General features: G+C 45.1%; 1 protein-coding gene across 4 annotated transcripts; it reads left to right on the top strand.

The window, feature by feature from the left end:
- The first annotated feature begins 51,645 nt into the window (after positions 1-51,645).
- MIB2 (MIB E3 ubiquitin protein ligase 2) lies at positions 51,646-142,619 on the top strand. 4 transcript variants are annotated; one of them, XM_073656828.1, is made up of 19 exons: positions 51,646-51,792; positions 96,618-96,970; positions 106,069-106,240; positions 115,664-115,770; positions 118,474-118,668; positions 118,763-118,905; positions 119,272-119,379; positions 120,998-121,102; positions 123,731-123,893; positions 124,480-124,613; positions 125,085-125,233; positions 125,621-125,777; positions 126,772-126,926; positions 132,077-132,203; positions 132,434-132,652; positions 133,794-133,972; positions 134,416-134,597; positions 134,904-134,969; positions 141,542-142,619. In XM_073656828.1, the coding sequence occupies exons 2-19, from the start codon at positions 96,724-96,726 to the stop codon at positions 141,781-141,783; spliced, it is 2,850 nt and encodes a 949-aa protein (XP_073512929.1). In that variant the 5' UTR covers positions 51,646-51,792; positions 96,618-96,723; the 3' UTR covers positions 141,784-142,619. The 4 variants fall into 4 exon arrangements, with proteins under 4 accessions (XP_073512929.1, XP_073512933.1, XP_073512930.1 ...); XM_073656829.1 differs by having other exon boundaries at positions 51,701-51,849; XM_073656830.1 differs by lacking the exon at positions 51,646-51,792 and adding an exon at positions 75,822-76,257.
- Positions 142,620-144,179: the final 1,560 nt, after the last annotated feature.

Raw genomic sequence — 144,179 nt, 5'->3', positions numbered from 1 at the left:
TCACTTATACCACATGAGGAATGGTGTAAAAAAATAAACTCTAGGGTTATGGTTGTGCTAGGGTTAGGGTTGGGCTAGGGTTAGGGTTGGGGTTGTATTAGGGTTGGGGCTAGGGTTGGGTTTTTTTCAAAAGTAAAGAAAAAAAAATGATGACAATATGGCGACCAGTGTTGAGCGCAAGTGCTCGCTACTTGAGTTTGCATCGGGTACTCGGGTATGCACTGAGTATCGCGGGTGCTCGAGTGACATGCTCGAGTCTCTGCCCCATATGCTTTGCTGGGGCAGGGATCGCCTGCCATGCACGAGCGATCCCCGCATGTTTTTTTTTGGGTGTCTAACAACCGTGAAACATGCGGGGCGGGGACTAGAGCATGTCATTCGAGCACCCGCGATACTTGGTGCATACCCGAGTACCCGATGCAAACTCAAGTAGCGAGCACTTGCGCTCAAGACTAATGACAACTTATTCAATATGATGACCTAATGTTATCAAATTCTGTCATACCTTTGGGTTCAAAATGTACACTATACCCCTTGATAAAATTCTTGAGGGGGTCTAGTTTCCAAAATGGGGTCATTTGTGGGGGGTTTCCACTATTTCGGCACATCAGGGGCTCCCGAAATGCGACATGGCGTCCGCTCTTGATTCCAGGCAATTTTGCGTTCAAAAAGTCACACAGTGCTCCTTCCCTTCTGAACCCTGACGTGCACCCAAACAGTGTATTTTCCCCACATATGGGGTAATGGCGTACTCAGGAGAAATTGCACAACAGTTTTTAGGTTCCATTTTCTCCTCTAAGGCTATGTGCCCACGATGCAGAAATGCTCAGGATTTTTTTTGAGCGTTTCTGCATCTCCCTGGCAGAATAAAACGCATGCAGATTGTACATGCGGATTGTACATGCATTTTCCTGCCAGGGACATGCGGAAATGGAGCGTTCATTCACTGACATTTCCGCATGTGGATTGACAAGCGCTTTCCAAGCGATTAGCATCACTTGGAAAGTGCTTGTGACAACTAGGTCACACTATATAAATCCATGCAAACAGCATGGATTTATATAGTGTGACCAGAGAGAGTGGTAAAAATAAAAAAATAAATATATACTTAACCTCAGATGGCCCGCGCTGGCTTGTTTCGCTCCGTCCCGGCTGCGGGCAGCAATGAATTGAAAGACCTGCCGACGTCAGCGTCGCGTGACCCGTCACATGACTCTGACATCAGCGCAGGTCCTTCAATTGACTGCAAAGTGCCGGGAAGCAAGTAGGAGCACAGCGGGGCCGACAGAAGGTAAGTATACATTTATTTTTTATTTTATTCTTTTTTTACAGATTTTTTAATGGTACCTGGGTGTGGATGAGACTCTCCTCTCATCTACACCCGGGTACCATCCGCACATTAGAACGCTTGGATTACGCATCTACATATACAGCGATGCGTAATCCATGCGGTCTAATGCAAGTCAATGGCGGCGAAGACGCAGCACTTCCGCAAAATAATTGGTAGTGCTGCGTTTTTTTCGGTAATGATAATCCGCAGCGGAAGTTTCCGCAGCATGTGCACAGCACATGCGGATTATCATTGGGGAACATTGCTGCCCTTCTACCATGCGTTTTTAATGCGTTTCCGCAGATGCAAAAACGCTGCGGAAACGCATTAAAAACGCATCGCGGGCACACAGCCTAACCCTTGTGAAACTAAAAAAAATGGGGCAAAAAGATCATTTTTGTGGATAAAGTTAGATTTTTTTATTTTCACGGCTTCATGTTCTAAACTTCTGTGAAGCACCTGGGGGTTAAGGGTGCTCACCACACATCTAGATAAGTTCCCTAAGGGGTCTACACTGTGTGCAGAATTATTAGGCAAGTTGTATTTTAGAGGATTATTTTTATTATTGATCAACAACTATGTTCTCAATCAACCCAAAAGACTCATAAATATCCAAGCTTAATATTTTTGGAAGTTGGAGTGGGCTTTTTTTCGATTTGGCTATCTTAGGAGGATATCTGTTTGTGCAGGTAACTATTACTGTGCAGAATTATTAGGCAACTTAATAAAAACCAAATATAATCCCATCTCACGTGTTTATTTTCACCAGGTAAACCAATATCAGTGCACAAAATTTAGATATAAACATTTCTGACATGCAAAAACAAAAATAAAAAACATTAGTGATGAATATAGCCACCTTTCTTTATGATGACACTCAACAGCCTTCCATCCATAGATTCTGTCAGTTGCTTGATCTGTTTTCAATCAACATTGCGTGCAGCAGCCACCACAGCCTCCCAGACACTGTTCCAAGAGGTGTACTGTTTTCCCTCTCTGTAGATCTCACATTTTATGATGGACCACAGGTTCTCTATGGGGTTCAGATCAGGTGAACAAGGGGGCCATGTCATTATTTTTTCTTCTTTTAGACCTTTACTGGCCAGCCACGCTGTGGAGTAGTTGGATGCATGTGGTGGAGCATTGTCCTGCATGAAAATCATGTTTTTCTTGAATGATACCGACTTCTTCCTGTACCACTGCTTGAAGAAGTTGTCTTCCAGAAATTGGCAGTAGGTCTGGGAGTTGAGCTTCACTCCATCCTCAACCCGAAAAGGTCCCACAAGTTCATCTTTGATGATACCAGCCCATACCAGTACCCCACCTCCACCTTGCTGGCGTCTGAGTCGGAGTGGAGCTCTCTGCCCTTTACTGATACATCCTCTGGCCCATCCATCTGGCCCATCAAGAGTCACTCTCATTTCATCAGTCCATAAAACCTTTGAAAAATCAGTCTTAAGATATTTCTTGTCCCATTCTTGACGTTTTATCTTATGTTTCTTATTCAAAGGTGGTCGTTTTTCAGCCTTCCTTACCTTGGCCATGTCCCTGAGTATCGCACACCTTGTGCTTTTTGATACTCCAGTAATGTTGCAGCTCTGAAATATGGCAAAACTGGTGGCGAATGGCATCTTGGCAGCTTCACGCTTGATTTTCCTCAATTCATGGGCAGTTATTTTGCGCCTTTTTTGGCCAACACGCTTCTTGCGACCCTGTTGTCTATTTGCCATGAAACGCTTGAATGTTCGGTGATCACGCTTCAAAAGTTTGGAAATTTCAAGACTGCTGCATCCCTCTGCAAGACATCTCACAATTTTGGACTTTTCAGAGCCCGTCAAATCTCTCTTCTGACCCATTTTTCCAAAGGAAAGGAAGTTGCCTAATAATTAAGCACACCTTATATAGGGTGTTGATGTCATTAGTCAACACCCCTCCTCATTACAGAGATGCACATCACCAGATTTACTTAATTGGTAGATGGTTGGAGTAGGACAGCATGTAAAAAAAATATCATGTGATCAAAATACTCATTTGCCTAATAATTCTGCACACGGTGTAGTTTCCAAAATGGTGTCACTTGTGGGGGGTTTCCACTGTTTAGGCACATCATGGGCACATCCGCTAATTATTCAAGCAAATTTTATATTCAAAAAGTCAAATGGCACTCCTTCCCTTCCGAACCCTGCCGTGCGCCCAAACAGTGGTTTTCCCCCACATATGGGGTATCAGCTTACTCAGGAGAGATTGCACAAGAAGTTGCATGGTGCAATTTCTCCTGTTACCCTTATGAAAATGCAAAACTGGGGGCTGAAAAACATTTTTGTGGGAAAAATGTGAAAATTTTATTTTCACGGCTCCATGTTATAAACTTCTGTGAAGCACCTGGGGGTTCAAGATGCTCACCACACACCTAGATAAGTTCCCTGAGGGGTCTATTTTCCAAAATGGTGTCACTTGTGGGGGGTTTCCACTGTTTAGGCACATCAGGGGCTCTCCAAACGCAACATGGCGTCCGCTAATTATTCAAGCAAATTTTACATTCAAAAAGTTAAATGGCGCTCCTTCCCTTCCGAACCCTGCCGTGCACCCAAACAGTGGTTTTCCCCCACATATGGGGTATCGGCATACTCAGGAGAAATTGCACAACAGTTTTTAGGTTCCATTTTCTCCTCTAACCCTTGTGAAACTACAAAAATTGGGGCAAAAAGATCATTTTTGTGGAAAAAGTTAGATTTTTTTATTTTCACGGCTTCATGTTCTAAACTTCTGTGAAGCACCTGGGGTTAAGGGTGCTCACCACACATCTAGATAAGTTCCCTCAGCGGTCTAGTTTCCAAAATGGTGTCACTTGAGGGGGGTTTCCACTATTTAGGCACATCAGGGGCTCTCCAAACGCAACATGGCGTCCGCTAATTATTCAAGCAAATTTTACATTCAAAAAGCTAAATGACGCTCCTTCCCTTCCAAACCCTGCCGTGCGCCCAAACAGTGGTTTTCCCCCACATATGGGGTATCAGCTTACTCAGGAGAGATTGCACAACAAGTTGCATGGTGCAATTTCTCCTGTTACCCTTATGAAAATGCAAAACTCAGGGGAAATTGCACAACAAATTTTGGGGTCTATTTTTTCCTGTTACCCCTGCAAAAATAAAAAAAATTGGGGTCTAAAGTAACATTTTTGTGAAAAAAGTTAAATGTTCATTTTTTTCTCCCCCATTCCAAAAATTCCTGTGAAGCACGTGAAGGGTTAATAAACTTCTTGAATGTGGTTTTGAGTACCTTGAGGGGTGCAGTTTTTAGAATGGTGTCATTTTTGGGTATTTTCTGTCATAAAGGCCCCTCAAAATCACTTCAAATGTGACGTGGTCCCTAAAAAAATGGTTTTGTAAATTTTGTTGGAAAAATGAGAAATCGCTGATCAATTTTTAACCCTTATAGCGCACTAATAAAAAAAAATTTGGGTTCCAAAATTGTGCTGATGTAAAGTAGACATGTGGGAAATGTTATTTATTAACTTATTTTGTGTAACATATCTCTCTAATGTAACGGAATAAAAATTCAAATTTTGAAAATTGTGAAATTTTCAAAATTTTCGCCAAATTTCCAATTTTTTCACAAATAAACGCAAGTGATATCGAAGAAATTTTACCACTATCATGAAGTACAGTATGTCACGAAAAAACAGTCTCAGAATCAGCGGGATCCGTTGAAGCGTTTCAGAGTAATTACCTCATAAAGTGACAGTGGTCAGAATTGTAAAAATTGGCCTGGTCATTAACGTGCAAACCACCCTGGGGCGTAAAGGGGTTAAAAGAGTTTGGTTTCGGCCAGATAACTAGAACTGTGGTTTTGCAGTTCCACGGTTACAAATCTCTGTATTATCCACTTTTTTGCCTTTTTTCCATAAAAAAAAACAGTTTGAGTGTCTCGCTGACTGTTCAGACACAAATATATCTGTTTAAAAGATTCTGGTGTAGGCCAGAGAACTAGAACTGTGGTTTTCCTCTTCCACGGTTCTAATCTCCTTTTTATTACCCTTTTGCCATTGATAGTGCGAGTGTAAGCTATTTTACTTCATTTACAATGGGCAAGGCGCGTGGCAAGGGACATGGAACTGAACGTTCTGGTGATGGTACGTGTTGAGGACGGGGCCGTGGCCAAGGTGCAAATGTGCCACTACCAACAGCCACATCTTCTCGCTCCCAGTTCTTGACCGAATTACTAGGGAAGCACACAACACCACTATTTCGAACTGATCAGTGTGAACAGGTTATTAATTTGATAGCAGATAATACTTCCAGTCACCTGGGCACCACCACCTCCGGTCTGTCTTCCACACGGTCAAGTCTTAGTAGCCGTGAGTCTCGATCGCATGCTCCTCCTCACCCTGATGCTCCTTCCTCCCACCATGCCGAGTATCGTCAGACAGCAACTGATCCCACAGTTGGACACTCTGAAGAGCTGTTCACTGGTCAATTTCCATATTTGGGCCCCTCGCCTGCTCCGCTTGATGTAGTGGAAGAGGAGATCCCATGTAGCGATGGCCAAATATTTGAACAGCCACGACCACAGGAAGGTGACGCTGGCAATTTGTCACAAGAGGTGGACGATGACGAGACACAATTGCCACGAAGTGAGGAGGAGGACCGTGGTGCGGAAGAGGAGGAGGTGGTGGATGATCTAGTAACTGACCCAACGTGGCAGGAGGACACGCAGAGCGAGGCCAGCAGCACACAGGGGGAGGGAGGCAGAGTACCCCAACAGGCAGGAAGAAGCAGTGTGGTGGCCGCAGACAGAATGCGGGCAACCGTTCCCCGTAACACCAACACGAGGGACGTTGCCAGTACAACTGGTACATCTTCCAGAGTCTGGAATTTTTTTAAAGACTCTGCTGATAACCCCAAAAAGGCCATTTGTACCACCTGCCAGGCCAGCATCAGCAGGGGTGACAAAACTACAAGCCTGACCACCACCAGCATGATCAGGCTCATGTCAGCAAAGCACCTGACTTTGTAGGGCGAACCCCAGGGTCCACGACCATTGTCAGCGGGTGTCACCACTGCTTCTTCCGCTGTTGTGCGTGTAAGAGAACCCCCTGTTGTGCGTGCAAGGCAAACCCCTGTCCATACTGCATGCAAAGATGCCCCCTCCTCTCAGTCTTCACTTGTTATGGCAATTTCTCAAGAAACAGCATCAACGTCCACGTCCCACCGCAGCGTTCAATTGTCCATATCCCAGACCTTTGAACGAAAGCGCAAATTCGCAGCCAATGCCCCACAGGCCACAGTCCTAAATTCGCACATTTCACGACTGCTTGCGTTGGAATTGCTGCCTTTTAGGCTGGTGGAGACGGAATCCTTCCGCAACCTTATGGCGGTGGCCGTCCCTCGGTAGTCGATACCCAGCCGACACTATTTTGCCCGGTGTGCCATCCCCGCACTACACAAGCACGTGTCCCAAAACATCTGCTGTGCCCTCAACAACGCAGTTACTGGGAGAGTCCACCTGACAACGGACACGTGGACAAGTGCTTGTGGCCAGGGACGGTACATCTCCCTGACGGCACACTAGGTAAACATAGTGGAAGCCGGGACCCAGTTGGACCTTGGGACGGAACACATCCTCCCCACACCGAGGATTGCGGGCCCTATGTCAGTCAGAGTTGCCCCCACAGTGTACAGCTCCTGCGCATCATCCTCCTCCTCCTCCTCATGTTCAGCCTCCATCTCAGATATCACCACATCAGTTACAAGCTGGAAGCACTGCAGTACTGCCTCAGCCAAGCGGCAACAGGCTGTGCTGAAACTCATAAGCTTAGGTGATAAATCTCACACTGCTTGTGAGTTGTGGACAGCTGTGAAAGAGCAGGCAGATCTGTGGCTGATACCGCTGAACCTACATCCAGGCATGCTCGTGTGTGACAATGGCCGTAACCTGGTGGCGGCTCTGAGGCGAGGCGAGATCACACATGTACCATGCCTAGCTAATGTGCTTAACCTCGTTGTTCAGTGGTTTCTTAAATCGTACCCCGAGTTGCCAGATCTGCTCGTCAAAGTACGCCGCCTGTCACATCATTTTCGGAAGTTGGCTACAGATTCCGCCGCCCTTGCTGTGTTGCAGCAGCGTTTGCAGCTTCTGGCACACTGACTGGTGTGTGATGTCCCCACACGTTGGAACTCTACCCTCCACATGTTGCAAAGGATTTGTGAGCAGAAGAGAGCAGTTGTGGAGTACCAGCTGCAACAAGGCCGTCGATATTCAGGTCAGACTCCACACATAAGACTTCAGGAGTGGACCTGGATGTCTGACATATGTACCATCCTGACAAACTTTGAGGAGTCCACCAAGATGGTGAGTGGCGATGACGCCATCATTAGCGTCAGCATCTCACTTGTCTGTCTTTTGCAACGCTCTCTGCAGAGAATTAAAGAGGAGGCATTGCAGCCAGAGTATGATGAGATGGATCAAGAAGCCGGAGCGGGCGATTACACACAGCCCAGCCTCATCTCATCCCAATGTGCATTGGGGGACAATGAGGGAGAGGAGGAGGAGGAGGAGGAAGAACAGGAGCTGGTATCATGCGCTGTAGACGGTGTAGTGTCGGCGTCCCTGCCTCCTGCTAGGCAGGGACGCTGTTCCCCTCCCCTCTCCGCTCAGTGCCCGGCGTCCTCTTCCCGCTCTGCTGGCAGCGCGCGCTGCTTCCCGGCCATTGTGCTTAGGGCGCGCGCGCGTGCGCTCCCCCTCTCTTAAAGGGGCCGCGCGCGCCGTCCTAAGGAGTCCCCGGCCAATGGCCGGAGGACCTCACCATATATAAGGCACCTCCTCCAAAATGGAGGTGCCCGAGCAATGTTGTAGCATAGTTCATCACTCTGCTTCAGCCCTCAGGTCCCGTCTCCAGTTACCTGCCAGTTTCCTGTCTGATACCTGCCTGACTCGTGTCTATCTGCTGTTATTCCTGCGGTCCGACAGTCTGCCTACCAGCCCTGCCAGTCTGTCTATGGATCCGGCTGCCCGCTCACCTGGGAGCGCTCACCTGCTACCTGCCCGCTAGCCTACCTGGAGGCTCAGCCGTCACTTGCTGTGACCACCCGCTTGTCCAGAGACTCTCGCCCGCTCACCTGGGAGCGTCCACCCGCTACCTGCCTGCTTGCCTACCTGGAGGCTCAGCCGTCACTTGCTGTGACCACCCGTTTGTCCAGAGACTCTCGCCCGCTCACCTGGGAGCATCCACCCGCTACCTGCCTGCTTGCCTACCTGGAGGCTCAGCCGTCACTTGCTGTCACCACCCGCTTGTCCAGAGACTCTCACCCGCTCACCTGGGAGCGTCCACCCGCTACCTGCCTGCTAGCCTACCTGGAGGCTTAGCCATCACTTGCCGTGACCACCCGCCTGTCAAGAGACTGCCCCCGTCACTTGCCGTGACCTCCTGCCCTCTTACCCAGAGACTGTCCCCGTCACTTGCCGTGATCTCCTGCCCTCTTACCCAGAGACTGTCCCCGTCACTAGCCGTGACAGCCTGCCCGCCTTCCCTGGGTGTCACCCGCTTCCTTACAAGGACTGCCCCTTTGTATAGTTGCTCTGTGGTTCCACCTCCCAGACCCGTTACAGTTTGCTCGGGCCATGGAACCCGGTGGCACCCAAGCTCCCTCGCTCTCGGACCTATGTCATGAACTGTCCCGTCAGAGGTCCCAACAGGAGTCCATCCTGAGTCATCTGCGGAATGTCAACTCTCGCCTGGACACTCTGACTGCTCCACCAGCAACCACCGCTAGTGTCATGACTCGCAGCCCGGCAGCGCCGCTGCCCACCAATACCATGGCATCCTGCCCCGGACCCCGGCTTTCTGCACCTCCTCGCTTCGGAGGCGACCCCGCTCAAGCTCGGGGCTTCATAAACCAGTGCACCCTGCACTTTGAACTCCTGTCCCACCAGTTTATCTCCGACCGGGCCAAAGTAGCCTTCATCATGTCCCATCTCACGGGGGAGGCACTGGCTTGGCTAAATCCTCTATGGGAGAGAGGAGACCCCCTGGTGTCCAACCTGCCAGCCTTTCTCACGGCTTTCCGGAAAGTCTTCGACGAACCCTGGACGGAAGACCTCATCCGCATCATCTCTGCTACGCCTCCATCAAGGAAATCTCACCGTGGGCCAATATGCCATACGGTTCCGTACCCTTGCTTCGGAGCTGGCCTGGGATAACGACGCCCTGGTGTCTGTCTTTTGGGAGGGTCTGTCCGGCCGTATTAAAGATGAACTCGCCGGTCGGGACATACCTACCACTCTCGACGACTTAATAACTCTTGCCACCCGGATTGACATCCGGTTCCAGGAACGCGCCAAAGAGGTCACCCGTGAGAGGAGGTTTCCACGTCTAGTCCCTTCCTTTCAGAAACCTGTCACTTCTCCCACTACTCCCCAGGCGCACTCACCCGAGCCTATGCAGGTCGACCAGACCAAGATGGTCAAGACCCGTCAAGAGTTACGCCGAGACGAGGGGAGCTGCTTCTACTGTGGCAGTAAAAAGCACCGGATCCGTTCCTGCCCGGAGAGGTCGGGAAACGCCTGTGTCTAGGATCGCTCAGAGAGGTCGTCCTAGACAAGAGTAAACCCTCTCCATCTCTGTTGCTGTCGGTCTCTATCATCTGCGGGGAGAACCGTTATTTTGAACTAGCCCAACTTGACTCTGGAGCTGCCGGAAATCTCATTTCTCAGTCCCTGGTAGAGAAATACCGCATTCCCACCAAACCTCTAGCTGTACCCTTGTCTGTCGCTGCCGTAGATGGGGGCCTCTTACCACATCCCATCCAACTCATCACCGAATCCATAACCCTGCAGGTGGGAATGCTACACTCAGAGAGCATCTTCTTTCATGTTCTGCCTGGACTCTCTCACGCCCTCTTGCTAGGCCTACCTTGGCTTCAGAAACATGCACCCGTGCTTGATTGGCAGACCGGAGAAGTCCTTCGCTGGGGACAGGACTGCCATAAGACTTGTTTAGTTCCCGTCCATCCTGTCCGTCCTTCTCCTACCCCAGCCAATCTACCTGGTCTTCCGGTTCCCTATTGGTCTTATGCGGACGTCTTTAATAAAAAGGAGGCAGAGACATTACCCCCTCATAGACCATACGACTGCCCAATCGACCTGATGCCCGGCGCTACTCCTCCCCGTGGGCGTATTTACCCTTTGTCCGCTGCTGAGACCCGGTCCATGTCTGAATATATTGAGGAGAATCTGGCCCGGGGATTTATCCGGAAATCTACCTCCCCGGCGGGAGCAGGCTTCTTCTTCGTCAAAAAGAAGGACGGCTCACTCCGTCCCTGTATAGACTATAGAGGCCTTAACCAGATCACGGTGAAGAATAAATACCCCCTTCCGCTCATTCCGGAATTATTTGACCGTCTGAGGGGGGCTAGAATCTTCACCAAGCTGGACCTCGGTGGGGCGTATAACCTGGTCCGTATCCGTCAGGGGGATGAATGGAAGACGGCATTCAACATCCGGGACGGCCACTATGAATATCTGGTAATGCCCTTTGGTCTCTGTAACGCTCCCGCCGTCTTTCAAGAGTTGGTCAATGACATCTTCCGGGATCTTCTCTACTCCTGCATAGTGGTGTACCTGGACGACATCTTGGTCTTCTCTCCGGATCTTCTTACTCACCGGAGGGATGTTCGTCAGGTCCTGCTCAGGCTCAGGCAGAACCACCTCTACGCTAAATATGAGAAGTGCCTCTTTGAGCAGACCTCGCTTCCGTTCTTGGGCTACATAATCTCTCAGACCGGCCTACGAATGGATCCTGAGAAACTGTCTGCCATCCAGAAGTGGCCCCGACCAGAGGGGTTGAAGGCTATTCAGCGGTTCCTGGGCTTCGCCAACTACTACCGCCTCTTCATACCGCACTTCTCTTCCCGGACTGCCCCAATCTCTGCGCTCACCCGTAAGGGCACTAATCCCAGAGAATGGCCGCCCGAAGCAGAGGAAGCCTTTCTTTCCTTAAAACAGGCTTTCTCTTCCGCCCCGGTGCTGCATCGTCCGGACGGCAACAAACAATTCTTCCTGGAAGTGGACGCCTCCTCCTCTGGAGCCGGAGCGGTACTTACCCAAAAGTCGTCTTCCGGAAGAATGGTAACTTGCGGCTTCTTCTCCAAACTCTTCTCCCCTTCTGAGCGCAATTATTCTATAGGAGACCGAGAGTTATTGGCCATTAAGCTGGCACTGGAGGAGTGGCGTTACCTGCTCGAGGGGGCTCTTCACCCGGTAATTATTTACACGGACCACAAGAACTTGGCTTACCTCCAGAGCGCCCAGAGACTTAACCCGCGCCAAGCCCGGTGGTCCTTGTTTTTGGCCCGCTTTGATTTCGTTCTTCATTTTCGCCCGACAGACAAAAACATCAAAGCTGACGCCTTGTCCCGATCCTTCCTGGTGTCTGATCTAGAGGAGGAGCCTAAGCACATCATTGATCCCGCCAGAGTAATGCAGGTGGCCCCTGTGAATCTAAATCGTCTCTCTCCCGGTAAGACGTTCGTAACAGTACCTGATCGGAAGAAGATCCTACACTGGGGTCACTCGTCTAAGCTAGCTGGCCACGCCGGTCAGAAAAAGACCCTCCAGCTTATTACCCGGCATTACTGGTGGCCTACCCTGCACAAGGACGTAATAGACTTTGTTTCAGCCTGTGTGTCCTGCGCCCGCAACAAGGTTCCGAGACATCTGCCAGCCGGTCGCCTCCTTCCTCTTCCAGTACCTGCTGCCCCGTGGCAGCATATAGCTATGGACTTTATAACGGATCTCCCTGTCTCAGCCGGTTGTACGGTCATTTGGGTGGTCGCTGACCGCTTTTCCAAGATGGCTCACTTCATTCCCCTGCCGGGCCTCCCGTCTGCACCCGAGCTGGCTAAAGACTTTATCCGCCACATCTTCCGTCTCCATGACCTGCCCCTCCACATCGTGTCGGATCGTGGGGTTCAGTTCACCTCATGCTTCTGGAGAGCCACATGTAAACTGCTGGACGTCACCCTGGACTTCTCCTCCGCTTACCACCCACAGTCCAATGGTCAAGTGGAGCGGATCAATCAGATCCTGACCAGTTACCTCCGGCACTTCGTTAATGCCCACCATTCGGACTGGGTGGATCTCCTACCATGGGCCGAGTTCTCTTACAATAATCACGAGAGCGAATATTCCTCCAAATCCCCGTTTTTTGTAGTCTTCGGTCAGCATCCTCGGATCCAATTTCCCGTCTCCACCTCGGTGGACAATCCGGCTGCGGAATCTCTCGTTAGCGAATTCTCCTCCATTTGGGAGAGTACCCGATCCGCACTCCTTCAGTCGTCCGAGCGGATGAAATAACACGCTGACAAAAAACGCCTGGATCCTCCACAATTCCGTCCTGGAGATAAAGTCTGGCTCTCGTCCAAGTATGTCCGGCTCAAGATTCCTTCCTACAAGTTAGGGCCTCGGTTCATCGGCCCACTGGAAGTTATCAAACAAATCAACCCAGTGGCCTATAAATTGAAACTCCCGGCCAACTTGCGGATCCCTAACTCCTTCCATGTATCTCTCCTCAAACCCGTGGTACTTAACTCTTTTTCCAAGTCTACAGGTACGCCTCCTGCTCCAGTTTCCGCTGAAAACGAGTTTGAGGTAGAGAACATTCTGGCCACCAAAAGGGTAAGAGGAAAGACCTTTTTTCTAGTGGATTGGAAGGGGTTTGGTCCTGAGGAGAGAACTTGGGAGCCCCGGGAGAACATCCATGCCCCTCTCATCCTTGATAAATTTCTGTCTGACCTAAAAAAGGGGGGGCGTAAAGGGGGGGTACTGTAGCGTCGGCGTCCCTGCCTCCTGCTAGGCAGGGACGCTGTTCCCCTCACCTCTCCGCTCCGTGCCCGGCATCCTCCTCCCGCTCTGCTGGCAGCGCGCGCTGCTTCCCAGCCACTGTGCTTAGGGTGCGCGCGCGCGCGCTCCCCCTCTCTTAAAGGGGCCGCGCGCGCCATCCTAAGGAGTCCCCGGCCAATGGCCGGAGGACCTCACCATATATAAGGCACCTCCTCCAAAATGGAGGTGCCCGAGCAATGTTGTAGCATAGTTCATCACTCTGCTTCAGCCCTCAGGTCCCGTCTCCAGTTACCTGCCAGTTTCCTGTCTGATACCTGCCTGACTCGTGTCTATCTGCTGTTATTCCTGCGGTCCGACAGTCTGCCTACCAGCCCTGCCAGTCTGTCTATGGATCCGGCTGCCCGCTCACCTGGGAGCGCTCACCTGCTACCTGCCCGCTAGCCTACCTGTAGGCTCAGCCGTCACTTGCTGTGACCACCCGCTTGTCCAGAGACTCTCGCCCGCTCACCTGGGAGCATCCACCCGCTACCTGCCTGCTTGCCTACCTGGAGGCTCAGCCGTCACTTGCTGTGACCACCCGCTTGTCCAGAGACTCTCGCCCGCTCACCTGGGAGCGTCCACCCGCTACCTGCCTGCTAGCCTACCTGAAGGCTTAGCCATCACTTGCCGTGACCACCCGCCTGTCAAGAGACTGCCCCCGTCACTTGCCGTGACCTCCTGCCCTCTTACCCAGAGACTGTCCCCGTCACTTGCCGTGATCTCCTGCCCTCTTACCCAGAGACTGTCCCACCTTCCCTGGGTGTCACCCGCTTCCTTACAAGGACTGCCCCTTTGTATAGTTGCTCTGTGGTTCCACCTCCCAGACCCGTTACAGTCGGTAGTACCTGTACAACTGTCATACCGTCGGTTCAGCGTGGGTGGCCTGAGGACAGGGGGGAGGAGGAAGAGGAGGAGGAAGAGAGCATGGTCAGTCGTCATCTTGGTGAGGACACGGAAGTCTTGCCCGTTACCAGCCTGGCATGCATGGCTGACTTTATGTTACGCTGCCTTAACCATGACCCTCGCGTTGTCAAAATGTTGGGTGACAGTCATTACTGGTTGGTGACACTTTTAGACCCCTGCTACAAGGAGAACTTTCACTCTCTTATTCCTGAGGTGGAGAAGTCTACAAAAATGGGGCAGTACCAAAAGGCCCTTGCTGCAGAACTGTTAAAAAAATTCCCATCTGAACACGCTAGCGGCAGAGGTCACAGTTCGCTGCCCAACCAAGGCGTACAGGCGAGAGAGACGCAACTCCAATCCAGCAGAGGCAGGGGAACACTGTCAACGTTCTGGGACAGTTTTCTGAGACCCGCCCAGCTTACAGGCCCTGATGTGCGGGGTACTCTCACAAGGATTGGAAAGTTTCAAAAGATGGTGAGGGAGTACCTTGACGACCGTACCAGCGTCCTCCTTGATTCCTCTGTGCCTTTTAATTATTGGGTATTCAAGCTGGACAATTGGAATGAACTCGCTCTGTATGCCTTGGAGGTCTTGGCCTGCCCTGCCGCTAGCGTGCTATCGGAGCGTGTTTTTAATGCCGCTGGGGGAATTATAACTGATAAGCGCACTCGCCTGTCAACTGACAATGCTGACAAGCTGACCCTTATCAAAATGAACAAGGGCTGGATTGGGCCAGACTTCTCATCACCACCAAATGACAGCAGAGTAACATAAAGTCAAATCCACTGTGTTATTTCGGGAGGTGTATTCCCATGCACTGCTTCACACCCACACATGGGTATGCGCTTCCTCATTTCGGCTGTTTTTTGCTCTTCTCCTTATCCTCAGCCTCCACCACCACTATACTACCAGGGTGACCGTGGTCCGTGTTGCCAGCATTGCAAGTTCCTCCGTCCTAATTTTTGGCAGCTTTCGCTTGGAAGACATAGGCAAAGACTATGGGAGACCCACTCCCCAATAATGGGAATAATGATTTTAATATGCTGTACTGCATGGCTCTTGTAAGGGGCATTAAAATCGTCTTGTTAAGCTACTGTGACCTCCACGTCTCTTCCAAGGGTCATGGATATTGTCTTTTTATTCCACTGGGACCTCCACGTCTCTTCCAAGGGGCATTAAAACCGTCTTGTTAAGGTACTGTGACCGCCACGTCTCTTCCAAGGGTCATTGATATTGTCTTTTTATTCCACTGGGACCTCCACGTCTCTTCCAAGGGGCATTGATATTGTCTTTTTATTCCACTGTGACCTCCACGTCTCTTCCAAGGGGCATTAAAACCGTCTTGTTAAACCACTCTGAACTCCACGTCTCTTCCAAGGGGCATTAAAATCGTCTTGTTAAGCTACTCTGACCTCCACGTCTCTTCCAAGGGTCATTGATATTGTCTTTTTATTCCACTGGGACCTCCACCACTCTTCCAAGGGGCATTGATATTGTCATTTTATTCCACTGCGACCTCCACCACTCTTCCAAGGGGCATTGATATTGTCTTTTTATTCCACTGTAACCTCCACCACTCTTCCAAGGGGCATTGATATTGTCTTTTTATTCCACTGGGACCTCCACCACTCTTCCAAGGGGCATTGATATTGTCTTTTTATTCCACTGGGACCTCCACGTCTCTTCCAAGGGGCATTAAAACCGTCTTGCTAAACCACTCTGAACTCCACAGCTCTTCCGAGGGGCATTGAAATGTTGTTTTCAATTACCTCTAACCTCCACGACTCTTCCAACGGGCATTGCATTTCCTCCTAATTTTAGTCAGCTTTTGCTTTTCAATGCATAGGCGAACACTAAGGGAGACCCACTCCCCAATAATGGGTAGAAGGTTTTTAGTATGCTGTAATCCACATCTGTTTCAAGGGGCATTGCAGTTCCTCATAATTTTTGGAAAGCCTTCCATTCACTGCTTAGGCCAACAGTGTACAGGAGACTCAGTTGCTATAAATGGAAAAAACGGTTTAGGTAAGGCCCTCTGACCTCCATGTCACTTCCAAGGGGCATTGGAGTGCCTCGAAATTTTTGGTAGGCATTGCACTCACTGTATGCCCCTTAACTGTGTAGCCAAACCGCTCCTTTTGGTACAGAAACATATCCTACAAGACATGTGTGGTTGACTGGTCTGATATTGATGTGAATGGTCCCTGTTCCTCCTGCTCTTTCTCCTTTGCCACCACCTCATCCATCATTCATCACCTGAAGCTTTGTTTTAACGAGAGTCATAGAACTGGGATAGTAGCAGGAAAACATCCAGCAATCCTCGGAGGAGGTAAGATATGCGCCAAAACGCTGACCACCTCAGGCCTAGCCGCTACTACATACAAGGAACAGAAAGCTAAGGAGATGGATGGCCTCATGATCATGAATACTTTACTCGTTGTGTAGGAGGCCGACCACTGCTGCAGTCTACCTTCTGAACTTTGTGTTGAAGCCTGATTGACCCAGGACCCGCAATCCTCTATGTCTGGAGGACGTGTTGCATCCCAGTGTCCAACTGTGTCCCGGCTTCCACAATATTAACCCAGTGTGAAGGCGTCAGTGAGATGGACCATCCCTGGCCACATTCACTTGTCCACGTGTTTGTGGTTAGGCTGTCCTTCCCACTAAATGCACTGGGGAAGGCACAGGTAATGTTTTCGTATGCGCGCTTGTGTATAAGGCGCACCGGGACAAATAGGGGCGGCTGGGGACCATTTATGAACACCCGGACGCCCCCAGGCGGCTGGGGACCGTGTGTGGGCACCTGGCCGCGGGGCGGCTGGGGACCAAGTATGGACACCCGGCTGCCCCCTGGCGGCTGGGGACCAAGCGTGGACACCCGGCCGCCGGGCGGCTGGGTATTGAGTATGGATACCAGGCCGCCGACGCAGCCATGACGTGGTGGCCAGATTCCGCCTCCACATGCCTAAAAGGCCCAATTTCAAGTGCAAGCAAGCAAGCAGTATGGTATTGCAGCCTGGGGGTGGGTTGGTGGCAGGCTGCATACTTGCGCTTGCATTGCAAGGAATGGGGGAGCTACAATTGAACACTGCCCTGGGACAAGGACTTGAACGGGGATAGTTGCAAGTCTGCAATGACAGGTGCAGGGCGGGAGACATCTTCGCATGTGCCATGAACAGGGGGTTGGCGTGCACACACTACAGTGGAATAGGCTGTCCTTACCACTAAATGCACTGGGGAGGGCACAGGTAATGTTTTGGTATGCGCGCTTGTGTATAAGGCGCACGGGGACAAATAAGGGCGGCTGGGGACCAAGTATGGACACCCGGCCGCCCCCTGGCGGCTGAGGAACGAGTGTGGACACCCGGCCGCCGGGCGGCTGGGGACTGAGTATGGATACCAGGCTGCCAACGCAGCCATGACATGGTGGCCGGCGTCTGCCTCCACAAGCCTAAAAGGCCTCATTTCAAGTGCAAGCATGCTAGCAGTATGGTATTGCAGCCTGGGGGTGGGTGGGTGGCAGGCTGCACACTTACGCTTGCATTCCAAGAAAACAAAGCAGATGCTAACTTCTATCATCATCATCATGCTCCTCACCTTGGCACTCTCAACTCCTCTGATGGAGAAGCCAGGGCCCACCGGAGGAGTCTCTGGTTGTCTGGTGGGCTCGTCCAATGCTGCCCTAAAGCAGGCCAGGCTAAGAAAAGTGTGGGGAAGGTTCCCGGGACAAATAGTGGTGGCTGGGGACTGAGTATGGAGACCTCGCCGCCGACGCAGCCATGAGGTAGTGGCCAGCTTCAGCCTCCTCCAAACTAAAAGGCCCCATTTCAAGTGCAAGCTAGCAGTATGGTATTGCAGCCTGGGGGTGGGTGGGCGGCAGGCTGCACACTTATGCTTGCATTTCAAGAAAACAAAGCAGATGCTAACTTCTATCATCATCATCATGCTCCTAATCTTGGCACTCTCAACTCCCCTGATGGAGAAGCCAGGGCCCACAGGAGGAGTCTTGTTGTCTGGTGGGCTCGTCCAATCCTGCCCTAAAGCAGGCCAGGCTAAGAAAAATGTGGAGAAGGTTCCCGGGACAAATAGTGGCGGCTGGGGACTGAGTATGGAGACCTCGCTGCCGAAGCAGCCATGAGGTAGTGGCCAGCTTCGGCCTCCTCCAAACTAAAAGGCCCCATTTCAAGTGCAAGTTAGCAGTATGGTATTGAAGCCTGGGGGTGGGTGGGTGGCAGGCTGCACACTTACGCTTGCATTCCAAGAAAACAAAGCAGATGCTAACTTCTATCATCATCATCATGCTCCTCACCTTGGCACTCTCAACTCCCCTGATGGAGAAGCCAGGGCCCACCGGAGGAGTCTGGTTGTCTGGTGGGCTCATCCAATGCTGCCCTAAAGCAGGCCAGGCTAAGAAAAGAGTGGGGAAGGTTCCCGGGACAAATAGTGGCGGCTGGGGACTGAGTATGGAGACCTCGCCGCCGACGCAGCCATGAGGTAGTGGCCAGCTTCGTCCTACTCCAAACTAAAAGGCCCCATTTCAAGTGCAAGCTAGCAGTATTGTATTGCAGCCTGCGGGTGGGTGGGTGGTTGGCTGCATATTTGCGCTTGCATTGCAAGGAATGGGGGAGGTACAATTAAACACTGCCCTGGGACAAGGACTTGCATGGGAATAGTTGCAAGTCTGCATCTTCTGATGCGGCAAGGATCACTTCTGATGGGCACACTTTTAGGCAGTGACCTGTGGGTCAGAGATGCTTCCAGGGGTCTTCCCCATGCTGTTCCCATGTATTTTCAGCACTGTATGCATGTGCCACACAGCACATGGCCAGATAAGGTTGTAAAATGTTAAAATGACATTTCCTGGTGAATGCATTTGTCATGGTTGAAAGCAATACAAAAGTGCAAAAACGCATAAAAAATGCTACTTGTGAACATAGCCCAAGGTGTGGAGGAGTATTTTTGTTTTTGCTTATTTATTTTACCTTATACACAAATCTTTACCCTGGAAAGGATGTTCCTTAACATATTTCACAGGAAAACAGTTTCAGTTTCGTTTTTGAATGTTTTATTGTGAGCCCGTAAAAGTGGCTTAATACCTCTGACCACGTTGTTGACAGCAGTGACCTGGGGGTCAGAAATGCTTCCTGGGGCGATCACCATGCTGTCCCATGTCATTTGAGCACTGCCAGTATCGTTTTGGGCACTTTTTAGGCTTTCTACAGACTGCCGGGAGTTCCGCTGCAAAAATGGTTGGGTTTCCCATAGACTAACATTGGGCTCGTTGCTCGGGTCGAGCACCTGAGTATCACGGTGAGCTCAGCCCGAGCTTCGAGCACCCGAGCATTTTAGTGCTTGCTCAACACTACTCCTAAACATTAACTTTGTTATCCTTAAGCCACTTTGTTACCATTTTGTCAGTATACTTAGGGTCATTGTCCATTTTGAAGACCCATTTCATCCCAAGCTTTAACTTCCTGGCTGATGTCTTGAGATGTTGCTTCAGTATTGCCACATAATCTTTTTTTCTCATGATGCCATCTAATATGTGAAGTGCACCAGTCCCTCCTGCAGAAAAACAACCCCACAACTTGATGCTGACACCCCCGTGTTTCACAGTTTGGATGGTGTTTTTAGGTTTCCAAGCTTCTCCCTTTTGCCTTCAAACATAATGATGGTCATTATGCCCAAAAAGTTCAATTTTAGTTTCATCAGACCACAGGACATATCTCCAAAAATTAAGTTCTTCGTTCCTGTGTGCATTTGCAAGCATTAATCTGGCTTTTTTATGTTTCTTTTGGAATAATGGCTTATTTCTGGAAAAATTGCCTTTCAGCCCATGTTGATACAGTACTTGTTTCACTGTGGTTATTGACACAATCTTACCAGCTTAAGCCATCATCTTCACAAGGCCTTTTGCTTTTGTTCTTGAGTTGATATGCACATGTCGGACCAAAGCACATTCATCTCTGGGACACAGAACCGGTCTCCTTCCTGAGCGGTATGATGGCTGGACATTCCCATCTTGTTTGTACTTGCATATAATTGTTTGTACAGATGTATGAGGCACCTTCAGGTATCTTGAAATTGTACCCAAAGATGAGCCAGACTTGTGCAAGTCCACAATTCTCTTCCTGATATTTTGGCTGATTTCTTTAGACTTTCCCATGATGCTACACAAAGAAACAATGTGTTTCAGGTGTGCATTAAAATACATCCACAGGTGTGTCTGTAGTTAACTGAGATGTTCCCCAAAAACCGACTGGCCCACCGGGAGACCTGAGGATCCTCCGGTAGCCCCACGTGCTGGTGCTGTCAACAGACTACAGTTACATTCAGAGCGGTGATAAAATGCTGGCTGATCGGAACAGTGTTCCGTTCAGTAAACATGAGCTGCAGAGGAGAGAGATTCCCGAAATGGCAGCACCGTTCTCCCTGATTGTTCCAGGTGCAATTTCACAGTATTCAGGATCCAGCAGAATTGATCAGTGTTCTGGTCAGTATGAGAAGTGAGCCGCTGTCTGCAGCTGAAGAGATTCAGTGACCAGTGCAGTGACCCAGGATGTCTAATGCTGGGAGGAGCAGTCAGCAGTACTTAGTGGCACTAGCACATGACATACTCCAAGCACGGCAGCTCACACGTGTTAGTGCTACTGATTACTATTCACCGCTCCTCCCAGCATTAGACATCCCGGCAGTTATGATGTTCCTTGATTACTTTACGGCGTAGATCAGGTGGTACAAATAACTTTCCTGAAGGGCAGGAGGCAGGGGCGTCCCCCTGAGTCTCCAGCACTTCACCCTCCAGTTCAGGAAAAATAGCCAAAATAACTACCCCTTTCTGTAATATCGGGGGAGGGTTCTCATGGTCACCACCACCAGGGAAGCTCCGGGACAAAGCATCAGCCTTGACGTTTTTGACCCCTGGACGAAAAGTGACAACAAAATTGAATCTAGTAAAAAACAGGGACCATCTGGCTTGCCTAGGGTTGAAACGTTTAGCTGACTGGAGATATGACTGGTTATTATGGTCAGTAATAACAGTAATAGGATGGACAGCCCCCTCCAACCTGTGTCGCCATCATAGGCGGATTATAATGAGGTCAATCTGGGCTAGCGCCCGGGGCCCGGGCCTCCCAGGGGGCCCATGGCCAGATTGCCCTCATTATAATGTGTGACAGGAGGGCCGGGAGTCGGAAGATGGAATCTGCTCTGTAAAACTGGTGCATCCAGCGGCGCTGCAGAGGATGACTCACCAGCTGCTGACTGTGTAAGTGCAGGAGACGAGGCTCCACCCACTTGCTCTGGCCTCCAGCAGAGCACAAAGCCAGCTTACAGCATGGCCACTGCTCTCCCTACCCCCTCCCCTGCTCTGAATGTTACTGCTCCGCTCTCCCCCTCCGTGAGCTCCGCAGTCGGGCCCTAAGAGGAGGGGAGGCTGCCCCACAGAGAAGATGGAAGAACCTGCATCATGTACAGAAAGGGTAAGTCCATGTGCAATGTGTGGGTGTGTGTATATATATATATATATATATATATATATATATATGTGTGTGTGTATATAATATATATATATATATATATATTTATTATGTATCTATCTATGTATTTGTGGACCATCAGAGGGGCTCACTCGCTGTCGTGGCCCGGGCCGCTTCCCCGGCATCTGTGTAGGACTGCCAGCACTTCACCTGACATGGCCGTGAACTGTGTGTCTGGTATTAATGACACGGCAGGGGCGACACTGCGACTATAATGTGTATTGCCCCTGCCGCGTCATTACTACCAGACACAACCGCACAGCGCACGGCCATGTCAGGTGAAGTGCCGGCAATCAAGCAGCGCCAGAGGTCCTACACAGATGCCGTAGAAGCAGCCCAGGACCCAACGGCAAGTGGGCCCCTCTGATGGTCCAGGGCCATGTCTGTGAGAGCCGGCGGCCCTGCACTGAGACATGCCTGAGGAGCTGCTGGACAGGACAGTTTATGTGTTTATAAGATATGTACGTATGCCTGTATGCATGTGTCTGTGTGCATATCTGTGTGCCATATGCATGTGTGCGCATGTCTGCGTACCATGCTTGCGCGCATGTCTGCGTACCGTGCTTGTGCGCATGTCTGAGTACCATGCTTGCGCGCATGTCTGCGTACCGTGCTTGTGCGCATGTCTGCGTACCGTGCTTGCGCGCATGTCAACATACCGAGCTTGCGCGCGTGTGCTGGCCCGGCCGCGTCACAGCTAGAAGACACTGCCCTGTGCGCGGCAGTGTCTGCTAGCATGACGTCATGCAGTGGGCCCTGCACTGCTTCTGACCACCAGAGAGGAGCTGGACAACGGGAGCCGACCAAGGGGATGGTGAGTGGTGTTTGTGTGTGTGTGTCACAGTGCGTGTCAGTGTGTGCAGATATCATTGTGTGATGTCTGTTTATATGTATTTTTGTGTTTCAAATGTGTTTATGCGTGTATGTATTTGTCTTTGTATATGTCTGTATATGTTTGTGTGTGTGTGTGGCCTCCTGCTGTATCTGGGGGGGGCGCCGTGCGGCCTCCTGCTGTATCTGGGGGGGGCGCCGTGCGGCCTCTGGCTGTATCTGGGGGGGGTGGGCGCCGTACGGCCTCTGGCTGTATCTGGGGTGGGAAGGGGTGGCGCCGTGTGGCCTCTGGCTGTATCTGGGGGGGGCGCCGTGCGGCCTCCGGCTGTATCTGGGGGGGGCGCCGTGCGGCCTCCGGCTGCATCTGGGGGGAGCACCGTGTGGCCTCCGCCTGTATCTGAGGGGGGTAGGCGCCGTACGGCCTCCGGCTGTATCTGGGGTGGGAAGGGGGGGGCGCCATGCGGCCTCCGGCTCTATCTGGGGGGGGCGCCGTGCGGCCTCTGGCTGTATCTGGGGGGGGTGGGCGCCGTACGGCCTCTGGCTGTATCTGGGGTGGGAAGGGGGGGCGCCGTGTGGCCTCTGGCTGTATCTGGGGGGGGGGCGCCGTGCGGCCTCCGGCTGTATCTGGGGGGGCGCCGTGCGGCCTCCGGCTGCATCTGGGGGGGGCACCGTGTGGCCTCCGCCTGTATCTGAGGGGGGTGGGCGCCGTACGGCCTCCGGCTGTATCTGGGGTGGGAAGGAGGGGGGCGCCATGCGGCCTCCGGCTGTATCTGGGGGGGTCTGCCGTGCACCCTCCGCCTGTATCTGGGGGGGGGGGGCGCAGTGCGGCCTCCAGCTGTGTATAGGGGGACTATGTGGAAGCTCATATTATACAGTATGAGACCCTACATACATAGGGGGATGTCAGCATACTTAATTGTGCTCAATATTAAGTCATGCAATTAATTATAAAAAATAATTATTAATATATTAATATTGTGCAGAATTAATTTCACATGAACTATCATATGATCTATCAAAGGGGGATCATGTGACAAGTCACGTGATACTTCAGGGGGGTGTGTGTGTAGGGGGGGCCCACGCCTTCTAAACTGCCCGGGGCCCTTGCTACTCTTAATCCACCCCTGATCACCACCAATATACACTGCAAAAATCATCACTGCCTAAGTAGACGTATGAATAAATACTGCCAAGCAGTGCTGAAATAATACCAATAATGACCACAATACAGCTCCATACATCCAATAAAAGTGTTATACAATATAGTAATCTGAGTACCGGTATTTATGGTGCACACCGGTCTACATAAGCAGCAGCATCAAGGAAGTGTTAGCCGGAGCTGGCTAAAACCAGTGGAGATGTAGGACGGATAGAAGATAAGGCTTCACAATATGTTTGTTTGCTCTAGATAAGGATCTTTCTCTCTAGTTTCCAACAATACATGTTGTGTGTTTTTGGTAAAAACAGAATTTTCTCTGACTGTTGAGGGACACTGTTAATAAGTACACACCAATAGTGATAAGCTGAGCTTGTGTACCAAGAACACCACAAAGAAGCTTGGTTGTAGTAGACTCTTTATGATGTATACTAGTTAAAACCTGAATTATATATTTGTGTGGTAAATTTCAGCATGTAATGCAAAGCGAGGTCCTTCAGCAGTCCCTGCAAATGGAGCCAGACCAGTCCACACTTGGTGGTCAAGACTGGCCCAAGTTCCAATACGACCGTCCGAACCCGACCATAGACTGGAAGTTCTATCAGCAAAAGTCTTCCATCTAACCACATCCACCAACTGTAGAACCTGACATATTGGCCATGACATAGCACACGATCTATGCACAACAGCATGTGCTTAGACTTCCTGGGACATAGAGCGATATCTCCACCTCATGTCCTAAACTGCAAACTGCCCAGTAAATCACATCTGCAAACCAAGACAGGGTTTCAATTCATTATGTATAAGACAGATGAATAATCATGAAATACTCTAGACATGGGCCACACACATGTACGAGCCACTCACGCCCTGGATTTCATAATACACACGCCGAACACATGCGCCACTCCCATTCTATATGCCACATATGGGCTACTGACAAGCCAGATACATGCCACCCCCATCCCCTAGATCAGGGGTCTCAAACTCGGCTGGGTATATGGGCCGCACATGGAAAAAATTTGAATTTGGGGGGCCGCATTCTTTGTTCAATGTGACATTTTTAGTGATACCATTTTTTTTGTATACACCTTTTGAACATTTTTGCCGTGTTTATTTTTTTATAGCTTGGGTCGTTATGGATGTGGCGATAATAAACGTGCACTTTTTTGTGTTTACTTTAGTTTACATATAAAACAGCATTTTTAGTGCCCAATATTTTTTCATGCTTTATTTTATTTTTTATTTTTTTTACAATTTTATTTCCCCCAATTGGCCACATACAGTAATATTGTCTTACAATTAGCATCATATAGTAATAATGGAAAACATCTTGTAGTAATGTTCCCCATCCAAGTCCCCATCTTGTACTAATGTGCCCCATCCAGGTCCCCATCCTGTGGCTATGTGCCCCATCCAGGTCCCCATCCTGTGGCAACGTTCCCCATCCTGGCGCCCATCTTGTACTAATGTGCCTCATCCAGGTCCCCATCTTGGGGCTATGTGCCCCATCCAGGTCCCCATCCTGTGGCAATGTTCCCCATCCAGGTCCCCATCTTGTGGCTCTGGTCCCCATCTTGTGGCTCTGTGCCCCATCCAGGTCCCCATCTTGTGGCTCTGTGCCCCATCCAGGTCCCCATCTTGTGGCTATGTGCCCCATCCAGGTCCCCATCCTGTGGCAACGTTCCCCATCCTGGCGCCCCTCTTGTACTAATGTGCCTCATCCAGGTCCCCATCTTGGGGCTATGTGCCCCATCCAGGTCCCCATCCTGTGGCAATGTTCCCCATCCAGGTCCCCATCTTGTGGATATGTGCCCCATCCAGGTTCCCATCTTGAGGCTATGTGCCCCATCCAGGTCCCCATCTTGTGGCTATGTGCCCCATCCAGGTCCCCATGTTGTGGCTATGTGCCCCATCTTGTGGCTCTGTGCCCCATCCAGGTCCCCATCTTGTGGCTATGTGCCCCATCCAGGTCCACATCTTGAGGCTATGTGCCCCATCCAGGTCCACATCTTGAGGCTCTGTGCCCCATCCAGGTCCCCATCTTGTGGCTATGTGCCCCATCCAGGTCCCCATCCTGTGGCAACGTTCCCCATCCTGGCGCCCATCTTGTACTAATGTGCCTCATCCAGGTCCCCATCTTGGGGCTATGTGCCCCATCCAGGTCCCCATCCTGTGGCAATGTTCCCCATCCAGGTCCCCATCTTGTGGCTATGTGCCCCATCCAGGTCCCCATCTTGTGGCTATGTGCCCCATCCAGGTCCCCATCTTGTGGCTATGTGCCCCATCCAGGTCCCCATGTTGTGGCTCTGGTCCCCATCTTGTGGCTCTGTGCCCCATCCAGGTCCCCATCTTGTGGCTATGTGCCCCATCCAGGTCCACATCTTGAGGCTATGTGCCCCATCCAGGTCCACATCTTGAGGCTCTGTGCCCCATCCAGGTCCCCATCCTGTGGCTATGTGCCCCATCCAGGTCCCCTCTTGTGGCTATGTGCCCCATCCAGGTCCCCTCTTGTGGCTCTGTGCCCCATCCAGGTCCCCTCTTGTGGCTATGTGCCCCATCCCGGTCCCCATGTTGTGGCTCTGTGCCCCCTGTGCTGTTCTTCACACACATAAAATAGAAAAAAAAAAAGATGATTCTCACCTGTCCTCCGTTCCCTCGGCGTCCTTCCTGCAGATGTGGTCCACAGGCACCACAGAGTCCGACCCCTTGACGATCCCGACCTGGTCCAGGAGGAGCCGCCGACAGCAGCGCTGCATTGCCGCACAGAGACTGTCTCCCAGCACAGCATTTTCAATGTCAGCCGCCGGCCAATCAGAGGCCAGCAGCTGACATCTGCATATGGCAATGACGTCATACTCGCTGCGCCGACACGCAGATATCTGCTGCTGGCCTCTGATTGGCCAGCGGCTGGCATTGGAAATGCAGTGCTGGGAAACAGTCTCTGTGTGGCAATTCAGCGCTGCTGTCGGCGGCTCCTCCTGGACCAGGTCGGGATCGTCAAGGGGTCTGTGCCTGCGGGCCGCATAAAGCAGCCTCAGGGGCCGCATGCGGGCCGCGGGCCGCGTGTTTGAGACCCCTGCCCTAGATGATACGTGCTGCACACACATATCTATCAGCGCTTTCACTCTATGCATGAGTCTCCTACACTTTCCAAATTTCTTTCGCTCAGTCCTGACCCTTAGTAAAAAAAAAGTCATAAATGTCATAAAATGTCATATCCCCTCTTGTTGCTGTCGCAGTAACCACCCGTTATAATCTTTTTTTCTTTCTTTCTGTTCTTTCTCTCTCTCTTTGTTCTTTCTTTCTCTCTTTCTGTTCTTTCTTTCTTCCATTCTTTCTTTCTCTTTTCTGTTCATTCATTCCTTCCTCTCTCCCTGTTTTTTCTTTCTCTCCTCTCCCTATTCTTTCTTTACTTCTTTTCTCCTTTTTCTGTTTCTTTCGCTTTCTTTCTTTTCTCCATTTTTTCTCTTTCATTCCTTCCTTTATATCTCCTTCTTTCCTTCCTCTCTCCCTTTTTTCTCTTTCTTGCATTCCTCTTTCTCTTCCATTTTTCTTTCTTTCTTCCTTCTCTCCTTCCTCTCTCCTTCTTCCTCCTCCTTTCCTTCCCTCCTTTCTTCCTCTCCCTTTTTTTCTTTTTCTTCCTTCCTTCCTGCCTTCCTTCCGTACTTCCTTCCTTTCCTATTCATGCCACAGGTGGCTTGTATTTGACTAAATGTGTCGTGCTCATTGCCCAGATTGGATTAAAGCACTCCTCCCATCAAAATTTTTATCCTCTGAATATATTACAATCATCATATTATATAGCGCTGTGTACTTACAATTGATCATTTTGCCTTTCTACCTAGATAATTCTTCTCTTTTCCATTAGGTCTATGGCATCACATGATTAAAAACTGACTAGCTGAATCCTTCTAAGCTCTATGTAGAAAGTGGAGGTCAATTTTTTCTGCACAAATCATGAGTCACTGTAAAAGTATCTGGCAGGGGGAGGAGTGGAACAGCTGGGTCAGGAGGTGAAGAGGGGAATGATAAATGCAGGGACAAGAGACTTCCTGTTTCTACATAGAGCAGAGAAAAGAGAAGAATTAGCTGGGTAGAAAGGCAAAATGAGCAATTGTAAGTACACAGTGTTTGATATAGTGCCTGAACAGCTTATGGTAAAATGTCACATAGTAATGGATGGAATCTAATGACAAAATGGTCGTAGGTTCCCTAGGAATTTAGATCATAGTATAACATAATGTCAATTGGATCACTGATGGGAGTTTCCTTACCAGAGCCGGAAAATAAAGATCTGGTGTCGTTTTTCTCTGGGATTATTAGATAACACAATTACTTGTTATGGTTATAGATGCTACTTCTCCATATTCCATAAAAATCTGGGGCACAACCTGACTAGTCCCCGTCCTCTACACTCTTTATGCTCATCCTATAAGTCTACAGCAGGGGCTTAACTAGAGTCTTAGTGCCCCCCACACCCACAACCACCAAGTCATTGCTTTGATGTGTGGGCACCTGTCAGCCTGCTAACCTCTATAAAAATATGTGTCCCCTCCCTCTAAAAACAAGAAACAACAAAAAACACCCACAAATAGCAAATAATACCACTATAAAAGTAAACATACTACCACACTGTTACTTAACAAAACCTGCTATACTAACCCCAATACTACCAACAATACCATTATAGAAGAAACAGATAATACCGCCACACCATGACCACATATTACTACCACATAGCGACCAAATAATACTATCATACTGATCACTAACAAAAACCACAGTACTAAGACCAATATTACCACCATGCAGTGACTGTTAAAACCTTGCTCTTAGGTTTTTTCCTTTGCTGGTCACATGACCTTGTTGGCCTATTTAATCCTGCTCCGCCCTTCTGGCTTTGCTGGACTTCATTGTATAACTACTTTCTAGCTAGCCTGTGCTCTGTATCTACTCTGTTAGTTTGCTTGGTCTACGGACCTCTGTGTTCTTTATATTTTGTTTGTTCGTCTGTCTGCTACTATTTCTGTTAGGAGGTGTCCCATTTTCCTCCCAGTCCTTAGTACTTGTAGGGATTCCTTCCCCACATCTATAGGTCTCCGTACAGACTAGCTTAGGACTTTAGCAGGTCTGATCGCAGGATCAGGTTCCCTGTTACATCGTAGGGATTCAGCTGAGTTCTATCGTAGGGACGGATCTCCTCTCTTTCCTTAGCTCTGGTAGCAGAACATAACAGTAAGTCCAGCCTGCAAATTCTCTAAGGAAAGATTTTTCTGTTCCAACATGGTGTCGGTTCAGGATTTGGCTCATCGCCTGCAGGGACTCTCTCTGGAGGTGGCCGAGCTCCGTCAGCACGTGAGTAACTGTCCTGGAGCACATTTCTTGGAGCCTAAGGTATGTTTGCCGGATTTATTTTTTGGTGAACACCGAGAATTTTTTTCATTTAAAAATGCTTGCTTATTGTATTTTCGTTTGAGACCCAAGTCCTCTGGGGATGAATCCCAGCGCATAGGGTTCATAATGTCACTTTTGCGCAAAGAGCCTCAGGAGTGGGCCTTTTCTTTGCAACCTAGTGATACATGCTTCAGATCAGTGGATAGTTTTTTTTCTGCTTTGGGGCTATTATATGATGATCCTGACCGTGTCGCATCAGCTGAGACTGAGTTAAGACGTTTGAGACAGGGATCAGGTAATGTGGAAAAATATTGTACTCATTTCCGTCGTTGGTCTACTCAAACAGGGTGGAACGATTCTGCTCTGAAAAGTCTATTTCTTGCTGGGCTCAATGAAAGGGTTAAAGACCTGCTAATTGCTTATCCTACACCTGAAGATTTGCAACAGGCTATGCAATTAGCTATACGGGTGGATAGGAGACTGCGTGCAAGGGTTAATGAGAGCAAATCCTCTGCTATGTCAGTTTCTGGTTATGAGAATGTGTGTACTAACAGTGGTGAACCGATGGAGATTGGATCGGTGGCACCTCGCTCTCAAGAAAAAGACCGTAGATTTTCTGAAGGCTTGTGTTTCTATTGCGGAAAATCTGGTCATTTGATTAAAGGCTGTGAGCTTCGTATGAAGAAAGAAAAAAAAATGGTCAGTCATGCCCGTATTGCCTGTTTAAATTCCAAGGGTATATTTTTAGCTGCTTCCACGATTGCTCAGGAAAAATTAATGGAATTTCGGGTGTTTGTTGATTGTGGGTCTACTCTGAATGTAATTGATGGGGGATTCTTGGAAAGACTCAATTTAAAACCCGAACCTTTATCATCCCCCATTGCTGTGGTTTCTGTGGATGGTTCCCCTTTGAAGAATATTACTCTCAAGGTCTGTGAATTTCCTCTCACTATTAATGGTGTTCACCATGAGAAATTGGATTTGGTAGTTTTGAATAACTTGCCTTCTCCAGTAATATTGGGATTGCCCTGGTTAAAATTTCACAATCCTGTACTGGATTGGTCTACCAGTGAAATTAAATCCTGGAGCCATAAATGTTATGACAAGTGTTGTAACGGGCGTATTGCAGCTTTGGATAGGGGAGAATTGCCTGTTCCTATTCAGGATTTTTGGAGAGTTTTTTCTGAGAAGGAATCGCAGGTTTTGCCTCCCCATAGAGACTATGATTGTTCTATTGAATTTGTCCCTGGAGCGACTCTTCCTAAAAGTCGTTTATTTAATCTTACTATTCCTGAGAGAAAGGCTTTGGAGGAATACATACAGACAAGTTTGGCCGCCGGTCACATTAGGCCCTCTAAGTCTCCTGTGGCGGTTGGATTTTTTTTTGTAAAAAAAAAGGACGGCGGTTTACGTCCTTGTCTGGATTTTCGTGAGATTAACAAAATTACTGTACGCAATCCTTACCCACTGCCATTGATTCCTGATCTGTTTAACCAGTTAATGGGGGCCAAGTGGTTCTCTAAAATTGACCTTAAGGGGGCATACAATCTGTTGCGCATGAAGGAGGGTGACGAATGGAAGACTGCTTTTAACACTCCTGTGGGTCATTTTGAGAATCTGGTTATGCCTTTTGGTCTTACTAATGCTCCTGCATTTTTTCAGAATCTTATTAATGACATCCTTAGACCTTTGATCGGCAAAAATGTGGTTGTGTATTTGGATGACATTTTGATTTATTCGCCGGATCTGCGGATCTGGAGTCTCATTGGCGGAGCGTACGTGAGGTATTACAGTTATTAATGGACAATTCGCTTTTTGCTAAGCTGGAGAAATGTGAGTTCGCTGTACAGAGAATTAGTTTTTTGGGCTACATTATCTCCAGTGAAGGTTTTGAGATGGACCCGGTTAAAGTTCAAGCTGTACAGGAATGGCCTAGGCCTATTGGTTTGAAATCGATACAGAGGTTTTTAGGTTTCGCCAATTATTACAGAAAATTCATAAAAAAAAATTCTAGTATTGTCAAACCTCTGACCGATCTCACCAGGAAAGGTGCTGATGCGGTTCAGTGGTTTTCTGAGGCCATTGAAGCTTTTGTGTATCTCAAGGAGAGGTTCACCTCTGCTCCCATCCTTATGCAGCCTGATGTGACTAAGCCGTTTTTGGTTGAGGTTGATGCTTCCTCTGTGGGGGTTGGCGCAGTATTGTCTCAGGATAACGGGGATGGATTACATCCCTGTGCCTTTTTTTCAAAAAAATTTTCGGAGACTGAACTGAATTACGATATTGGTAATCGGGAATTATTGGCTATTAAACTCGCATTTGAACACTGGCGCCACTTCTTGGAAGGTGCGGAATTTCCCGTTCAGGTTCTTACGGATCATAAAAATCTGATATATCTTGATGCTGCCAAGCGCCTGAATGCCCGTCAGGCTAGGTGGGCACTGTTTTTCTCGCGGTTTAATTTCTCCGTTACTTACATCCCTGGTACTAAGAATGTTAAGGCGGATGCCTTGTCTCGCAGTTTTTCTCCCATAGTCAGTGCTGAGAAAGAGGAGAACATTTTACAAGAAGGTGTTGTGATAGCTGCTTTGGACTCCGTTTTGGAAGATGAGATTCTTAAAGCACAGGAGAATGCCCCATCTAACACTCCTCATGGGAGGTTGTTTGTGCCTGGGACCTTTAGGAGAGATTTGTTTGTTGAGTGTCACGAATCTCGGTTGGCAGGTCATCCCGGAATCTCTGAGACCAAGAGACTGGTGGGTCACAGTTTTTGGTGGCCTGGATGGCAGAAGGAAGTCATTAAGTGGGTGCGTCAATGTACTATATGTGCTAGATCTAAGTCCTCACATACTCCTGCTGCGGGGTTGCTTTGTCCTTTGGAGGTTCCCAGTGCTCCTTGGACACATTTGGCTATGGACTTTATAACTGACCTTCCCCCCTCTGAGGGTTTTACTGTCATCTGGGTGGTCGTGGACCGTTTTAGCAAGATGTGTCACTTGGTTCCCTTCATCAAACTGCCCTGCGCTAAAACTCTCGCTAAGGCCTTTGTCAAGGAAATTGTCAGACTTCATGGCGTTCCTACTGACATTGTTTCTGATAGGGGTCCTCAGTTCGTGGCTCGTTTTTGGCGTGCCTTTTGTGACAGGTTGGGAGTTCATTTGTCGTTCTCGTCCGGATATCATCCTGAATCTAATGGCCAGACAGAAAGGAAAAACCAGGATGTTGAGCAGTTCTTGCGTTGTTTTGTGGCAGACAATCAAGAGGGGTGGTCTGAGTTTCTGCCACTTGCTGAATTTGCTCTGAACAATCATACATCTTCTTCTGCTGGTTGTTCGCCTTTTTTTTGTTGTTCTGGGAGACATCCGTCGTTTGGGTCGTTCTCCAAGTTGGGATCTGCCGTGCCTGAGGAGGAGAATTTTTCCGGTGATTTAGAGAGAGTTTGGACGGATGTGCGTGGTAATCTTCAGGAGGCCAACAGAAAATCTAAAGACTACTTTGATAGGAAACGACAGGAGGTTTTGTTCGCTGTTGGTGACATGGTTTGGTTGTCCTCTAGGAATCTGCGGTTGAGGATTCCTTCTAAGAAATTGGGTCCCAAGTTTGTAGGGCCCTTTAAGGTGCTTCAGGTTGTCAACCAATCTGCTGTTAGGTTGGAGGTTCCTACCTCCTGGAGAATTAATCCGGTATTTCATGTCTCTCTGTTGAAAAAAGCGGTTGTATCGGATTGTGACGCCTCTGCCTCTGTTCCTCCGGTGGTGGAGGACAGGGAATATGAAATTTCTCGCATCCTTAACTCTAGACGGTATAGAGGTAGTTTGCAGTATCTTGTGGCCTGGAAAGGTTTCGGACCCGAGGATAACTCTTGGGTGAGGTCAGATGATGTTTCCGCGTCCAGACTTATCAGAGCGTTTCACAGGAGATTTCCTGATAAGCCTGGTCCTAGGGGATCCGGAGGATCCTCTTAGAAGGGGGGGTACTGTTAGAACCTTGCTCTTAGGTTTTTTCCTTTGCTGGTCACATGACCTTGTTGGCCTATTTAATCCTGCTCCGCCCTTCTGGCTTTGCTGGACTTCATTGTATAACTACTTTCTAGCTAGCCTGTGCTCTGTATCTACTCTGTTAGTTTGCTTGGTCTACGGACCTCTGTGTTCTTTATATTTTGTTTGTTCGTCTGTCTGCTACTATTTCTGTTAGGAGGTGTCCCATTTTCCTCCCAGTCCTTAGTACTTGTAGGGATTCCTTCCCCACATCTATAGGTCTCCGTACAGACTAGCTTAGGACTTTAGCAGGTTCCCTGTTACATCGTAGGGATTCAGCTGAGTTCTATCGTAGGGACAGATCTCCTCTCTTTCCTTAGCTCTGGTAGCAGAACATAACAGTGACCAAATCATTGTAGACGCTATTTGTGCACAGGTGCTCTTTATTTCATGTATACATGTATTATGTACAGACAAACTCAGTAACTCAGCGGTGACTGTCATAGAGAAAAATGTAAATCCATAAGACATCTCCGGAGAGGGGACATATCACCCTCACAATGAACATGTGGGATTAATTATAGCTGGGGAAGTGAGAAAGAACAAACACTTCAACCTCCATTGAAGAAGGACTCCCCATTGAACATATGGGATTAACTATAGCTGGGGAAGAGAAACACTAATTATAACTAACGAAGTGAGAGAGCTGACACTTCAACTTTCATTGAAGTACGGGCCTCCTGCAATGAACAGGTAATGACAACAGCAGATTTGCTCTGGGAAAAAGACACCAAGACTGAGGTTTGTTTACGCAGAGGCGGGGAAGTATACTTCCCAGGCATAAGCTTCCTCTAATCAAAGCACAGCTCCCAGACCTTTTGGAGCCAGTGGTCAGTGATGAATATTGGGGTCTGCATTGATCTGATATTTATGGGAGATATATTTTCAATGTCGTAGCGAAGGCATGAACATAACGCATTCACTCACATCACCGTAAGAACCCCTCCAAATTAGTATTGGTCCAATGGATGGCTCATATGGATGGTATCATATTCATGCCATGTTTCATCTCTATAGACAGATAAAATTACGACTGGAAACATGACAAGAATATTTACTACCTGGGACCTCCAGGGCCAAATGTAGCCTGCAAGTTGGGGATCTCATAAAATTCTTCAGGACCTAGCACATCAAACAACCAGCTATCAAGGGGCGGTGTGTGGTCGTAACCTTGATCTAATAAAAAGCAGAATTTGTGTTTGGTCATTTGTCAGTCCTGGAAGGTACACCTTGCTGTGGTTCTGTCCGTTTTCCTTAGGAGTACCTCCCTCCGCTAAGCTCTGAGCCATTTTCGTGACATCAGGTTTAGTAATTTTATTTTATTACCCCTTTTACCCTATGTAATGGAATATACCGTATTGTTGTGTTCCCATTTTTCAATAATCTTTGTATATTTTTAATAAACACTGCTACCTTTCCGGATTAAATATATAAAATTGAATAGCTCTGTTCCTCTTGTTCTGTAAACCGCACACCTAAAGCCATACGCTACCTTGTAACAGGTGTCCAATTGGCCAGTATAAACGAATGATGGTGGCAGCTAATGGCTCCTTTTTGCTATTGTGGAGCTGGCAGTGACCGTACCAGGGTATATGTGTGTATATATATATATTCCATGCGTAGAATCAAAGGTGTATATACCATACGCTCACTGTTAGTTCCTCAATAAACGGCCTAATAATGGAAGTAGCTGCGGCCTCGTCTGTCACTCGTCAGTCACTTGCGTAATTGTCCTGATGATTGGAGGCAGCGGAGTTGGGTCCCCTGCCAAACAGGTGGCAGTGGTGGAATCTGCAAAACCCCCCTTCCCGGCTGTTAAGCTTGACAACTGGTGGCAGCAGTGGAATCTGTGTGACTCCCCAGGCAGTTATCCTTGACAGTGACATTCTCTGGAATTGAAATCCTTAGTTTCCCCTGTTCTTTTCCATTCGGCCAAGAACGTTTTTACACACCTCTAAATAAACTAAATTCCTCCATTGCGATACGCCAGTTTTGTGCCCCCCACAACTAACAGTGCACAGTTCTACCTTATTTCCCTTTCAGCCTACACATAGTAATAGTGTCTCCTTTGTGCCCCTATGCAGAAGACATGATTCCTTAACAGTGTCCCTACTTTGTGCCCAATACAATACTTATGTCCCTCTTTGGGCCCCCATACAATATTTATGTCCCTCTTTGGGCCCCCATGCAATATCTATGTCCCTCTTTGGGCCCCCATACAATATCTATGTTCCTCTTTGGGCCCCCATACAGTGTTTTTGCCCACATATGTGACCAATAAAATATTTATGTCCCCCATTATAGTCCATATGATGATCATACCCCTTTTTCCCTTATCCAAAAAAAATGTCCCCCTTTTTGCCTTAAAAGTCTGGTACGTAATACTCTTGATGTCTCCTTTGTGCTCTCTGATGCTCCAATTTTCAATGAAAAGAAAATTCATACACCTCTCTGCCACGATGAGCGGCCAGGCGGTTCGATGATATGACATTATAGCGCTCCCAAGATCTTGTAGGTCACGGGCCTTAAAGGGGTTTCCAGGCTTTTCACAAAAGTTTGCAGTAACTTTATGTGACTGCAGACTTGTGAATGCTCACATTGTGCACAGCAGCGCTGTGGGGACTGTCCAGTGCCAGTGGTGAGACCGGGTGGTCATGTGACTGCAAGTCTGTGATATGCCTACTATCGGCCACATTCTGACCAGACATGCACTCAATACAAGTGAAATGAGCGAGGTTGCGCACGTTTATTCGGAATGAGGCCAGGAGTAGGCATATCACAAACTTGCGGTCACATGACCCCTCAGTTTTGCCAGCAGAGGATACTCACAGCATGTGCTGTGCATAATGTGAAGAGTCACAAGTCTGCAGTCACAGACGGTGAAAAGCCTGGACAACCCCTTTAAGCAGCCTGTCAGCCATCAGAGTTAGTGAGCCAAGAGCTCTCTGCTCCATCACAGTGTTTAAACTTTATCTGCATCATGAAAACGTGGATACAGTTAAAAGCAGGCCCCCTTTCCTTCCAGGGCCGGCGGCGGTTGCAGCCCCTGCGATTGTTACGCCCCTGGTCTGCAGTGATCTATTATTATAATCTCCCACTGCAGCCTGTAGCACAACGTCAGAGAAGGGAAATGTAAGAATTCCTGGTCACACATTGCATTATCCTCCTCCCGGGGTCAGTGGCTCCTTCTGTGTCTGGTGTCTGGATGCTGTTATAGACTACATCCCCGCATCATATTCCGCTGCTCCCCGCAGGGGCGGACACATACAGGAGAGGGCCCCTGCACAAGAACATTATGAGGGCCCTTTGCAGTCCAATAATATGTTTGTGACTAAAGCTGCTTGCTACCTTTGAGGTGGTAGTGGCCTCCTTACCTCTTGGGCCCCTCTGCAGCTGAATAAGTTGTACCAATGGCATGTCCGCCCCCGGTTCCCCGCCAGTCTTTCTGGGCTGGGCTGCAGCGGTAATGTCCTGTGTGCTGCAGCCAATTACTGGCCTCAGCATTTATGCCAAGGTAGAAGGCACCACACTGAAGCCTGTAATTGGTTGCAGTGGTCACATGTTGCAGACATGATGTCACCACTACAAACCTGTAAACAAAGACCAGCGGGAGGCGGTAGAGAGGCAGTGCTAGAATGTCAGGGGCTGGCATAGGTGAACCCACCAGTCTGACATTGAGAATGGCAAGGTCATTACAGTGCAGGCCATTCTTACCATTTTAACTCTTCCTACCTTTCGCTCTAATACAGCCGCATCTTAAGAAACTGCTGATGAAGTGTAATTGCTATAGAGTTGGCTGGTCAGCAAGGTGTCAGGCAGCAAATTACAATGACGCGATGCTGCATTCTTCTGCCCTTGTGCCTGCCTTGAAGGTCATCATTGAATTTTCGTAGTTGTTGCCACTTATGTCAAAGTTTGTTTCTGGTCAGGAGGAATATTAATATTGATGTTATTTACTGTTCTGGACCCCAGCCTAGGAGGGAGATTTCTCCACACACTGCAATTTTTTTTACACTGCACCACGCGCGATTAATCTCATTTTATCACTAAGTTATAAACCTATATAATATTACACAAAGGGATCTGGGCACCGGCCATAGGAGCAAGTATCATTTTCTTTATTATTTTGTGCAAGACCTGCTCTTTAATGAAGGCTGTAGGGTAGCTGACCAGTGGATTGTGCGCCCCATTGAAGTTTAGGACCTTGGTCACTGCCTTAAAGGGAATCTGTCAGCAGGTTTTTGCTACACCATCTGAGAACGGCATTACGCAGGGGCAGAGATCCTGATTCCAGCGATGTATCACTTACTGGGCTGCTTGCTGTGGTTTTGATAAAATCACTGTTTTCTCTGCTGCAGATCTAGCAGTTCTCTGAATGCTGAGCTCTAATAGCCCCACCCACATAACTGATTGGCTGCTTTCTGTGTACACTGTGCATAGGCAGAAAGCTGTCAATCATTAGTGGGGGCAGGTTATAAAGAGCTCATGGATATGCAGGCCTACATGGCAGCAGGTTTACTAGTGCCCTAGTGATAATCTCCCTGCTACGGATATGGAGTTTCATAATCATACCTTGCTATTGGAGAGAGATATCACTTCATATTTTAGCACTGAACAAGCTACGTTTTCATTATGGTAATTTATATATGACTAATACACCTAGGATTCTGTAATGAGGAGATATATTATTTTTTTGTGTATAGAGCTTATAATAACTACCCTATTAAGGAAAAGAAGCTCCATTATTGAGATAGATAGTGAAATCTGGATCTCAACACCACCCTCTCCAAAATAAACCCCTTTAGGAAAGACAGAGTTCATGTACATGACTATATTACAGCTCTGATTTGTTTATAATAGAGAGTATCCTTCCATTTTGCTGTTAAGTCTGTACAACTTCTTCACGTAGCTAGCTGTGCTGGTGTAGATCTGTGAGACCTTTTGCTCCCTCCTCTTAGTTTTAAAAGGGTTGTCCGGGATTCTGATATTGATGACTTATCCTTAGGATTGGTCCTAAATATCAGATCAGTAGGGGTGCAACACCCAGATTTCAGCTTAAAAAATGAGCAATTAGAGGCTTCTAAAGGTGAACCATGATGTGTCTCGCTAAAATTATTGCTAGGATTTGCACGCTATTTAGAAATTGTAAAGATAATTGCATCTCTATGTACAAATCTGCTTTGCAGCCACTGTCACCAATTGTATGAAAAAACTTATAAAATAGAGCAGCAAGTTACTCTATTTGGTCCAGTTCAAGGACACCTGGGAAATGCCATTATAGTCAATGGGGTTCATTGGGCGCCATTTGTGTTCATCAAGAGACATATCATCAGGGGCAGCATGGTGGCCTTGCAGCGCTGGGGTCCTGGGTTCAAATCCCACCAAGGACAACATCTGCAAGGAGTTTGTATGTTCTCCTCGTGTTTGTGTGGGTTTCCTCCGGGTTCTCTGGTTTCCTCCCACACTCCAAAGACATAATGATAGGGAATCTAGATTGTGAGCCCCAATGGGGACAGCCATGATAATGTATGTAAAGTGCTGTGGAATATGTTGGCACTATATAAAAATAAAGATTATTATGATTATTTATATCATACACTGTTGTCATTCTCAGTGTTCTACTCTAACCCAAGGTCTAAATGAGCTTTTTTTGTAACAATGGTGTTGCTGTGAGCACATTCCTCATACAATTTGATGGTAATGATGGTGCTCTGCAAATATGATATATTAAAGAAAGAAGGTTATTGGGGTTTTGCCCTACATAGCTTTGCATATGATGCATTGAGCATAGATAGTGCCCTCTAGTGGAGAAGTAATGAAAGTTACCATGTTACTACCTAAATTCTAGGCAGTAAAAAGCATTTGATTGGGAATGTCATAAACTAGGAATGTATTTTGCACTTGACGTAAATAATAAAATACCCAATGCCAAAACCGAGATTTTACTGCATTTTCTAACACTGTCAGAGTGAAATATTGCCCCATTTAAACAAACATTATGTTATAATAAAATCCTATATTTTTTGGAAATGAAGCATGTCTATTAGAATGCAACATTTGTGAGGATCCGTGATTGTTATATGACTACGGCACGGTTATAAGAAGCTGTACTGGCAAAAGGAGCTTAAAGGAGAAGTCCAGGAATAGATAAAAACATTAGCGGTTACTCTCTAACCATGCTGGGAGTTGTGGTTTCTGAACAGCTAGAGAGACATAGATCACTATAGGGGATGTCGTCAAAATTTGGAGATAAAATTAAGGAGTAAATCTGTATGACACTAATGTTTTGTCAATTTTTTTTCTGTGCCACAGTGCTACTACTACAGTGCCAGTTGTAGTAGTCTAGAGCCAGCCTGTAGCAATGGCCCATAACAGAGGTAAAGTTCAAGAGTACATGTCCAGCAAGGACATTCTTGAAATGGTTGAGCAGAGGGGCCTCTATAGGGGATATACCTCTGCGCCCCCTATAGATTTGCCCTTGGTGCTTCCATAACAGAACCATCCTAACACGGTGGCACGGTGGTTAGCACTGCAGCCTTGCAGCATTGGGATCCTGGGTTCAAGGACAACATTTGCAAGGAGTTTGTATGTTCTCCCTGTGTTTGTGTGGGTTTCCTCTGGGATCTCTGGCTTCCTCCCACAAAGCTGGTAGCTACAATTGTCCAAAATGTCTTTATGTGGAAGCAATAAGATTTTCCTTCACTTAGCCCTAGGCCGACCCCTGAAAAAACAAGCCCATAGCATGCATCATCCACCCTCCACTAAATTTTACAGCGGGCACAATGCAGTCAGGAAGGTAACGTTCTCCTGTAATTCACCAAACCCAGACTCGTCTGTCAGATGCCAGATAGAGAAGTGTGATCCATCACTGCACAGAACAGGTTTCCACTGCTCCAGAGTCCAATTGTTGCGGGTTTACACCACTCCATCCAATGCTTGGCATTGTGCTTGGTGATGTAAGGCAGCATGCAGCTCTTCACCCATGCAAACTGATGCTATGAGGCTCCTGGGGCACAATTTTTTTGTTCAGTAATGGCAGGGGAGGTTGGTGACTTTTCTGTCCTCTGCTCCTCGGCACTCGGGTGACCCCGCTCTGTAACGTTACGGGGTCCCCACTTCTTGGCTGAGTTGCTGCGGTTCCTTCGAAGTCTCAATAATATCACTCACAGGTAATGGAGGAAGATTTAGGGGGAAGAAATGTCATGATGTCAGATGTTATACACTGGGGGGACAAGGGGTCGAAAGTTATACATTGGGGGCCAAGAGGCTGGATGTTATACATCGGGGGGCGAGGGGCCGGATGTTATACACTGGGGGAGGGAGGGGGTGTGGCCGGATGTTATAACCTGGGGGGGTGAGGGAACAGATGTTATACACTGGGGGGGGGTGTGTGGCCGGATGTTATAACCTGGGGGGGTGAGGGAACAGATGTTATACACTGGGGGGGGGGTGAGGGGCTCGATATTATACACTGAGGGACAAGGGGTTGGAAGTTATACATCGGGGGCAATGGGACTGAATGACAAACCTGAATCCACTGATTAAGACGTGTGTGCCTATACTTTGTGCCATATAGTGTATATTCATTGCTTCCTTTTTATCACATAGGGCTCAATCATATTTGGGCTTTTGATAAGCAATACAACAGGTTCTGTTGCCACTGGAGGACTAAAGTGGATTGCCATGCTCTTGGGATATAAATCCACCTATACTTACAACCCCACAGTATTCATGGGACCGTGGTCTTAAAACTGAAGCAAAAATTCACTCATAATCTTAAAATTCAGATGTGACTGAAGATAAGATGATGGGACAGATTTACTAAGCTATGTGCACCAGAATTATGTCTCAGTTCGTGCAGAGGTGACATGCCTTGCTGCAGAATTATTAGATGTTTAGCTGAAATGGGCATGGCTGTCACATCTCTGCCTGGACCTTCTACAGTGACGCCTGCCTCTGTCACCAGTGGCCGCCATTTTCACTCTTCAGGCGGCTCTGGTGATGGAGGAGACATCGTGGTTGGTAGGCGCTGTCCAGCCTGTAAGGCCACTTAGGGTGTGTGCTGTACAGCAGCTCAGCAGGACTACTCAGCTCCCTTCTATGGCGGCCAGTCGGACAGGACCACCGCAGTCTGATGGGAGTTGCCAGATATACTGCTTACTTTACATTTGCAAATTGTCTTTTCAGAAAGGAAGATGACTGAAACTCTAGTGCCCCCTATTGGAAGTGGTAATTCTAAAAGTTCCGTTAACAAGCCTTGCCATTTGACTTGGGATAAGAGGCAAACCAGAATCTCCATTTGCATACACGATGTTTCAGGGTGTTGCCCCTCATCAGTGTAAAGCAAGAGATCTGATTTGGCTGCATGAGAGCCAAATCAGTACTTTACCTCTGCCATCTCCGGTGTTAGGCTGCGTGCCCACTATTTTTTCCGCAGCGAAAACGCTTAAAAAACGCTTGGTAATACGTGCCCCATGGTCCCCAATGATAATCCGTTTGCGCTGTGCACATGCTGTGGAAATTTCCGCTGAGGATTATCATTGCAGAAAAATACGCAGCATGTCCATTAATTTTGCGGACACGCAGCGTAATTGCCTCCATTGACTTGCATTGAATCGCATAATTTGCACATGCGGATATTAAGTGATTCAATGTGCGGATGGTACCCAGGTCTAAAGAAGAGGAGACTCTCCTCCAGACCCAGGTACCATAGTACCTGTTAAAAAAAGAATAAAAAAAAAAAAAATAGAGATTATACTTACCTTCTGATGGCCCCTGGTGTTTTCTCCGCTGCGTCCGGTCTGTTGTACGGCTCGCGATGGTCTAAAAGGACATTTCATGACGTCATTTAGTCATGTGATAGGTCACGCGACCGCTGACGTCGGCGGTCACGTAACCTGTCACATGACTAAATGACATCACCGCAGGTCCCTTTAGACCACCGCGAGCCGTACAACAGACCAGACGCAGCGGAGAAAACACCGGGGGCCATAGGAAGGCGAGTATAATCTTTATTTGTTATAATTTTTATTCTTTTTTTTAACTATTAACTTGGTCACACTATATAAATCCATGCCGGTTGCATGGATTTATATAGTGTGACCAAGTTGTCAAGCACTTTTCCAAGTAATGCTAAAATCGCTTGGAAAGCGCTTGTCAACCCGCATGCAGAAATGCATTCAAAAATGCTTGATAAACGCTTCTACCTGGCAGGAAAAACGCATGTAAAATCCGCATGCGTTTTTCCTGCTAGGGAGATGCGGAAAAAATCTGTAGCATTTCTGCATCGTGGGCACTTAGCCTAAGGGTATGTGCCCACGTAGCGTTTTACAATCGTATATGCTGCGGAATTTCCGCAGCATAAACGCTTGGGAAACGCTTGGTAATCCGCCCCCCATGGTCCCCAATGACAAGCCGCAATGTCAATGCCCATGCTGCGCTCAAAAATCCGCAGCATGTCCATTAATTTTGCGGACACGCAGCGTAATCGCCGCCATTGACTTGCATTGAAACGCATAATATCAGTACATTTGTACACACGGATATTATGCGTTTCTATGTGCGTATGGTATCCAAGTCTGGAGGAGAGGAGACTCTCATCCAGACCTGGGTACCATAGAAATTGTAAAAAAAAGAATTTAAAATAAAAAAATTGTGAAGGACCTGCCATGACGTCACTGAGTCATGTGACCCATCACATGGCTCAATGACGTCACCGCAGGTCCTTCACACCACCGCGAGCAATGCAAGACACCGGACGGAGCAGACAAAACACCGGGAGAACAACGGAAGGTGAGTATAAACTTTATTTTTTTATTTTTTACCATTCTTATTCTTTTTTTTTAACTAACTTGGTCACACTACTATAAATCCATGCTGGTTGCATGGAATTATATAGTGTGAACAAGTTGTCAAGCACTTTCCAAGTGATGCTAAAATCGCTTGGAAAAGCGCTTGATAACCCGCATGCAGAAATGCATGCAAAGACGCTTGACAAACGCTTCTACCTGGCGGGAAAAACGCATGTAAAATTTGCATGCGTTTTTCCTGCCAGGGAGAAGCGTAAAAAATATGCAGCATTTCTGCATCGTGGCCACATAGCCGGCTATGTGCCCACGATGCAGAAATGCTCAGGATTTTTCCTGAGCGTTTCTGCATCTCCCCTGACAGAAAAAAAATGCATGCAGATTGTACATGCGTTTTCCTGCCAGGGACATGCGGAAGTGAAGCGTTCTTCACTTGTATTTCCGCATGCAGGTTGACAAGCGCTTTCCAAGCGATTTTAGCATCACCTGGAAAGTGCTTGTCAATTTGGTCACACTATAAATCCATGCAACCGACATGGATTTATATAGTGTGACCATAAAAGGTAAAAAATAAAAAAATATATATACTTACCTTCCGATGGCCCCTCCGCAGTCTTGCTTCCCTCCATTCTCCCTTACCGGCAGCGGTACACTGAAGGACCTGCCGACGTCAGCGCAGGTCCTTCAGTCCATCGCTAGCTGCCGGCATGAAAGGACTAGTGCACCGGGGGCCATCAGAAGGTAAGTATAACATTTATTTTTTATTTTATTTTTTTTTTCACAGGTTCTATGGTACCCGGGTCCGGAGGAGAGTCTCCTCTCCTCTAGACCTGGGTACCATACGCACATTGGAACGCGTGGATTGCGCATCTACATATACAGTGATGTGGAATCCATGCGTTCCAATGCAAGTCAATGGCGGCGAAAACGCAGTACTTCCGCAAAATAATTGATAGTGCTGCGTTTTTTTCCGCAATGATAATCCGCAGCATGCATGCGGATTATCATTGGGGAACATGGCAGGCCTTCTACCGTGCGTTTTTTAAGCGTTTCTGCAGCGTTTTTGACGCTGCGGAAACGCTTAAAAAAAAAAAAAACACTTAAAAAACGCATCGTGGGCACACAGCCTTATTCCTGCTCCTATCCTGTTTCTGCCTCGGCTTTATCTGTTATCTCTTCTTTCACCTTCTGACCTTGTTTATTTCTCTTTCTGGTATCTGACCTGCCTATTCCAACACTTACAGTTTTGTCACAGGATACTGGTTAGTCCTTCCTGTCATTGACCCGGCTAGTTTGACCATCCTTACCTCATTCTCACTCTGCTGCCCAGAAGCTACTCCCCGGATTCAAGTTCCAGCTTCCTTTATGCCCTCCTAGACCAGGGATGTCAAACTCAAATACACAGAGGGCCAAAATTAAAAGAGTGGACAAAGTCACGGGCCATTAAAAAAAATTCTACAGTTGAGGAAGTTTGTCTTCATCATAAAATATAACGATGAACTTTTTCAATTGGAAACAAACAAAGAGGTTGTCCCACGAGCAAAGTACATTTGAATTTATAGATCTTAGAATAAAATATTGGAATAATATAATATGTTATGTACAGGGGTGGATTAAGAGTAGCAAGGGCCCCGGGCAGTTTAGAAGGCGCGCCCCCCCCCCCCCACCTGATTTATCACGTGACATGTCACATGATCCCCTGTGATAGATCATGTGATAGTTCACGGGAAATTAATTTGGCACAATATTAATTGTGCTGCCCTATCTGAGAGCAGCACAATATAGGGGCAGATACCCTGATTCCAGCGATGTGTCACTTTTTCAGCTGCTTGTTGTCATTTTGAGAAAATCACCGTTTTATCTGCTGCAGATCTAGCAGCTCTCTGAATGCTGCGCTCTGTATAGCCACACCCACACCACTGATTGGCAGCTTTCTGCCCATGCTCAGTGTACACAGAAATCTACTGATCAGTGATGGGGGTGGGGTCCTACAGAACTTACTAGTCATCTAGTGATAATTACCTTCTGACAAATCAATGATTTTATCAAAACAACACTAAGCAGCCCAGTAAGTGACACATTACTGGAATCAGTGCCTCTAACCCTACATTATGCTGCTCTCAGATTAGGTGGCAAAAACCTGATGACAGATTCCCTTTAAAGGAGCTGTAAAGACAAAAAAGTTTGCATTAAAAAAAATACAAGCCATTTGTGAAATTAACTTTTTTTCATTGTTAAGTCACATTAGACTGTATCTTCAACACTTTTGTCAGCAGGTCTTATTACAGACTCTGAATAGGGCAGCTCTCTCCCTCTCCCTCAGCAGAAAGTCACAGCATGGTTAAAAAACGGGATCTTTTATGATTTTCTCATAATAAATAAAAAAGGACATGCAAGTCCTCCAAACTATTTTCCGTTTCTGTATAGGGGAGGTCCTAAATCTTTCTTGTTCTTTAGTTGATCACATGTCAAAAAGGCAAAGCATTTACTATGAACTCGCCTAAAAAAATATACACTTGGAGAGTAATATCATCATCTGCATGTAAATATTCCTTGACTCTAAGGGCTCGCTCACACTGTCGTATAACACGGCCGAATGCTATGTGATGTTTTATCGGATAGGACTCGGCCCTATGTTATACTATGGGACAGTGCAGATCTGCGATTATTGTCATGAGAAAATAATCTCATTCAATAATCGGACCATGTGCACCCATACAAGTCTATGGGTGCACGTAAAACATTGGACTGCACTCGGATGTCATCCAAGTGCAGTCCGATGAACACTCACAGAGACTATGGAGAAGATGGAGAAATTAAGTTCTCCATCTTCTCCATATCTGTGCAGCGAGAGAATCGGATCACACTCAGTTGAAGCTCTGACAGAGTTTGAGCCGAGGGTCATTAGCATAATTGGCCCTATTCTCTTGTATGAGAGAATATATGGCTTAGTGAGTGGACCCTAAAACTGAATAGTAGTGACGGACAGGCACCTCACAAGCGGGATCCATGTAGCTCTCAGATGTCATGTAGGTAGGGCTTCATTCCATGGGGTAGGGCTTAATTTCAAGGTATATAAAAAAAAAATGGACTTCATTTAAAAATTAAATGAACACAAAAAGCACTAATTGAATCATTTTTTTCGGATTTATGTTTGCAGCCCCTTTAAAAACCCTTTGAGGACCAAGGCACATATATGTCCCATAGTTTTAAACTGGAAAAAAATTTGATTGAATAAAATTTAAGGTCCTCCAAGGTTTAAATAGGTCATAAATTCATATGAATACTTGTTCATACAATTGCACATGCCAAAAGATGAAGAAGAACAGAATCAAAAATATGACATTAAGTGGAGCACTTACAGGTATTCAAGGTGAAAGAGACCAGCAAAGGCATCGTCTCGAATGACAGTAAATGAGTTAGAATTCAGCAAGCTGAAAATGAAGACAGCAGGTTAGAAGCGAACCAGACTTTATGGTGCTCAGAATTAGTCAAGCAGAATTTATTGACTGCTGTTGCAAAGCACTGAGACTCCCGCAGTGTATAGATGGCGCTGTGCGGCCTCCCGCTGTGTATAGATGGCGCCATGCGGCCTCCCGCTGTGTATAGATGGCGCCGTGCGGCCTCCCGCTGTGTATAGATGGCACCGTATAGATGGCTACGTGCGGCCTCCTGCTGAGTATACGTGTATAGATGGCTACGTGCGGCCTCCTGCTGAGTATAGATGCCGCACGGCGCTCCCCCCAGAGACAGCAGGAGGCCACACAGCGCCATCTATACTCAGCGGGAGACCGCACGTAGCCATCTATACACAGCAGGAGGCCTCACGGCGACATCTATACTCAGTGGGGGGCCGCACGTAGCCATCTATACACAGCGGGGGGTGCACGTAGCCATCTATACACAGCGGGGGGCCGCACGTAGCCATCTATACACAGCTGGAGGCCGCACGGCGCCCCCCCCAGAGACATCAGGAGGCCGCACGGCGCCAACTATACTCAGCAGTAGGCCGCATGCAGTCATACACACACACAAACATATACAGACACGCATAAACACATTTGAAACACAAAAATACATACAAACAGATATCACACAATGACATCTGCCCACACACACACACAAACAGACAGTCATCACACACACACACCTGTCCACACCCACACACCTGCCCACACACACACACACACCTGCCCTCACACACATCTGTGTGTGTGTATGTATAGTGTGTGTGTGTGTGTGTGTGTAATGTGTGTGTATGTATAGTGTGTGTGTATGTATAGTGTGTGTGTGTATGTATAGTGTGTGTGTGTAATTTGTGTGTGTGTATTTTTTTTTAAGTTAAAAACAAGTAAAATGCATGTGGCATCAATATCAAGACTCCAGATATAAAGGCCTATTCACACTGAATTTTGCAATGCATTCATCTCCCCTTTCCAGGCTTCTATCTAAATCCCTGAAAAATGGCATTCAGATGGGCCTTGACATAGCCATTGATTTGAACAAAGGCAAACCGAGGCTAAAGTCTGAATCTTCAGGCTCCATTTGCTCGGCTTTCAGATGTCTCATTTCAGACAGCACAATCCTGAATTTCAGGGATTCAGTTGTAAGCCTTGTGTAAAGACCTGAATGCAGCGCTGAATGTAGTGTGAATAGGTCCTTACATCCTACACCACCTCAGGGGATTGTTGTTATGGAGTATTGCCCTTGGGTGGCCGCAGTTATGACCTCCACCAGGGCTCGCGGTCACCCACCCTAGCTTTGGTATTCTGGGGAGCTGGTATAATGAATATCTGAGAAGAGCCCTAGAGAAGCCAGAACATTGGACAACCAAGAGGTGGTGGCCTCAAGTCAGGTGTAGTGTCCAACAGGGCAAGACTTTCTAACCTGCCCACACACACACACACACATACACACACACACACCTGCCCATACACACACACACACACACCTGCCCACACACACACACACACCTGCCCACACACACACACACCTGCCCACACACACACACACCTGCCCACACACACACACACACCTGCCCACACACACCTGCCCACACACACACCTGCCCACACAGACACTTGCCCACAAACACACACACCTGCCCACACACACACCTGCCCACAAACACACACACACACTCCTGCCCACACACACACACACCTGCCCACACACACACACCTGCCCACACACACCTGCCCACACAGACACCTGCCCACAAACACACACACACACATCTGCCCACACACACACACTCACCATCCCCCGGCTCCATTCCTCCTGCCTGCTCTGTCTCTTTTCCAGTGCAGCACTGCAGGCCGGGGCGCACTGCGTGACGTCACAGCTAGGAGACACAGCCGCGCACAGGGCCGTGTCTCCTAGCAGTGACGCGGCTAGGCCAGCACAGGGAAGTTAACTGCTGCAGTGCTGGCCCGGCCGATGAAGAAGTAGCGGCGGCCGCTGCAGGGGGAGCGGTCCGGGCCCCTCCCCCTCCCGCCACTGCTACCGCTATGTGCCGCGGCGGCCCGCACATATAATGAGGGCAATCCGGCATTAGACACCCCGCCTGGAGCCGCGGGCCCCCTGCCGGCTCGGGGCCCCGGGCGGTCGCCCGGATTGCCCTCAATATAATCCGCCTATGGTTATGTAAGAGCAGTAAAAAGCATAAGGCCAATGGCCTAATTTAAATATGTAATAACAAAGGATAAAAAACCTTGAATAATACAGATAATAAAGTATGATGCAAACAAAGTGCCCCCAAACACAGTAAGAGACCCCCACAGTACCCTCCACACGCACGGTATGATTACTCTACTGCTCTCTCCCCTCCCTCAATCTCCCTGACAAAGAATGGTGACCCCATCACAGTATGATTCTCCAACTGTAATCCCCACACATCCCTCCACACAGTATAATGGGCCCCCCATAGTCCTCCATAGAGTATAATGGCCCCATATAGTCCTCCATACAGTATAATGGGTCCCACATAGTCATCCATACAGTATAATGGGCCCCACATAGTCCTCCATAGAGTATAATGGCCCCACATAGTCCTCCATACAGTATAATGGGCACCATATAGTCCTTCATACAGTATAATGGCCCCATATAGTCCTCCATACAGTATAATGGCCCCACATAGTCCTCCATACAGAATAATGGGCCCCACATAGTCCTCCATACAGAATAATGGGCCCCACATAGTCCTCCATACAGTATAATGGCCCCACATAGTCCTCCATACAGTATAATGGGCACCACATAGTCCTCCATAGAGTATAATGGCCCCACATAGTCCTCCATACAGTATAATGGGCACCATATAGTCCTACATACAGTATAATGGCCCCATATAGTCCTCTATACAGTATAATGGCCCCATATAGTCCTCCATACAGTATAATGGGCCTCACATAGTCCTCCATACAGAATAATGGGCCCCACATAGTCCTCCATACAGTATTATGGGCCCACATAGTCTTCCATACAGTATAATGGCCCACATGAAGCTCCATACAGTACAATGGTCCCACATAGTGCTCCATACAGTATAATGGGCCCCACATAGTCCTCCATAGAGTATACTGGGCCCCACATAGTCCTCCATACAGCATAATGGCCCACATGAAGCTCCATACAGTACAATGGCCCCACATAGTGCTCCATACAGTATAATGGGCCCCGCATAGTGCTGCATACAGTATAATGGGCCCCGCATAGTGCTACATACAGTATAATACGCCCAATTATAGTGCTCCACACAGTATAGTTGGCCTCACATTAAAAAATAAATAAATAGCCACCTATGCCCATTCCCGCACTGCTCCAGTCTCTTCATGGTGTCTTCAGATCCTCTGCACATCTTGGTACAGCGGGCGCATTGTAATGATGTCATCGCACCCTCTGCGCTGAGACGTCAGATGCAGAGGGGGAATGATGGGAGAGGGAGCGCCCGGTGTCACGGGGCAAATATACTTGGGGGCCCCGCCCGCTGGCCAGTATTTGACATATGTGTCCTAGACGGAGTGACTAGTGCCAAGTCTGTCAGGGGTAGCCTTTTTGAGCTGAAGGCCTCTAACAGACTTGAGAATAACTTTGCGGAAGGGGCCTGGCTTAGCGGAAAGTTGCTCTGTACCTGGCTTTCTCCGGCAGTCCTATAAACCAAGCATGCACACCTCCGCTCCATTCAAGATGGGCTCTGTTCCCCAATTCCAGAGTCCCTAGATGGAGTTTTTTGGCAGTGGGCAAAATTGACAGGTTTTTCCGTCAGAAACAGCTTAAGGAAATGCTTTTTGTTGATACGTTTTTTGAGGATTTTTTGTCTTTTCCTGAAGCATTTTTTTTTAGGTTTTTCAATGTTTTTTTTTAAGTTTGGAGCACATTCCAGCAGATCTTTTGGAAATCCTCCTCAGATCCTCATACGGACAGTAAAATGGATTTACAATGGAAATGAATAAAAAGCGTTTTTCAACCATTTTTTGGAGGTGTTTTTCTGGAGGAACCGCCTCAAAAATATGCTCATCTGAACGAGCCCTAAGGGTGCGTTCACACCAAGTTTTTTGGAGCCAACCTGCTCCAAAATCCTCCTTAATAAAGTGTTTCAAAAATGCTTGGAAAAACTCTTTTTATTCATTTTTATGGTAAATATGAGAAGTTTTTTTTTTATTTTTATTTTTCCAGAAGAGGTTTTGAAAAATAGCCTGGTGGAAAAAAAATCGTGTTACTAATTTGAAGTGGATCCTGATTAAATCCACTCCAAAGTAGACACTGTCCAGTCAAAGACTATGTGCACCCCACGTCTTCTTCAACTGCAAAGCCGTGGCAAAAAATGAACATAATACGCAGCAATGTAAAAGCGGCATCGCTGTGCACATGTTCAGTCTTTTGTAATCTATTTTAACCTCTTCAGGGTTTGCAAATTGTGAAGCGATTAAAAGAAGTGACATGTTCATTCTCTAGATAGTTGAGTATTTAGTATTTGGTCAGTATTTTACCTCAGTATTTGGAAGCCAAAACCAGGAGAGGAACAATCAAGTATAATAGAAACATGTCACCACTTCTGCATTTATCACCCACTCCTGGTTTTGGTTTACAAATACTGAGGTAAAATACTGACCAAATACTGAACGTGTGAATGTTGCCTTAGGGAGTGTGCACACAACATCCTTTCCAGGCTGCTCCACTAATCAGAGCTCATCTTTCATTTCGTAAACAGCTTTGGTAAAATGAAAGCTGCGCTGTGATTGGTTGCTATGGGCAACTAATCAGTTTTGCTAAATCCACCTAATTTTTTTTACATATTTGGGCAGATAATTCCTGTTTTCTGCCGTATTGCGAAGGAATCATCGGAGCTCCTATAATAATACAATGCAAGTGGAATTGCTATTTAAGCAATTTCCCAAAATAAAACCTTGAAGGCATAAGCTAAGGAACGCTTTGAGGTTGTCCAGTCCTGTATAGATATTTATGTGTACTATAGTGACAGACCCCCAAGCACTGTGAGCAGGAGGGGCTTGTGGCAATCTATTAGCACCCACTTATACACCCCTATATGCCATTACAGCTCATTTTAACACTACAGAAGGGGTGAGACAGTAGCCCTGTCAGGAGGCCAGTGCTCACACACTACTGAGTCACCATTCACTCAGGGCTTTCCTATGTAAGCACTGCAGAGAGCACTAGGGGAGCCCCAATCCTTAAAGACGGCCCCACTGCAAAGCACGCCGGGAATTGTAGTCTTTCACTCCTTTGGCAGAATAAGCATCAGCGAGTGTGTGAACTACGACTCCCGTCAGCCTCTGCGCGGCCGGGATTCTGCCGTCTCTACTGTCAGAGAGAACGATGTAAGTGGAAAGGGAAATGCGGCTGTGAGAAGACACGACACCGGGAAGCGGGGACACAGCTCTGCCTGCAGCTGGTGAGTGCCCACAGCACTGTACTTCACCCTGGCATAGGTTGGCATCGGCGGCACCAGGTGACAGTGACACTTTTTTGCTATACTGTTCCAACTCTCAGTGGGTGGCAGTGCTGCCATCATGTCCCTTTAAGATAAATATTGACCCCCACAAAATATAGGCTTCTTGATGTACAGGGTGCGGATTCATAGCACAAGTTTATCCCCCCCCCCTGGCTAATTTGGAAATTAGAGGGTTAAACTCGTTATTGGTAATATGTGAAATGGTGGAAAATAATTGTTTTTTTGCAACCTATGGCGGCGTACGGGCGCCATATTACCATTTACTTATATCGATACATCCGTTATTGCCTCCTAATCTTATTGCCATAAACAAAATCCAGTTCTCGAGCCATCTAGTCCGATCTGATCCTGGGAAAGCTGGGTGAGGCCGTATTTACAGATCCTCACCCAATTTTCCTAATAAATCTGCTGTAATTTACCTGCCACCTATATTAGTACAAATGTAAACAAGTGTACCTTTCAGGAGTCGGGGAAAGCTGGGTGACAACTGATTGACTGCTCCTGCATGGGTTGTCAGACGTCTTTTTTAAGATTATTGAATAAGGAATCTGTCTAGTTGTACAGCCGTGTTTCATCTACCCCTATATCAGTGCATAACTAGACAAATTTACCATTCAGGAGTCGGGGAAAGCTGGGTGATCTCTAGCTCCCAAATGGCTCCTCTCCCAGCTTTCCTAGACCACTGCAAAAGGTATTTTTCCAGCGATTTAGTCACGCCTCATCTATTCCCTCTATCATTGCATAACTAAGCTGTTTTACCTTTCAGGAGTCAGAAAAAGTTGGGTGATTTGAGTTCTCAGATGGGTTGTCACCCAGCTTTTCCTAGACTCCTTTGTAAGGAATCTGCTTTCTTATACAGCCTTACCTTAACAACTCTTATATCAATGCATAAAGATGCTAGTTTGTCTTTCAGGAATCTGGGAAAGTAGGGTGACAACTGATGTTATAGCTCTTAGATGGGATGTCTCCCATCTTTCCTGCATAAGGAAGCTGCCTTGTTATAAAGCCTTGTCTCACCCATGCCTATGTTTTTTTGCATAATTAAGCCAGTCTACCTTTCAGGAGTCAGGAAAAGCTGGATGACAATTGATTTATAGCACATAGATGTTGCCCATCTTTTCTAGACTATTGTATTTGGAAGCTGCCTTGTTATACAGCCATGTCTCACCCATGTCAATGTTTTTTGCATAACTGAGCCAGTCTACCATTCAGGAGTCAGGGAAAGCTGGGTGACAGCTCCTGGGGAAGCTTTAGTAGATGTGGTAACACCAACATGGATGCTACAACCTAAGGGTGGGAGATAGATGTGAAACTAGAAAGGGGACCCTTGTCCTGGGGTGTTATTGTATTATTTTGGGGAGTCATTTTAATTCAGCAAATGGTCTATGAAGAGACAGACCTGGCTACTGAGGGGTTAAGTGTCGTATATACGGGGTAATTCTTTCTTGAGGAGGGGGCCCAATTATGTTGTATGAGTTATTATAGGGTTAATCATAAAATAATGGTGCCAAACCTCACAGTCGGTATCACTAGGGTCGATGAGAGTCGCTTCTATACAGACCCCTGTGCGCGCTTTCTCCTCCATAGAGCTAAAGCAAAGAGGCTGCACCACTGAGACACTCATGACAACATGTCCCCCTTTCTGATTTTTTGTCAGCTGCTGTGTTGTCACCCAAATCTGCATCCTGCTTGGCAGTGATGTGTAAAGTTAGGGACATCGATGGATTTGGGGGACAACTTTGCACCGGAAAGAATTCAGAAAGATGTTATCAGAATCTCTCAGTAGTGCACCCTCAGGATTGGGGCCTGTAACATCAAAAAGTCCTAAAAATAAGTTATACAAATATGTTTTTCACACTTGTATTTCAAATTACTGGTTATGCCACTAATAACATGTATGACAACTGGGACTGGGAGTCCCACCTCTGGAACCTGATCACTGGACGGTGGTCCCAAGGTCAAAGATTGTGAATGTAGAGTTGGTCACGTGTGTGAGATAGACAATATGTGGCACAGTCATGTGCATGTGTGACCGCCGCTCCATTCACAATTCTCAGCATAAGGGGTTTGGATCACTGGGGGTCCAGCAGTCACATCCTTTGGAAGAGAGAAACTGGACCCCCAAACTATGTTCAGGGACGGCTTTATAGTTCCTTTACGTAAAGTGTCACTATAACCTATAAGATGCCTAAAAGTAGTTAGAATAGTAGACCAATGTACAGACCCCCCCCACCAATCATAGTTCGGAGATATGGAGGCACCTCTCTCTGTCCTCTGAAAAGGACGTCCCGGAGATTCTTCCTAAGGAACGTCGTTTTACTCAGTGATTCTCTGATGATCAGTGGCGCCACAAACATGGTTGGGTATCTGATCATGACAGTTTCACGTAGTTTTAAAGGGGATCGGTCAGCTATGTAATGTGACAGCAGTATGATGTAGGGGCAGAGACTCTAATTCCAGCAATATAGCACTTACTCTTCTGGGTTCAGCAGTTGTGATAGAATCATAGTTTTCTCTGCTGCAGATCTCTGAATGCTGAGCTCTGTATAACCCCGCCCACACCACTGATTGGCAGCTTTCTGAATACACTGTGCCTAGGCAGAAAACTGCCAATCAGTGTTGGGGGGTGTGATTGGACCAGGAGGCATGAGACACCTAGTCCTGTAGATCACTACTCCTTCTGATAAATCACAGATTTTCATGTAGTCTGGAGATCAATCTCCTGCTGATAAAACACTGATTTTATTGTAACAGCAAAACCCAGTGTAAAGTGACACATCGCTGGAATCATGGTCTCTGCCCCTGTATCATGCTGCTTTCAGATTACATAGCAAAACCTGCTGACAGATTCCCTTTAAGGGGTTGATTGATTGGCTGTTCTAAGCCTGGTCAGTGGCTTCTTTCTCCTGGGATTCCTATCAAGTAGCAGAATGAAGGAGATGCTGTGTCTCAAGTTGCAGAGCCAGAATTTGCAATGAATGGGCACCGCTGGGACATCACATCCCCTAGGTTCTACCAATCACAGAGATCGAACCCTTCCCCCACCGATGATTCAGTATTGATAGCCATCATTGCATGTCCCTTTAAACATAACGGAGCGCGCTGGGTGGAGGCAGCACGAGGCCTTGAAGCTTTCTACAGTATGACACCTGCACCTCACATTTCACATTCTGTTCTGTGTATTACTTCACTGTGTTTCCTCAGTGCATATGTATCATAAAAAAAGGATAATATGTATCACTATGTATCCGAAAAGGCAATCTGGGCTGACATGGACAGTATGTGTCCTCCTCACAAGAGTCCATAGGCCTCATTTATTTTCTTAGGCTGGAGTAGTGGGAATTTGGCATTTCATTGATAAAATTCACATTAAAAAGTAATAATATTTTTATTTTTTTTCTGTATTAGAAATACATTATAAAAAGTAAGTAAATGTCATTCAATGTCGCAGAATGTTTATATGCAGCCAGCAAGGGCATAACTATAATAGGTGCAGGGGGAGCAATCACACCTGGGCCCCAAATACTAGAGGCCCCTTTGCCGCATAGGAAAAGACCACTACTATTAAAGACCAGAGATAGTTGTGGGCCCTGTTGGGGATTTTGCATTGGGGGCACAAGCTTCAAGTTACACCACTGGCAGTCAGCCTCTGTATACGAGGAAAGATCCTATGGCGGGAACTGTAGGTATTAAAGGGGTAGTTTGGATGAAGGCATTCATGGATCAATGGTGGTGAACATCGCCTTTCAGGAATCTAGCTAGGTGGTGGTGGCGTCGGTCCATCATTAAGCATAGGTCATCAATGTGTATTTTTTGGTAAATCGATATTAAAAATTCATAGTTTGCTTTGAGAACTAGCTGAAATTTTTCATTAGCCTCATATATATAATATGCTCATGTCATTCTGTAGTTGCCATATTGGTTGGACCAGTCACTGGGCTACTATGAGCCACGGCAGCTCTTGCACAAGTCCTGCATACCCGTCCCCTGCAAAGTGTCATATCTCCACCTTTCCACCTGTGTCACACCGCCTGTATTTGTATAGTCATAATCTGACTAATCTACAAGAGGGCAGGTCACTGCCTTCCACAAGATCAACACATTAATCTTCTTCCGTCATAACGTTCTATGATCTGATTTCTATTTCTTTCTACTTTACAGCTCATCCCTAGCATTCATGTGATCTGATGAACTGTGGTTTTCTATCCCCACACATCTGCTATCACATACAGGAGGCTAATCTGTTTACTCTGATCAGTAGCGCATGATCCAAAACAATCAGCTGAATGAGGCTGCCAATATCTGAATGTCGCTGAGCTGCTGTATCAGGCACAGCTCCATGTGCGAACAGAGTTTATGTGCCTGGATGTCTGGTAGGAGCCGCTGTGTCTGGACTTTGGGGCTCACTGGGGTGCAGCAGAGCTACCAGGGTCAGATCTCCTCCAATTAAGTGGACAGGTCACTGCCTCCAACAACATCAACACATTAATCTCCTTCTGCTGTCATGAAAGTTTGTGAAACCCCCACTGATTAGGAAGTTATAGAATATTCTAAGGAATGGACTTCCTAGCCCTTTCTTTCCATGACTTGCCATTGAGCACCGCACAATCCCATTAGATGATGGGTCACACAATGGGTTTTTCTTACATTAATCTGATGTGTCTAGCCAACTAAAAGTGTACCTATCGTTTTAGATGATTTTTCAGGATAAGCTTTCTTGTGTGTACATGGGAATAACCTCATTTATGGCCATTATATGATTTTTATCCTTCATTTTCACCAGTTTTCTCCTCTGAAGGCTTTTTATAACTTTCAGTTGTCTGTGAGCTAGTGAGTGGAGACTAGCTGCTATTATGTCTCCAATTTGCAGCATACGTAGACACGAGGGATACCTTCTCTCCTATTTCTATGTAACACGGAGACGGTGGTAAATTATACAGTAGTGCTGAGCAGTGCAGCTGTGAATCCAGTGAGATAAACATTTACTAGAAATATGCAGCACCACATGTCTGTACTTCTGTCTGCTCTTCCTCTTCCCCTCTCCGTAGACATCTGTAGGCAGCTGTTTTCACCGAGATGGATTTTAGAGGTTTATCAGAATGAATGATGAGCTCGGGAGGCATTGGGAGGAGAAGTGGCTCATAAGCTGACAAAGAAGCAGATTTCTCTGATAAGATATAACAATGTTTCTTATATTCACTTGTACAGTTAATGTATGTAACGTTTGCAAAAAGACACTGACCATTCAAGTATAGGGCGTGAATTTCGTAGTTGCGGAGAACCCCTTTAAATTAATTTTCTTCTCTATTATCACTAGTTTGTTATATACATTTTATGACTGGTTTTATAATCTAACAAGTATCAAGTCTCTTTTATGGTAAAATAAACATTTTTTAGTGTGATTTTTATAGATACCAACACATTATAGTGATCAGCACTTTCATTGTGTTCAGCTGGAGGGTAATTGTAGAGGATTTGATGATGGAGAACATACTGCCATAGTTCATGAGCACATTCTTACTTTCGTGTGTTAGAGGGGCGGCTGAGGCCCCCATGTGAATCGCAGTTATCAGGTCAAAGCTCTGGGGACCTCTCTAACAAGTTCCTAAACTCCTGCCAAGAGCAGATTAGTTTTAGAAATAATTTTGGAGAATTTACTTAACCTTTTCATTGCAAGATATTTCATTTCTGCTTTATAAGAAAATGAAACCAATTTTACAGCAGTGGCCACAAGATCTGACTCCTGTACCGAGTAGCTCTCAGTTCTGGCACACAGAGGGATGGGATCTTGTACGCGATCTGATGGCTATGATGTCTATGGTTTGACTTCATGAGACCCCTTCTTTTAGCACATTTATACATAGTCTTAATTAGAAATATATCATTTTGCTGCTGTAAACTCTGTTCAGCTTCTTCACATAGCTAACTCTGCTGTTGCAGATCAGACAAATCTTTTGTTCCCTTCTCTCAATGATAAAGGGGTTGACTTTCAGACACAGTTTGTCAGGATATCCCTTGAATCCATTTTTCATGGTTTCAGAACGGAGGACGTAATCTTTTGAGGTTGTCCCCAAATTTTTCGTATTGTTAGGTTTTCTCACAGGATATGCAAATTTGTATTTGTCCTGATGGTTGTCTCCTATTTTATTTAGATAACTTTGGATGGACTTTCCTTTTAAGTATACTAGTCAAAACTAGAGCGTGTTAGCAAAACCTCTGATCCTGAGGAAGGCTCTTTTGATCTCGTGTGTCAAATGCAAGGTCCCAACCAAATTATAGAGAATTTCCGGCATGCTTGAAATGCATTTTGTACAAGATCAAGATCTTCTCATCATTATCGGAAGAAATTGTCAGAAAACTTTTAACGTTTCTGAGGTATTGTCCAGCAAGTCTAGGTGCTGAGCCCCCCCACCGAAAGATTTTTATAAACAGCCCATTTTCAGTTTTGGTGGAGACCAGGGCTTAGCTGAGTACTTCCGCCCCTTGGTCATTAGATGTTTGGATGTCACCCCATACCTGGGTCAATACGACTGATTGTATATGACCACCGTTGCTAGTTTGCCATAGGCATGTATTGTTTATATGGTCACATTTTCGGCTCACTCAGGATCAAACTCCTATTTTACGTTACACAACTGAGCTTTTCTGTCGACAGTCAGATCTGTGGCCAATAGAGATGAATAAGGACATTGCAGCACAGAGCGGAGTGGTATAGAGCAAACAGTACAAAAGTTCAGATGTTCTCGTGTCACACGAGGGAGGGCTGTGTAGACCAACTGTGGAGCAGTCAAGGTTGTGTACTATCAAATAGCGTGCACCGTGCTAGTCCACTGAGGCCAGAAATTCAACGAAGGAGAGGAAGTATATGATAAAATATTATTTATTGGAATTAATAGATTGTTTTAATGATCAATTTTTATTACCAATGTGTCAATGCGCATAAAACAAATAATCTTAGTTGATTCCTCCAATAGGTCCCAAGGAGGTGGGTGGAAAATGTCAGGGTGGTGTGAGATCCAGAGCCATTATATTTTAGGTACACTGGACATCCTCACTTTATACAGTGATTCAACATCAGAAAGGCTGTCAAGCAGCGTTGGGTGCCCCATTGAAAAAGTACAAATGTTTCCCAAATTATTTTGCCCCCCCCCCCCCTTCCCCAATCCATTAGAGAAGTGCCCATGTATAGTTTGTATCCGCCTTTCCATCCAGGACAGTTCCCACTTCCATGTTTGATAACATCTTGGTTCTTATTGAGAGATAAAATCCTATTGCCCATAAGAGAATTTGTTTGGGGTCAATCTAAACTAAATCGGTCAACGCAAAATGGGTACATGGGAGCCCATTAAGCTGGTTGGATACCCTTTATCATGTTCTATCGAATCATCAAAGAGGGTGTATAGGCTTCTTACTCTATGCACAGAGGTGTTGCGGATGTGGCTGTCGATCCTGACCTCTTAGACTTCAACCCGTTCTAACAGTGGAGGGAACACAGTGTAGGTTAGGGGACATATTTCCCTCTGATAATTTTCAACATATCTCCCAGCTACTCAGAACCGCAGCCACGTCACTAGGACTTCGCTATGCAGGAGAACAGTGAAAGGATTGCAGTGTTTCATTATCGTTGCGTGCCCTTCATACGCAGGATCTTAAAGGTCGGACTACTTCCAAACATGATGGCGTATCCTAGTATTATGCAATCACTGCATGGGATGGGAATACCGTTTTAAGAAGCATCTCAAGGAAATGCTTCTCAAACCTCTTTTGTGGAGAACATATGGCCTCTGCAGTATTTTTTTATAGACTCTGGAAACCCTGCCAAGTGTCAACCTTTTATAGTTTAGATCAAAAAAGCAAACTAACAGATACATATATGATAACGTGGGTAGTTTAGGTATCCTGTAAATATAACTTTGAGAGGCAGTTTGTCTTTTTTTTCCCCCTTAATTAACCTTTTAAAGAGTGACCACCACTAATCAGAGTCATTGTCTCTTATTGTTTAGATTGTTACCGGTGAAGCCGCACGGTGTGAATGGCCATGCTGGCAAAATTCCACAAACCCACAGCGGTTAATGACTGCGTGATTATGAGACAAAATTGTGCATCCATTAGCCACTCTTTAAATTAGTGAGGTTCAGATTTTGCAATGTCCGTTTTCGGGGGAATTCATCAAGACCAGAATTTCCTTACCCTTGGAGTAAGATATAGAAAATTCAATAAGACTCGCGCGCCTCTTTTGGGCTGCCTGTGCTCCAAAGTAAGTCCATTACTCCAGCTGCTTTTATTTACGCTGCTTTCTGACGTAAATTATAGACAATCTGTTGGACTGCGTGTAGTACAATTTTGCAAAATGTTTGCGCAGCTAGATCTCATTCGCTTTGCTGGTGCTATAAAACGCTACATTTTTTTCCTTGGCAAAAATGGACAAAACACAACAAAAACACACCGTGTGAACAAGCCCTAAAGTCTTGTCTGGTCAAACATCTTCTGAATAACCCTTCCCATTTCCTCTCCCCATCTAGATCTCCTTCAGTATCTCCTGCGGTTGTTTCGTACCTTCCAGGAAACTGTATTATCGTAGCCGTCCAGGGTTATTGATCTTGTACTTCTAGCTATTAGGAATAAGTGTTTCGTCAACCATCAGTTGGGCCTGCGTCTTCTCTCTGTATCTTTGCGTCATAATCGTTGTCTGATTGTTTTACATCTTGACTGACAACAAGAAAATGAAGCGAGAAGTAAGATGCAGGCATCACTTAGTCATCTATTTCTAATAATACTCAGAAATTGTCAGTAATGGCAAAGAGAGAACATTTTCATTAATGAATTTCCTCTGCTTAGAGCCATAGTGCTCATCCATCCATAGTTAACAGTCTAATAATCCATTTATAGAAAGCTAATAGCTTGTGTGCAATAGCTCATCCGGACTGGAAAAGACCTTTTTTTGGTAGGGTTAAAGGGGAGAAGGAAATTGCATATAAACAATTCCCCTAAATTTAGTTAACGTCCATAAAATGACCCGGTGTAGTCCCATCCTGTGGTCATGATTTACTCTCTTTGATCTGCCCATGTAGGCTAGCAACAAGAGGGGTCAGATGTCATAGGTGACTGCAGGATCAGACTACACTCAGGGTTTAATTGTAGTCTGTACCCATGGAAACAGATTGTTCTGTCTAGAAGTTTAAAATTTAAACAGCTCTGATCAAATGACAGCTGCGCTGTGATTGGTTGCCATGGGCAACAAAGACCGTTATTCTGTTTAGTCAGTTTTGATAAACCTGCTCTTTTAACTGGTTGGTGCTTCAGGGTTGAAAACTGATCAGGACGCGTGTATGTATTTCTACGCCGGCCGGGGCACAATCTGCAGCCAGAAAGAAAATGAAAGGAGACGTAGGGCAGAGTAAATAAGGCTTTGATCTTAAAATCGAAACATTTTTTATGGGGAAATATGAGAATTGTGCATGAGACTGATGCTAAATAGCAACTAAAAGTGACGACAGGAAGTAATCCATCTATTTGGTGTCAGTAAGGGTCTTAGTAAGACCACCAGTGAGTACGCCAGATAGTCGCATCACCAGAAAGCCCCTTAAGGTTTTCACACTGTTTTATCTGCTTGTTCAAAACTCATCTCAGTCGTTTCTTGTACTTCTCTTTTTTTTGTTTTTAGTACTCGCATTTTTGGTGGTGTGATTTTTTTTTAATTTTTTTAATGGGGTTTTATATTTTCTGCAGGTGCCATCCAAATGAATGCTGCATGTGAATACATATACTCTGGACAGTGAATATGAGATATTAAAGGGTTATTTCCAATGATTACTCATAGATGGGTGATGCTTCGACAGCTGGTATCTCACTGATCCATTGAATGTACTGCTAAAATACAGAGCCCTGTTCTTGAGATTGGTGAGATCCCCACCTATCTGCAAGTTCTTACCTTTTAATGTTACCAAGTTCTTCCTTTTAATGTTTGGAATAACCCTTTAAATTTAGCCTTACAGGAGATTGATGCTGACCTTACAAAGGTGTTGTATAGAAAAAGACTTTGAAAAGCCGGCCTCTTGGATGACAAGTCCGATGCCTGTCACCGGCGGCTTCTCCTAACCCTGATCCCCTTGATTAACAAGTATTATTTTTTTTATTTATTATGCTTTTCTTATATAGCACCATCATATTTTGCAGCGCTTTACAGATATTGTTATTGCTGTCCCCATTGAGGCTCACAATCTAAAGTCCCTATCAGTATGTCTTTAGAGTGTCGGAGGAAACCGGAGAACCCGGAGGTAATCCACGCAAATAAATGGGAGAACATACAAATTCTTTGCAGATGATGTCATTGGTGGGATTTGAACCCAGGACCCCAGTGTTTCCACCGGAACAGCCTCGTGGACATATATGTGGATGTTGAGTTTAGGTCATGAGACCCTTTGCTGGTCCTAATGTAACGGACCGTATCTGAATTGCGTTTCCCAAACGTCTGAATTCAGCCATATATTCTAAATAGTTGTTTGACTCCTATTATGAGTTTAACTCCTCCATTGGATACATCATAAATAACTGATAATCACTTCTCCGTGAATGGAAAGGTGGTCGCACATTCGAGACTGCACCCGTTCACCTTTATGGGATTGACAAAAATAGTTGCACTGGGCTATCTCTTGTCAGTCCCAGACCGGAAGTGCACATGCTCGTGCCTTGCTACATTCAGTTGGTGGGCACTGGACCGCCCTACTCGTGAATCTAAAGGTTAGTCCCCCCAGCGATCAGCAACTTATTACCTAGTTTGATTTTGGGGCAACCACTTTAATGTTGGTGGTCATGTAGCTTTATTCTGTATGGATTACTCTGCCGGATGTTTTCTTGTTCCTTTATTGGTATTCTCGGCGTCACACACGTCTGTTACAGCATGTCGTCATTCAGCAGGTGCCGAGACTTGGATAATATACTTATCCAGGATTATTGTCCCCGGCTATTTATAGGACGGTTCTTCTTAATCATTTCACCGAGACATTTGCTTGCAGTCATTCTTAATTCGGTTTTGGACACTTGAATCCAGATTTAGCCAATCACCGGCGAGGAGACTTTACAATCCTGTTAAATCCTATGGAGGGATTTATTAATCTCAGTAAGGGATTGCTGCCATCCTCCATCTAGAAAAAATCTGCCTCAGCAGACCCATGCCCCGGTCACATATGTCTGATGTTAAAAGTTCAAAGCTACTTAATCCTGGCCAAGTATCAGAGATACGGACACCTGTCAATCACTGGGCAGGGGGGAAGGGCGACACAAGGGCATGGAAGCTCATTTATGCATTATTGTTCATCCAGTGCTCCCTGGTTCATGAATACATGGAAAGTAAGTAACCCTACTTAAGAGTATGTGACTATGGGTCATACATGGGTCAAATAAAAAAAAAAATGGACAACACACACATGCCATCAGTGGGCATGGGTCATTCAAGTGCTGTTCTTTTTTACTAACAGTCCAAACGATAGCCGGCACTCACATCTTCTTAAAAGAATTGCTTTATTGATCCAGTAGTATAAAAGGCACAAAAAATGGTTGAACACAACAACACAAGAATGAAAAACCCAAAAAAGAAATATCCGCTGTGCTCCCAGGCAACATGTTTCAGACCTGCATGGTCCTTTGCACAAGCCTTGACAAAGGACCATGCAGGTCTGAAACATGTTGCCCGGGAGCGCGGCAGTTATTTCTTTTTAAGAAGATGTGAGTGCCGGCTATTGTTTGGACTGTTGCTATTACTGGAGTATTTTGCCGTGCATCCGGAGAGGTGAACTGATTGCTTCTTTTTCACATGTTCTTTTTTACTGTTTAATGTGTAGAAGATTGGAGATATTTTGGGTTTCTTTTTGCATACGAGAAAACCGGATGCCACACTGATGGTAAAAATGGGCAAAAATGGCTGAAAATCGCATCCAGCGCACTACCGAAAAATGCTGCTTTTTTTTTCTCGCACACAAAAAAACACAATTGTATAAATTAGGCAAAGTCCTAAAGATGGCAGACTGCTTAACATAAGACGTAAGAGAAGATAATCACTTTTTGTGGGGTAAACCGATATAAAATGCACTGTAAAACAGGCCAGAGACACAAGCATTAAGATGGAGAGGGACAGTGATCTTATGTTTATAGGAGCATCCAAGAAGATATGGGGGTACAGAGAAATGGCTGAGAAATGCTGATGTCTCAGTTGTGTATATTCCCTGTTCTGCACTGAAGTCAATGCAGGGGGAGGGGGACCGAATTAAAAAAGAATTGGGTTGTGGGAGAACAATTACACACAAACATAATTATTAGGTCACATTGTATTACTCTTGAAGAAATCAGAGCACTTGGAAAGTAGAGCAGAAGAGTCATTTTAACTCCTTCTGTTACAGTGAACTACTTGCAAAAAATCCCACTTTCCCAATGCACTAATACTACTTTTTTATGTCATCTTATTTCTTATATATATATATATATATATATATATATATATATATATATATATATATAAAAAGGATTTTATATTTTTTGCGTCAAATTCATTATGACTTTTGTACCATTTTTACTCTATTATCTTCAGTGCTAGTTTTCATTTTTTAATGCTTGCTCAACATGATTGAGATGTTTTCGGTGAATTCATCATTTGACACTTCTGGAGATATCGGAAATCTTTTATGCAATTGTACTCCAGTACCCAAGTGGAGTTTAAGGCCCAACCTGTCCAAGGCCCAACCTGTCCAAGGCCTCATTCACACATGTTGTATATGTGTTTTTCTCACACAAAACACATACCTATTATAGTATATGGGGACGTTCAAACGTCCTTGTTTTTTTGTGGACTGGGTGGTCCACAAAGAAAATCATGGCGACTTATATTTTTTAATTTAATTTTTTTTATCTAAGTCATGGATCGAAATTGCCCATACATTCCTATGGGTCTGTGAAAAATCACTTACAACACATGGATAACATCTCATACGTGAAAAAAACTGATGTCTGAACGGAGCCTTAGGCCACGTTCCCACATTCAGTATTTGGTCAGTATTTTACATCAGTATTTGTCTGCCAACACCAGGAGAGGGTGATAAATGCAGAAGTGGTGACGTGTTTCTGTTATACTTTTCCTCTGATTGTTCCACTCCTGATTTTGGCTTCCAAATACTGAGGCAAAATACTGACCGAATACTGAACGTGGCCTTCATCCGAGTCTTGGATGAGACTCACACATTCAAGTCTATTGGTGTGAGAAAAAAAATCAGATCCCACACAGACCATCAGAGAGCCATCCGACTTTAATGGATACATTTCTATTATAAACCTAGGAAACTATGTGATCATGTATATTTTTTAATGAAGTTGTCTGAAAATAGATAGCAAATGAATGTCATGGACGTATAAATTAGACACATACATGAAAATCTGATGAAAATTCTAGAAAAAAGTCAGAGTTTTTGGATGAAACTCTGATGATTTTTCACACGCTTGTCTGCAGGCGCCATTGGTGGTGGTTTATCGCTAGAGAAAATAAAGGATTGGGCATGTTGAAATCCAGCATGCACAACCCTTTTATTCCCCATCATCTACTATGGAGGAGGAAAGTCAGCCATTTTTTCCATATTTGAGCTGTCCATATAGGCTTGAGTTGTGTGTATTCATAATATATAAAAATATATATATATATATATATAGATTGAAGTCCATTAATTTTTTTTTCCAAGGTGTGTATATTACTCATTGTTAGGATTCGTCAAGCTTTACCGCTTGCCAAAAATGTACCCAGGTTTGGACAACCCTTTTCAATTCTCCTTAGGTGTATTGGATTATAGACCTTGTTCCTAGTATATTTCCTGTATAATTTGGATCATTGTCAGGGGACCCTGCACCAAAATAATATACCCACCATACTGACCAATAACATTACATAGGCTGCCGTAAGCGAGGCGTGTAAGTGTCCTGCTCAGACACTTACACGCCCCCCAAATGAAAATGGCGCCCCCCCCCGTGGCTAAAGTAAAAATTAATAGATACAAAAATATTAAAGTAGTTAATTTAATTTTGTATTAAAAATAATTGATTATAGAATTAAAAATATTCAATGAATCAATTATTGAATTTTAATGATTGAATTAATAAATTATTCAAATTAGTATAAAATTAATAAATAAAGAAATATTAAAGTAGTTCATTTAATTTTGTATGAAAAATAATTGATTATATAACCAATAATTATTCATATAAAAAATAAAATCACGGCACCTTCCCTTTTAAAGGCATTTTTCACCACTTTTTTAGCAAACCTACTAGAGGAAAAGTAAACTTTATAAAGTGTTACTCTGCTCCAGCACCTCCGCTCTGGTGGTCTTCTTCAGGACCAGAAGTGATGACATCCAGCCTATTAAGACACCTTTCTGCTGAGGACACTGATTGTCTGCAGGGTTGGGTGACTGACGGATGGGACGGATGTCAAGTTTTCAAAACCCGCAATACAGCAGCTGCCATGTAGATTTGGTGTTGAAGCCGGATATATTTCCCTGCATTACAAGCTCTCCGATCTTATCTAATTTCTACTTCACTGTTCACACAACACAAATGTTTGGTGTAAACAGAACGTCCTGTAAACCGAACTGAAAGCGCATAAACCTGAAGGTAGCAAAAGCGTTAGCCTGTCCTCTGTACACACTGAACATAGATCGAGCGCTTACACCAAACACAAGACACAGCAGGAAAAGGGAAAATTCTCCATTTATAACTGTATACAATGTATCCAATGTACAATGATACTAAAAGTAAGAACTGGATCAAAGGTATAGAGGGTGAAAGGTCTGGATATGCCTGTTCTTAAAGGGGAAGAGTTGATAAATTCAGCAAATAATTCTTGAACACCACTTGTTCAAATTGTATAGAATAAGAGGGGGGAAAAGGGATGTGCATTAATATGTAACTTTTAATAATCAACCATTTAAAATTAACAAAATAGGTTGCTGCAATAATCTATTATATGTTCTTAAAGGGGTAGTCTCCCTAATACGACAACTCCTTTTCCATATGCTCACCTATTAGGAGCCAAAGAGATCTAAGGGGTAACTTTTTCCTTGTGGAGTGTGACAAGCCAGGCCTGGCATGTCAGAGTGAAGAGACTTATACTCCATGCATGCTCCTCTGGGAAATTAAATATGCAATTTGCCTCTTCAGAGACGAAGAGGATGAGAAGTCTAGCGCCACCTATTGGAAGTAGCGATCCTAAAAGTCAAAATCAACCCTTTAACGAGCCTTGCAATATGACTTAGGATAAAAGCCAAACCAGAATCTCAATTTGCAGACACGGTGTTTCGGGGTATTGCACCTCGTCAGTGCAAAGTATGAGATCTGATTTGGCTGAGTAAGAGGCTTAAGAATGGGATCTAAGGGGTAAGGTTTCTTCTTGTGGAGAGTGACAATCCAGGCCTGGCATGTCAGAGTGAGGACACTTGTACGCAATGCTATGTACCTCTGCACCATGTCTGCAAATTGAGATTCTGGTTCTGGCTTTTATCCTAAGCCATAAGGCAAGGCTCGTTAAAAGGTCTATATTGACTTTTAGGATTGCTACTTCCAATAGATGGCGCTAAAGTCCAAGTCCTCTTCCTCTCTGAAGAGGTAATTTGCAGAGCCAGAGATACATGCACAGGACACAACTTCACATCCGGCTGGAGTCATTCCTCACATGCAATTACTAAGAGTAACAACAAACACAAACCAGACAAAAACACACAAAGCGGCAGCAGCGGTGCTGTATACACACGCCCTGGCCAATGATTACCATGGTCCCTTGTCTGGCATGTGTATATAGCACCGCTATTGTAAGTGTTCTTGTTCGGTCTGTGTTTATTGTTTGCCAATTTTAGATTTAGGAAGTGAAGTGGATGATAGCCGTCCGGTCGTCTTCATCAGCACCATAGACTGTGAATGTGTGTGTAAGACCGGCTGCTCTATTCAGCTCCACATGGATGTGGTTTTTCAGCCAGAGGAGAATAGTGGGGATCCCAGCAGTGAGACCCTCACCCATCTACCAATCATCACCAATACAGTGGGCTGCCAAATCCCTATAAGTACAGTCATGGCCAAAAGTGTTGGCACCCTTGAAATTGTTCCTGAAAATGAAGTATTTCTCCCAGAAAAATTATTGCAATTACACGTGTTTTGTTATACACATATTTATTTCCTTTGTGTGTATTGGAACAGCACAAAAATAAAAAATAAAAAAAGAAAGGGAAAAAAAGCAAATTTGACATAATTTCACACAAAAAAACAAAAATGAGCCGAACAGAATTTTGGCACCTTTCCAAAACTGTGGGTAAACAACTTTGTTTCAAGCATGTGATGCTCGTTCACAATCGCCTGTGGCAATATCAAAATCACACCTGAAACTAGATAAAAAGGGGAGAAGTTGACTCAGTCATTGTGTGTCTGTGTGTGCCACACTAAGCATGGAGAACAGAAAGAGGAGAAGAGAACTGTCTGAGGACTTGAGAACCAAAATTGTTGAAAAATATCAACAATCTCAGGGTTACAAGTCCATCTCCAGAGATCTTGATATTCCTTTGTCCACGGTGCGCAACACAATCAAGAAGTTTACAACCCATGACTCAAATTAAATAAACGTTAAATTCAATTGCAATTCCCAGCCAAATTGCACTGTAAAATAGCTGTGCGTCTTCAATGCAAGTTGCAGTTAAATCACCGTGGAGCCCTAACCTAGGGTCAGAGTTTACTGAGTTTAAAGGGGTTGTCCAAGGACTTTGATACTGATGGAATATCCTTAGGGCGCATTCAGTATAAATCGAGATCGGAATGCACGGACTGGCCGGCGGCTCTCCCGACCCGAGCGTGACAGCTTCATGTATTTCTAAGCAGCTGTCACACTCGGGTCGAGAGAGCCGCTGGCCAGTCCGAGCACTACAGTCCAATCTCTGTCCGATTTATATGGCCATCTGACTGCGCCCTTAGGTTAATTCATCAATATCTGATCAGTGGGTCCGACGCCCAAGTAAATGAGAGATGTTGGACCCAAAAATGGCGACTACACTCTGGTGGTGTTCTGGCTCCTTACACTGCTTACATCTGGCTGACACTGGAGCTGCCAGCTACTAAATGGTGGGTGCGCCGGGTGTCAGACCTGCACCAATCTGATAGTAGTGACTTTAAGTCATCAATAAATAAGTCTGGAACACCTCTATTATGTGAGGTTTTTTTTGGGGGGGGGTGGTACAAGAGGAGGGAATTAGTACAAAACATTGGGCCAGTTTGCACATCCATGTTTCATGGTGCAAGTATGGACCATGATGTATAGACAGGGCGAGTATTTCCTCTTCCGAACTCGAGAACCTCAAATTAACCTGTCAGGCCTCATTCACACTTCAGTTTTTTTCACGTACAACAAAAACAGATAGTTTTATTCAATTTTTATACATTTTTCTTGCATGTGAGAAAAAAAAAAGAGCCCGTGAAAATCTGACCACACTCGGAATGACCTGTTGTCTGATTTTTTTTTCACGTACTCATAAACTTGCATTGTCGATTTTGGATCAATATCGCACATGTCTTTGCACAGAACATTTTTTCCGTGAAATAACACGTACATGTGAATGGCCCCTTTCACTTTTTTATAGTTACGAGTGGTGAAAAACACGAATAGCACTGATGTGTGAATGAGGCCTTAATCTTCTCAAGGATAACTTCTATCTAACAGGACCAGTGTATGCCTAGAGTTCTCCATAACCCTACCAGACCACTCTTATTAGTTAAGCATTCCCACATAATGTGTGATGTAAGGGGTAAGTTTTCTCCTTATGGAGAGTGACATGCCATGTCTGGCTTGCCAGTATGAGGAGGCTTAAATGCCTTGCATGCTCCTCTGAGAAAATTAAATATGCAAATTGTCTCTTCATAGAAGAACAGGACTTGAACTCTAGTGCCACCTATGAGAAGTAGCAGTCCTACAAGTCACTATCGACCCTTTATCAAGCCTTGTAATACGACTTAGGATAAAAGCCAAATCAGAATCTCAGTTTGCAGACACAGTTTCTTAACCTCTCACCCAGCCAAATCAGATCTCATACTTTGCACTGACGAGGGGCAATACCCTGAAACACTGTGTCTGCAATTTGAGATTCTGATTTGGCTTTTAAGTCCTATTACAAGGCTCGGTAAAGGATCGATATTGACTTTTTAGGATTGCTACTTCCAATAGGTGGCGCTAGATTTAAGTCCTCTTCCTCAAATGACAATTTGGATACACATAGTGTGTATAACACAGGTCGAATTAATAAAAAAACACTTAGCTACTGACATTGGGCACTTTTGCCATCTCCATCAGATTTGCTCCTCTCCTGACTTGGGCTGAGGATCTTTTCTGTAAGTGGCTTCTGCGTGTGGGCACCACAAGTATGGCTGCACAAAGGAGCAGTTGTGGTGACATATGGGCACATTAGAATATATTCATGAGCTCTGGCCGCCCACGTCATCAGCTGATATTAGCCCTGGAGGTGTCTCAGTCTACGGTGTACCATAAGTGTATGTCAGGAAAAGACATACGTTGAATATGGGTTGCAATCTCCCCTGACATTTAGGGGTCTCTCGCAAGGGGGGATCTACCCGCACGTCACCTTCTCATCATTGCATCATAGGTTTTCCGGCTCTGTCAATGCAAATGAGCGAATCCATTAGGAGCAGAACACGTGGCTGGAGGAAGAGTTAATCAAATTCTTTGTTACATTTTCTATCCCCCTCTTTCATTTCCTTGCTAGCAGACGGGGACACATAAATATTAATGCGTGGCCCGAGGCTCGGGGACGTGATGATTACTTTTCACATTGGGGAGGAGAGTGAGTTGTGTACGGCTGGTAGACACTGATGAGTTGCTGAGGTTGCATTACATACATTGCCTCATCCTGATCATCGCTGGATGCTTGGATACATGATATATGGTCTGCAACCTGTGGCACCTACAGCTCATAGAACTACAACTCCCAGCACACAACGCCTTTCTTGAGAACAATAAAATTACATCTTATGCTTAGTGATAGTTAATTAATCCAGATTGGTGTCGGGAAGTGAATTTTTCCTCAATGATGTAAATTGGCTTATACCGCATGTTTTTTTTTTGCCTTCCCCTGGATCAACGCTGCGGAATAGCTGCAGTGCACAAGAAATAGGCTGAACTGGATGGACGCTTGTCTTTTTTCGGCCTTATAAACTATGTAACTATGTAACCCTAGCAGTCTATCGCTGGTTAATGATCACTACACTAAAGGATATCAAAGATTATGTCCAGCCAGGAGACCTAAATAGTCAACAATCTTTTCCTAAATCAATAATACAGGTGAGTTATGCTCCTTTGTCCTCTTATGAGCCACTTCTTCCCCACCCCAGTGCCTTCTAAATGTATCATTCATTCTAAAAGACTGCTAAAATCCATCTTTGGTGAGACAAGATGGACTGGCAGCATGATAAGAGATCAGATGACAGCTGATGGAGTCCATAGAGAGCACATGGGGAGGAGCAGAGAGAGACAGTGTGTGTTGCTTTCTAGTAAGTATTTATCTCACCACTACTGTTGGATTCACAGCTACACTGCTCAGTACCGCTGAACATTGTCCTCAATGTGGCTGCTTTTCTATCTGTGCTACAAAAGAGGAGATAAGAGAAACCTGAGTTATTTGGAGGGAATCTACTATCCTGTATGTTATTACACTAAATTTGATGCTGCAGATCACTTGGGGGGGGGAGGGGGGGTACAGACCTGATCAAACAGAGTCTCAGATGTTCTATCCAGTGACAAATTTTCTGACTGGAGTCACTCTTGTTCTTTTTTTCTTTTGGGCCAAGACCATCATGACACTTCTTCCAGCCACAACTCATCGTGTAGAAGAAGCCACGACACTCACACCGGGGTACTCCCCCGTGTATACCACCTCCCATGATTTGTACTTGTGATGTGGTGTATGACCACTGTGGTCCCAAGTGACATTGACTCCTTAGGTGCCGGTGGTATCTACACTGATCACTGACGCTTATATATTCTGAAGTTAATGGGCCTCAATGATGGAGTTTATAGTAGTATTGTAAATGGACATCTGCAGTCCTAAATCCTTAGTTCGGTATCTGTATACCTCACTTATGACTCTCTAGTGAGAATGATGCTGGAGGTGATTTCCCAACATAACGGTGCCACCAGTAATGGTGGTCGCATCTACGATCCATTAGTGGTTTCCAGTACGGATCTCTTAGTGGGATTCATCTCTCTCATTTGTGGTGACGTGAATGACTGTCCTTCAGTGGTCCGACTTCATAAATGGAGGTCGGTGGGCAGTAGATGTGGTAGCCCACCTATACAAATCACATGTGGGAGCTTTATCTTCCAGTAGCTCCCTGGGCCTATAACTCGAGTATCCATACTGACACGGATGGGAGATACTCAGAACTGATGGCAGAGGCAAGCAGCACAGCGATGGGGCACCAGGGGACATGACAGTGGTGCAGGGCAGCACAGACCTGATGGCAGAGGCAAGCAGCAGCACAGCAATGGGCACCAGGGGACATGACAGTAGTGCAGGGCAGCACAGACCTGATGGCAGAGGCAAGCAGCAGCACAGCGATGGGGCACCAGGGGACATGACAGTAGTGCAGGGCGGCACAGACCTGATGGCAGAGGCAAGCAGCAGCACAGCGATGGGGCACCAGGAGACATGACAGTGGTGCAGGGCAGCACAGACCTGATGGCAGAGGCAAGCAGCAGCACAGCAATGGGCACCAGGGGACATGACAGTAGTGCAGGGCAGCACAGACCTGATGGCAGAGGCAAGCAGCAGCACAGCGATGGGGCACCAGGGGACATGACAGTGGTGCAGGGCAGCACAGACCTGATGGCAGAGGCAAGCAGCAGCACAGCGATGGGGCACCAGGGGACATGACAGTAGTGCAGGGCAGCACAGACCTGATGGCAGAGGCAAGCAGCAGCACAGCGATGGGGCACCAGGGGACATGACAGTAGTGCAGGGCGGCACAGACCTGATGGCAGAGGCAAGCAGCAGCACAGCGATGGGGCACCAGGAGACATGACAGTGGTGCAGGGCAGCACAGACCTGATGGCAGAGGCAAGCAGCAGCACAGCGATGGGGCACCAGGAGACATGACAGTGGTGCAGGGCAGCACAGACCTGATGGCAGAGGCAAGCAGCAGCACAGCAATGGGCACCAGGGGACATGACAGTAGTGCAGGGCAGCACAGACCTGATGGCAGAGGCAAGCAGTAGCACAGCGATGGGGCACCAGGGGACATGACAGTGGTGCAGGGCAGCACAGACCTGATGGCAGAGGCAAGCAGCAGCACAGCGATGGGGCACCAGGGGACATGACAGTGGTGCAGGGCAGCACAGACCTGATGGCAGAGGCAAGCAGCAGCACAGCAATGGGCACCAGGGGACATGACAGTAGTGCAGGGCAGCACAGACCTGATGGCAGAGGCAAGCAGCAGCACAGCGATGGGGCACCAGGGGACATGACAGTAGTGCAGGGCGGCACAGACCTGATGGCAGAGGCAAGCAGCAGCACAGCGATGGGGCACCAGGAGACATGACAGTGGTGCAGGGCAGCACAGACCTGATGGCAGAGGCAAGCAGCAGCACAGCAATGGGCACCAGGGGACATGACAGTAGTGCAGGGCGGCACAGACCTGATGGCAGAGGCAAGCAGCAGCACAGCGATGGGGCACCAGGGGACATGACAGTAGTGCAGGGCGGCACAGACCTGATGGCAGAGGCAAGCAGCAGCACAGCGATGGGGCACCAGGGGACATGACAATGGTGCAGGGCAGCACAGACCTGATGGCAGAGGCAAGCAGCAGCACAGCGATGGGGCACCAGGGGACATGACAGTGGTGTAGGGCAGCACGGACCTGATGGCAGAGGCAAGCAGCAGCACAGCGATGGGGCACCAGGGGACATGACAGTAGTGCAGGGCGGCACAGACCTGATGGCAGAGGCAAGCAGCAGCACAGCGATGGGGCACCAGGGGACATGACAGTAGTGCAGGGCGGCACAGACCTGATGGCAGAGGCAAGCAGCAGCACAGCGATGGGGCACCAGGGGACATGACAGTAGTGCAGGGCAGCACAGACCTGATGGCAGAGGCAAGCAGCAGCACAGCGATGGGGCACCAGGGGACATGACAGTGGTGCAGGGCAGCACAGACCTGATGGCAGAGGCACGCAGCAGCACAGCGATGGGGCACCAGGGGACATGACAGTGGTGCAGGGCGACACAGACCTGATGGCAGAGGCAAGCAGCAGCACAGCGATGGGGCACCAGGGGACATGACAGTGGTGCAGGGCAGCACAGACCTGATGGCAGAGGCAAGCAGCAGCACAGCAATGGGGCACCAGGGGACATGGGGGACATGATAGTGGTGCAGGGCAGCACAGACCTGATGGCAGAGGCAAGCAGCAGCAGCACAGCGATGGGACACCAGGGGACATGACAGTGGTGCAGGGCAGCACAGACCTGATGGCAGAGGCAAGCAGCAGCACAGCGATGGGGAACCAGGGGACATGGCAGTGGTGCAGGGCGGCACAGACCTGATGGCAGAGGCAAGCAGCAGCACAGCGATGGGGCACCAGGGGACATGACAGTGGTGCAGGGCAGCACAGACCTGATGGCAGAGGCAAGCAGCAGCACAGCGATGGGGCACCAGGAGACATGACAGTGGTGCAGGGTGGCACAGACCTGATGGCAGAGGCAAGCAGCAGCACAGCGATGGGGCACCAGGGAACATGACAGTGGTGCAGGGCAGCACAGACCTGATGGCAGAGGCAAGCAGCAGCATAGCGATGGGGCACCAGGGGACATGACAGTGGTGCAGGGCAGCACAGACCTGATGGCAGAGGCAAGCAGCAGCACAGCGATGGGGAACCAGGGGACATGGCAGTGGTGCAGGGCGGCACAGACCTGATGGCAGAGGCAAGCAGCAGCACAGCGATGGGGCACCAGGGGACATGACAGTGGTGCAGGGCAGCACAGACCTGATGGCAGAGGCAAGCAGCAGCACAGCGATGGGGAACCAGGGCGGCACAGACCTGATGGCAGAGGCAAGCAGCACAGCAATGGGCACCAGGGGACATGGCAGTGGTGCAGGGCGGCACAGACCTGATGGCAGAGGCAAGCAGCAGCACAGTGATGGGCACCAGGGGACATGCCAGTGGTGCAGGGCGGCACAGACCTGATGGCAGAGGCAAGCAGCACAGCAATAAGCACCAGGGGACATGGCAGTGGTGCAGGGCGGCACAGAGTGTTGGCATCTGGATTATGCAACAGTTTTCAATTTCGTAGACTTGAAAGTGATGTGGGGCCTGCGGTCTACCTTGGAATATAGCGGTATATACAGTGTGTGGCATGATTTTAGTATATAGTAGATGTGATGTGATACCACATATAGGGTGATAATGTATCCAGTGCAGGGGGGGGTATATCATGTTCAGTCGCACAGGGGACCGCAAGGTAAGGGGGACACACACTTCTACCCCAAAGCAGCGAGCAGATTATGTTACAGGTGCATTATTTAAATGACCCATACACTGTTCTCGCACAGGGCTCTTCTTCACCCCTGATATAGCGTAATACCGTATGTAGTGTGAACATATGTCCGATAACATCTATGGGGTGATAATGTGACGGCGTATTGTCATCGCTTATGTAGTGTGGTAAGCTATAGAGCATGGTAGCACATACAGTATGAGATAATGTGTGCAGCGTATATAGGTGTATTCATGTATACAGCGGTATTATTGTATGTAGAGTGACTGTATAGTGACAGTGGTGCTGCCCCTGTGATCCCTCCTGCAGATAATTGCACCGTCACTACCTCCGCCGGTCGTTGGCACTTGCAGCATCCTCTGCGTCCCCGGGATTTGCATTGTGATGAGAGGAGGGGTAGCTATGACATCTGTGTGCCGGGCCCCGCGCTCACACCGGGGGGAGCCACGTACATCACAGTCTGCTGCCTGTCTAAAGCCCTCCAGCTCCGGGACAATAGGATGAGATGCCCTGAGGCCATCGCTCCCGTCTACTCGCTGTCTTGCAGTTGGCAGGCAGAGCCACATTCAGGGTCGCTGTCGCCGCTGCTGGCAGCTCCTCTCCTGTTATCGTTCCCCGTGTTCGGCTTCCACAATCAGCTGACGTTGTGGAGTCACAGAACCTAACCTGACCCGGGGAACCGTTCACCTGAGCGTCTCCAGAGCTGCGATCCCACCTCTACCTCCCCACATACGGAGATGACCACCTGCGCCTGTCGAGGGAACCTGACAACAGCAGCATATTAATATCTGCCCTTCACCAATCACAACTCAACATCTCTAATAAAGGGCTGAACGGTAAGAGATCACCGTAAGACGAGGCCAGAGGTAGTATCTGGGGGCTACCGGGGGGCTGGAGAGATTATAGAGTTAATGCCATTGTGTCATATTCACTGGGTTACTTCTATTGTTATATTTGCTTTATGTGTTTCTTTTATGTTGGTTGTATGTTGTGATATCTCAGTGGTCATCTTTGGTGCTGATCTTGGGAACCAGCGACTGGAGGGGGACACATGCATAAATGAAGGCATATAGACACTGTACATCTGTGTGTGTGTGTGTGTATATAGATGAACAGATATATACCCACAGTAGATATATGATGTGTCTGATGGCAGTCTGTACAGCGCTGCGGAATATGTCGGCCTATTTATCGGACTCCTTCATAATAACTAAGGGTGATAGTAACACAAATTAGAGGGGCTGTCCAGGACTGCGGTATCGCGGACCTACCTTTAGGCACTGCCCGATCATCAGTTACCAGGTCCCAGAGCCAAAACACCACGTAGTGGCTGTTCTCAGATACTGCAGCTCAGCCTCTATTATCGTAAGTTGCATGGGAGCGGAGCTGCAGTACCCAATAACGGCCACTATGCAGTGTATGGAGCTGTCCACGGCACCAGTGATTAGCTGATTATGGGGATGCTGGGTGTCGGACCTCAAACTATCTGACATTGTTTATCTATCACAGTCTTAGACAACCCCTTTAAGCAGGACAAAGCCACAGTAAAGATGAATGTATAAAGGGGCAGCCAAAGGACATGAAAAGTTTGCAACAATATATAATGTTATTATTATGCTGACGTCCAGGGGGCTCCACTGATGCTCGAACACGGGCAAAGAGCTTCCTAAGGCCTTTTTCCTTGTTCTGCAGATTTCCTATTTCTGAAGGGGGCTGGCTGTCACGCTCTGTTCACTAGCTCAGCCAGCCACTTTTGCTTACACGCGTTGTTCATTAGCTCAGCCAGCCTCTTTTACTGTCACTCTATTTACTAGCTCAGCCAGACCCTTTTACTGTCATGCTTTTTTCACTAGCTCAGCCAGCCTCTTTTACTGTCACGCTTTGTTCACTAGCTCAGCCAGCCCCTTTTACTGTCATGCTTTGTTCACTAGCTCAGCCAGCCCCTTTTACTGTCATGCTTTGTTCACTAGCTCAGCCAGCCCCTTTTACTGTCACGCTTTGTACACTAGCTCAGCCAGCCCCTTTTACTGTCACGCTTTGTTCACTAGCTCAGCCAGCCTCTTTTACTGTCACGCTTTGTTCACTAGCTCAGCCAGCCCCTTCTGCTGCCACGCTCTGTTCACTAGCTCAGCCAGTCCCTTTTACTGTCACGCTCTGTTTACTAGCTCAGCCAGCCCCTTTTGCTATCACATCTGGTTCAGTGACCGAGAAATGGTGCTGGCTTAGCTTGTGAATGGAATCTGACAGCCAGCCCCCTGCACATGGCTGATCGTGGAAGGAGGAGGAGGGAGCTTTCTCCCATGTCAAATCAAATGTAGAAGCAGAGCTGCCATGGCAGCATATTGAGCATGTGTGACCGCCAGGACACGACACATTAGGTGGACATTCTGAGAGGGAATCAGATGAACAGCAGAGGGTGTCATAACAAGAATGTAGCTGCCATATCTACACACACGAGCATTTTTTTTATTTTTTGATCCCAATTGACTACGTGTTCTGTTTTGACTGATCTAACAGAGTAAATACATGTCTGATAGGCAGACAGCCCCGCTAGCACTCAGGCGCAGAGTATGCTGCTCCCGATCACGGCCTATGTCAGCAAAGCTGCATTATCCTACAAATCCCTTTAATACTTGTTTTGCTTTGTCATTTGTAAGCGAGGATTAAAGGTCTCCATACGTGTGCTCCGCTGCGGAGCTGTAGTGTCTGCTGTGATGTGACCGGGCAGTACATGGCCGAGCCTTGTGACATGTTAAAGGGGTTGTCCAGTATAGAAAAAATACAGCCCCGTAAAAAAAAAAAACATAGCTTTATCACCTTTCAGCACCCCCGCGAATCCAGCGCAGGCCACTCCAGAAGTCCGCGCCAGCTCCTGGAAGCTCTGCCTGCTCCATCTGGAAGCCTGTGATTGGCTGCAGTGGTCAGGGACTGTGTTAACTGATGGCTTGCTCTTCTATTTATCTGCTGCCAGGCCAGGCATCACTTCTAACCTTCGGAGCAGCCTGCCCCTGGTCCGTGGGGGCGCTGAAAGGCGGGTATGACACCTTCTTTTCTTTTAAGTTCATTTGTGCCTTAAAAAATGTATTTTTTCTATATTGGACAACCCCTTTAAAGGGAATGTATTTCATTTTAGTTATGTTAATTAGTATTACATTGGTAGAAAAAAAAGGAATGTACACTACCGTTCAAAAGTTTGGGGTCATTTAGAAATTTCATTATTTTTGAAAGAAAAGCACATTTTTTTTCAATGAAGCTAACATTAAATGAATCAGAAATGCACTCTATACATTGTTAATGTGGTGAATGACTATTCTAGCTGCAAACGTCTTGTTTTTATTGCAATATCTACATAGATGTATAGAGGCCCAATTCCAACAACCACCACTCCAGTGTTTTAATGGTACATTGTGTTTGCTAACTGTGTAAGAAGGCTAATGGATGTTTAGAAAACCCTAGAAAGCCCTTGCACAAGTATGTTAGCCCATCTGAAAACGGTTTGGCTGATTTGAGAAGCTATAAAATTGACCTTCCTTTGAGCTAGTTGAGAATCTGGAGCATTACATTTGTTTGTTCTATGAAACTCTCAAAATGGCCAGAAAAAGAGAACTTTCATGTGAAACTCGACATTCTTGTTCTTAGAAATGAAGGCTATTCCATGCGCGAAATTGCTGAAGATTTCCTACAACGGTGTGTACTACTCCCTTCAGAGGAGAGCACAAACAGGCTTTAACCAGAGTAGAAAGAGAAGTGGGAGGCCCCGCTGCACAACTGAGCAACAAGACAAGTACATTAGAGTCTCTAGTTTGAGAAATCGACGCCTCACAGCTCCTCAACTGGCAGCTTCATTAAATAGTACACGCAAAATACCAGTGTCAACGTCTACTGTGAAGAGGCGACTCTGGGATGCTGGCCTTCAGGGCAAAGTGGCAAAGAAAAAGCCATATCTGAGATTGGCTAATAAAAGGAAAAGATTAATATAGGCAAAAGAACACAGACATTGGACAGAGGAAGACTGGAAAAAAGTTTTATGGACAGACTAATCAAAGTTTGAGGTGTTTGGATCACACAGAAGAACATTTGTGAGACGCAGAACAACTGAAAAGATGCTGGAAGAGTGCCTGACGCTATCTGTCAAGCATGGTGGAGGTAATGTGATGTTCTGGGGTTGCTTTGGTGCTGGTAAAGTGGGAGATTTGTACAAGGTAAATGGGATTTTGAATAAGGAAGGCTATCACTCCATTTTGAAACGCCGTGCCATACCCTGTGGACAGCGCTTGATTGAAGCCAATTTCATCCTACAACAGGACAATGACCCAAAGCACACCTCCAAATTATGCATGAACTATTTAGGGAAGAAGCAGGCAGCTGGTATTCTGTCTGTAATGGAGTGGCCAGCGCAGTCACCAGATCTCAACCCCATTGAGCTGTTGTGGGAGCAGCTTGACCGTATGGTGCGCAAAAAGTGCCCATCAAGCCAATCCAACTTGTGGGAGAGGCTTCAGGAAGCATGGGGAGAAATTTCTCAAGATGACCTCAGCAAATTAACAGCTAGAATGCCAAAGGTCTCCAATGCTGGAATTACTGCAAAGGAGCATTCTGTGACGAAAGCAAAGTTTGAAGGAGAAAATTATTCTTTCAAATAAAAATCATTATTTCTAACATTGTCAGTGTCTGGACTATATTTTCTAATCATTTTGCAACTCATTTGATAAATAAAATATGAGTTTTCATGGAAAACACAAAACTGTCTGGGTGACCCCAAACTTTTGAACAGTAGTATAAATAATGTGTTTTGTTCTTTTTTATAACATTAAATCTATTTGTTTTTTCAACAGTCCCTTTTCCTATTTTCCTGTGTATATAGTACAGCAAGTGTGTGTGCTTTATATGAGCTGCTGTGCATGCAAGTTAACAGACAGATAAATGTCCTATATTATGACATTCTCCAGGAAATGATGGAGTTCTGCTCCTTCCTCGGAGACCAGGGAGTGACAGATATTAAGTAGTTATCCTGTTATATCTAGGCCATGGAGCAGTTAGTACATCAGCTATGCTCTGTTGATTCTGTCCAAGTATACACAGCACAGCTGACAAGAAAACTGCTTTATACAACATCTCAGGCTATCTTGTGTGCTCTAATGGCCAGTGTGAAAACTGCAATATTTTTAAGTTTTTTTTTTACGTGAAAAGCCCTGTTAAAGATTCATTCCTGCTAAATTACATTATCACCTATCTACAGGATAACTTCTAGATTGGTGGGAATCCTATAATCTGCTGGAGAATGACTATAATACCACACAATCTAGAATTTATCACATATCCTGTGGTTAGATGATTACTTTTTTTTCACGAGAAAATCCCTTTAAATTGAATTTGTCTCCAGGTTTTTGCCTCCTAATCTGAGAGCAGCAAAATGTAATGGCAGAGGCCCTGATTCCTGCGATGTGTCACTTACTGGGCTGCTTGCTGTACTTTTTATAAAGTCGCAGTTTTATCAGCTGGAGATTACCACTACAGGAATAGTAAACTTGCTGCCATGTAGTCCTGTCACGCCCCCCCACCACTGATTGGCAGCTGTGTGCCAATCAGTGGTGTGGGCGGAGTTATGCAGAGCTCAGCATTCAGAGAACTGCTAGATCTGCAGAAGAGAAAACAGTTTTTAATCAAAACTGCTACAAGCAGCCCAGTAAGTGACACATCGCTGGAATCAGGGTATCTGTCCCTACATCATGCTGCTCTCAGATTAAGTGGTAAAAATCTGATGACAGATTCTGTTGAAGTATTTTTTGCTTGGTTTCGATCTGAACCTGATAATCCATCCCACTTGTAGAGGGATGAAGCCCACCAGGGCCAAATTTCAGTGACTTTTATAATCTTCTCTATTGTATGCAGCTTGATTTCACTATTGTCCTGCTTTGTATACACCTTTTTTATTGTGATCCTCAAATATAACCGCCATCAGGACAGGAACAAAGGACCTTCTAGGAAATAGACTGGAACAAACATCCAGGTGTTTATTGGGCAGGTGTTCCTGATGACTGGCGTAATACAATCCACATCTACCACGATGACTGGTTTGTATTGCAGAGAAGCGAGTGCGAGGCTCGGCAGACCCTAAAACTGATATATACAAATCACTGGGTGTATGGCGGAAAGTAAAGGTTTCATTTCATACATGATCTACTTGTCTTGTGGTCCTACACTAGTGTTGTGTTGATAGGAGGGGCAGTTTTCTAAGAACAGAGTATAATGTGCCCCATACACATTAAATAGCTGTCTTCTGAACGATATTTTGTCTGACAACTTTCTGACCCGCCTTCCTCATTCGGCTCAACCGAGCGGTCCTGTGTTCTGTATGTGAGAGCCGCTGCCATACTCCTCTTACCGCAGCTTATCTTTCCAACGAACAAAAGGATATTAATCCGACAGGCCACATCCTTCAGTCCCCAATGTCCTCTATCAGGGAGGATTCGGGGAGCCCCCGTATACATTAGAGTGTCAGCTAATCGCTATATTGGAGGGATCAGCCGACTTTAGTCTTGTATAGGCCTTCAGCAATCTTATATTCGTCAATTCGTCACCTCCCTGTCAATACGTGTTAAAAGATTTTAAAAGTTGAAAGATCATTAAAAGCTATCACTTATCCAAATGATTGGTGATAACTCGAGAATCAGAAATGCTCACTCACTAGTCCATTTATTATCTATGGTACTGCTGAAGAGAGCCTGTGGAACCCCCGCTCCATTTATTCCCCATGATAGTAATGGAGATAGCCAAATATATGTGTGCACACCGCTCCATCTATTATCCATGGTACTGCCAGAGATAGCCGAATACATGCACGGCCCCCATTCCGTTTATTCTCTATGGTATTGCTGGAGATAGCTGAATATATGTGTGCACACCGCTCCATCTATTATCCATGGTACTGCCAGAGATAGCCGAATACATGCACGGCCCCCATTCCGTTTATTCTCTATGGTATTGCTGGAGATAGCTGAATATATGTGTGCACACCGCTCCTTCTATCATCTGTGGTACTGACAGAGATAGCATAATACATGCACGGCCCCACTCAGTTTATTCTCTATGGTATTGCTGGAGATAGCTTAATATATGTGTGCACACCGCTCCATCTATCATCCATGGTACTGCCAGAGATAGCCGAATACATGCACGGCCCCCATTCCGTTTATTCTCTATGGTATTGCTGGAGATAGCTGAATATATGTGTGCACACCGCTCCTTCTATCATCTGTGGTACTGACAGAGATAGCATAATACATGCACGGCCCCACTCTGTTTATTCTCTATGGTATTGGTGGAGATAGAGCAGTGTTCACACCTATATTCGGTTATCTATCATCTATGGTACTGACAGAGATAGCATAATACACGCACTGCCCCCATTCCGTTTATTCTCTATGGTAATGCTGGAGATAGCCGAATATAGGTGTGCACACCACTCCATCTATCATCCATGGTACTGACGGAGATAGCATAATACACGCACGGCCCCCATTCCGTTTATTCTCTATGGTAATGCTGGAGATAGCCATAATACATGCACGGCCTCCAATCAGTTTATTGTCTATGGTATTGCCATTGATGGCCAAATACATGTGTGGCCCCTTGTCCATTCATTATTTATGGCACTGCAGGAGATAGCCAAGTACATGTTCGGTCCCAGCTCTGTTCATTTTCTATGGTACTGCCAGAGGTCGCCAAGTCCATGTGCGGCCCCAGCTCCATTTATTATTTATGGTAATGCTGGAGATCGCAAAGTACATGTGCAGCCATTGCTCGTTTCCAATGGAGCATTCAGATCCCCGTTTTCAGGATTGTAAGTGGTCTCGCAATCTGAAGCCCACTAATCTGCAAGTTATCACCTATGGATAGGTTATAGAATTGGTGCAAATCAATTCGCTGGACCCGATCCATCAGCCATGTCTGGGGTTGCTGGACGAGAGTCTTACGAACACTTCTTATGATGGCATCCGTGGTTCTTCTTTTGATTAGCCAGCCTAGCGCAACGTCACATATGCATCACTCCACAGAGATGACAGCGCACCAGACCAGCTAATCAAATGAAGAGCCGCGGATGGCATCAGGTAGTAGGCAGAGTCCTAAGGTCTCCCGTCCAGTGGCCACAGAGTACCGACATGGCTGATGAACCGGGTCCTGCGAATCGATTTGCACCAACTCTACAGGTTAAAAATTTTAACACTGAGGACAGTGATTGTCTGCAGTGGTCACATGTGACATGTGGCAAAAAAAAATGCGCCATGTGAATAGGGCTTTATGTTGGCAGTCTGCAGCTTAGTCATCCGTATGCCTAGACAATACCTGTATTTCAGATTTCCGTTGTGGTTACTGTGAAGACATTCCTCTCTGGATCGGATTCAACCTAATTTCCTTTTATTGTTTGTGTTTCTTTTTTTTATTATTATTGATTTTCTGGATTAAAAGCAAAATGAGTTTTAACATTTTTGCAGAAAGTCTCTGGGGCACTTCCGGAGCGCGCTTCTATTTTCGTTACTATTCTTCATTGTTTTTATAAAGGTTAAATTTAGAAGGAGGCGGACAATTATTCCTAGTCCCATTTCACAGTCTAGTAGTCATCGTAGGTCATTGCCGTCTCCTGAGCAAAGTTCTTTTAATAGGCTGGATGGATTTTCTGTATGTGGCAGAGGGAAGCAGCGCTGCAGCTGAACATTTGAGATATGGAAACATTTGATATTGGCATACATGCTTATTTTATCTATATCCTGCCTTCCCAATCACTTTCCTACATGTTTTCAAGGCTTGTTTGTTTGTCTTTTTTTTTTCCTTTGCAGAGGATTGCCTGAGCTGGGTGGTGTAAGAAAACACTTAAAGGGGTTTTGTCATAAATGGGCAAAATTGCAAAGTGCTTGTAAAAACAAAAAACTTTGCAAATTATTTGTTATTAAAAATACTCTTTGTTTTAAAGAACAGAGGGATTTTTAATTTTATTGTTTATTGATCGTAACATAGGAGCGCAATGCTTACAAGCTCTTTACAATAGAGCAGGTATGTCAAACGCAAAAACACGCAGAGGGCCAAAATTAAAAATTTGGGCAAAGTCGCGGGCCATCCAGTATACAGTATAATGGGCCCCACACAGTCCTCCATACAGAATAATGGGCCCCACATAGTCCTCCATACAGAATAATGAGCCCCACATAGTCCTCCATACAGTATAATGGGCCCCACATAGTCCTCCATTCAGTATAATGGGCCCACATAGTCCTCCATACGGAATAATGGGCCCCACATAGTCCTCCATACAGAATAATGGGCCCCACATAGTCCTCCATACAGAATAATGGGCCCCACATAGTCCTCCATACAGAATAATGGGCCCCACATAGTCCTCCATACAGAATAATGGGCCCCACATAGTCCTCCATACAGAATAATGAGCCCCACATAGTCCTCCATACAGAATAATGGGCCCCACATAGTCCTCCATACAGAATAATGGGCCCCACATAGTCCTCCATACAGAATAATGGGCCCCACATAGTCCTCCATACAGAATAATGGGCCTCACATAGTCCTCCATACAGAATAATGGGCCCCACATAGTCCTCCATACAGAATAATGGGCCCCACATAGTCCTCTATACAGTATAATGGGCCCCACCCAGTCCTCCATACAGAATAATGGGCCCCACATAGTCCTCCATACAGAATAATGGCCCCACATAGTCCGCCATCTATAATATAACGCTACAAGCGTCCCTCTGTCTGAAGCCTCTATAGACTGCGCAAGCGCGACACGCCTGCACGGTCTGGCTCCAGACAGAAGAACGCATGAAGCCGTTACAGGTAAGAGGAGTCTATGGCGCCAGAGGTCGCGGTTAGTGTTGAGCCACCCCCGTAGTGTTCGGGTTCGGTTCGTCGAACACCGGGATGTTCGAGGAACTGTTCGTCGAACTGTTCGTCGAACACCTTAGAACACCGTTAAAACCAATGGCAGGCAAACAAAAACACATAGAAACACATAGAAAACACCTTCAAAGGTGTCCAAAAGCTGACAAACTGCTCAGAAGACACTCTCTTTAAAAAAGCCGGCCGGCAATTCATCAGCGCATACACCGGTACCCGACAATTTAGACAAGAAGGAATAGAGCCTCACACATAGATTAGATAGATAGAAACATGTCAGTCACATATATAATAAGTACAGTGATAGTGTTGCTTAATGTACTTGTCATTTAGTGTAAAGGATTTATTAAAAAAATAATAGTGTTTTCATGCACTGTCTCTTTAAAAAAGCCGGCCGGCAATTCAGCAGCGGTACCCGACAATTTATAACAGAAAGAATAGAGCATCACACATAGATAGATATAAACATGCCAATCACATATATAATAAGTACAGTGATAGTGTTGGTTACTGTACTTGTCATTTAGTGTAAAGGATTTATTTAAAAAAATAATAGTGTTTTCATGCACCGTCTCTTTAAAAAAGCCGGCCGGCAATTCAGCATCGGTACCCGACAATTTATAACAGACAGAATAGAGGATCACACATAGATTAGATAGATATAAACATGCCAATCACATATATAATAAGTACAGTGACAGTGTTGATTACTGTACTTGTCATTTAGTGTTAAAATAAAGGATTTATTTAAAAAAAAATTGGCGTGGGGTTCCCCTTAATTTTAGTCTCTAGCGGAGGTTAAGCAGACGGCTGGGGCAGATGTTTGAAGCCTGGGAAGGGGTTAATACCCATGGAGCTTCCCAGGCTACTAATATCAGCCCCCAGCTGAATACCTAGCCTTTACTAGCTATTAAAATGGGGGACCCCCCCAAAAAAATGACGTGGGGTCCCCCCTATTTTAATAGCTAGCAAAGGCTAGGCAGACAGCTGGGGGCTGATATTAATAGCCCAGGAAGGGTGCCATGAATATTGGCCCCCTCCCAGGCTAGAAACACCAGCTGTCAGCCACCCCAGAAATGGCTCATCCATAGGATGCGCCAATTCTGGCACTTAGCCTCGCTCTTCCACGCTTCCCTGGTGCGGTGGCAGGGGGTAATAGGGCTGGGGTTGATGTCAGCTTATAATGCCAGCTGACATCAAGCCCAGGTTAGTAATGGAGAGGCGTCTATAAGACCCCCCCATTACTAACCCCATAGTCAAAGTAAAAAAAAAAAAACCACAAACACCCAGAATAAAGTCCTTTAATTGAAATAAACACACAATTCTTTATTGTTCTAAATTAAACTATACTTACCATCACGCCCATTCCAGCTGAAGCCAACGATCTCCTGCAATAAAAGTAAAATAATAAAGCAACATCATCCTTACCTTTCCATGGTTCCCAGGACAGCTTCAGCTCTGCTACATCGAGATGACAGGCTGGACCGCTGCAGAACGCTGCCATCCAGCCTGTCATCCCGCGGACACTGAGAAGCGCAGGCATGCTTGCGCTCCTCAGTGTCTCGCTGTGACGGCATCCAGATGAGCCGACAATGAACTCAGCTCACCTCATGCACGTCACTGACAGCGTGGGAAAATTCTCCTGCACTCAGCGCTTCAGCGTGAGAATTTTCCCACGCTGTCAGTGACGTGCATGAGGTGAGCTCATGTCCAATGAACTCAGCTCACCTCATGTACGTCACTGACAGCGTGGGAGAATTCTCACGCTGAAGCGCTGAGTGCAGGAGAATTTTCCCACGCTGTCAGTGACGTGCATGAGGCTGATATTTAAATTTGGCGCACAAATCGGTGAATGGTCGCGGGCAGCGTCCGCGACCAATCAGCACGGTAGTGTTTAACTTTGGCGGCAAGATCAGTGATTGGTCGCGCGCCAAGACCGCGACCAATCACCGATTTGGGCGCCACATTTAAATATCAGCCGCGACCAATCACCGATTTGGGCGCCAAATTTAAATATCCTCCGCGACCAATCACCCATCTTGGCTCCACATTTAAACACCGCTGTACTGATTGGTCGCGGACGCTATTTAAATGTGGCGCCAAAATCGGTGATTGGTCGCGCCCAGCGTCGGCGACCAATCAGCACAGCGGTGTTTAAATGTGGAGCCAAGATTGGTGATTGGTTGCGGCCGATATTTAGATTTGGCGCCCAAATCGGTGATTGGTCGCGGGCAGCGCCCGCGACTAATCAGCGATTTTTAACACAAATGTCCGGATCTTTGTAACACCATGCGGATACTGTGGGGACATCAGCGGCTAGGGTGTCAAGGGAGGACCGGGGAGCGGCGCTGCGGGTCGGGATACTTCTGCTGCGAGCAGTCGCTCATCTCCCGGCTTCTCGCAACGGAAGTATCCGACCAGGCAGCGGCGCTCCCCGGTCCTCACCAATACGATTAGCTGATTGGTCGCGCTCTCCGCACGCGACCAATCAGTGATCTTGGCGCTAAAGTTAAACACCGCTCTGCTGATTGGTCGCGGACGCTGCCCGCGACCAATCACCAATTTGGGCGCCACATTTAAATAGCGGCCGCGACCAATCAGCGAGCTTGGCGCCAAATTTAAACAACGCTCTGCTGATTGGACGCGGATGCCGGCCGCGACTAATCAGCATTATTGGCGCCAAATTTAAACACCGCTCTGCTGATTGATCGCGGTCGTCGTCCGCGACCAATCAGTAGTATTGGCGCCAAATTTAAACCCTGCTCGGCTGATTGGTCACGGTTGCCGGCCGCGACCAATCAGCAGTATTGGCGCCAAATTTAAACCCCGCTCTGCTGATTGGTCACAGTTGCCTTCCGCGACTAATCAGCGATTTTGACGCCAAATTTAAACCCCGCTCTGCTGATTGGTCGTGACCGCCGGCCGCGACTAATCAACATTGTTGCCGCCAAATTTAAACACCGCTCTGCTGAATGGTCGAGGTCGTGACCAATCACCATTATTGGCGCCAAATTTAAACACCGCTTTGCTGATTGGTCGCGACCACAACCTATCAGCATTATTGGCGCAAAATTTAAACCCCGCTCTGCTGATTAGTCGCGACCGCCGGCCGTGACCAATCAGTGATATAGTCGCCAAATTTCAACACCGCTTTGCTGATTGGTCGCGGTTGCTGGCCGCGACCAGTCAGCGATTTTGGCGCCAAATTTAAACACCGCTCTGCTGATTGCACCGGGTCTGCCGCATACATATTCTAGAATACCCGATGCGTTAGAATCGGGCCACCATCTAGTTTCATGAAATAATTAAAAAAAAAATTGACGTGGGGCTTCGCACTATATTTGTGTCCAGCCAGGTACAGCAGGCAGGAACGGGCTGCCCCCAACCACCAGCTGCCTATTTGTACCTGGCCGGACACAACAATATAGGGAAGCCCTTTTTTTCTTAATTATTTCATGAATTTCATGAAATAATTAAAAAAAAAATACGTGGGGCTTCGCCCTATTTTTGTGTCCAGCCAGGTACAACTAGGCAGCTGGGGGCTGGAATCTGCAGCGCAGGGAGGCCCAAGCTTTCTGGGTCCCACCAGCTGCAAATTGCAGTCCGCAGCCACCCCGGAAAATGGCGCGTTCATAGAAGCGCCATCTTCTGGCGCTGTACCCAACTCATCCAGGGCCCTGGTGCGGTGGCTCACTGGGTAATAAAGGGGTTAGGGCCAGCTTGGCATTATCAGCTGGCCCTAAGCCCGAAATTCATGGGGTCACGCCAATATTAGACATGACCACTATGAATTTCTAGTAAAGTATTTAAAAAAAACACAACACCCAGAAAAAAGTCCTTTAATTGAAATAAACACACAATTCTTTATTGTTCTAAATTAAACCATACTTACCGTCACGCCCATTCCAGCTGAAGCCAACGATCTCCTGCAATAAAAGTAAAATAATAAAGCAACCTCATCCTTACCTTTCCATGGTTCCCAGACAGCTTCAGCTCTGCTACATCGAGATGACAGGCTGGACCGCAGCAGAACGCTGCCATCCAGCCTGCCATCCCGCAGACACTGAGAAGCACAGGCATGCTTGCGCTCCTCAGTGTCTCGCTGTGACGGCATCCAGATGAGCCGAGGTCATGTCCAATGAACTCAGCTCACCTCATGTACGTCACTGACAGCATGGAAGAATTCTCCTGCACTCAGCGCTTCAGCGTGAGAATTCTCCCACGCTGTCAGTGACGTACATGAGGTCAGCTGAGTTCAATGGACATGAATGAGCTCACCTCATGCACGTCACTGACAGCGTGGGAAAATTCTCCTGCACTCAGCGCTTCAGCGTGAGAATTTTCCCACGCTGTCAGTGACGTGCATGAGGTGAGCTCATTCATGTCCAATGAACTCGGCTCACCTCATGCACGTCACTGACAGCGTGGGAAAATTCTCACGCTGAAGCGCTGAGTGCAGGAGAATTCTCCCACGCTGTCAGTGACGTGCATGAGGTGAGCCGAGTTCATTGTTGGCTCATCTTTATGCCGTCACAGCGAGACACTGAGGAGCGCAAGCATGCCTGCGCTTCTCAGTGTCTGCGGGATGACAGGCTGGATGGCAGCGTTCTGCTGCGGTCCAGCCTGTCATCTCGATGTAGCAGAGCTGAAGCTGTCTGGGAACCATGGAAAGGTAAGGATGAGGTTGCTTTATTATTTTACTTTTATTGCAGGAGATCGTTGGCTTCAGCTGGAATGGGCGTGATGGTAAGTATGGTTTAATTTAGAACAATAAAGGATTGTGTCTTTATTTCAATTAAAGGACTTTATTCTGGGTGTTTGTGTTTTCTTTTAACTTTGACTATGGGGTTAGTAATGGGGGTGTCTTATAGACGCCTCTCCATTACTAACCTGGGCTTGATGTCAGCTGGCATTATAAGCTGACATCAACCCCAGCCCTATTACCCCACTGCCACCGCTACAGGGCAGTGGGAAGAGCGAGGCTAAGTGCCAGAATTGGCGCATCCTATGGATGCGCCATTTCTGGGGCGGCTGACGGCTGGTGTTTCTAGCCTGGGAGGGGGCCAATATTCATGGCACCCTTCCTGGGCTATTAATATCAGCCCCCAGCTGTCTGCCTAGCCTTTGCTAGCTATTAAAATAGGGGGGACCCCACGTCATTTTTTTGGGGGGGTCCCCCATTTTAATAGCTAGTAAAGGCTAGGTATTCCGCTGGGGGCTGATATTAGTAGCCTGGGAAGCTCCGTGGGTATTACCCCCTTCCCAGGGTTCAAACATCTGCCCCAGCCGTCTGCTTAACCTCCGCTAGAGCCTAAAATTACGGGGAACCCCACGCCAATTTTTTTTTAAATAAATCCTTTATTTTAACACTAAATGACAAGTACAGTAATCAACACTATCACTGTACTTCTTATATATGTGACTGACATGTTTCTATCTATCTAATCTATGTGTGATGCTCTATTCCTTCTATTCTAAATTGTCGGGTACCACTGCTGAATTGCCGGCCGGCTTTTTTAAAGAGACGGTGCATGAAAACACTATTATTTTTTTTGATAAATCCTTTACACTAAATGACAAGTACAGTAATCAACACTGTCACTGTACTTCATATATATGTGGCTGACATGTTTCTATCTATCTAATCTATGTGTGAAGCTCTATTCTTTCGGTTCTAAATTGTCGGGTATCGGTGTATGCCGCTGCTGAATTGCCGGCTTTTCATGTTTCACTGTTGGCACTGTTCCCATCGATTTGGGCAATCACTGTAATGCCACAACCACCATGGCTGTGGCATTACAGTGAGTGGCAGACAATCCCTGCATGATTGGTGCTCTAAATAGCGCCAGACATGCAGGACACGCTTTTGGTGCACGAACAGTTATCGAACATAACCTCGAACAGCCGAATTTTTTGCAAATCGTTCGGGTTCGTCGAACAACTCGAACACCGCCCAAAACAGCTTGAATTTGAGATTGGCAAACAGTTCTAGTCGAACACCGCTCATCTCTAGTCGCGGTATGCATAGGCACTGAACGCATACCGCAATCTCAGGCGCCATACTTACATACTTACCTGACCAGGAGGAGCGTTGCCGCGGCGCCTCTCTTCTCGCCGGAGACCAGGGTAGGAGTGAAGGCGTCGGAGTCGGCGAATGCGCATAGCGCTATCCGGCGCCATTTTACTGAAGATACATTTGCAGTGTGTCTTCAGCAAAATGGTGCCGGACAGCGCCGTATGGGCACGCGCATACTCCGGCACCACTTCTCCCCCGGCCTCCGGCAGAACGGGACGCAGCGCTGGAGCACAGGGAAGAAAGGCGAGTATAAGTGTTTGGGTTTTTTTGTATGTGTGCAGCGTGAAAGGGATGAGGGGGCCACACATACCAGGATTGGGGGATGAGGGGGGCCACGCATACCAGGATTGGGGGATGAGGGGGCCACGCATACCAGGATTGGGGGAGGAGGGGGCCACGCATACCAGGATTGGGGGGTGAGGCGGCCACGCATACCAGGATTGGAGGGTGAGGGGACCACGCATACCAGGATTGGAGGGTGAGGGGGACCACGCATACCAGGATTGGAGGGTGAGGGGGACCACGCATACCAGGATGGGGGATGAGGGGTTCCATGCATACCAGGATTGGGGGGTGAAGGTACCATGCATACCAGGATTGGGGGGTGAGGGGACCATGCATACCAGGATTGGGAGGTGAGGGGTGCCATGCATACCAGGATTGGGGGCTGAGGGGTGCCATGCATACAAGCATTGATGATGAGGGGTGCCATGCATACCAAGATAGGAATGCGGGGTATCATGCATACCAGGATGATGGATGGGGTGCCATGCATACCAGAATAGGAATATGTGGTGCTATGCATACCAGGATAGGGATGAGGGGGCCATACATACCAGGCTGAGGGGATGGGTACCATGCATATCAGGATTGGGGGATGAAAGGTGCCACACATACCAGAATTGTGATGAAGGGTGCCATGTATACCAGGATGAGGGGTACCATACATACCAGAATAGGGATGTGGGGTGCCATGCATACCAGGATGAGGGATGGGGTGCCATGCATACCAAGATGAGGGATGGGGTGCCATGCATACCAGGATGAGGGGTACCATGCATAACAGAATAGGGATTGAGTACCATGCATATCAGGATAGGGATGAGGGGGCCATACATACCAGGCTGAGGGGTTGGGTGCCATGCATATCAGGATTGTGGGATGAAAGGTGCCACACATACAGAATTGTGATGAAGGGTGCCATGTATACCAGGATGAAGGGTACCATACATGCCAGAATAGGGATGCGGGGTACCATGCATACCAGGATGAGGGATGGGGTGCCATGCACACCAGGATAAGGGATACCATACATACCAGGATAGGGATGAGGAGCAGCACTGACTGAGCGTCTGGAGAGAAGGATTGATTGCCTCTCCAGTTCCCCTGATGAACCCTGGAGAGTACCAGGGAGAAACGCGTTGGGACGAGATATGAGGGATCATCAATGATAAGTGTTGCTCCCTGTCTATTTATATGATATCAGACTGTCTTTGCATTTGGGACATGATATAAGGGACTATCTATGATAAGTGCTAAGTCCCTGTATTTTCTGACATAGGATATTAGGAATCACTAATGATCTGTGTTATTTCTTTGATATCTATGAGATGTGACATAATGCATTACCAATGATAAATGCTATTCCTTACTAAATGATATTGAGATTGTTATAAGGCATTTAGAATTGGTCATTTGTTTTGCTTGTATGTGTTACAGTCTCTATCACATTCTGGCTCTGACAATTTAGAACGACATAGAGCAGGATGCACATGTGATACCGGTCTGTGGGCATTACTTCTGGGGATTAGTCTCATATATAACAGAACCAGCTTTATTAGCTTTGGTTATTTAGTATATGCTGGCTTGTGTATGAATGTAATAAACCAGCTATCTTGAGACAAATTTTACCTTCTAAAAAATTCCCAGGGCTATTATTATTGTCGCAATATATAGACTTGGGTCTCCTTAAATGCATATCTATGATGAATTGTCGGCTTCTTAATCTGTACGTTCACTTTTCTCTATCTTTTATTCACGATTGTGGTTTTTTAAATATAAAGATAGAGATTTACCAGGGATATTAGGGACACCGACGTTGAGCGGGGGCGCCACGGAGCAAAAATTAGGGTGCCAACCTCCGCTGTCAGGAAGGGAGAGAATTTAGGGACAAAATAGGGACAGATAGAGCCTGTAATCCTTCCTGACTGATGTGTGACTTATCCCTGTTCCCTGGCACTTTGTCTTGTTTTTGTGTTTGTTGTTATGGTGACTACTGAGTCCTTTTTAGCATATTCGAATAAAAGTTATATTTTAGGGGTCTAATCTTCTGTTGGTTGTCTAGTTTTGCAATTGGGCCCCGCTTATACATTCCTTGTTCAGGTGTTTAATCGGATATCATGCATACCAGGATTGAGGATGAGGAAGCCATGCATACCAGGATGAGTGATTGGGTACCATGCATACCAGGATTGAGGGATGAGGGGTGCCATGCAAACCAGGATTGGGGATGAGGGGTGCCATGCATACCAGGATTGGGGATGAGGGGTGCCATGCATACCAGGATGCATACCAGGATTGGGGATGAGGGGTGCAATGTATACCAGGATTGGGGATGAGCGGTGCAATGTATACCAGGATTGGGGATGAGGGGTGCCATGCAAACCAGGATTGGGGATGAGGAGTGCCATGCATACCAGGATTGGGGATGAGGGGTGCCATGCATACCAGGATGCATACCAGGATTGGGGATGAGGGGTGCAATGTATACCAGGATTGGGGATGAGCGGTGCAATGTATACCAGGATTGGGGATGAGGGGTGCCATGCAAACCAGGATTGGGAATGAGGAGTGCCATGCATACCAGGATTGGGGATGAGGGGTGCCATGCATACCAGGATGCATACCAGGATTGGGGATGAGGGGTGCAATGTATACCAGGATTGGGGATGAGGGGTGCCATGCAAACCAGGATTGGGGATGAGGGGTGCCATGCAAACCAGGATTGGGGATGAGGGGTGCCATGCATAACAGGATTGGGGATGATGGGTGCCATGCATACCAGGATTGGGGATGAGGGGTGCCATGCATACCAGGATTGGGGATGAGGGGTGCCATGCATACCAGGATTGGGGATGAGGGGTGCCATGCATACCAGGATTGGGGATGAGGGGTGCCATGCATACCAGGATTGGGGATGAGGGGTGCCATGCATACCAGGATTGGGGATGAGGGGTGCCATGCATATCGGGATGAGGGGTGCCATGCATACCAGGATTGGGGATGAGGGGTGCCTTGCATACCAGGATTGGGGATGAGGGGTGCCATGCATACCAGGATGGGGATGAGGGGTGCCATGCATACCAGGATTCGGATGAGGGGCCATGTATTCCAGGATAGGGATGAGGGTACCATGTATATCAGGATGAGGGATGGGGTGCCATGGATACCAGGATAGGGATGAGGGGTACCATGCATACCAGGATGAGGGGCACCATACATACCAGGATAGGGATGATGGATGGGGTACCATGCATACCAGGATTGGGTATGAAGGAGCCATGCATACCAGGATGAGGGGTGCCATGCATACCAGGATTGGGGGTGAGGGGTGCCATGCATACCAGGATTGGGGGTGAGGGGTGCCATGCATACCAGGATTGGGGGTAAGGGGTGCCATGCATACCAGGATTAGTGGTGAGGGGTGCCATGCATACCAGGATAGGGATGAGGGCAGCACATAACAGGATGGAGGGCCAGGATGGGGGCAGTACAAATACCAGGATGGGGGCAGTACAAATACCAGGATGGGGGCAGTACAAATACCAGGATGGGGGCAGTACAAATACCAGGATGGGGGGCAGCACATACCAGCATGGGAGACCATATACCAATAAAAATGCTCTCCACCCGGGCGTAGAACGGGCTCAATAGCTAGTACAGTATAATGGGCACCACATAGTGCTCCATACAGAATAATGGCCCCACATAGTCCTCCATACAGTATAATGGGCACCAAATATTCCTCCATACAGTATAATGGGCCCCACATAGTCCTCAGCACAGAATAATAGGCCCCACATAGTCCTCCATACAGAATAATGGCCCCACATAGTCCTCCATACAGAATATTGGGCCCCACACAGTCCTCCATACAGAATAATGGGCCCCATATAGTCCTCCATACAGAATAATGGCCCCACATAGTCCTCTATACAGAATATTGGGCCCCACACAGTCCTCCATACAGAATAATGGGCCTCACATAGGGGTGTTGGTGCTGGTGTTGTGGGCCAAATAAAACCACCATTCGGGTCAGATTTTGCCCGCAGGCTGAAGTTTGACATGTGTGCAATAGAGCTTGTAATGCTGCTCTGGATCTGGCCAGCTTCAGTGCCCTTGTGCTCCTTGTTGCAGAGGGAAAGCTGCCTCTGCTTGCAGCATCAGAGAGCACACAGATCGAGCCAGCGGTGTGACGATGTTACTGGTTCAAACTGTCAATCAACCAGGAGCACACTCTCTTCTAGCAAGCAGGAGGATGGGAGGGGAGCGGTGTGCTTCTAAACCGATATCTTGGGTTGTCCAAGTCACTATATTCATCCATGAAAACTTGTGACAGCCTATACTCACCTCTGGTATCTACGCTGTCGCCTGGTTTCCCCGTGCTGGTGTAACTTTATGTCGCAGGGGCCCTGCAGCCAGTCAGCGGCCGCTTCTCTTTTGTCTTTGAAACTTGCATCCTTAAGAAGTGAAAGCGGCTGCTGGTCTCTGACTTTGTCCCATATGTCAGTTTTGGTAGTTATGTGCCCCATGGGATTGTCAGCTTTGTCAGACTGCTAAATAGCAAACATTTTTAGTTGTATAGTCTGCGGGGACACCCCTTTTGAGAACTATAGTAGAAATATTTTTTGTCACCCTATTGTCCCAGGGAGGTTGGCTTTTCAAGTAGAAGTCACAGGACTGTCGAGTGCCTCATGGCGGTGAATCACATGACAAAACTACATGTGGTTTCCCACGACTTGCCGTTTCGCCCGTGCTTCCCCTGTGCCCCCAGCTATTTACAGCAAACCACAGGTTTCGCCGCTACTACTACGACACTACTGTGATGCCTTCCAAACAGAGTTAATTTTTTATTTGTGGGGGTGAGGGGCAAGGGAAAGGGTTTTTTTCATTTTAATTTTGCTATTTTTTCCCTATTTTTTTCATCAGTGCTAAATAGACGCCACACAGCTGGAACCTGTGCCAGAACCTTACCTGCTGTTTTCGGGAATCCTTCCGATCCTAATGGGCCCCATAATTCCACTGGAGGCTTGAGATGGACTGGGACCCCTCTGCAGCCATGCAAGTGGGAATGCGTGTTGTTCGAGGAGTTGACTGGAAATGGGCAAACCAGGACAATGGCGAGGGCAGTGTAGGCACTGTGGTGGAAATTGGACGGCAAGGAAGCCCTACAACCCCTGATAAAACCGTGGTGGTTCAATGGGATCACGGCACTAGGACAAACTATCGCACTGGATTCCAAGGAGCTTACGACCTGCTGCTGTATGATAATGCCCAGACAGGTATGTACCAAGTCATGTACTGAGTCATTTGTATATACTTTACGTTACTTACCTTCTACTGATTGTAGGTTTTATGGATTTTCCTTCTTCATTCACATCTAAAGTAAAAAAAAAAAAATATCTGTTAGTTCCCTCTTGGGTTCCTTGTGTGGTTTATTTGTGCCCCACCACAATGCACTGCTCTCTGGTAAAAGAAAATATAGTGAACTTTTTAAAGTTTTTTTTGCATAGGTTACTTTAAAAAAAATGTTTGAGTCAATAAGTAGAAATTTATATAAGAAAAAAAATCACCTTTTATTGATACATCATTAACAGAAGAGTGTAAAAAATTCAGTGCTAGACACAAAGAATAAATTAAATGAACAGAAGACTCCCATTTCTCATACTTCATGTAATTCCCCCTGACAAAGCTTGATGCGAAACACGCGAAATTCCTCCTTTTCATCACTCTCTGTCCTACTACACTCAGTATATCTTCCTATGCACCGTACTGTAAACTTTGGACTTTTGAACATCTTTGAGTTCCCATCTCTAATGCTTAGCGACTGTATTGGTTTATCTTGCTCATGTTATTTTATCTTGTAATTGTCATTACAATACTTCACAGACATTGTTCCTACCTTTACTACAAGAAGTATAATATATACTTATTTGAGGCTTTTGCTCACCTAGATGATTCTTTTGTATTTTTTATACTCATTTTTTAAGGATGTCTCAATAAAAAAATAAGCAAATTGCTTCTTCAGAGAAAAAGAGGACTTAAACTCTATAGCGCCACCTATTGGAAGGTGCAATCCTACAAGTCACAATCAACCCTTTAACGAGTCTTGCAATATGACTTAGGATAAAAGCCAAATCAGAATCTCAATTTACAGATACGGTGTTTCGGGCTGTTGGCCCTAATCAGTACAAAGTATGAGAACTGATTTGGCTAGGTGAGAGGCTCGGGACTGAGTCTAAAGTTTCTCCTTGTGGAGATTGTCTCTTCAGAGAGGAAGAGGACTAGAACTCTAGCGCCACCTACAGGAAGTAGCAATCCTAAAAGTCAATAGTGACCCTTTAACGAGCCTTATCACATGACTTAGGATAAAAAGCCAAGACCAGAAACTCAATTTGCAGACACTGTGTTTTGGGGTACTGCCCCTCGTCAGTGCCAAGTGTGAGTTCTGGTTTGGCTGGGTGAGAGGCGTCAGACCGGTATCTAGAGGTGAGGAGCATTGCTGCTTTAAAAGTCTCTTCACCCGACGTGCTTAGCACGTCACTCTCCGCAAGGAGAAATATTACACCTAGATACCGGTCTGACGCCTCTCATCCAGCCAAACCAGAACTCACACTTGCACTGACGAGGGGCAACAGCCCGAAACACCGTGTCTGCAAATTGAGATTCTGATTAAATATTTAATAATATTAAATATTTAGGAGGAGCATGCATGGCTTATAAGTCTCCTCACTCTTTGGGTTATGACATTCTTGTTTTATTCCTCCTGGAAATGTATAACTTGATAACTGCTTGTTACTATTCCCCTTGAGGTGTATCTCATTGCTTTACACCAATCAGTCAGGACTGACGATGTCAGATTGTGGAAGGATAAATCCTTTTGATGGGTATGGTAATGCCCAGTCGTCAGGTTCTTCATACACTTCCAGAAGAAATAACAGAGGAATGACACAATGCAGTTGTGCATTGCTCCATAATTATTATTCCACGAGAAAGCAAATATTCATTTAAATAGACATATTAGAAGATCTGTCACATCCGCTTGAGGGTTCATTTTTTTTTTAATCCGGAAAGTAGTGCACAGATTAAGAAATAAGGAGCAACTGAACTGTTAAAAAAAAAAAAAACATAAATCCTTTTTATTGTCGAACTCTTCAGAGATTTACCTCTACCAGACTCGTACTTCAAGAAGAAAGAAGACTGTAAAACTTTCATAATTGAACTTTGCTTTTTATTGTTATGTTTCCCTCAAGGTTTCAGGACAGAAACCTTTTTTTCCCCTGTTTTGGTGGATAGTGAAATCCCAGAAACTATTTATGGGACTGGTTCACTACTTCAGAATATTTGATATTAATTAGGTGCTTCCATCTTTATGAAAGGCTGTGGACGTCTGTGCCATGGCTCACATACAATACAGACCAAAAGTTTGGACACACCTTCTCATTTAAAGATTTTTCTGTATTTTCCTGACTATGAAAATTGTACATTCACACTGAAGGCATCAAAACTATGAATTAACACATGTGGAATTATATACTTAACAAAAAAGTGTGAAACAACTGAAAATATGTCTTATATTCTAGGTTCTTCAAAGTAGCCACCTTTCGCTTTGATGACTGCTTTGCACACTCTTGGCATTCTCTTGATGAGCTTCAAGAGGTAGTCACCGGAAACGGTTTTCACTTCACAGGTGTGCCCTGTCAGGTTTAATAAGTGGGATTTCTTGCCTTATAAATGGGGTTGGGACCATCAGTTGTGTTGTGCAGAAGTCTGGTGGATACACAGCTGATAGTCCTACTGAATAGACTGTTAGAATTTGTATTATGGCAAGAAAAAAGCAGCTAAGTAGAGAAAAACGAGTGGCCATCATTACTTTATGAACTGAAGGTCAGTCAGTCCGAAAAAGTGGGCAAACTTTGAAAGTGTCCCCAAGTGCAGTTGCAAAAACCATCAAGCGCTACAAAGAAACTGGCTCACATGAGGACCGCCCCAGGAAAGGAAGACCAAGAGTCACCTCTGCTTCTGAGGATAAGTTTATCCGAGTCACCAGCCTCAGAAATCGCAAGTTAACAGCAGCTCAGATTAGAGACCAGGTCAATGCCACACAGAGTTCTAGCAGCAGACACATCTCTACAACAACTGTTAAGAGGAGACTTTGTGCAGCAGGCCTTCATGGTAAAATAGCTGCTAGGAAACCACTGCGAAGGACAGGCAACAAGCAGAAGAGACTTGTTTGGGCTTAAGAACACAAGGAATGGACATTAGACCAGTGGAAATCTGTGCTTTGGTCTGATGAGTCCAAATTTGAGATCTTTGGTTCCAACCACCGTGTCTTTGTGCGACGCAGAAAAGGTGAACGGATGGACTCTACATGCCTGGTTCCCACCGTGAAGTATGGAGGAGGAGGTCTGATGGTGTGGGGGTGCTTTGCTTGTGACACTGTTGGGGATTTATTCAAAATTGAAGGCATACTGAACCAGCATGGCTACCACAGCATCTTGCAGCGGCATGCTATTCCATCCGGTTTGCGTTTAGTTGGACCATCATTTATTTTTCAACAGGACAATGAACCCAAACACACCTCCAGACTGTGTAAGGGCTATCTGACCAAGAAGGAGAGTGATGGGGTGCTACGCTAGATGACCTGGCCTCCACAGTCACCAGACCTGAACCCAATCGAGATGGTTTGGGGTGAGCTGGACCGCAGAATGAAGGCAAAAGGGCCAACAAGTGCTAAGCATCTCTGGGAACTCCTTCAAGATTACTGGAAGACCATTTCCGGTGACTACCTCTTGAAGCTTATCAAGAGAATGCCAAGAGTGTGCAAAGCAGTCATCAAAGCAAAAGAACCTAGAATATAAGACATATTTTCAGTTGTTTCACACTTTTTTGTTAAGTATATAATTCCACATGTGGTAATTCATAGTTTTGATGCCTTCAGTGTGAATGTACAATTTTCATAGTCATGAAAATACAGAAAAATCTTTAAATGAGAAGGTGTGTCCAAACTTTCGGTCTGTACTGTATGTCACACAAAATAGTTAATAAATAACATTTCCCACATGTCTACTTTACATCAGCACAATTTTGGAACCAAAATTTTTTTTTATTAGGAACCTATAAGGGTTAAAAGTTGACCAGCAATTTCTCATTTTTCCAACAAAATTTACAAAACCATTTTTTTAGGGACCACATCTTATTTGAAGTCACTTTGAGGGGTCTTTATGACAGAAAATACCCAAAAGTGACACCATTCTAAAAACTACACCCCTCAAGGTGCTCAAACCACATTCAAGAAGTTTATTAACCCTTCAGGTGCTTCACAGGAATTTTTGGAATGTGGAAGAAAAAAATGAACTTTTAACTTTTTTCAAAAAAATGTTACTTTAGACCCAAGTTTTTTTTATTTTCGCAGGGGTAACAGGAAAAAATGGACCCCAAAATTTGTTGTGCAATTTCCCCTGGGCACGCAGATACCCCTTATGTGGGGAAAAAACACTGTTTGGGCACACGGCAGGGTTTGGAAGGGAAGGAGCGCCATTTGACTTTTTTGATTGTAAAATTTGCTTGAATAATTAGCGGATGTGCCCTACAAGTGACACCATTTTGGAAATTAGACCCCTCAGGGAACTTATCTAGATGTGTGGTGAGCACCTTGAACCCCCAAGTCCTTTACATAAGTTTATAACACGGAGCCGTGAAAATAAAAAAATCTAACTTTTTCCAAAAAAAATTATGTTTTAGCCCCAATTTTTTTATTTTCACAACGGTAAGAAGAGAAAATGGACCCCAAAAACTTTTGTGCAATTTCTCCTGAGTACGCCAATACCCCATATGTGGGGAAAATACAGTGTTTGGGCGCACAGCAGAGTTCAGAAGGGAAGGAGCACTGTGTGACTTTTTGAACGCAAAATCGGCTGGAATCAAGAGCGGACGCCATGTCGCATTTGGAGAGCCCCTGATGTGCCTAAATAGTGGAAACCCCCCACAAGTGACCCCATTTTGGAAACTACACCCCTCAAGGATTTTATCAAGGGGTATAGTTAACATTTTGAACCCAGAGGTACGACACAGAATTTGATGACATTAGGTCATCATATTGAATAAGTTGTCATTAGTCTTGAGCGCAAGTGCTCGCTACTTGAGTTTGCATCGGGTACTCAGGTATGCACCACGTATCAACGGTGCTAGAGTGACATGCTAGAGTCCCTGCCCCGCATGTTTCACGGTTATTAGACACCCAAAAAAAACATGCGGGGATCGCTCGTGCATGGCAGGCAATCTCCGCAAGGTATTTTTGGCCGCGAAGCATATGGGGCAGAGACTTGAGCACCCGCGATACTCAATGCATACCCGAGCATCTGATGCAAACTCAACTTGCGCTCAACACTAGTTGCCATTTCGTCATCTTTTTTTTTTTTACTTTTGAAAAAAAAAAACAACCCCAACCCCAGCACTAGCGTTTATTTTTTACGCCGTTCCTCGTGCGGTATAAGTGATTAGACGACTTTATTCTTTGGGTCGGTGCGATTACAGTGATACCAGAATCATATGGGGTTTTTATGATTGACAGCTGTCACACACTAAAAGACACATATTTTGCAAAATCTAGTTTTTGCATCGCCATATTTTGAGAGCTATAATTTTTCCATATTTTGGCCGACAGAGTCATGTGATGGCTTGTTTTTTGTGGAATGAGTTGACGTTTTTATTGGTGCCATTTTCAGGCACGTGACATTTTTTGATCGCTTTCTATTCCAGCTTTTGGGAGTGAGAATAATCAAAAACCAACAATTCAGGATTTGTTTTTTTTTTAAATTTTTTTTATTCTACTCCGCGTGTGGTAAAATTGATAAGGCAGCTTTATTCTTTGGGTCAGTACGTTTACAGCGGTACCACATTTATATTGTTTTTCTATGTTTTGGCGCTTTTACACAATAAAAGCTATTTTATAGAAAAAATTATTTTTTTTGCATCGCTTTCTGAGAGCTATAACTTATTCTGAGAGCTATAACTTTTTTATTTTTCGGCTGATGGAGCTGTATGGCAGCTTGTTTTTTGCGGGACAAGATGACGTTTTCTGTGGTACCATTTTTATTTATATTCGTCTTTTTTATTGCGTGTTATTCCATTTTTTGTTTGGCGGTATGATGATAAAGCATTGTTTTTTACTTCGTTTTTTTTTTTTTTTACAGTGTTCACTGAAGGGGTTAACTAGTGGGACAGTTTTATAGGTCAGGTCATTCAGGACGCGGCGATACCAAATATGTGTACTTTTATTGTTTGTATTTTGTTTATTTCATAATATTATTTATTGATGGGTACATTATATTTTTATTTTTGGTGGATTATTTTTTTTATTTTTTTAAGATTTTTTTACAATTATTTATTTATTTATTTTTTTTTCACTTTCTGACAGTTTTTTTTATTTGTTTACTTTGTCCCACTATGGGACTTTCACTTTTTTTATTCTGATCGCCTGCATAGCAGAGGGATGGAGCACCATCCCTGTGCCATGCAGGCTGTCAGCGCTGCACAGTCAGAAGATAGTTTGGTCATGCACTGCGCATGACCAAAAAATCTTCCTGCTGTCTGGTGACCCGGATGTTGTCATGACGACATCGGGTCGTCATGGCAACATCCGGGAAGCCGCGGCAGACAGCGCTGGAGGCCGGAAGAGGAGGTGAGTATACTGATCACCTTCCCTTAGCCACCGCAATGCAGCGATCGACTTCGATCGCAGCATTGCGGGGGTTAATGTGTCGGGACCGCTCTCTACACATAGTACCGGGTGTCAGCTGTGACAATCAGCTGACACCCGGCGGCGATCGCGCCCTCACAGCCTGTGTGCGCGAGCGATCGCCATGACGTATTAATACGGGTCAGGATCTCAAAGCCCAGGGCACAGACGCGTATTAATACGTCATGGGCTTTAAAGGGGTTAAGAAATGAAGATCTGTCAGTCCGAAAAATTGGGAAAACTTTGAAAGTGTCCCTAAGTGCAGTTGCAAAAACCATCAAGTGCTACAAAGAAACTGGCTCACATGAGGACCGCCCCAGGAAAGGAAGACCAAGAGTCACCTCTGCTTCTGAGGATAAGTTTATCCGAGTCACCAGCCTCAGGAATCGTAGGTTAACAGCAGCTCAGATTAGAGACCAAGTCAATGCCACACAGAGTTCTAGCAGCAGACACATCTCTACAACAACTGTTAAGAGGAGACTTTGTGCGGCAGGCCTTCATGGTAAAATAGCTGCTAGGAAACCACTGCTAAGGACAGGCAACAAGCAGAAGAGACTTGTTTGGGCTAAAGAACACAAGGAATGGACATTAGACCAGTGGAAATCTGTGCTTTGGTCTGATGAGTCCAAATTTGAGATCTTTGGTTCCAACCACCGAGTCTTTGTGTGACGCAGAAAAATTGAACGGATGGACTCTACATGCCTGGTTCCCACCATGAAGCATGGAGGAGGAGGTGTGATGGTGTGGGGGTGCTTTGCTGGTGACTCTGTTTGGGATTTATTCAAAATTGAAGGCATACTGAACCAGCATGGCTACCACAGCATCTTGCAGCGGCAAGCTATTCCATCCGGTTTGCATTTAGTTGGACCATCATTTATTTTTCAACAGGACAATGACCCCAAACACACCTCCAGGCTGTGTGAGGGCTATTTGACCAAGAAGGAGAGTGATGGGGTGCTACGCCAGATGACCTGGCCTCCACAGTCACCAGACCTGAACCCAATCAAGATGGTTTGGGGTGAGCTGGACCGCAGAGTGAAGGCAAAAGGGCCAACAAGTGCTAAGCATCTCTGGGAACTCCTTCAAGATTGTTGGAAGACCGTTTCCGGTGACTACCTCTTGAAGCTCATCAAGAGAATGCCAAGAGTGTGCAAAACAGTCATCAAAGCAAAAGGTGGCTACTTTGAAGAACCTAGAATATAAGACATATTTTCAGTTGTTTCACACTTTTTTGTTAAGTATATAATTCCACATGTGTTAATTCATAGTTTTGATGCCTTCAGTGTGAATGTACAATTTTCATAGTCATGAAAATACAGAAAAATCTTTAAATGAGCAGGTGTGTCCAAACTTTTGGTCTGTACTGTATGTTAGTGGTTACCTATAGTTAAAGGGAATCTGTCAGCAAATTTTGCTATGTAATCCGAGAACATCATGATGTAGGGGCTGAGACCCTGATTCCAGCGATGTGTCACTTACGGGGCTGCTTGGTCCAATCTTGATAGAATCTTTGTTTTCTCTGCTGTAGATGTAGAAGTGCTCAGAATGCTGAGCTGTGTATAACTCCGCCCACACCACTTATTGGCAGCTTTTTGTGTACACTGTACATTGTCAGAAAACTGCTAATCAGTGGTGGGGGTGGGGTTATGCAAACTAGCTGGACTGGCTTGCATGTGACACCTAGTCCTGCAATGATAATCCCCTGGTGATAAAACACTGATTGTATTGAAACTACAGCACACATCCTAATAAGTGACACATCCCTGAAATCAGGTTCTCTGCCCTCACATTATGCAACACGATGATATGACAAAAAACCTGCTGACAGATTTCCTTTAAAAACGGTATTTCCATCTCAAACATTTGAATGATATGTAATAAATATATAGTAGATGCTTATCCCACCGTGGGGCCTGCATCTATTTTTAAACACGTGCCTCTGAGAGGAAACTGCGATTACCTTCCCTCCAACAGAAGTACATGACGGAGCCCCGTTCTCGAGATAAATGACTATTCCATTGGTGGACTCTGAAAGTACTATTGCGTTATGGCAAATGTATGGATTTGGTATAAATGTACAACATGGGAATACCCCTTTAAGAAAAAGTTAGTCTTCTTTCTTGCATTAATTTTTAATCCCCCTGACATGCAGTTTACAACCTGCTCCTGGTTTCAGGATTTTCTGTTGTGGGATTGTCCCTGTAAGTAATACATGCTGGATATGAGGCCTATGTGTCCAGTATGCTGCTGCCTTCAGTAATTCCTGTTTAACAGCACAGCTTAATGTTTGGAGTGATGTCCTTCTCTACAGCTCAGAGCCTGTACTTTCCTCCCTATCTACAGCCTGAATGAGCTGCCCTCCCTAATAACTTGAATGCTTTCCCCCCTTCGTTCATCCCTGATTTTCCCATTGCCCGCTGTTACTTATAAGACTTTGATGGTAGGTAGAGAGCAGCCAGAACTAGGACCAGATCTCTGACAGATTTGCACCAGATTATAAAGACTAGTTAGCTAGGGGGACGGACTCTGTAGCAGCGAAATGGTAGGAACTTTAGTTTCTCATATGCACAGTCCGTTATTTCATTGTCATGAATGTTGTGTTGCCATGACCTGGTCATGAAACTTTGTCCTGTTCCTCAGGTGTCCGTCATCCGAATATCATTTGTGACTGCTGCAAGAAGCATGGGATTCGTGGAATGCGCTGGAAGTGTAAAGTCTGCTTCGACTATGACCTGTGCACTCAGTGCTACATGAACAACAAGCATGACCTGTCCCACGCGTTCGAGAGATATGAGACTGCCCATTCACGGCCGTAAGTATGGAGAGAGGGAATTAGGACAGCTGTAAACAAAGAGAGATGGTCTCAGATCGACTCTGGTCCTGGCGCCATCTTTTAAAGGGAATCTGTCAGCAGTATTTTGCTATGTAATCCGAGAGCATCATGTTGTAGGTGCTGAGACCCTGATTCCAGCAATGTGTCACTTACTGTGTTTTGCTGTTTCAGTACAATCAGTGTTTTATCAGCAGGAGATTATCACTACAAGACTAGGTGTCTTGTGCTTCCTGGTCCAACCACACCCCCACCACTAATTGGCAGCTTCATGTAGATATACAGTGTGCACAGAAAGCAGCCAATCAGTGTTGTGGCGGGGTTATACACAGCTCAGCATTCTGAGATCTGCTAGATCTGCAGCAGAGAAAACTGTGATTGTATCACAACTGCTGCACCAAGTAAACTAAGTGATACATCGCTTGAATCAGGGTCTCTGCCCCTACATCATGCTGCTGTCAAATGACATAGCAAAACCTGCTGACAGAATCCCTTTAATGTTATTTGTATGCTGAGATTGAATAATCTAGAGTTGCAGCCGGAGATTGCACTACTTTCAAGTTTTGATGGCAACATGTCCTGTTTTGATTTTGATACTGGAGATCTTGTGAGAGTTAAAATCACCAAGCGCAGTAATATTTCCAAAACGACTTATAGAGATGAGGTAGTATGGCCCAGTACCCGCATAGCGGAAACAGTGGGTCTGATGACATGAGTAGTGCACATAAAAATCTCTAATTTCTCGCGCAACACATTGCTGCTGAATTTGTTTTTTATGACACTTTTCGATTTGTTTTATTTTATTTTTTTTTAAAGAGAGTGTGTGGGTCTTAGTGGATGGGGATGCGGCAAACACAGCTCAACAGCTTAGCTATAATTTGCACAGGGTGTAAGTTATAGCAGAAGTGAACCCCATCTCATAGCCATAGCCGCTGAGACCCATTATTAAAGGAACTTTCCAGAAATCAAAACTTATCATCTATCCACAGGATGACCAGAACGGTGGTCCCCGAGTCCGCAGTGTGATTGGAGCTCGGGTTGCGCAGCTTCTCCATTCATTCTCTATGGGACTGACAGCGACTACAGCGCTTGCCTTTCTCCATTTGATTGGAGCTCAGATCGCGCAGCTTCTCCATTCATTCTCTATGGGACTGACAGCGAGTACAGCGCTTGTCTATCTCCATCTGATTGGAGCTCAGGTCGCGCAGCTTCTCCATTCCTTCTCTATGGGACTGACAGCGACTACAGCGCTTGCCTTTCTCCATTTGATTGGAGCTCAGATCGCGCAGCTTCTCCATTCATTCTCTACGGGACTGACAGCGAGTACAGCGCTTGCTTATCTCCATCTGATTGGAGCTCAGGTCGCACAGCTTCTCCATTCATTCTCTATGTGACTGACAGCGAGTACAGTGTTTGCTTATCTCCATCTGATTGGTTCTCAGATCGCGCAGCTTCTCCATTCATTCTCTATGGAACTGACAGCGAGTACAGCGCTTGCCTATCTCCATCCGCCCCATAGAGCATGAATGGAACAGCCGGGAACAATTGCACCTTTCGCTTTATTCACTATTGATTGCTGGGGGTACCAGTGATCTGACACCCCCATGATTAAAATTGTGTCAAAAACCCTTTTTGACTTTAGGATAACCCCTTTAAAAAGTCTTGAAACTTGATTACAGATATCAGAGACATCTGATATATCTAACAATGGGTCTGGCATTGAGTTTTTTTCCTTCTTGAGGAGTGCTAATTTGCTAGTTTTCCCGGGGAGCATTGCCTGTAATACTCCCTACAACGGCAGGATATCCTCAAGGAGATCCATCACTTTCCAGCCTTGACACAATCTGATCCAAATGTATTATCGCTCTATAGCTGGCCCAGCTGAGGTTAATTCAGACCCATATTTCCAAAGAATTTCTGTGCATTTACTAATCTAAGGGTTAAACACAGTCTTACTAATCGTGAAAATCTATGGGCCGCTGTGAGAATAGAGAATCCTTGCCGCTGGGCCTCGTGTTACTGATTTCTTCCATTGTCTGGTGTTGAGGAGGAGTGGGATCATTAGCTCAGCATCCACCTGCATGGAAGATTACTGATGTCAGGATTCACAGTAGGAAGGAGGGATCTTGGCAGTTCATCAGAAGATGCTGCCGTAAGAGAAGTTAATGAAAAGCCAAGATGCAAGGCGGAAAAAATGTATTAATTTAATGGGATCATCTCCCCCTGGTGGGGACTTACTGCACAGTAATACAGCTAGACAAGTCTTTTTCCATTTACTGGGTAGCATAAGAAGCTTTTAATACTTTTCATGGTGTAAGCTGCTACTTGACCAAGAGGGATATTATTTTTTTTAATCTTAGTTTTGGGACTAAAATATTGAAACAAAAGGTGCAGTATAGTTGGCACATACTGCTAATGATTTCCAGCTTGTGAGGATTGCCCTCCTGGTAATACATGCTGGATGTGAGGTCTTCACAAGCTTTGATGCACTAGCACAGCTTCATTCCTGTTGTGCTTTCCTTTACTGCAGATAACGAAACAGCTACTGTGTTCTCTCCTTAATATAATTTCCTTTACTCCTACTGACTCTCCTCCCTCTTTACACTCTGATACAACCTGTGTGATCTCCTCATTCTTTTCCTTGGTAGCTAGAACAGTGCATTTGAACTTCGTGGCAGCGTAAACACCTAGATGCTGTGGTCAAGCACGACCACGACATCTACGTGCTTAGATGGAGGGGGTTACCGCCTCTATCACACCATTACCCGAACCGTGACACAATCTTGGGATTGAATGGTTCGTCATGGCTTCCCAATAATGACCCCCTGACCTGTAAAGTTAGTACTCCCATTAAGCCCTACCACAGCTCTGTCTGCAAAAATTAAAAGCTCTCACAGCTCCCATTAACGAGAATTTTTTTTTATTATTATTATTATTTATTTATTTTTTTTAAAGTAGTGAAGCAGAAAAAAGTTATATAAATTTGTAAATGCAGTAATTTTACTCTGCCCACAGAATAAAGTTACCATTTACATCTTAAAACCGAAATCCGGAATTTTTTTTCCCACAAATTTCAATTCATTATATAGTGGTTGAAAATTGTAAAATTTATGGGACTTGAAAACCTGGGAGGAAAAACAAAAATGTAAAATAGCCTTGTTCTTTAAGCGTTAATGTACGAAATACCCTAAAAGTAAAGGCCCCGTCACACTAAGCGATGCAGCAGCGATCCCGACAATGATACGACCTGTCAGGGATCGTTGCTGCATCGCTAATACTTCGCTGGTGAGCTGTCAAACAGGCAGGCTCACCAGCGATCAGGGGAGCAGCGATATCGTGGAAAGAATCGTTCCACGATGTCCTGCTCCAGTTACCAGCCTGCTGCAAGCAGGAGCAGGCTCGTAACCATGATAAACATCGGGTTACTAAGTGCGCGTGTGCCCCTAGTAACCCGCTGTTTACCATGGATACCACTCTGCTACGGTGCGCGGGAGGTTACCGTTCACCTTAGCAGAGCCGCATCCATGATAAACATCGGGTTACTAGGGGCACACGCGCACTTAGTAACCCGATGTTTATCATGGATACGACTCTGCTACCGTGAGCGGTAACCTCCCGTGCACAGTAGCAGAGTGGTATCCATGGTAAACAGCGGGTTACTAAGTGCGCGTGTGCCCCTAGTAACCCGATGTTTACCATGGATACCAGCCTGATCGTTGGTCCCACTGGTCACACACAGCGATGTGTGCTGGCCAGCGGGAGGCCAACGACCAAAAAATGGTCCAGGACACTTTGCAGCGATCAGCGACCTCACAGCAGGGGCCTGATCGTTGCAAAGTGTCACACATAGCGACATCGCTGGTGAGGTCGCTGTTGCGTCACCAAAACCGTGACACAGCAGCGATCTCGCTAGCGATATCGCTATGTGAGACGGGGCCTTAATGTTACCCTTTTATCAATCCTACTGTGCACTGTATTTCCTCTTCTTTCTCTTGCTGACCTTGCAATCTTTGAAAGGAGGGGAGGGAGGTAAGCTAATATTGAGAGAGAGGAGGCTCTTAGTAAAGCAAATAGATGAAATCAGCTGTATCCAGAAGGTGCCAAAAGCAGCAGCACAGCCAGCTATGTACAGGGATTGCGCAGACTCTACAACATGTCCCTACATAGTCTGACACTGTCCCATCAGTGCAGGCCAGATTTGATTGGTTTGGGGTATATATATATGACTGGTGCATGATCGTACCCATTTGTCATTTTATTCATAAATTTCCTGGATGAGTAACAGAGGAACGGCATAATATAAAGTTATAGGAAAAGGTACTCCTGAATTAGTGTTGTATAGGAAATAAAAGTATTTACTAAGTAAGACCCATGTCAGACAAATTTACAGTGGCATGTAAAAGTTTGGGCACCCCTGGTAAAAAAAATTCTGGGGGGGAAAGATAGGGGAGAATACAGACCCCACAGGGAATGGATCTCATGTTCTAAAATTGCAATTCTACACTCCACCAATAGAGGGAGACAACTTCCTTGTAGCTGGCTAGTAGCAGAGATTTATATGAGAATATACAGCAGCATCGCTGCAGCAGAAATCACTGTCTTATCACAATTACATTTACACCAAGCTTCATAAATAAAAAGCCCATAAAATAAAGCCTTAATTATCTCATGCGTTGTGTTGTCTGAAGATGTGTATATTTCTTTCCTCATTAAGCACTCTGCTTTTGGCAATAGAATAAATGTTGTGGTTGTTAAAAAAAAAAAAAAAAAAAATACATCGTGTTCTCAGCTAATTGGCAACTTCTGCAAAGAACATCAAAGTCATCTGAGACAATCTCCCAAGAAATTAGCATGCCTTACTGAAACATAATCTTCTGTAAAAATTGCCATAGAGCGGCTGCTGGAATGGCCGAGAGCATCCCGTATGTACTGGAGAATAGTCCACATCCCCGCAGAGCAAAGGAACGAGACAGGAAGACTTTCTGCATGTAGGAGGTCGATTGTCGAGGCTGAATGCTCACATTATATATATACATACATACATAATGTGAGCATTCAGCCTCGACAATTGACCTCCTACATGCAGAAAGTCTTCCTGTCTATATGTATATATTTATATACTGTTCATACATATATGCATACATAATAGAAAAGCAGGAGCAGCAGACCAGGGTAAGATGGGTGCAGAGCCTCCCTGGCAAAGAACAAACCATCCAGATAAGAAGTAATGAACGTTGCCACTATAGGCTAATAAACCACCATTATTTTTGCCATATTGCTTGGCCTGCCGCCTCAATACATGTATGTATGTATGTATGTATGTATGTATGTATGTATGTGTATATATATATATACAGTACAGACCGAAAGTTTGGACACACCTTCTCATTTAAAGATTTTTCTGTATTTTCATGACTATGAAAATTGTACATTCACACTGAAGGCATCAAAACTATGAATTAACACATGTGGAATTATATACTTAACAAAAAAGTGTGAAACAACTGAAAATATGTCTTATATTCTAGGTTCTTCAAAGTAGCCACCTTTTGCTTTGATGACTGCTTTGCACACTCTTGGCATTCTCTTGATGAGCTTCAAGAGGTAGTCACCAGAAATGGTTTTCACTTCACAGGTGTGCCCTGTCAGGTTTAATAAGTGGGATTTCTTGCCTTATAAATGGGGTTGGGACCATCAGTTGTGTTGTGCAGAAGTCTGGTGGATACACAGCTGATAGTCCTACTGAATAGACTGTTAGAATTTGTATTATGGCAAGAAAAAAGCAGCTAAGTAAAGAAAAATGAGTGGCCATCATTACTTTAAGAAATGAAGGTCAGTCAGTCCGAAAAATTGGGAAAACTTTGAAAGTGTCCCCAAGTGCAGTTGCAAAAACCATCAAGCGCTACAAAGAAACTGGCTCACATGAGGACCACCACAGGAAAGGAAGACCAAGGGTCACCTCTGCTTCTGAGCATAAGTTTATCCGAGTCACCAACCTCAGAAATCGCAGGTTAACAGCAGCTCAGATTAGAGACCAGGTCAATGCTCACAGAGTTCTAGCAGCAGACACATCTCTACAACAACTGTTAAGAGGAGACTTTGTGCAGCAGGCCTTCATGGTAACATAGCTGCTAGGAAACCACTGCTAAGGACAGGCAACAAGCAGAAGAGACTTGTTTGGTCTAAAGAACACAAGGAATGGACATTAGACCAGTGGAAATCTGTGCTTTGGTCTGATGAGTCCAAATTTGAGATCTTTGGTTCCAACCACCGTGTCTTTGTGCGACGCAGAAAAGGTGAACGGATGGACTCTACATGCCTGGTTCCCACCGTGAAGCATGGAGGAGGAGGTGTGATGGTGTGGGGGTGCTTTGCTGGTGACACTGTTGGGGATTTATTCAAAATTGAAGGCATACTGAACCAGCATGGCTACCACAGCATCTTGCAGCGACATGCTATTCCATCCGGTTTGCTTTTAGTTGGACCATCATTTATTTTTCAACAGGACAATGACCCCCAACACACCTCCAGGCTGTGTAAGGGCTATTTGACCAAGAAGGAAAGTGATGGGGTGCTACGCCAGATGACCTGGCCTCCACAGTCACCAGACCTGAACCCAATCGAGATGGTTTGGGGTGAGCTGGACCGCAGAGTGAAGGCAAAAGGGCCAACAAGTGCTAAGCATCTCTGGGAACTCCTTCAAGATTGTTGGAAGACCATTTCCGGTGACTACCTCTTGAAGCTCATCAAGAGAATGCCAAGAGTGTGCAAAGCAGTCATCAAAGCAAAAGGTGGCTACTTAGAAGAACCTAGAATATAAGACATATTTTCAGGTGTTTCACACTTTTTTGTTAAGTATATAATTCCACATGTGTTAATTCATAGTTTTGATGCCTTCAGTGTGAATGTACAATTTTCATAGTCATGAGCATACAGAAAAATCTTTAAATGAGAAAGTGTGTCCAAACTTTTGGTCTGTACTGTATATACACACTACCGTTCAAAAGTTTGGGGTCACCCAGACAATTTTGTGTTTTCCATGAAAACTCATACTTTTATTTATCAAATGAGTTGCAAAATGAATAGAAAATATAGTCCAGACATTGACAAGGTTAGAAATAATGATTTTTATTTGAAATTATAATTTTCTCCTTCAAACTTTGCTTTTGGCACAGAATGCTCCTTTGCAGCAATTGCAGCATTGCAGACCTTTGGCATTCTAGCTGTTAATTTGCTGAGGTCATCTTGAGAAATTTCCCCCTGTGCTTCCTGAAGCCCATCGCACAAGTTGGATTGGCTTGATGGGCACTTTTTGCACACCATACGGTCAAGCTGCTCCCACAACAGCTCAATGGGGTTGAGATCTGGTGACTGCGCTGGCCACTCCATTACAGATAGAATACCAGCTGCCTGCTTCTTCCCTAAATAGTTCATGCATAATTTGGAGGTGTGCTTTTGGTCATTGTCCTGTTGTAGGATGAAATTGGCTTCAATCAAGCGCTGTCTACAGGGTATGGCATGGCATTGCAAAATGGAGTGATAGCCTTCCTTATTCAAAATCCCATTTACCTTGTACAAATCTTCCACTTTACCAGCACCAAAGCAACCCCAGACCATCACATTACCTCCACCATGCTTGACAGATGGCATCAGGCACTCTTCCAGCATCTTTTTAGTTGTTCTGTGTCTCACAAATGTTCTTCTGTGTGATCCAAACACCTCAAACTTTGATTAGTCTGTCCATAAAACTTTTTTCCAGTCTTCCTCTGTCCAATGTCTGTGTTCTTTTGCCCATATTAATCTTTTCCTTTTATTAGCCAGTCTCAGATACGGCTTTTTCTTTGCCACTTTGCCCTGACGGCCAGCATCCCGGAGTCACCTCTTCACTGTAGACATTGACACTGGCGTTTTGCGTGTACTATTTAATGAAGCTGCCAGTTGAGGAGCTGTGAGGCGTCGATTTCTCAAACTAGAGACTCTAATGTACTTGTCTTGTTGCTCAGTTGGGGCCTCCCACTTCTCTTTCTACTCTGGTTAGAGCCTGTTTGTGCTCTCCTCTGAAGGGAGTAACACACACCATTGTAGGAAATCTTCAGTTTCTTGGCAATTTCTCGCATGGAATAGCCTTCATTTCTAAGAGCAAGAATAGACTGTCGAGTTTCACATGAAAGTTCTCTTTTTCTGGCCATTTTGAGAGTTTCATAGAACAAACAAATGTAATGCTCCAGATTCTCAACTAGCTCAAAGGAAGGTCAATTTTATAGCTTCTCAAATCAGCCAAACCGTTTTCAGATGGGCTAACACACTTGTGCAAGGGTTTTCTAGGCTTTTCTAGACATCCATTAGCCTTCTTACACAGTTAGCAAACGCAATGTACCATTAAAACACTGGAGTGGTGGTTGTTGGAATTGGGCCTCTATACATCTATATAGATATTGCAATAAAAAGACATTTGCAGCTAGAATAGTCATTTACCACATAAACAATGTATAGAGTGTATTTCTGATTCATTTAATGTTAGCTTCATTGAAAAAAAATGTGCTTTTCTTTCAAAAATAAAGAAATTTCGAAATGACCCCAAACTTTTGAATGGTAGTGTATACACAGATATGTATATATATATATATATATATATATATATATATATATATATATATATATATATATATATTTGTATTGAAGCACCTAATGAGCATGTGCACAGGTCACTGTGAAGAGAAGGGGAAATTGTCCATTGTGATTGGTGGATCTTGTGTTATTAGCTGTGTATGGAGGTGTTACCTGTTATTGTAATCCTGTCTCTGATGATAATGAGACTGCTGAAAAATTTTGGTTATAGAATAGGAAGTATGAGTCTGAAAATAGCCCCAGTGGCCAGTTTAAAGACAGGAAGATTTCACATTTTTTATACTGATTGTGAAATATAAAATCAAAACTTTGCCATAAAATGAAAAAAAGAACAAATAAACATTTACCTGAAAACCTAATTTAAACAATAGTTTTTTTTTGTTTTTTTTCTTTAAAGGAAATCCGAGAGGACGATTTTACTATTGAAACTAGCGCTATGGCCAAATAGATCCTAGTACACAAAAAACAAAATGTTACTTGTACTAATCTAATGTACCAGAGCCTAGAAATCGAGCTTTGAAGCCGCATGTAAATTTTCCTGGCAGTTCCTCAGGGGCGTGTCATTGTACTAGGCTAATTAGCACGTGTCTTGATTTCTCCGCTCTGGTACATTAGATTACTACAAGGCAGGCAGAAAGCTAGGGCTGCTGCCCTTTCATCTGGAGGATCAGGGGGGATCCCAGTACGCTGCCCCCTTACCATGGTTATGCTTAGTGACATTCTCAAAGTGTCATATATGTGGAGTGATTTTTTTTTGTCTTTTTTTTTATTTTCTAGGATCATTCTCACTGCTCGCCAAGGATTACCACGTGTAGTCCTCAAAGGGATCTTCCAAGGAGGCAAAGTTGTGCGTGGACCTGATTGGGAATGGGGAAACCAGGACGGTAAGGATAATGAATGAGATTTAAGAAAAGGCTTGGTTACTTCCACCATATGACAAGATGTATGTTGTGTTGAGCTATTTTCAGAATTCAACAAACTATGGAAAATCAATGCTATGTGTCGTCCATTACTGATCGAACGAGGTCCGGACCATCATAGCCTCTGAGAAGGCAGAGCGCTGCAGCAGACGGGACAGTTCAGAGCTGTAATACAAGACCCAGCACTAGAACTGAGCATTGATAGTAATCTGCTGTATGGAGCTGCGAGACCCTAAATAGTGATCGTCCGAGCAGTTGGACTTCCACTAGCAGCAGAATTTTAATTATCTACAGTGGATGTAAAAAGTCTACACGCTCCTCTTAAAATTCCATGTTTTTGTCATGTAAATAAATCATAACGAGAAGAATTGTTTCAGAACTTTTATCACCTTTAATGTCACCCATAATTTGTACAAGTCCATGGGTAAACAATCTGAAATTATTTTGAGGAGGAAATTGACAAAACTAAAACAATGCCGTTGTATAAGTGTGAGCATCCTCTTATAATTGGGGATGTGGTTGTGTTCAGAATTAGCCAATCACATTTACTGTCCTGTTACATAGTAGTCAGTGCACAGCTTGCATCATTTACTGTGATTCTGATTAACTCCATAGCAAGTTTAGGTGTTCTAGTAGCATTTTGTAGACATTTTCTTAGTTGTATTTTAAAGCAAAATTTATAAAAAGCTTACAACACAGCAAAGGGATCTCATTGTTGCAAGTTATCAGTCAGGAGAAAGGTACAAAAAAATTCCAAAGAATTAGATAAACCATGGAACACTGAAGATGATCATCAAGAAGTGGTTTAACTGTAACAAAACAGGGACATTACCCAGAACTGGAAGTCCCTCAATTGATAAAAAAACAAGAAAGAAATTGGTCTGGGAGGCTGAAAAGAGACCTATTGCAACATTAAAGGAGCTGCAGGAATTTCTGGCAAGTACTTGCGTACTGCGTGTGACAGCAATCTCCCATATTCTTCATATTTCTGGCCTGTAGAGTTGGGTGGCAAAACAAAAGCCTTTGCTTAAAAAGAAAAACATCCAAGCCCTGCTATGTTTTGCTAAAACCCATATCAAGTCTTCCAAAAGCATGTGGGAAAATGTGTTATGATCTGATGAGACCAAGGTTGAACTTTTTAACCATTATTCTAAAAGGTATGTTTGGCGAAAAAGCCAACACTGCGCATCACCAAAAGAACACCATACCCACAGTGAAGCATGGTGGAGGCAGCACTATGCTTTGGAGCTGTTTTTTGGCATCTGGAACTGGGGCTTTAGTCAAGATGGAGGAAATTACGAACAGTTCCAAATATTAGTCAATTTTGTTACAAAGACCTCTGCTAAAAAGCTGAAGAGAAATTTCAGCATGGCAACAATCCTAAAAAGACCTCCAAATCAAGAAAAGAATGGCTTTGCAAGAAAAAGATGAACGTTTTGAAACAGCCCGAGCCCAGACCTGAATCCACTTGTAAATATGTGGGTGACCTGAAGAGGGCGCCGTACACAGGAGATGCCCTCACAATCTGAGAGATTTGGAGTACGTAAGGAAGAATGGACAAAGATCGCCTATTCTAGATGTGCCATGCTGAGAGACTCCTACCCAAAAAGACTGAATGCTGCCGTAAGTGCAAAGGATACTTTAACACAGCATTAATTTAAAGGTGTGCATATTTATGCAACCACATTATTATTATTATTTATTATTATAGCGCCATTTATTCCATGGCGCTTTACATGTGATTTTAGTTCCTTATTTTTCTTTATCCACCCAAAAGGATTTTAGTGTATTTTTCATTTGATTTGTACAGATCATAGGTGACATCGAAGGTGGAAAAAGTTCTGAAATGATTCATCTTGGTATGATTTTTTTTTTTTTTTACAAGACAAAGACAGGATATTTTAACAGGGGTGTGTAGACTTTTTATACCCACTGTGTATGTATGTCTTATTTGGTGTCCACTCTTTTAAAAAAAATACTTAAAGGGTCGTATCATCAAGAAAGACTTTTCAACCATGTAGAAGACATCACAGAGGGTCGATCCCCTTCTTGGGATTCCCCTATGTAAGCCAGAATATAAAGACATTCAATAAGTCTTGAGACATCCTTGTCGGAGAGAATACTACTATTCCACCGCCGTAGCCATTTACAGAGGAAATATCTTCCTAACCACAACTTTCTCCCTGCAAAATCAGCTGGGTCCCGATTCTAGGGATGTCTAGGATCATGACCCAGGGTGGTCAGCTGAGTGCTCAGGGGGCTTCAATTGTCAAAGCTGTTTCGGATTACTAATTTTCTTGCTGAAGTTTAACAAAGGGCACCAAGGCTTGGCAGAGCTTATCCTAGCATTGCTGCTTCTCTCTAAGTTCTTGCCGATCATTTGTTTCTTGCTTTGTGTAATGAGCTGTTGTCCTACTGAAGACAGGTCACATGACTGCAACAGCCAATCACAGAGTCCATAATTACGTCACCATCCCAATTGTCTGCCACAAATACGTGACATGTGGTCAACAGGGACATGGCAGAAAACATATGACCAGCGGGGGACACTTGACAGAATTGTAGATAAAGTTTTACAAAACTTTTGAAATGGACGTTCCAGTGTGCTGATCAGTGCAGGGCACTATATGGTGCATGGTGTAGTGATGTCCTTATACTTTCACCTAGGTGGTGAATCTAAGGTCGGACGTGTTGTAGATATTCGCGGCTGGGATGTGGAAACAGGACGCAGCGTGGCAAGCGTTACCTGGGCCGATGGAACCACCAACGTTTACAGAGTTGGGCACAAGGGCAAAGTAGATCTGAAGTGCATTGCTGATGCTCCAGGAGGACATTATTACAAAGACCACTTGCCCAAGCTTGGTATGATATGATATTATTGCACTTATACTGATGGCCGTATTCACACCTGTAACTATCGATATCGAAACATTGTATGTTATTATTGCCAATATAGGTAAGCCTGCAGAAATACAGCGGAAGGAGAGCTCAGAGCGGCATCCCTTCCAGCATGGCGACAAAGTCAAATGTCTCCTGGATGTAGAAATCTTGCGAGAAATGCAAGAGGGACATGGAGGATGGAACCCAAAAATGGCCGAGGTAATTGGCAAAATGGTACCTGTCTGATTAAAGTGGAGGGAGGAAAATGGCGTTAGTCTCTTTTTCTCTCACACACTCTCACTTTAAAATAAATAGCCAATTGGGTGTCACCATTCGAAGCATGTTAATACATAGGCTGACATGAAGCAATTACGCTCTAAAAATTAAGAATTCTTGATGACTTATTTACTGATCCCTTTTTGGTGTGTCTGATCGGCTGAGTGGATCACATAGGCTCCTCCAGATTTTTTCTTTTAGAAGCCGTAGAATAATGAGACATGTACAATGACAGATGTCTCGTATTAATATTGTCCTTTCTTAACCTTTTACATTATTTTCTGACTACAAGTCTGATTGGTTTTGCAGTTTATAGGTCAGACAGGAACTGTTCACCGGATTACAGAGCGAGGAGACGTCCGAGTTCAGTACAACAGCGAAACGCGCTGGACCTTCCATCCTGGAGCTCTCACTAAGGTATCTGGAGACCAGGATACAATCGTACATGTAGTGAAAACATTATGAACCATTATTAATGTTAAGTAGAGACTCCTGAGGTGTAAACTTCTCCTCTGATATCATTTCAGTCTATGTACAGTATATTTGGTGCTAGTTAGTCACTTTGTCCTTTGGGGAGGTACAACCCGGATGATCACTTTTACACTTGTGGTGTCATGGGATTTCTGATAGTCACTATTAGATTAGATTACTTACATTTTGTGATTTAATATTTTGCTGTATGACAATTGATATTCAGGATTTTACCAATGGGTCGATTGGTGGGTTGATGGATTGTCGATGAATGAAAGGGTGGGTTGATTTATGGATAGATGGATAGGTCCATAGATGGATGGGTGGGTCACTTAGGTCGTGGGTGGGTTGGCTGGATGGTCGGTGGATGGATAGATACATCTATTAAATAGTTGGATGGACAGGTCAATGAATGGGTCAATGATAGGTGGGTTGATGGATGAGTGGATGGATGGGTTGATGAATGATAGGTTGGATTGATGGATAGATGGATGGGTTGATGGATCGGTCGGTGGTTGGGTGAATAAATGGATGGATGTTTTTTCTGAATTGGGGCATGGATAGTTGGATGGATGAATGTCTCAATGGACTGATGGATATTTTGATGATTTGATGACGAGGTTGATGGTTCTGTGGTACAATTGATGGATGAGTGGATGGATAGGAAAGTGGATATGTCCTTGAGAGGGTTAATGGATGGTCTTATGTGTCGATAGATAGAGCCAATATTTGATAAATACAATACTAGATAAATCCATGAAAATGGAAAGGGCACTCTAGCGATATAGTGCAAATATATGCTAGACTTTATTGGCCCGTGTGGGAATGTTTCAATTCAAGACACTGAACCTTTCTCAAGCCCAAGTTCTGTGTCTTGATCCTAAAAGTTGCCACATGGGCCAATAAAAGTCCAGTATTTGCACTATATCACTGGAGCACTTCTTCAGTTTTTGTGGATTTATTGAAGAGGTTCGGTATGTACCTTGGTGGCCTTACACCCTGTTATCTCGATGACTTGGTTCTGCTTAATTTATTTTCCTTTTAGATAGATAGATAAGTAGGCAGTGGGTATATATATGAATAGAGAGGTAGAAATATCTGAGATAGATATGAAATACTTAGATGGATATAAATATATGACGTCAAGGCCACAGAGGTTCATTTTACAGCAGATCCAGAAACCTTGTCAAAACCAAGATATCACATGTGTTCTTCATGCAAAGAGAACATTGCATCTGTTGACTCCTTGACTTATCCATGAGTGTAATGGTGGTGGCACCTGGGCACTTTGTGCGCTGGCACTTGGTGGTCACGGTGCTGCTGCTGGAGATGGTGGGTGTGAAGAATGACTTGTCCATCCCATCACATTTTTCCAGCTGCTTGTTCTTGGTGGTGTGATACGTGTGTTCATGACTTAGTGCCTCCCCCAGTATCCCAGTATGAAGTTACGCTTTACCTTCTCCTAGACGCCTTGTATATGCTATAAGTTGCTCCCTTTCCATTGTGCTTGATATAGAAAAAAAAAAAAGCTTTTTGTTTTATTATTTTTCTTTCCTTTTTATAGCACAACAGCATTTGGGTTGGTGATGTTGTGCGTGTGATGGATGACATGGATACAGTCAAGAAGCTACAAGTTGGTCATGGGGAATGGACAGATGATATGGCCCCTGTGAGTGATGTTAAATAACAAGCACTAAAACCACACAGTGCTTCTTATCAGTATCATTTAACTCTGTGCAAATTTGTCAATTCCTCATCTGTCTCTTCTTTGCTCTCAGATCACTCACCCATTTTGAACAAATTTTTAACATATTTTACAATAAAAACTCTATATATCACTAAATAGAACTATTAGACCAGATGATGTCGGTGTACTTACTTTGAAGATTCATGTCAGAATGGCTGTATTTTGCATCGGATCACTGATTTTAAGCAGATTTCATAATACGAGCTGCATACATCACTGAATAGATGTATTAAACTGGATGAGGCCGGTGTACTTACTTTGAAAATTCATGTCCAGAATGGCTGTATTTTGCACTGGAGTTACACCTTTGAATACTAACTTCATTGGCAGTCGCCATCAGTATATGGAATACCATATTTATAGTATTTACCGGTCATAAAGGAATACTCCAGATTAATATTATATGCTGAGTGAAGGTACTGAGGGGCTTTGACTTGCCATTGGTATTTAGAGAGCACACGAAAGAGAACCCCTGTATCAGGCTCTGCCTCCTCGGGCTGTGCTCATCACAATGTATTAGCTTTAGGTGGGTTGTTCCATTTATTATTTCATTAATTAACTGCTAGTAGCATCATAGAATCCTCTATTGAGCTCATTTTTTTTAATAGGAAAGCTATTTGCACAGATAAGGAATCTACTCAGTGTGAATTGCGGTGTATGATAATATAGCAATTGGATGGATGAAATTTGTTCAAAATGGTTGATAGAATTGTTACAATATATTTCTTAAAGAGGACTTATCAACTCCAATGAAACGTCATGGTGTAAAAAGTGACCAAAATGTCAAACATTTCTCAGATATATTTTATTAGGAAAAGTAAAATTTTTCCTCTCTAAATTGACAGTGAAAGCTTTTTCCCCTTTAAGAGAGGGAACCTGGAGTCGGCAGAAGTCAGGCTCTCTGCAATCTTACTATTTTACAGATGTTTGAGACTTCCTGCTTCTGAGATGTGTGTTGGGTGGATATGTTGGGGAGACTGAGATCATTTTGTAAACATATGGGGATATTTATGCTGCACTCTTACTTCATGCACTTCCTGATGGATTTAGTTGTATATGTGGGAATGTAAAATAGAGTCCTACATATTATGAAATATTAAGAGGAAGAGGGTTAAAAAAGTAGCCATAAAAATAAATCCTACCAGTCCACTGTTCATTGTAGCTGCTGAGGACTCTGCCTTTACAGGCAGCAATGTCCTCCTCTAGTAGATTATCCCTTTAGAAGCAGCTCTGTCATCTTTTTTTATCTAGGCTATATAATATACAGAGAATTCTGATTACATGGCTGATAAATAACAATATTCTGTATTTAAAGGGGTGATCCAAAACTAATATTAATTTTCATCCTAAATGTCTATTTATTTTCATAATATAATAGTTTTTCTAATATGTTTTAATTAAAAAGTCCCTACTCTTGCCTCTCAAATCCAATTGCTTTATTTAATTTTTTTACCTATGTACTTTTTGATGACGTTTTGTTTGAGAATCCCCAGTGCATGCTGGGATATTCAAATGGGATTTCATCAGAGGGCAGAGGCTGTGGTCACTGTCACAGCCTCTGTTCCCACCCTGAAACAAAGCGTCATCAGTGACGTCCGTTTCAGGGGCTGGGCTTGTCCTTTCTGTAGTGAGCTGACACAGTGCAATATTCTTCTCGATGCACAGTGTCAGTGCACTCCCTTACTGGGTCTAATGAGAAGTGACGAACTGACAACTGAGCACACGGTCAGTGTGCATTGTAAGGAGGGAACATGGTGAACAGAGACCAGTCCCGTCCCAGAAATAGTCGTCACTTTCAGGAGCATGGCTGGTCTCTGCTAACCTCCTTCTTTCATTACAATACGCACTGACAGTGCACTCTGTTGCCGGCTCGTCACTTCTCATTAGAGCGAACTGTCACTGTGCTCAGAGAAGAACATTGCACATAAGAAGTTAAATGGGTTTTCCTATTATATTGTCTGAACAAATGATTACAAAACTGCAGGTTTCACAACGGGTGAATTTGTAAGTTCATCATCAATCCTTCCAGATGTAAGAACAAAGGTCTTTCTAGCATTCAGATGCTGTATAGAATCTGTTCCCCCTTCCACCAAACACAGTTGATATCTCCCAGAGAGGAGATTCTCACCAAGTTTTACACTCCATTCTGTAAAATTAAAGTAAAACCTGAATCCCTGTAATATTGTGGAAAATCTCCTGATTTGCTATTGACAAGTATATAATTTCATCTAGTGTCACTTTTTGCGTTTTTTCAAAAGTGATAAGTCCTCTTTAAAGCCTTTTTCTTATTTTCTGTAATGTCATCACACTTACTGGTAACGGCCAAGACGTCCATCGCAGATATCCATGGAAGCCGTAGGGTCGCGCTCTTAGGCTTTATATTGATTGGTCGCTACAGGCAACACCGCTGTCTTCTAGGTTTAATAAATCTGTCCTCTTGCCTTCATCTGTAAGGACATACAATTGATTAATTGCAACTTTTGCATCTCACAGCAGCTACAGACTCCTGAAATGTATCACTATTTTACAATCCCCATTTTGTTGCACCAGGCTCTAGGCCAGATTGGCAAAGTCATCAAAGTGTTTGAGGACGGAGACATGAGAGTGTCTGTCGGCGGCCAGTCCTGGACCTTTAATCCGGCGTGCCTGACTTCTTATCAGAGAGATGACGAAGCCAACCTGATGACAACGGAAAACGCCAAGGAGCCGAAACGTAAGTGCTAAGACGAGTCTTAAAAATACATGAAAATGTCCTGAAAAATTATGTCCTTGTAATTATTCACTCCCTAATAAATAAATACTCTGATCATGTTAAAGGAGTTTTCTGAGATAACCTATCAGATTTGTAAGAGTCCAACTCCTAGCATCCCTGGCGTTCCATCCCACATCCCCAAATCTCTTTGCAGCTCTTCTGTTGATCATTAGCTACAGCCGTCACTGCCCATATACACTACTTGGCTGCTGCAACCAATCACTGGTCAATGATTGGCTGCAGTGGTCAAGTTGGGTAAATGCAGAGGCTTAAGTATAGTGAATGTAGTGGCCGCTTTCGCACCTGGATCTTGGAGCCTCAGGGTCCCAAAAGGTCCTTTTAGCACATATTAGAAGAAGAAGAAGGATGTTAGTAAAAGACCCAAAGTAGTTTGAAATGTTGCATTGGTGCCCATGACCTGCAAGCTACGCCACTGGGTGATGACTGCAGTTGGGAAATTTGGGGATGGAACGGCAGGGATGTAATGGGTGAGTATGTATTAATGACTTATTTTAGCCTTATTGCTATACCTACCTTTTTTTGGCAGGTACATTGGTTTCCATTTTGGAGAAGATACTTGCTCAGAAGACTGATTGTGAAAGCCCAAGCTCTTTGGTTATTGAAGCGGCTCAGGGAAACACAGGCCGAGTGAGGGAAACGCTGTTGAAACACCCAGACAAGGTACCCCTCGTAATACAGGCTTACTATGGTATCCTATAATTGTCAGCATTATCCCTGCAATCATTGGATTAACTCTGTATACCCAGTGGGTTCCTCCTCGTAGAATAGCCCTTTTTACACGATTGACCGCGGACTTGGCGTGATGAATTTGGCCGCCTTCCAAGCAGGATTCCTCCCCTTAAAATGAAGCAAGTCAGAACCCGGCCTGCTTAAAATCACTGTCATTCTAGATGATTAAAAAGAAGTTTCAAGTATATTACACTTTAGCCCACATCAAAGTGAGAAAAGAAATGACTGTGTCATCCTTGGCCAGAGTCCTCTCCAGCTGATATTCAGCAGAAGTCAGACACTGGTTTCATACTTCCAAGAAAGGACAACACCTGGCAAGGGTTAAAAGAGACCCGAATCTCACCTCTCATTCTCTGAAAAATACTCCTAAGGTTCATGATTGCCTCTTTTTTTCCATGATAGGTGGATATAAGGAATGAAGGGCGGACAGCCCTACAGGTGGCATCCCACTTGGGACACTTGGAGGTGGTGAAGGTCCTGCTTCAAGCCAACGCAAACATTGACCTTAAGGATGACGAGGGGGACTCTGCTTTACATTATGCTGCTTATGGGTAAGATGTGTCCAGAAAGTGAAGAGAGATGAATGCATTTCTTGATCTTCTCCATCTTTGTATAATAAACCAGTGGCATGTAACGAAAATAAGTTATCGATGTTGGTGGTAGTCCAACATCTGGCCCCCCAACGATCAGCAAGGGAGTAAGAGGTGAACAGCAGTACCCACAAAACAGTGACTAGAGCTGTGCAGTTCCAGATTTTCACTTTTTACATCCGGCAAGAGATGAAAACAGCTGATTGATGGGGGAGACAGGGTCACAGATCTGATATTGGTGACCTATCCTTAGGAATGGTTGTCAATATCAAAGTAACATGTCCTTTAAAATTCTATCAGGATAAAACGATATTCTTTTGCCATTATAACATTTGCCATTCTTCCCAGTAACCAGGCTGCTGTCACCAGAGTCTTATTGGCCAAGGGAGCTAATGCCGAACTCATCAACAATGCCAAGTGCTCTGCTCTGTACATCGCTGTCAATAAAGGCTTCACAGAAGTGGTGCAAGTCCTATGTGTTCCCAATTCTGCCATTAATATGCAGGTGAGGGGGTAGATGTGAATCGTATTCTTGTTTCATTAGGTTTTCGGATGACTTTGCATGTTGCAAGCATATACTTGACCTCCAGGCAGTGAAAAGAAGCAGGGCCCTCAGGACACCCGTTCTAGTAATTGGTGGTGTCCCACACCCAGACATATAAAACTTATTCTGTGGATGTTTGATAAATGTCAGTTGTGGGAAAAGCCATTTAACGTGTCACTAAGTAGCGTCTCACCTCCTCTTGCTTCTTTAGAAAAGTGCAATATTCACCTTTTTAAAGGGGTTCGGCTGTAACAATAAACAGGCAGCACACACAAGGCCTTGTGGAAAGCCATTAGCCTTCACAGAAAGTTATACGGCCAAGGTTACATGGTGAGGGTAAGGCTACATGGCAAGGGTAAGGCTCCATGGCGATGCTAAGGCTAGATGGCGAGGCGAAGGCTCCATGGTGCGAGGCGAAGGCTCCATGGTGAGGCTAAGGCTCCATGGCGAGGCAATGACGCGAGGTGAAGGCTCCATGGCGAGGCGAAGGCTCCATGACGAGGTGATGGCGCGAGGCGAAGGCTCCATGGCGAGACAATGGCGCGAGGCGAAGGCTCCATGGCAAGGCGAAGGCTACATGGCGAGGCAAAGGCTCCATGGCGAGGCAATGGCGCGAGGCGAAGGCTCCATGGCGGGGCGAAGGCTACATGGCGAGGCTAAGGCTACATGGCGTCTTTTTATATGGGTTATTAAAATTGCGATGTCATCCTGCTAAAATAGCAAGTAATGATACTGAATGTAATCATGTTGAAATTTTGCATTAGTTGCAATCACATTCACTATTATTATTTGCCACCATATTCATTGTCATTAATCGTTAATTAGCAGCACAGCATCATTTAATGCTTACAGTCTATACTGACCCTCTCAGCCCACGTACAGGTGCAGATATCCTGTATATGATGCATTAATGACCCCATGTTGAACCATAGTGTAACCTGCTGTCTGTCTCTAGGACTTACATGGGGATACCCCTCTTCACTATGCCATCACTGCGGATTATAGAAACATCATCGAGATCCTCACCGATGTACCGAACATTGATTTCACCATCCAGAATCAGCAAGGCTTTAATCTTCTACATCACTCCGCTCTGAAAGGAAATGTCTTGTAAGTTGTTTTTTTCTTTTTTAGCTTCAGATTCTCTTCATCTTCTGACATTAGAGCTCATCAAACTGATCTAAGGAAACCATTTGTGTCTTACATCGACGAGACAGATTATCTAAAGCGTCTGCTTAGAAGATCTTAGCACTTTGTTATGTTTAACAGCGTAGTTCATTCCTCCCATTGATATGATAGGATACAGTCTGCATCGCAATTAGCTACAGATCAGGCTGTTTGATTGTCGTCCTCGATGCTTTTAAAGAGGTTGTCTGTTCTAGAAAACCCATTTGTACATTTTGGGGTCTCCATCAATTAGCTAAGGGATGCACATGTCTGCGTATTACAAGGAGAGACCATTGTTGTGCATTGCATCATATCCCCTGAGGAGGCTCTGCTGGGAAATGGAACTCTTACTGACAAGTTGACCTGTAGATCACAATTGATCGTCATTGCAGCAGGTTGTCTTGTGATTATCTTATTGTTAGAGGATCCTTCTAAGAAAAAGGGATTATTCAAAGCGGGCAAAGCCTTTAAGAAATTTACGACTGGGGTTGTCACTACATAGACCCAATCTTTAAGGCTACATGTACCTGTTCAGATTTCTGCCCATACCGAGAGCAAATCTACAACATTACTTGTTTAAGCTCCTTTTTACATGGACCGATGCAGACTGCATGAGCTGAACAATGGTTATTCGATCTTTTGGCCCCCGTACATTTTGCATTTTCTCGGCAGCACATCCCTTGGTAGATGTGCTGCCGATAAGCGATACAATCAGTGTTATCTCACCACTGCCAAAGTTTACAGAGGTCAGTGATCAGGAATAAGTGTTCTCATGGCCACTCGTATGGCCGATTATTGACCCTTCTAATTGTCACACAAGGTGAGGGAAAGTCTAAGTGCACAACTTCGGGAAGAGGAGAGGAAGCCCAAACACTAGAGAAAGGGAGAGTGGAGACCCCTAGCCTAATCTGTCCACACCCTGTCTCCCCTAACGTCCCTATATAGGTTCCACACCTATCGCCGAACAGGATACCTAATCCCTGACTTCCCTTAGTGATAGTCCCTTGATAGGGAGGGGGCGGGGTGAGCACTAGTCAGCCCCCACTACATCTAAAGATGAACAGGTAATCAGACAAGGGAATACACTTAGCTTGAGAAGACACCAGAGAGATCATGACTACAATCCTCCAAGGGAACTCCAGAAGACACTAGCCGACTACTAGTACTTCAAGCCTGGACAGAGGAAAATAGAGCTATCACCGGCGACTCTCTGGAGAGACTGAAGGTATTTAAACATCCAGCAAGGGTGTGTCAATTAGCAGTAGAAGGTAGAGGTCACTGCTAGGTCCTAAAGGGAGAAGGATATCACTACACTACAGAGATGAAAAGATCAAGAAGGTGCCTTCAGAGCCAAGCGCAATGACCTTCTACAGCTGGATCCAAAATGACTGTCTGTCACACCTGACACACACGTAACACTAATAGGATCTTCACCATAAGCACAACTGGAACCTCAGGACATCACAGGGTATGAGGCATGTTATAGAGTCCCCCAGCGTCTTCATTTCCGTACTCTGTCACTGCTCGTGGCCCCTCGTAGATGATCATTTCTGATATGTCACATGATAAATTCAGGTGGGTTTCACTTGAAAAAGTTAGAAAACTTTTGCACCAGTTTTCTGCTGCCAGAAATTCACAAACTTTATCACATGATTTTTTTTTTTTTTTACATGATTTTACATCTTTTTTTTATTTGATTTACACTGCTCTCACCACTTTACTAAAGTTGACGTGTTTAGCAGATTTTTTAAAAAACAAAGTTGCAAAAAAAGTGGAATCACATTTCTAGATAGAAATGTAACATCACGCGTTGATAAATAACGCAGCCGCAAGGAAAAGTGACATTAAATGTTCCGTTATAAGATTTCCCCCTCCGACATGTCTTCTGGAAGTCCACAAGGAATAAGAAGGCAAAGAAGGGCCAAATGCATAAACTCATAACTTGCCCGTTTTCTTCCATGTACATGGGCGCAGAGGGATTTATAAAATGGAGTAACGCTAGAGATGGCTTTTCAGAGATGCAGGATCGTGACTGTTCTTTGATTTATCTCCAGCATTTCATCTTGTCCAAAACTATAATATCATCTTTCCTTTTATACCACATGTTATTTTTAAGCCACATAGCTATGTCTGGCAGCCTGGAACTTACCACGAGCTGAAAGGAAAGAAGAAAGTCTGGTGTGTTAGTACTGCTGCAAGCAATGGTGGCAGTGTAGTCAGTGCGTCTGTGGTAATTTTTGCCCCTTTATCCAAAGGAGCATTGGTGAGATCAGACCCTGATGTTGGGGACGGGCTCACCATCTCCATTCTAGGTCATCCTAAAGGTGTAGGATGAGGTTGAGGTCATGTTCTTCCCGCCAAACTCCCCCAACCATGTCTTTATAGATCTTGTGGACTGGACACAGAAAAGGGTCTTCCCCAAACTGTTAACCCAGACTCGTCCATCAGACGCCAGGTATTGAAGTGTTATCCGTCACCACGCAGAACACGTTGCTTCTAGTGGTGACAGCTTTACACTACTCCATCTGATGCTCGACATTGTGCTTGGTGATGTAAGGCTTGTAAACATTCTGATGAGTTGCTACTGTAAGTGCCCTCAGTATTCAGTAGAATCATGCAGAAAAACTAGCTCTTGTGGGCCCAATCCAAAATCTGTACCTGGGCCACTCGCCTAGTATGTAAGATTTATAATAATGTCTTCTTACATGGCAGAGGGACCTTTGGGCCCATTTACACTACAGGATCCAAGGGCGACAGCAGCCCCTATAACTACATCTTTGTTCACTTCTAATTGTCCCAGTCTCGTATTCTTTTGGAAACTCAAGTAACCTAAAACTTCACACTTTCCAATTATTTTTCTAAAACATCACCCAGATTATAAATAACCCGCGCTGTCTGCTATTAAAATGTAAGACAAATAATAAAATATGGAATGAATCCCTCTGTAAACACGAATGGCCAGAAATGAGGAGTCCATATTACTAGGGCCAGTCCAAGCACAATGTTTCCATACGGTATGACGGCCAGATTGTGATTGGGATTTACACGGTTTGTGTTTGCACGGGGCATAAAAGCAGCCACTGCCGGCCAGGAAAATACCCAGCTGATTTGAAGTTGAGAATGAGGTGTGCACGAAAAAGCCCTGGAAAGCACAAGCAAGCCATTCACATCCTCCAGATGAACTTAATAGGTCACATTTACCGACCTTTCTGCTCCTTTTATGTTAGGAAGATTATGAAGCAAAGGGGGTTAATATGGAAACACAATGACTTATTGATTTAATGAGTATAAAATAATGGAGGAGAATATAACATTGGGAGTCTGACACCTACCGGTGATATATTGACGACCTGTCTTAAGAATTGGCCAAAACTATTACATTTGCCAGAAACTCATTTAAATATGAAAATGGCATTTTTGTTTAGAAAAGTAAACCTAATCCTTAAAAAAGGGGTCCTGCCACCTTGATAATGCTGATCTGGACATGTTATAGAGCAGAAAGAGTCAACAAAGGCCATAGCGAATTATGGGCAGCATTAGTAATATGACGGAGGCAGCTCAGACTCCTAGTCCCTGGCTCAATGACGAATGGCTTAGTTGTGAAATCTTGCTTTTTTTTTTCGTCAACACATTATGCAATCCTGCTCACAAGCCATGGCCACAGCTGCTGTCAATCAATAGAGGAAATGCGGAATACACCGCAAAATACTTTTGTATTGAACACGCGCCTTTAGCTGATCTTATTTTCCAGTTTTAGTGCTTTACCAGAATGAGTAACAGACGCTCGACTGATCCAGTTCCATTTTAATTGTTAATTTTTATGCAAATATTACAGAAAGTCCATCTGAGTTGTTCCCCTGTTGAAGTTTTTCACTATTGTTATTCAGCATTTTTAATGACTGCGGCATGGATTTTATGATCCGCAGCATGCTCGTTATTCACTGAATTTCAGTGCAGCAAATACACTTCAAAAGTTTGAGCATCAGACGTAAATGGTCTTGGCATTACATGTCGGATATCCTGGCCACAAGGACAAACCCTTTAGGTATTCTCCCACGGGACGTAACTGCTTAATTTCCATATGGAAACCCACATCAGCAAAATCTACTGCTAATTTTCATACAGAAATGTTGCATTTCACCCTTCTTTTTGCAAACGTGCTGCAGTTTTTAAATTTGGAGCCATCAGTCAATTCATGCCACCTGTGAATACGGTGAAATCTCAATCACAATGCAGTTACTATAATACGCAACATATATGCCCCTGTGGAAACATACCCTAAAGGCCCCGTCACACATAACGAGATCGCTAGCGAGATCGCTATTGCGTCACGAAAACCGTTATGCATCAACGATCTCGCTAGCGATCTCGTTATGTGTGACGGGGCCTTAAGGCTTACTTGGACTTGTAGGTTCAAGCAATACAATTTTATATATGGAGCTGACCTGACATTACAGTTGATCTCTGTACTAAGCTTGGTGCTGTATACACTTACTGAATGTGGTTCTGGCTCTGCATTCATGTACTGACTTTGGTTCTGGCTCTGCATTCATGTACTGATGGTGGTTCTGATACTGCATTCATGTACTGAGGGTGGTTCTGACACCTCATACATGTGCTGACATTGGTTCTGATCTTGTACATGTAGCTATCCATGTTGTGCTTCATGTCTATGTTAAAATTTTAAAATCCTCAAAACTTAGAGATTTGAGATTGTGAGGAGGATTTGATGAGTTTCTGCTTCAAAAACTTAGCTTAAGTTAGTGTGTATTCATACTCTTTTTTTTTTTTTTTTTTTTAGCAGAAACTATCCAAATCCTCCCCAAATACTGAAAACTTGGTTCTTGTGATGTATTAATGTACTAATGGTGGTTCTAGTGATGTATTCATGTAATTAATTACCTCTTTACATTTTTTTGCGGCCCTTTGGATTGGTTCAGTATGGAAAAGTGGCCCTTGGACAAAAAAATATTGTGCACCCTTGCCCTAAGCCTTCACTGTGGCTCTGATATTCTGCTGCTGGTTCTTCAGTATCAGTTAGCTTGAGCCTCTTGAAAACTATCACTAATCGATTGTTGTGGTCTCTTCTTCAGAGCGGTAAGAAAAATTCTGCACCGGGCTCGACAGTTAGTGGATTCCAAGAAGGAAGATGGATTCACTGCGTTGCATCTGGCCACACTCAACAACCACCAAGAAGTTGTGGACATCTTAGTTAAAGAGGTAAAGCATCTGTGACCCTTTGGTTCGTAGTATGGTTAACGTAGACAGATTTCTTCTCTGGCATGTTGGTTTAGAGTGCATTCATACTGTAGGGTTCGTATGCAGCGAGAAAGCGCCTGATGTATCCATCAACTATAATCATGGGCCCAAATTTGACGCTGCAACTTTCATTAGAAGCCTGTAATCTTCTGCTGGAGGGTGTTTTATGTGTTTGCTGTTTCACTCATCAGGGTCGCTGTGATGTCAATCTCAGGAACAACAGAAACCAAACGCCCCTGCATCTGGCTGTGACACACGGTCATATCAACCTGGTGCAGCTGCTGGTAACAGAAGGGGCCGACGTGAATGCGGAGGATGAGGACGGTGACACATCAATGCACATAGTGGTTGTCCAGCAGCATCTCTCCTGCCTGGATCCAGAGGGCATTGGCTCTGCAACTCTGGCCAAGGTAAAAATAAAAAAATATGTACTTGCAAGAGACCTTTTGGTAAGAAAAAAAAAATATGGCAAATGAAGGGAAAATTGCAGGTGACGTCACACTTGCAAGAATTCCAATATTTCTAGCATTTGTCGCAGGACCTCACACAGTTACATTAATGACATAAATGTCTAATCCAATGCAGAAGGCCAAACGATTTTATAAATCTTCAAGGTCAAAATCGGTGTTATCATTCAGGGTTTAAAGGGCACCTTACAGGACCTTTTACCCCACTTGATGGCCACTATTGGTTTATAATGCATGAAATAATGGGGCTGATTTACTATTTCTGTTCCTTTAAGGCAGTGTAAACCTTTGACAAATTAATCACAGTAGCTCAATCTGGATGATCATTTGGTGCATCTTTAAACACCCCCTGATATGCAGGTTGCAACCTGAGCCCAGTTTCAGATTTTTCCCTTATGGGAGTGTCTCTTCCTGTAATATAGGCTGGATCTGAGCTCTGTGTGTATGCACAAGGTGCTGCCATCCTCACTTGCTTTCATGGATCTACACAGCTCCAATACTATACTTTCCTCTCCTATCCATGTGCTTTCCGTCTACTCAGTAGCCCGTTTTCTCTGCCCTCCCTAAGACTGTAGATGCTTTCATCCCTCTCTACAATGTGTATTTATACATTGAGAGAGGGATGAAAGTATCTACAGTCTTAGGGAGGGCAGAGAAAACTGGCTATTGACTAGAACCCCTTTCATCCCTGCTGATATCTCTAATGCTGAGAGAAGTGAGGGGAAGGATGAAGAGAGCCATCAAGAGCTCTGATGGATGTGTAACATTTTTGCACAGCAGTCCGCTAAACAAAGGGCTTACAGACACTGCAACAGCCAAATAGAAGAACATTTTAATGAAGGCTATTTAGAAAGTTGCCTAACTTTGCCTTTAGGAAATAATTTAAAAAAAATCAGTGTGAATGTGCACATAGCCTTTAAATGCAGCATGACTATTCAGAAGAGAGAGACCACATCCATGACTTGTGAGACATAATCTAAAAATGTCTACAATAAAAAGGGGACGTTTCTGAGGTGATTTTTCCAATTTTGATGTAAACAATGGAAAATAATGAAATGTCATCTTTTTTATGTTTTCTCGTCAGCTTGAGGCTACTGGTTTGCTCGGAAACACAGAACTAAATGTCAGTGCAGCAATCGCCTGTTTTTTGGCGCTGTCAGGTGCTGACATTAACTACGCCAATCATCGCGGAAAGTCACCGCTGGACTTGATCATCGACGGAAGGATTGCACATCTTGTGAAGAGCTTCTCTCAGAAATTCAGGTACATCGCACCAAAGTCCATCTTCTTTGGGGATCTCCATGTCAGAAAGACAGGGATCTTACTGAGAAGTACCTTTAAACCGTTCCCAAACTGACAAATTTTTGTTTTTGCACTTTTTTTTCCTCCCCTTCTTCCAAGAGCCATCTTTTTTTTATTTTTTTTTCATTGACCTAGTCATAGGAGGGCTCGCTTTTTTTGTAAGATGAGTGGAAGTTTTGATTGACCCCATTCTCTTTACTATATAATGTCCTGAAAAAAGGCAAAAATTCCAATTTATTTATTCCAGCGATACCGAGCTTGTCTAGTTTTTGTAAATTATAGTGATTAAAAAACATATAACCGAAAAAGACAAGTAGACCATAGGCGCTTCATGTACAGTATGTAGTAACAACAGCCTTTCTCTTCCAATTGTCTTTTATCATGCTCTTTTATATAAATTTTAGGGAACAGGTGGAAACGGACTCATCCACCATCAACTGCACCCTCCGCAGAGTTCACACTACCCCAAACACAATGACCAACCTCAGTCTATCAAGTGCTACTACGCCTTCCGAATGCCTTGTGTGTTCAGAACTGGCCATGCTCATCAGCTTCTTCCCATGTCAGCATAGCATAGTGTGTGAAGGTAAGAAGAGAGGGCAGCCATCATTCAATGTGTTTGTGCGATAGCCAAGTTGTAGAAACCGCAATTTTTGGAGTTCCCATAAAAGAGAATATTGAGAACTGCGCCTGCTTGGCCAAGGCTTTGCTCCTTGCAGCGCTCACCATAGCCATTCTTGAGATTGATTAAGTAGGAACTTTTCAGACATTTATGGCACATCCTGAACATCCTTTTATTAGAATTATATCGATTTGCTATTGATGGATTGTTCTACCACTGGCGGCCTTAGTGTTAACCCATTACTAGTCGCCATTTCATTTTCTGTTGCAGAATGCTCCCGGAGAATGAAGAAATGTATAAAGTGTCAAGTATCAATCACCAAGAAGATTAGACAAGGTGAGGTATAATTAGACGTTTTGCCTTTTCGCCTGGTGCAAGACTGGCAAAGATGTCTTGCCAATGATAGGTTTCCGAAAAATGTCCTTCCTTTAAAGAGAAGCTTAAAAAAATTCAGCCTTTTTGCAGAGTTTTGAAAGCAGAAACTGAGCAGAACCTCCATGTTTTTGAGGAATATTTGGAGAGTTTCTGCTTCAAACACCTCTAAAAAAAAACTCTGTGTGCACATAGCCTTTACCTCCAGCCATGAGGTGAATCTAGAGCAGTGTTTCTCAACTCCGGTCCTGAAGACCCACCAACAGGTCATGTTTTCAGGATTTCCTCATTATTGCACAGGCAATAATCCCATCACCTGAGCAATACTAAGGAAATCCTGAAAACATGACCTGTTGGTGGGTCTTGAGGACCGGAGTTGAGAAACACTGATCTAGAGGTAAATACTGTTCAAATCATATGTGGGGGTCTAATTAGATTTTTGGCTGCAGGGAGAAAATGAAGTTATAGTTTCCTTGCAGCTGCTCATTTCTGAAAATGACCTGTTATTTTAAGTTCAATTATTTTTTTTTTACATTTTACCATAATCAAAAAAATCCCAATATCTTTCTGTTTTCACGCTTGCCACTAGGTCTAGCATTAGGCTGATAGTTATGTCTCATTATAATGACAGGCAGGATTACAATGAAGCGAATGTTGCAGATTTCAGCAGAATTATTCAATTGATCATTGTGGGAGAATGAACTGTTTGACCTGGGACTATTGTTTGCATCATCATAACATGGAAATGAAACCATGACTGAGAGGTCATGCAGTACGATCTTCGCTGCATTATTAAATAATGCTAACAATTAACACAGCACCATTGCTCAACGCAGTGCCTCCACAGCATAAGGGCTCGCTCACGTTAGCGTATAAAAAATAGCTCTGGAATCCATATGTTTCAACTTATGCCTTGCGAGTGTCATGCGAGTAAAATGCAATTTTTCTCTCCTAGCATCCATATGACATCCATATGCAATGTGTTTTTAACATCCGTTTTTACATACTGGAATTCTCTATGTAATTTAAAGCTACGTTACAAACCAATAAAACAATCTTATATACAGAGATAGATAGATAGAATAAATAGGATAGATGTCCTGTAGATATTTCACGTCACAAGCCCCCTACATATAATAATCTAGCACCCTTTAGTACCTTTCATGTGGCACTGAAGGGTGTTTAGCTTTATTTAACCCATTAAATAATAAAAAAAAAATTTGCATGGGATCCCCCCTTTTTGTCGGGGAGTGCTTTTTACAATTAAAGGACTTTTGAATGTGTGTGTGTTTATTTCTTTTGACTACGAGGTTAGTAATGGCTAAGCGCCAGAATTGGCTCATCTAATGGATGTGTAATTTCTGGGGCGGCTGAGGGCTGGTGTTATTAGTCTGGGAAGTGGCCAATATCCATGGCCTTTCCCAGCCTATTAATATCAGCCCACAGCTGTCTGCTTAGCCTTTGCTGGTTATTAAAAATAGGGGGACCCCACATCATTTTTTGGGGGAGGTTCCCCCTTTTTAATAACCAGTAAACGTTATGCAGACAGCTGTGAGTTGTTATTAATAGGCTGGGAAGCTCCATGAATATTGGCCCCTTCCCAGAATAATAATACCAGCTCACAGCTATCTGCTTACCCTCAGCTGGTTGTTAAAAATAGGGAGGACCCCATGCCATTTTTTTTTTGGGGGGGGGAGTCCCCCTTTTTAATAACCAGTAAACGCTATGCAGACAGCTGTGAGCTGTTATTAATAGGCTGGGAAGTTCCATTGATATTGGCCCCTTCCCAGAATAATAATACCTGCTCACAGCTGTTTGCTTACCCTCAGCTGGTTATTAAAAATAGGGAGGACCCCACGCCATTTTTTATTATTTATTTATTAGCTAAATACGAGTACAGAAAACTACACACGCAAAGAACTGATTATATATCTCACTGACATATTTCTGTCTCTCTATTCTGACAGTTCGGGCTGTAAACTTTTACTGTTCTTGACTAATGAAATGTCGGGTTTCCTTTGAGATGTGTGCGTAAAAATCAGACAGCACACACATGGTCCTTGTGCGTTGCAATTCTTTTCATGCACCCATTGACTTGCATTGGCAAGTGCGATCCGATTCTCGCAGACAATCTCAGCATGCTGCGATTTTTTTTTTTTCTCAGTCCGATCCGAGCTGAAAAAAAACTCGCAGATGAACACTGAATAATTGTATAGCATTGGTCAGAGTGCAATGCAATGTTTTCTCGCATTGCACTCCTCCGTATTATACGCTAATGTGAGCGAGCCCTAAGATTGTTGCTGTTGTATACTTCAACAGGTAGTCCCTCTATATACATACAGGTGCATCTCATTAAATTAGAATATCATCAAAAAGTTAATTTATTTCAGTTCTTCAATACAAAAAGCCTTTGCAGGTGTTTCTTGTTAATTATTCTAATTTACTGAGATAATGACTTTTGTGTTTTCATTGGCTGTAAGCCATAATCATCATCATTAACAGAAATAAACACGTGAAATAGATCACTCTGTAATGACTCTATATAATATAGGAGTTTCACTTTTTGTATTGAAGAGCTGAAATAAATTAACTTTTTGATGATATTCTAATTTTGTGAGAAGCACCTGTATATAACACAGGAGCACACCTTTCAAAATAGATGATGGTCACAGCTCTTCCTCCTCCCTGCACAATGGCCCCTGCACAGATCACAGAGCATGCTTACAGAAGTATCCTATAAAGTTCAGATCCTGACTGTTGCTGTGTATGGGCTAACATCTAAGTACAGTTAATAGAAGTTCAGACAAGACGGCCGCCCCCATTATTATGCATAGAAAAAAAGAATGAAAAAAAAATTGCAATCCTGAAAAATAAAAACAGACTAAAGAAAAAAAAAGAATACGTGTCACTATCTGGTTTTAGGTATTAAAATATGCTAGAGGTAAAGTATTTCCAATAAATCCTTACTACAGTACCTATTACCAAAATGCCCCAGAGGCCTAAATCGTGGAAAATGCAGAGCAGAAGTTTGGATATTTCTGCCAGAAATATGTAACAAGGTCAATTTTGATTCAGGCTTTCACGTGAGGAGGGAAAACAAACCCGATCCCGTCACCGTTCACATGTGAAGTATTTCTTACATAGCCCAGGTTCATGAGGCCGCTGCTTAGCGTGTGGCCTGTTTGTTATTACAGCATCAAGCTCTCGGCGTTGGATTTGGGCACTAAACTAGTTTTTCCTCAGTTCGCTGTTAATTTTAAAGAATCAACCCGCACTGTGTATCTTCTATATACTGCAGCCTAATGTCCTGCTTTTACAATATGCTTCATGCAAAGAAAAAAATTGTTTAAATCAGGTTTTTATGTTGACAACAACTTTTCACAACTTTTGACCTCATAAACTGTACATTCTTTCACATAACAGCAGGAATGTAGATGAAAACTTTTATTTTTTTTTTTACTCCCTTTTTTTTCCTTTTTTCTTTCTACACTCCGCTGTGGAGATACAGGGCGCCAATTTTCTTATCGTTATCGTTCAACTTGGCGTTTCATTTTTCAGCGCTGTAAAAAGGCAGCGTCATGGGGATAAAAAAGTAGATGACCACAGTTCTGACTGAAATGAAACTCCCATAGAGAAAGTCAGAACTGTGTCTGGCTCATGTGACCGTGCTGACAATGCCTCCTATGTCTGCCTCACGTGACCATGCTGACAATGCCTCCTATGTCTGCCTCACGTGACCGTGCTGACAATGCCTCCTATGTCTGCCTCACGTGACCGTGCTGACAATGCCTCCTATGTCTGCCTCACGTGACCATGCTGACAATGCCTCCTATGTCTGCCTCACGTGACCGTGCTGACAATGCCTCCTATGTCTGCCTCACGTGACCGTGCTGACAATGCCTCCTATGTCTGCCTCACGTGACCGTGCTGACAATGCCTCCTATGTCTGCCTCACGTGACCGTGCTGACAATGCCTCCTATGTCTGCCTCACGTGACCGTGCTGACAATGCCTCCTATGTCTGCCTCACGTGACCGTGCTGACAATGCCTCCTATGTCTGCCTCACGTGACCGTGCTAACAATACCTCCAATGTCTGCCTCACGTGACCGTGCTGACAATGCCTCCTATGTCTGCCTCACGTGACCGTGCTGACAATGCCTCCTATGTCTGCCTCACGTGACCGTGCTGACAATGCCTCCTATGTCTGCCTCACGTGACCGTGCTGACAATGCCTCCTATGTCTGCCTCACGTGACCGTGCTGACAATGCCTCCTATGTCTGCCTCACGTGATCGTGCTGACAATGCCTCCTATGTCTGCCTCACGTGACCGTGCTGACAATGCCTCCTATGTCTGCCTCACGTGACCGTGCTGACAATGCCTCCTATGTCTGCCTCACGTGACCGTGCTGACAATGCCTCCTATGTCTGCCTCACGTGACCGTGCTGACAATGCCTCCTATGTCTGCCTCACGTGACCGTGCTGACAATGCCTCCTATGTCTGCCTTACGTGACCGTGCTGACAATGCCTCCTATGTCTGCCTCACGTGACCGTGCTGACAATGCCTCCTATGTCTGCCTCACGTGACCGTGCTGACAATGCCTCCTATGTCTGCCTCACGTGACCGTGCTGACAATGCCTCCTATGTCTGCCTCACGTGACCGTGCTGACAATACCTCCTATGTCTGCCTCACGTGACCGTGCTGACAATGCCTCCTATGTCTGCCTCACGTGACCGTGCTGACAATGCCTCCTATGTCTGCCTCACGTGACCGTGCTGACAATGCCTCCTATGTCTGCCTCACGTGACCGTGCTGACAATGCCTCCTATGTCTGCCACACGTGACCGTGCTGACAATACCTCCTATGTCTGCCTCACGTGACCGTGCTGACAATGCCTCCTATGTCTGCCTCACGTGACCGTGCTGACAATGCCTCCTATGTCTGCCTCACGTGACCGTGCTGACAATGCCTCCTATGTCTGCTCTTTGTCAGGATTGAGTTTTGGTCGTGTGAGATCACGTGAGACAGTTAATTGTATTTTTTTATTATTATTAATTATTTTATTTTTTTTGCATATTGCTATGTATAAAAAAAATGTCTGAAACTTGCAATTTTCACATTAGCCACTAGGCTTCATATTAAACTCACATTGGCCGATTCATTAAAACTGGTGTTGCTCATGCCAGTGAAGGGCTCGCTGGAGGACAATGCGCCAAATTCACTAATAGGCATACACTACTTAATGAATACTTTGCATCTTACCAGTGGTGTGCTCCTTGCCAGAAATGCTACTCCAGTCAGTAACTAGAGTTACATTCCTGGCGTAAGAAACGCCGTCATTTTTAATTAATTTGACCGGCGGTCCCAGCTCAATCCATTTTGGTGGAGCTGCTGCAAACTGGTGGTAAAGCGCCAAAAGTTGTAATGTTTTTGCACAAATCAAAAAAATTACAACTTTTCAAAGTTTTTACTCCAGTTTTTCGTTATCATTGTAATTTTGCCTCTGATGATAATGAAACTGTTGAAAAGTGATCTGTAGAGAACAGGAAATTGAGGCCGAATCAGCTTTGACAAATCGATCCCCCACTTCCTGTTTTGTAGAGATCACTTTTCAACAGTTTCATTATCATCAGAGGCAAGATTACAATGAAAGTTGGACTTCTATATACAGTAGAAAAAACAGAATCCACTATTCAGAATAGTTGATGTCCCAGATCACCTCCTCCCCCTCTCTACACAGAGACCCCTGCACAGATCAGAGCATGCCTAGAAAACTACTCTAGAAGTGAGTGAGTCAGAGCCTGTATATTGTAGTCTTTGTCTAGGTAGCTGCTGAAAGGTCTTCTGTACAGAACTAGAATTATGAGCTTATTATTAAGCTTGGTGATCAGTGTAAAAATTTTGATTTTTTTTTTTATATATGAATGGTGATATGGAAAATGTAAAAAAGAGAAAATTAAAAAATAAATATTTTTATTTTAATCAGATCATTTTTTTATTTGTTTTTTTTTTATTACAGATTATCACGTGAGACAAAAACATATAGTTTTAGCAAAACATGCAAATCATATGTTGTTCTTGTACATGACTTAAGCAATAAGCCCTTTTGGGATGACACGTTCCCTCTAAAAGGTTTCTGAATGATAGGCTAATCATTTGGTGTCTTGCTGCAGGGATTCACATTGATCAGAAGTGATCTGTCAGGGAAACTGGCTGCAAGGTTAATGTTTCCTGCAGCCCCACCACAGGCAGTATTAAGCATTGCACTATGTCAATGCTAATGAATAGGTTTTCTATGTAATGAACCTCCAGAACAAGACGCAATCTTGGCAAATGGTCTCTCATCTTGCTAAGAAACAAGGATCCCTACTGTCTTTAAGGGCCCCATACCCCAGTTTTAGTGCAGAGAGTTTCGAGTACTTTGCACAAATCTTTTGGGAAAACTTTGAAAGTCCCAAGAACTGAACTAGATTTTGTCCATTAAGCATGGATGTATAAATATGTTGTTGTTTTTTTCTGTATTTCTTTGTAGACAGTACAGAAGTAGACAGTGTTCCCAGCGTAGAAGTTTCAGATCAACGCAAGGTGATGGAAGAGCTTCAAAATCGATATCGCCAAATGGAGGAAAGAATGACCTGCCCGATCTGCATCGACAGTCACATCAAGCTGGTGTTTCAGTGCGGGCACGGCTCCTGCGCAGAATGCAGCACATCCCTCACCTCCTGCCCCATCTGTAGGCAGGGCATTCGAGAGAGAATACAGTTATTTGTCTGATACATGGTGTGAGCATCGCTCCATAGTTGGGGTCAACACGTAGAGCAAAAGGACAGAAAACTTGCCTGAGCTAAGCATGGTTGTGTAGACCCTTCCCCTGCGCGAGGGTCCCGGGAGGAGAGACCACCAACTTTGCTTATGAAGAAGTGTGGCTGCTGTGTGTTTTTGTAAACACTTATAATATATATATATATATATTTATCCACACTGGAAGGGCTATTCTATAGCGCAGTCTTCCTGAGAATTTCTGTTTTTCAGAGGGACAGAAAAGGCCAATTCCGATCACTCATCCTATTTATAAAGTGTCATCACTGCCCATTCTTGACATGGTGTCTATATAGGAGTTATCATTGTTTTCCGTTTCTGTTAAAACAAGAATCACGGCCTTCCAATACAACAATGCTGCATTTCTTTTATTTCATACATGATCATGAGACATATAAAAAAAAAAAAGCAATATAATAGGCGAATAACCCATGATTCGCCCGGGAAGTGTAGACTTGTACGTCAAGGACGTCAATGGGTCCATTGAAAGAAAAAAAAAAATCTGGTTGATTGGAATACATCCGTGATTACAATATACTGGTTTTCAACAGGAATACGTCTGGTCTTAGATGGGGCAGACTGGTTCAGACTTAGGCGTAATGACAGCAGATTTGAGGAAGGTAAGGAGAGAAAGGATATGTCGTTCTCTGAAGGATCTGTTATCCTCAATTCCACATCTTCCATTTCAGATGACTGAGTGAATTAGCAAATTGAAGTTTGCTAATTTTTGTGTACAATGTATGAAATGTGTATATTAATGAAATAAAAGCAGGCTTGTTAATATTACCACATTCATGGCTATTAGTCTCTTTCCTTCTTCACCAATCATTGGAGGTAGCTACCCCTTCGACCTAGCTTTGTAATATGTCTTAAGGATATCAGTCAATCCAGACTCACCTGCACTAGGAGAATTGCTTTCATCATTAGTCCAATATTTGTCAATACAGAAACCGTTTTACTTCCTTTTGAAAGGGTTGCTTATTTGCATGCCTTTTTTTCTGCCACCTTACTACCACAGCCAGCATTAAAGGGAACCTGTAATTCGAGTCATCCTGTCCCGACTACAGGCAGCACAAATTAGAGCCTGGCTTCACAACCAGGTATGTTTTACTCTGTCTCAAATCAGAAAATGACACCCCACTCCTAAATACAAGGTGGGGTAATCAAGCCATGACCACAGCAGTTGTCATTAAAATTAGTGTTAATTAATACAAAAAATATTTTTAAACAACATTAAAATACACAAAGCATAGTACCTCAGTTGTGAGGGACAGCAGATAGCTCTGCCCTATTAACAGTTATTGCTCTACAGATCAAATTATGTCTCATTGGAAAGGTTCATAACTATAATAAATAATTTCTAAAATAGCCAAAATCAACAAATTACCCTTCCAATAATTATCACATAAAAAACATTCACAAAATCGCATAATCCATATGGTAAAAAAATTAATGAACAAATAGGATGGAATCCATGTTCTGAATGGAGTAAAGTGCAAGGTGCAAATAATACCAATATGGAATAAGAAAATATCTCAAAACCAAATATAAATGGTAGGGCGCAAGTAGAATGCAGCCCTTCAACACTCAGTTGCATATGGATATATTACCTGTGATAATGGAGGAATTCTGTATAGGGAATACACACGTCCCTCAACCCTGACGCGCGTTTCGTAAACACCTCCTCAGGGGGCGTGTCATTTTCTGATTTGATTCAATTGATTATGACCGTATTTATTTTGGATCTATTGATTTACTTGATGTTTTACTCTGTAAAGCCGTGGAGATTCAGAGAAAACATAGCAGTTTGGAGATCATAGGGACGGCTCCTCTCTCCCTGCTCCAGGTAAATGTACACACATGGGAGAGACCTGACAATCAACTGGAGCTGGATGGGCTGCTGCAATTGCAGCAAGGTGTGTTTTATTCTGTAGCACTGGGGACCATAGGGAAAGTTTCGATTAGTCCGGTGCACCCCCTGGCTGGCCACTGCGTTAGAGTAAAACAGACCAAGCTGCAATTGCGCAGCCAGACTCCAATTTGTGCTGCCTGTGGAATCTAGTGGAAGGTTTCCTTTAACTTTTTTAGCAATTTGAGCTTCAGTCACTATTTAGTATGGAATCACGTAGGCTAGCTGTCACTCTGCATGTGCATCATAGAGCCTTGGACGTCCGTTATTCTGTCGCTGTTTCACCAATTGTCTTTCCTTGGACCACTCTTGGTAGGTTCTAATTATTGCATACTGGGCACACCCCACTAAACCTGCCATTTTAAAGATGTTCTGACCTAGTCTAGTCCTTCACAATTTGTTCCTTGTCAAAGTCGCTGAGTTCCCAAGCAGACTGTTCACT

The sequence above is a fragment of the Phyllobates terribilis genome, unplaced genomic scaffold, assembly GCF_046119375.1.
Source record: "Phyllobates terribilis strain yellow unplaced genomic scaffold, ASM4611937v1 Scaffold_12__6_contigs__length_324123572, whole genome shotgun sequence".
Taxonomy (NCBI): domain Eukaryota; kingdom Metazoa; phylum Chordata; class Amphibia; order Anura; family Dendrobatidae; genus Phyllobates; species Phyllobates terribilis.
Note: the sequence above shows the minus strand (reverse complement) of the source record. Positions and strands in the feature narration are given on the sequence as shown.

What these genes read in the sequence shown, in the direction of transcription:
- MIB2 (XM_073656828.1), top strand. Translation starts at nt 96,724, where the DNA reads ATGGACTGGGACCCCTCTGCAGCCATGCAAGTGGGAATGCGTGTTGTT. An exon ending in GCTCTGAAAGGAAATGTCTT is followed by an intron (nt 126,927 to 132,076) that starts GTAAGTTGTTTT and finishes TCTCTTCTTCAG; the next exon opens with AGCGGTAAGAAAAATTCTGC. An exon ending in GCTCTGCAACTCTGGCCAAG is followed by an intron (nt 132,653 to 133,793) that starts GTAAAAATAAAA and finishes TTTTCTCGTCAG; the next exon opens with CTTGAGGCTACTGGTTTGCT.